A 144,179-nucleotide genomic window follows, 5' to 3' on the forward strand; every position below is an offset into this window, starting at 1 on the left:
GTCAGTTCCTGACAGATGAGGAGTATAGGAAATTGAGCCCAGAAGAAAGGACGGCCCTCCGTGAGTCCCGTAAAGCCGGGGCCGGAGGGTCACCAAAGTAATGGCGTCCAGGTCGCGGGTCATTCTAGAAAATGCCTACTGGGAGGGGGACGAAATCTACGCTAAAGTGGAGGGAGTACCCTACCTAGTGGACACAGGAGCGGAGGTGTCTATGACCCGCAAAGGCCTACAAACAGCAGGACACCTGAAGGTTCAGTTTGCTAATGGAAAAGTAGAAGAAATGCCGTATGGGACCTGGAAAGGAGTAGTGTGGGTGAAAGGTCCCTACAATCTCCTCACAGTAAAGGACTTAGACGAACTCAGCAAAAAGAAAGGCACACATCGCAGACTGGAGCGAAGGCTGACAAGCTTGAAAGCAAGGTTGGTGAAAGTCGGCCCGACGCAAACAGGATCAGAGAAGCAAGACTGGTACAAACCAGTTGACATACCAGCGGTGACAGAACAGAAACTGGAAGAGAGTGACTTCTCCCCGGCTGGGAAAGAGAAGCTGCGTGAGATCATCGTTACGGCGCAGGTGGCACGGTTCAAGAACGATTGTGGAGATTTGGGCCCAAAGTTTGTTCATCACATCGAAGGTGGGGTTCATCCACCTGTTCGGCAGTACCCGTTGAACCCAGGAGCAGTCGAGGAGATGGACAAGATCGTGAAGGAACTGGGTGCCCTAGAGATCATCAGAGAGGAACTCAACCCGATCACCAACAGCCCCATCCAAGCGGTGAAGAAACCTGAATCGGCTGGAGGGGGTTGGAGGCCAGTTATCAACTTCAAGGCCCTGAATCGGAGAACAATAGCAAACCGAGCCAGTCTAATCAATCCACAAGGAGCGCTGAAAACTCTTCGAGTCAAGAAGTTCAAGTCTTGCATCGACCTAGCTAATGGATTTTTCTCCCTACGCCTCGCCAGACAATCGCAAGGTAAAACTGCATTTACCCACAAAGGCAAAAGCTATGTGTGGCAAAGGTTACCCCAGGGCTACAAGAACTCCCCAAATGTGTTCCAGTCAGCAGTGATGGAAGTACTGGGGGACGTAGGAGCAACTGTGTACATTGATGATGTTTTTATTGCTGATGACACAGAAGAAGAACACTTAGAGAGGCTACAAAAAGTAGTTGAAAACCTCACCAAGGCAGGTTTGAAGCTAAACCTCAAGAAATGTCAATTCGGACAGTTCCAAGTGAACTATCTGGGTTTCCAAGTCACGTCGGACTTGGGACTCTCTGATGGGTACAGAGAAAAGCTGACGAACATTCAACCACCTCAGTCAGAAAATGACTTACAGAAAATATTGGGACTGTGCAACTATGTCAGAGACCATGTGCCCAACTATCAGAAATATGCCAAACCCTTGTACCACTGCCTGAGGAAAAGTGAGGACAATGAGAAAGACGGAAAAAGACCCTGGGTTTGGACAGCAGCCAATCAACAGAACCTAGAGGAACTGAGAAGGGCCATTCAAGCAGCTGTGAGATTGGAGCCAAGGAGTTTGTCAGAAAGACTAGTGGCAGAAATCAGCTGCGAGAATGACGATGCCATGATCAAAGTGAGTAACGAAAATGGAGGCTTGGTTACCCTGTGGAGTTACACCCTAACTTCTGTTGAGAAGAAATACCCGCAGGAAGAGAAAGAGCTAGCGGTGTTAGCCCGCTATTGGGGTGTGCTGAAAGATTTAGCACAAGGACAACCAGTTAAAGTCATCACACAAAGCCAAGTTCACAAGTACCTAAGGAAAGGGACTGTGGAAAGTACTAAAGCAACCAATACTCGGTGGGGAAGATGGGAGGACATCTTGCTGGACCCGGAGCTTGAAATTGGGCCAGCACAACCCACCAGTAAGAAACGAACACAAGAAACACCTGAGAAGCCAGGACAACCGGAATGGACAATCTACACCGATGGATCCAGAAAGGGGTCCGACCAGTCGGCATACTGGGGATTTATTCTGAAGCAGGATGGCAAAGAGAAGTGCCGTCAGAAAGGAAAAGCCCCCGGTAGTGCTCAAGCCGGAGAAGTGACGGCAGTACTGGAAGGATTGCTGGAGCTGGTGAAAAGGAAGATCAAAAGTGCCAGGTTAGTAACCGACAGTTACTACTGTGCTCAGGCCCTTAGAGAGGACTTGGCCATTTGGGAAGAAAATGGTTTCGAAACAGCAAAGGGCAAACCAGTGGCACACAAAGACTTGTGGAAAAAGATTGCTGAGCTAAAACTACAGTTGGAAATAGATGTTGAGCATCAAAGAGCACACACGCATGAGGGAGCTCATTGGCGTGGGAATGATGAAGTGGACTGTTACGTCCAACAAAGAAAGATCGTCTTTGTCGGTACCGAGAAGTGGGACAGAACTCCCAAAGGACGGGAGGTCCCAGAAGAATACGTGGTCGAGGTCGTGCGGAGCGTGCATGAGGCCCTTGGACATGCAGGCGTGCGACCTACACGTAAGGAGCTGGAGGAGCAAGACCTTTGGATCCCAGTGAAACAAGTCCAACGCGTGCTAAGGGACTGTGAAGTGTGTGGTCAATACAACGCAGGTCGCCGAGGGCAGCGGATGGATGGGTTGTCCATCAAGAGCACGGTCCCCTGGGGCTCAGTCTGCATGGATGTTGCAGGTCCCATGGGGATAACAGGAAGGAGAGGTGAGAAGTACCTCTTAGTGCTGGTGGATTCTATGTCGGGGTTTGTAACTACAAAAGCAGCCAGGAAAGCAAACGGCAATAGCGTTGTCGGCATGCTGGAACAAGTATGCAGTGCCCTGGGAATCCCGAAAGAGCTGCGCACGGACAATGGGACTCATTTCCGTAATTCACAGGTTGACCAGTGGTGTCAGAAGTATGGAGTGATGCGGGTTTACTCGCCACCCTACACCCCACAAGCCAACGGAGTGGTGGAAAGAGCCATTGGGTTAGTAAAAAGCTGGATAGCTAAAAATGCTAACACCAACAGTTGGAGCACCCAAGCGGTGGAAATGGGGCAGGCCCTGAACGACAGAAGCAGAGCCGAAAGACCCGCCCCTGCGATGGAACTCAACCAACGGCCGTTCACCACGAAGGAAGTGGGGCGGGGCTCCAGCGACAAAAAGGAGAAGCTGACGCCCAGAGTGCCATTCCGAGAGGGACAGCGCGTGTGGGTCAAAGCAAGAGAGCAACCTGTACATGCAGCAGTAAAACCCAAGTTTGAGACAACTGACATCGTCAAGAAAGTACTGGATAGGAACACAGTATTGCTGGAAAGAAAAGGGATCCAAGGAGTTGAGCAGCTCAAGCCAGTTCCTGACTAAAGTGAAACAGAAGCCGGTGAAATGGCCAGTGAATCATGTACCATTCCACCCTATCTCGGACTGGCCACCGTGAAAGGGGTGGTTGTAATTAGGAGAACACCTTCAGGGATTTGGGCAGGACGAGCCCTGAAGAAATTGGATTGGGCTAAAAATGGAGTCCTGTCAGAGGAGAGAGAAATGCTGGTTTGGGGAAAAGCTAGAAATGGCTGTCCGGTTTGTTTAACAGACCACCATCTCCCCATTATCTGGGAAGGACCGGGCCGTGAGAAGCCAAGGCACCAGGGGGCTACCGCGGAGATGCTACAACATCTTCGCGTCTCCCCGGTCACGGTATTGAACAATACAATCTGTGGGAACTGCCGAGTGGGTTACCTGCCCCGGCTTAAGCTGGAAACCCAATGGGGGTGGCTCAAGGAAGAACCAAGAACTTGTTATTGCACGTGGGATGGAAATGAGCTACACCACTGTCCTGTGTGCGAGGAACAGCTGAGGAGCGGAGAGGTAACACTGACAGGCGAAGCTGAAGGGTGGCAAGTGACAAGGTTCTACAGCTCGCTGCGATATTACAGAACCTACGGGCGAGTGCAATCGAACTATGGGAGCCCCATACCGATAATACTACCAGGACCTTCCGCTCCTCCGAACACTCCAGAAGAACTGGACCCATGGGTGTGGAGGAGGGAAGAAGGACCGCATGATGTCCTGTGGGATTCTGTTCAAGCCGCCTGGCCGTATGACGCTGCTAGAGCTTCCCTGTCATTTCCACCATTGAATGCCAACCACTCTCCTGTGGTCTTCCGGGTACATCGGCCTCATGCATACCAACCATCAGCTGAGGAGCTAAGTGCACTCCCAGATGACGCCCGAGAGCAAGCCGTTAATGGTGGGTGGACAGGCCCCTGGGAACTGACCACCTGGGCACATCTAATTTTGGAGGTCATCAATGACTGCACAATACCAATAGTAGATCTGCCGGATGTACCAAGGGAAGATGGGGTGCGCAGCTCAGATATGTATTACTACACCACTGAGGTGGACGGATGGGGCAGCAATGCGGTAAGACCAAAGGAGAAGTCTTGCCTCTACTGGGTGACAGCGGAATCCCAGTTTCGGGATGGAGTTTTGCAACACCCGGGAGGCGTGGCTCACAGGGCGGGTACGCCCTCTGATCCTAGCACCTCCTGTCACGTCCAGCTGTCAGTGCGCATGATCACCGTCCCCTATAAAGGGATCTACTCAGTCGGAGCAGCCATCAAAGTGGTACCAGACGAGCAGACCTACGCTACCGTGTCCAGTACGGAGCCGGAGCCTCCCAAGAAGAAACCCAAAACTCACGCCTGGCAGAAGCTCGCCTCAGCATTTCCATGGAGAAAGACAAACCAAGACTGATGGACGCACTTCCAGTGGAGGGTGTTCCACTGGAAGTGGGTGTGGAGGGGGTTGGAGCCTGATTTACCCTACCCCTCTCCCATACTTACAGCCCTGCAGCAGAGAAGGGCCACCAGACGGGTTGGAAAGAACCCTGCCAACCAGGGCCACCTCAAGGCTTTGAGGAAAGTCTGTGCAAAGCCTGACACATCGGATCCCAGGGAAGCACTAATCTGGCCAGGATGGATGCTATCGGCATGAGACGCCGGCCTACAGACCCGGAGTTGCTGGATGTTACATCGGAATCAGACAGCTCTACTGACACTGACGACGACTCGGAAACCTCTAACGAACCCTTGCTACGGAAAACGACTACGATAACCGGAAAATCCCTATGCCTGAAAGGGCTGCTGACGCTTCTTGCCCTGCTGTTTGCTGCTGCCGTTCTTGCTACTATCTTCTACTTCATCGGAGTTGGACCGTGGTATCTTACGCATACAAGAGTTACCTATGGACATTCCAAGTACGCTAACTTCAATTGTTGGAATACAAGCACCACGGCTATTTTTGTACCATGGGACAACGAGACTTCTGTCCAGAATCGAACCAACCTATTCAGAAGAGACAACGGGAAAAAGTACGTGGAACGCCGAGCTTTCGGATTGAACGACTCCACTCTGGACGACCTTCTGAATCGCACCTGGGAGGTCTACAACTATGACTTCCTCGACACCGGAGTGCTCTGCTGGATACGGGTTCTGCAAAACAAAGAACGACGGACCGTCAGATGCAACTGGATTCACCCGGACCGAGGTATGCCAGAATGGCATTGCAACATGGCTTGTCGATCGCTGCTATTGTTGCCGAGTCAAGGGTACTGGGATACCGAAGTAGTGTACCCAGCCCCACACAGGTCCTCAGGCTGTCGAGCCTGGCTTCCCCGAGAGGAGTTTTGGGGAGATTATCACCTGAACTGCAGGGTGGATGACACCATCCCAACCGCACCGCCGGGGAACTGGACCTTTCAAAATGCCTCCCGCGGTACTGTTCCAGTTAACACAATGACGCAGCCTACACCTGATACTTTGACTAACATGACGGCTTTTCTGATCAGGCAAGGACCTAGACGGTTTATGTATGAAAACGATCAAAAGCACTGCTACAGACACCACTTTAGTTGGTTAAATCCTTGCCTCTGGAACAAGTTTGTGAAATGTGTAGGACAGAATTATATAGTATCAGCCATAGAAGAGTACTGGGCTGATTTTTGGCACTCTACACGTCCACACCGTACAGAAATTGAACCCTGGCTGAACAACACGTTCCCATGGACATACATAGCCAAAGACCAAACGTTCTTTATGGGAGACTTCCCAGAGGGGACAGTTCGTTCTCACACTGGACTGACGGATCTATACATTGCCAACTTGCGCACACAACCCCTTCCGACTCCTGATGACCTACGCGGCAATATTCCATGATTCAGCTCATGTCTATGATCGAGGTGAACCAGCTCCAGATCATGACATTACGGCTCCTGTGATTAATTCACCTTGGCTCGCAAAACAAGCCGGCACACGGGCTTAAACCAGCCTACACTCTCAGCTTTCGCTTTCGCATTTTCGTCGTTGTAAGTAAATGTAGTTAATCAATAACCACTGATCATGAAGTTACCTGGGTTACTGTTTCTCCTCAGGCATCGACCTGCTGTGTGGGGTGTGGAGTCACTGCAGAATCTTATGGATTCATATGGGTGGCATCGTCCGCCCGCTGGTGTCACAAATGCGTGAGCAGCCATTTTAGTAATGTAACGGCAATCCTCTGCGCCACAGGGCTGGAGGATTTGCCCTACATAGCGGATTCCACATCTAGATCCCTGGAACGGGTGCACAAAATCGTGTGGACCTCTGCGTTTGGCCTTGAAGACGACGACTTTACAGCATCTCCGTTGTATACGGGACTACGGCTGCCCGTGATTCATAAGTTATGGGAACACCAACTTACTAGGCAATGCCTCCCAACTTTACACCTGTTGGATGGACGACTTGTGGCGGTGGGCGACTACCTTCCGCCTACACGTCCCGTCTCTCCAGATTTGTTTATCGACGTCGGATGCCAAACCAGCAGTGCGACTAACGAGAGAGGTACCCAAACTGAGAACCTCAGTTCATCTCCCCAAGCATGCCAGACTGAGGACATCCTTTCCCCTTCATCTCCATCACCAAACGATATGGATTTCCAGGAGCTGCTGGCAGAGTTGGACGGCTACTGCAACAATCCATCAACGCTGCCAGACTTAGGCATGGACTTGCCTTCGCCTCTGCAGCCTCCACTGGAACGTTCCACCCTTCCCGTCTCAGGTGAATCTACCCTTGACAACGATTTGGGCGCAGAACACTGGCTTTCTCCGCCATCCAATCTGTCGGAGTATGAGGTTGTGGATTCCTGGACACCTTCATCGTCTCCGGTTACCTGCTATGAGCGGGACATCCTCACTACCGATTGTGGTGATGGACTTGATCTCTTTTGACTTTGGACTTTGTGGTTTTTGCGAAGCACCGTCCGATCTCAAGGAGGGGGTGTCAAGAAAACTGGCATAGGGTGTGAGATCTTTCCGGGTGCATGCAGAAAAGGTGTCTAGAAGCCTGAGAGAAAATAAGTAATCTTGTAGTTTGATTAAAAGATAATTAAATTGAATATGAATGAATAGTAAAATGAATACAAGTAATCACATAATAACCTTCTGAAATGCATTGTCTGAAATGTGATCTGTAATGATTTCTGTAATGATTTAACTGTGGAAAAATTATGGTTGATGAATTATAATAAGCAAGAGATGTGATTGATTATTAACTGAGGATCAAACTTGTGATAATTTGAACTTGTGATAATTTGAAATCAATTCAAACAGGTTTAACAACAGGTTGAATGTGTTTAATGAGTTATAATAAATAATAGTGAGTTATAGAAAAAGAGAGGAATACAGTACAGCCCTGAAACAGGAAATGTCGCAAGCAGTTCTGAACAGATGGCCAGGGAACACAGGAGGGGGGGAGTGTTGAGTTTGGCCGAGGCAACGGAGAAAGGGGAAGTGCGGGACTTTCCACTACGGTCAGCAAGAACAGGTTGGGCAATGTGGGGGCTTTTTCATGAGAGACAGCAGATGTGAAGCAAGTCACGTAGACCAAGCCTCCCCATACACACACATGGTGGGGAGATGCATAAAAAGGGGCTGAAAAGAGGAACCAGCCGTTCCCAGTCCGGCGGCGCAGAAGGAGAGACAACTTGCAGGAGCAGATTAAGCTACGGACCGCACTTCAGAACCACGGGGAAGCCCGGACTTCACTCCGCTAAGAAAGGACTGGGTCCCATCGCCCCATCTCTGGTTCCTTATTCGACCGTTGGTCTCGTCTCAACCCAGCAACTTCAAACTCTGCAACAAGACTTGGAGGAAGGACAAAGCTCCCTCAGGGATGAGGAACTGGGTTTTGCAAAAGGATTCGGACCCATTCTGCTTTGTTTCCTTTCCAAAGAGGGTTTTTCCACACAAGGCAAAGACCTCAACCAAGGATGCTAGAAATTCCTGTTGCCAAAGATCCACCATCGTCTGGGTATGAGTTGAATCTGCTCATTGAAATTCCATTCCAGAACATGCGACTTAGCTCTTAGGGAAAGGAGACAGAGTAGTAGGATTGTACATGTAAATTTTATTACACTGTTTTTGATCTACATACGATTGATTATTGATTTGTATGTCGCATATCCCTGCTTAAGCTTGCTTAATAAATTTATACTACAAAATTCTAATGAGGTTGGTGGACATTGGAATTAATAGAGTCATTTAATCTTTGTCCAGTTCTTTTAATTAAGGTAAAACTAATGTACATGATTCCAGTAAACAGGAGGCTTCATAATTTCCTTTGGTGAGAGTAAATAATGACTCTGGGACTTACATCTAAGTCACTAAACAAAATCTAGCCGGTTCCAAGTGCAAGTTATGATTTAGAAAGTGGGCTACCGTTAACAGAAGTGGTTATTGGAATTATGCAGCTGCGAGGGCTACTCAGCTGATTGTTTCTTAACTGTAAAGGGTCATAACTTCTGGATTGGAGGTAGTTAGAGCTAGACGAATCACTTTCGCCACCAGTTTAAATAGATTATCTCTTATAGAGTACTTTTAGGGTAATACCCAGGTCTCAGAGATTTTCCGGACCTGTTAGACGGAGAACTGGTCAGTAGGCAGCCCTGTGAAGTTGTGAGGAGTGGGCGGGGCTGACTATTGCAGGATAACCTTCAGCTTCAACAGCCCATTAAATCTTTCAAAACATAATTAGTAAAATATATTTGCATGTTATATTACCAAGACACATGGATATTTCCAATACTTGATTTTTCTTTAAAAATGTGGGTTGAATTATATGAAAATATTTTAGATAAACTTATGAGACACAAAATGCACAAAATTCAGAGAATGACCCAGTTACTTATTTATGGTGTCAGTTAGAGACCATCTGGTTCTGAAAGATATCCACATGAGATATTTTTTATCTTAACTGTGGAAATGGTTAATAATCCACTATGTTGGATGATGTTTGAACCACAGAGATGAAACTGGAATCATAAAATTAATTCATAAAAGCCTTTTTCTTTCAGCATTACTCTGCCTGGAAAATAAATAAAATGTAGATTTAGAGAACAATCCAAATATCAATCTAGAAATTAAACTCACTTCTGCCTTTTGTGTTTGTGTGTTAAATTAATATTGGATGGTCATAATAACAGATATAAACTGAACAGTTACAGCAGTTAGAAACAGCTCACCTCTCTGATGGTGGAGATCCAGGAGATTTAAAGTCAGTGAGAATACCCTTTGACCAGTCACTCTTAAAGGACACACAGCTGGGTTCTGGTTCTGGTTCTGGTTCTGGTTTGCGTCTCTGATGGATCCTGACAGAAACATGATGATTAAAACTTAATCAGCAAAGAGGAGCAGCAGCAGCTTCATCACCACGTCTGTTCTGGCCTGATATAGTGAACGCTGTGTGAAAAGGGCTGTGGACAGTTAGAGATGGTGACCTCACCTCTGACCTTTGCTCTGGCTCTCATCTTCCCCACACAGAGTGGTTTTAGAGGGAGGGACTCCTTCCTCTCTGTCCTCACACTGATCCATGCTGCTGAATTCACATCAGCTCACACACACTTTCTACCTTCACCTGCAGAGGAAACACACATCATTCATCTGCACATCAACTCTGATCAGCCTTTACATCATTAGAGCTGGAAAAAGATCAGCTGCTCCTCCTCTGATTGGCTCTTCTTCTCTGCTTCATATCAGTGTCAGGTGAATGCAGTCAGACAGCAGAGAGGCAGAGGAAGCTGCCATCAGCTGCTGCACTTCTACTATCAGTCCACTAGATGGAGACATGGAGCAACATTTACATTCACTGATTCAACCTGAACAACAGGAAGTATTTTAGTTAGTTAATTATTAATCTCTACAAGTGGATTATCTGCTCTATCAAACATTAACTATTCAATAATCCAACTTAATTAAACATATTTTAAAATAACATTATTTTATTTTGAAAGGAAGCAACAGGACTGTCTGACTTTAATGGTGGAGATCAGAGTTTGACTCCAGGAAATAAAACCAAGAATCAGTTTGTTCAGAGAAGAAAATAAATAAAACCAGCTGTTCAGCAGAGAACTTCAAACTGCAGATTTTAGTTTTTTAGCTGAAATCAGAAGTGAACATTTTCTCCAAACATCAGAGAGCAGAAACAAGCAGGAATATCCTGATGACAAAGTTCAAGCAGGAAACAAAGCAAACTTACAGTTTGTTCAAATTATCCAAAGAGTTGATGAAGAATATCTGAACAACAAGCTGAGACCCAACAGAACCACGGTAGATTCAGAGTGGTGCCACAAATACACAGGTTAGTTTAAACTGAAAGTGTTATGAAGAGAAATGAGCCCAGACTGGTCTGACTGGTCAGACTGACTGGGAGTCAGAGGAAAGTTATTCTGTTGACGTCTGAAGACAGGATCACTTCTCATAAATCTGGATCCGCATTTATTAGCTTGAGTCGGTCCACCGACAGATAGAAAGAATATCTGTCTTTATATCAGACATCCTGATATAAGAGACGATACCAACTGTCACCGTTATTCGCAACGCAGATCAAAGCCCCGGTACCACCCGGTACCACCTGGTACCACCTGGTACCACCTGCTCTCTGTTCGCTCTGCTTCTCCTTAACGTTTCTACCAGGCGAGTTAAAGCCGCTGCTGACAGGATCTGGGCTGGAGGTTCTGGACTGTAAATAGAAGTTACTGCAGAACCTCAAGTGTTAAAGGAAGATTCGGCCCATTTAGAGTCACAAAATAAACATCAGATAAAATATTGTGGCAATAATTAGAATCGCAGCAAAAAGCCAAACATGCCACAATGAAATGAATCAAAATGTCTTCAAAGCATTGGGGGACTGACAGGGGCCACCGGGGGATTCCAGGTAGATTCCAGGTAGATTCCAGGTGGATCAGTCTGCAGCCAGGTTGTTCTAGAGGTTAAATAGATATTATTAGGGCTTCATTAGTAAAATGGCAGCAATTAGCTTATTTCATAACTTCATAACCTTTGACCTTCTCTCCTCTGGTCTGTTTAACAGCTACAGTCTCAGATCAGCTCAGCCCTCCAGGACTGTCAGCAGCAGAAACAGAAACTTTATACCTGTTGGGGAAAATATAGATTATATTTGCTTTGCATTTCCCCGCATGATGGCAATGATACAGTAGGATCCAATTAGATTCTTGATTAATATGGGTTGTTGCTATGTTGTTGTACGGAGTTTTTGTTCAATGTGCCATTTTTTAAATTTGAGCCCCTGCCCCTCCATAGGTCTCTGCACGGCCCTGCTCATCGGCAACAAGCACCAAACTGTCATGTCTCTCATGAATAACCGAGAGTTTTTTTGTTTTTCTGCCAGGTAGAGAGAAATATGGGAATGTGAGATGAGAAAACGTTAGACCAACTGTCAATGATTTAACAGGAACTAAAAGGAAATCTTAAATATGAGATCAAAAGATGGACAAATGGGTAAATGTTCTTCCTGCACCTGGATTGTCTCCGTTTGTGATATTTATCACAACATTCTTGCAGTAAAACATTTGTCCACCTCAACTCTGACCTGCCTTTCAGAACCCAAACTCAGTGCTACAGTACTCCGTTTTCTCAAAGTTACCCTGACATCCCAGTTCATTTCTTCAAGTCTCCCTTTATGCTCAGTCCTGTAAATAAGACAATAAAAGCAACAGCTTACTATCTGCAACATATAAAAAGTTATAAAGCAATACAGAAGATGTGTATTTTCTGAAATGTAGCAGAGAAGTTTTACAGATTCCTTCCATATACATGATGTTTATTGCTATATAAATACAAAAAAAGCATATTTGAGTGAGTTCTGGTAAAATTGTACTGTACAGAGTAAGTGCCACATTCAATGCTCAGATTTATCTGGATTCTTTGTTACTTTGGAACCAAGTATGAGTTTGTGTTACTTGTTTGCATTAGCAGCTCGGTGTTGGAGTTCGTTATCGTTGGCCAATGGGTTATGTTTTTACCAGTGGAGTGTGTTAAGGAAATATGGCTATTTTTGATTGTGTAATATAGTTAAGCTAATGCCATGTGTGTTTAAGTAGATCAACATTCCTAGATAAACATTCTCCTGGCAAGGCTGTAACTTAGAGCAGCCATAAAACACAAAGCTCTTGAAAGGCTTTAAATTAGGAGGCCATAAAGAATATCTTCCCCGGCTCACAGGTCAGAGGTCGGGGTTTTCCCAGGAGCTCAGAGTTGCATCTGGAGTTGATCACAACTTAGGAATGTTGGAAGCACTTAGGTTTAATTTCTGATACACCTTCTTAATATTAATAGCAATAGTGTGTTAGATTAAAGTATATTACCTAAGTTACAAGTACTAATCTAGTAAATGGAATGTATTTGAAAATGTACTAACTATGACAATATTGGAATCAAAAGAGAATGGTTTGAATGTTATGTTTTATAGGTTGAAAAAGACTTCTATCTCATTATTGTTTGTGATAAGGTAAAGATTCAAATCTTTGGAGAAGCTGACTGCAGAGGAGCAAGACAGGTTTTGTGAAAATAACTTATAACTTTAATAACTAAAATGACTCTTGATATTTGTCATTAAAACTTAGGGGAAGGTCTGAGTTTTTTCCAAAGTAGCTCTTGGTTGGTCAAAACAGAGGTACGCCCTATTTGCATATATTAACAAAGAGAAACGCCTTCACTAGAAAAGGGAATGCTCAATAATAAGAATTCAGATGGCTGCCCTGTTTTGCTTTTAAGCATCAGCTGTCTCCAAAGGCACCTTTGTTCTTTTTCTTTTAATTCTTTTGTCTCAGGTAAAGAATGTACTTCTGTATACTCTGAAGTTTCTTGTTAAAGTCAGACAGTGTTTTCTATTGAATTAAACTCTGTATCTCTGTGACGTCATTGTGCCTCGCCGTCTCCGTGCCAGCCGTGACGACATCCTCTCGGGACCCGGGCTAACAGGAGGAAAGGAGAGCCATGCTTTTTCCAAAATTTAAGCTAACATAAAAATTTCCTCCTTAATAAGTGATTGTACATAGTTTTGCTCTTTTTTTTCTGAACACTTAAAATGCAAACTTCTGTGTGTTTTTCTGCACTTGTTAAATTTGTTTGTTTGAACAAGTTGAGGAAAAAGGTGCTGAACTTGCAGGAGATTTTGATGTGGAAACATTTCCAGCAGACCTTAAAATGCACAAGGAAGAGCAGTTTACAGGAACATGTGGGAAACTGATTTTCTCTGTTACCGTAATTATTATAATAAAACTTGAATTGTTGAATATATGAAACCAAGTGAAACAATTAATTTAAAGTATTGCAAAAAAATAAAATGTAAGGTTTATTCGTTATGTTTAAATGAAACAAAAAACAGTGACTAAGATGATATTTGGAGGAGCTAAGATAAGATGTTAAATCTACAAACACTGTACCAAATATCAAACATGGCAGTGGCAGCATCATTCTGTGGGTCTGTTTTTCTGCCACTTTCATCCACTTTCATAAAGTGGATGAAATAATAAAGGATGATGCTTTTATATTCTTTAATATAACCTCAGCGAAGTTCCCAAATTGTGATTTAAAACACTCATAACCTTTGCATAAAGCTTACTGATGTCAAGCTTGAAGAAGCATCCTTACCTGAAACCTAATAGAAATATGTGCACAATGTTTCAAAAGCAGTTCTGTTTAAATAAATAAATAAAGGTCCGGGTTTACCTCCAATGTATTTTTCCTTGCACGTTTCATTTTGTTTCTCTGTATGTTCACTTAATCTTAATGTTTTTTATTTGTTTATATCACAGTTTAAAAGGTTTACTGTACCTGGAATCAGCATGTTTTAAAACATGTATTGGTGCTTTAAGAGGACAATGATCTCACACACACTTCTAAAGTGGTTTTGATATTAATACTTTACATAAGCAATAAGCTCTTGGAGAGCCATGAACTCTGATACTGAAAATATGCCGTTGTTTAATATGCCAGTGACGTTTACATTGGAATAAACCTATGTTGTCATCTGTACACGTTACCAGGCAACACCAGTTACCTTCAGGTGTCGTATGTTTCGTACAGCTGACAGTGTTGGACTGACCTGTTCCTGTTATTTTTACTAAATGACTAAAATGTCTGAAATATAGTCAAGTGTTTTTTTATTTCACATTTTGTTACAATAAAACCACAAACTTCATAGCATTTTATTTGGAAATTTATATAATAGACCAACTAAAGTTGGTGATTTTATACTTTTTTTTACTAGGAAACATAAAAAAAATGTGTTATGCATTTTTGTATTCAGGCTCTTTAATACGTATATGATCCATGCATCTTAACTGTGAATAATAAACGTTAATCACTTATTTCTTTATTTTGGGAACTTGGTGTCAAAGCAATTTTCTGACTTTTCTTGCATGTCATTAAAAGTATTTGATTGGAAATGGTTTTAAATTTTTCATACAGGCATAAATAAGTAAATGTTTCATGTTTTATCTCTAAACTTTACCTTCAGTATAAATTATGTTTCGCCTTTAATTTCCACTTCTGCCTTAATGTTAAAGAGAGTTGCTGGTGTTACAGGAGCATGTTTTCTATAAGTTTATTCTGCCTCTCCAGCTCCACCAGCACGCATGAAACTTTTGGTGCAATTTGACGCGCATTAAAAATAAATGGTATGGTGAAGTTTTAATGATTTAAAAACATTTAAAATTGCATCCAGCCAGAGCCAGGGAGATGATCTGTACTTGGAAAGCTTTTGTTCATTTGAGCTTGGATCAAAGGTAAATGTTTCATACAGGGGAAAAAAACGTGATTTATATTTTATAAGGAAGTTGTGATTCATGCTGTGCTTTTATAATGTTTTCTACCACTTTGTCAGCTCTGAATCTCATGTTTTATGCCTATTTTTAACCTTTTTCTTATTCAGAGCACTTTGAAATGAAAGTTACAATCTTTCTGTAACTTTTACACCGTTAAACTTGCTATAGTAACTGTTTATTCTTGCAAGGAGTCTGTTTTTAAGCTACATTTGAGATGTACAAAATTAATAAGTAATAATTAGGTGCATTTTAAAATTGGTGTCTGAATTTTCTGGTTAGTTTTCTTAGTATGTATCATATTTCTATATATCTTTATCCTGATATATATTGATACTGTTTACTGGTGTTATATGAGTGTAATTTATTCAGGATTAAACTATATTAGTTGTTCTACCTTGTGCTTGTCTTTATTGATCTGTATTGATCTTATAGTCATAATCCTGCTCTAGGAAGATGTTAAGATGTTCTGGTAAAGTTGTTTCATTCCCCAAATGACATATTTATGTTGCATTTAGCAAACAGAAATTGTTTTGGTTATTATAACTTAATGACTTAATGTTTGAAAATGGCAACAACTTTTTATACAGTTTGTAAATATCTGGTTTCTACTGTACACTACCTATGGGTGAGTAAAAACCCAAATAACTCAAGATGTGGATCAGAAAAATCTGCCATGAATAGATCAAATTTGGTCTCAATGAATGTCAAAAAACCAAAAAAACATTTATTTAGACCAGAATTAATCACTTTATTTTGTACATTTAACATGATGCTACCATTATAAAGAATATTCCTTCAGAGTTAAAGAATTTCTGCTATTTTTTCTTTCAGTAAGTCTCTCCATGAGGATTAAAATATTGCAGCAGAGTTTCTGACAGGAGTTAGAAAGACGTCAGTACGCGCAGTCCCAAAGATCTTATACAATCTTATTTCAGCACTGCACATTGAATTAAATCCCCAAAAGCAGGACTGGAACCAGAACCCTCAAGTTTTTGCCTCTTATAGAACCAGCTTCAAGTTTAGATGGGAAGATATGAGCTTTGCTTCTAATTTTGCTCTAAAATTGTTCCCCAAAGCTGCTCTGTGTTCTCTCAGTGTGCCTTACTGCAGCCATTTCTGTGTTTATTCTCACCCTCATACTGTTGGCTCTGTTTTTCTCTTCTTCCTTCCTGTGCCCTCTCTGCAACTGGTCCAAACAGACGGCGGCATCTTGGTTTTTTTGGCTCACTTTCTGTGAGAAGCAGGCACGTGCAGAGGGGGGGGCTGGGGGTGCTTGAGCACCTGCCCTTTTTGCTCCTTGCCCTAAAGTGCCCTTTTGGTCCAATTTTTTTTTTTTTTTTTTAAAGTTAATTTCCCAAGCCCTCCTCTGATATGTACTAAAATTATTATTTTTTGTTGTTGTTGTTTTTATTTAAAGAAAAACAACATAATAAGCCCTTTGGCTCACCTTGTTACCTTTGACCTTTTGTCCGTGACGCATGACGCAGCTGCCTCCCGCTCAGTCAGTGAGACTGCGCAGTAGCTTACTGCGGAGCTCAACGTGGAGGAGGAAGGAAGGAAAAGTAAGGAAAAACTGTTCTTATCTATCGATTCAGTATTTTATCATACAGACATTAGGCTGTTGTTATTGTCCTATTAGCTAGCTGTTAGCTAACGAGTTTGGTAGCAAAGCAAGATAACTAAAAAGCTTCTTCCCTGTATCGCTAATGATAGCGGTCATTCTTCATTATTGCTGATGGGGCCACATCAACGATCCAAAACCGATCATCTCTCTATAATGAATATATGTCCGATTATCTAATTTCCTTTGCTGCATAATGTATATTAATTGCATTTATTCTGGCATTAGGTTAATGTATCTTGAAGGGGAATAGAATTTACAAAACTGCTTGAATTATAATGATTTATTTTTTTTAAACAAAAAGTTTTATTTTAATTTTTTTAATTAAATAACTAAATTTTGTCTTGTTAACTTAAAAAGTTCTTTGCAAAACAAACTTTTATTTGCACACATCAGAATTCTTTTGTTGCAATTTTCGGCCCTGCCCACGACGTCATGTGAGAAGCAAGCAAAACTTTGAATCACAAACAAAAACTTACAATAGCAAGAAAAGATTTATGACATGAGCAAATAAGTTTGTTCACAAATAATTTTTCTCACTTTGAGACATAAATCTCTGATTTTAATTTAAAAAAAATTTTTTTAAGCAAAACTTTTGTTTAAAAATTGTTTCAATTCAAAATGTATTGATCACAATTGTATTTTATTTAATTGAGGTTATTATTATATTTTTAATAGAATAATTGTGAAACATATTGAGCTCCACAGCAGAGGCCTCCTTTTCTCTGAAATTAATATTATGTTGTGCTAAGGACTGAAAAACATATTGGTTTAAACACAAAGGTAAATAATTGGTAGTGTGGTTAATACAGTGTTCTTATCATAATTCATTATGTTTTGCTTTTTTCAGTTCAAAGATGCCACGTAAAGAAAGACGGCAGAAACAAAAAAGAAAAGAATTGATAGATGCAGCAAAAGGTAGTGGATTGTTGACCGGCTGGGTCAGAACGAGTACTGCAGGTACGAACACAAAAAAAAATGTTCTTAACATTATCAACATGTAACCTTTGGTAGTGAACAATATATTTAATATTACAGGGCATCTGTTGTGTTTTTCTTATGCTAAGATGTACTAAATTTAGGTGTAGAATAATGATTAGTTTGTTTCTTGCTCCCAGATGGACAGAAGGAAAGTGATAGATCAGAGGAGGAGACAAAAATGCAGTCAACAACACAGGAAGACCGGCAAGGAGAGGGACAACAGTCAGAAATAGACACTATGGATGAAAATGCAGAGCAACAAGTCAGAGAGAAGCCATTCATATTTTTAATGGACCTTCCACACCCAAATGACCCAGCACATGTCTTGCAATTCAACATAAAATATGATGAAGCATTTATCCAAAATTGTGTAAACCAAGGACCATGCCAACCAGAGCTGTCATTTCCTAAAAATGAAGAAGGAAGGTCTTTTCAGAATAAATGGTATAAGAGTAACCCATGGCTGGAGTATTCTCCCAGTTTAAATTCCATGTTTTGTTTTAGCTGTCGTGTTTTTTTGAATGAAGAAAAGCACATGTTCCGCAAATCATGGAAGACAATAGGATTAAACAGATGGAACAAAGCATTACAGAAAATTAAAGAGCACAGTGGATCATATGCATAGTGTTATGCTCCATATAGAGTTTTTCCTTAGCTTATATTGTATGTCTCACAATTTTGTAATTTATCATTTTTATTAAGCTCTGAAAGCTGTGTGGTTTTGTTAATAGTCTTTCCTAGAATGAGGTTAGATGTGCCCTTTTTTTTTTTTTGAGCACCTGCCCTTTCAGTGGTCTCTGCACGGGCCTGGTGAGAAGTTTTAACTTTAGGGATGAAGTGAGAGCTAAACCAGGAATAGATCATTACAAGGTAAAAGACATAATCTATACCCAAGTTTTTAAGCACACGCTTTATGCATGAGGCCCCTGAGCTCCATGTTGGCTAATGATGGCTAACTGTTTTCCTTACAGTACGACGGTTTCCGTGTAGCAAATGAAAACATACATTGAGGTAAGACAGCTTGGTTTATTGTACTGCACTGAAATGTTTAATTTGTACATTTTACTTGTGGTTTTGGGTCGGCTGCAGTTTTTGGTCTTTGCTGTTGTTGACGTGTGATGCTAACTGAGCAAGTATTTGCTGATTTTAGGGGATTAAAATGGCTGAAAGCAGATTTTTAACGCAGTACTTTGATTTTATAATACAGGCATGTAAATAACGAATGCTTTGAAACATTTTCACGTTATGTTTTAACCTCAAACTGAAATGTTTGTCTTGGGATTTTATGTGATAGAGAAACAAAGTAACACATAATTGTTGTGAGGTGGAAGAAAAGTAAAATAATGCTGTTGTTTTTTAATTATTTCGTTTTTGTTATGTATAAATATTCTGAAAAGTGTGTTGTGCATTTAGTTCAAATGGTTTCCAGGCATGCATAAATATGGAAAAACAAAGCAAAAATACAAAAATATATTTTTTCTTTATTTCTGTCCATCCTTTCATTCTAGTGTCTGCCCTTCTTTCTCGTTTGTATTTTAACTTTTCTTCCTCTCTTCTTCCCTATGTGCCTTCACTGATTTTCTTTCATGTTTTTTGTTAGAAAAATGTGCAGCAACCTTGTTGACAGTTTAAAGTTTTTAGCTGCCTCTTTTCTTAGTCTTGCAAAGCTCTGTCCAATATTTCAATAAAATATATTTCAGTTTGTGGCTTTAAAATACAGATTTGAATCTAAGATACTGGATTGTTAATTTACTCTGGGCCGTATTTTGAATTGTAACGGTTGAATGTTTTCCACTTGACTTTAGGTGAACATTTGACAAAATTTAGTTTCTTTTTATCTTTTTGCTGTGATTATTGAAGCTATGATTTTAGTCATTAATGCTTGAATAATTAGAGTGAATTCGAGTAAAACATAATGACTATAATGAATCTTAACCTTCTGAATGGTTTGCTATAAAATATTTTCTTCTAAATGTGCAGGAAGCACATTATATATGATTTGCTGGGTTTCCTATAAACTAATGTTAATTAAATCAACTCCTATTAACTGCTTGTAAAAGATGGGAATCAATGACAAACTACTAAGTTGGAGTTTAAAATGTTGTTGTACATTTTTGTTTTTAAAAAATCAGTCATAGGAAAATGAATCCGGACTTTTTCTGTAGCGTTGTTCCAGGGTAAAACATGGCTGCCATGACCTTGCCTCCTGTTTTCTACGATGAGAACCAGCTAAATAAATCTGTCCTGCATAAATTTAGAAAGTTGATGAGCTGACACACACACACACAGCGGCAGTGTGTGTTATCTGGTCAAAACAGGACCACATTAGTTGCCTACTCCCTGACACTGAACTCGGAGCCATTTATCTTATGGGGTCTCTGGTTACTGTTGCTGCACTTAGAGCATTGCGACTGTCAGGTTTGGGAAACTATCAGCCATGGTGCAGCACTCTGAGCAGATATATGATGGGGGAATGAAAAGTTGATGTGTGTTGCTTTATTTACTGTTTGTGGAGTGATAAATAGTCATGAGTGTTATGCTGCGTTGTAGATTCGGTGCGATACACTATAGGATTAAGCTTGAATGATTCAGAGTGCTGTGATACTCAGACTGATACTATGCACTTGTTTTTTTTCAGAGGATTTTCTTTTCTAAGTCCATTCACAAGGCAACAGGAGAAATAAGTGAGAATGTTTACTTGGTTCTGATTAGATCTTGTTTGCTGTTCACACCTTTTGTGTGATTCTAGTTTTTTCTTTCTATAAAGTTGGAGGAATACTGATTTCTGCAACTTTTTCCCCACTACTTCTTTTGTCAGTTTGCCTCAATCATTCAGTCATTCACACACTTTGAAACCTCAACAGAAGTGGTTTTCAGTTTCTAAGGCCTGGCTGAGGTGTCTGTGCTAACCTCATGAATTCAGCTTATTCTGGCCTAATTAATCTTTGTCAAAGTAATTACAGCTATCTGGAGTTACCGACATAGATGCAGCAATCTCAGATGTTTGTTGTGGTGTAAAAAGCTGATCCAATGCGAATTCAGTTTGCATTTAATTGTGGTGCAGAGGAGATTAATATCTTGAAGTTACAATTTGGTACTTTTAAATATTGATGCACCATATTATCGGCATTGTATCGGTATCTGCTGACATTAGCTGTAAAATTTAATATAACTCACAGATATAAAAGCCATTGTTTTGATGAACCAGTGACAATGAGTGTTTGAGTGTTGTCATCGTCTTAGAGAGAGCAAATGTCAAATAAAGGTGACATTAAACACAATGCAAGTTGAAAGTGTATCATTTTAGCATTTGCATTTGGTAGCTTGCTAAATTGATCAAATTAATGCAGTATTTTATTTCCACAGCAGAGAAAACCATATAGTTTCAGTAAGTAGGTATAGGACCAAAATATCGGCATTGGTATCGGTTATTGGTTATTGGTTATCTGCCAAACGAGTTTTAGTAAATCAACATTTAGGCCAAATATCCAATATTGTGCATCTCTAGTTTTAAATTTGATTTTGAGATTTATGTTAAATTCAGATTATAATCTCCACCTGGAAAACATGTCTATTTAAAAAAAGCTTCAGCCAAGTTAATTAGTCACTGGAGCAGCAGTGAGTTTTCAGAAATGCAGAATAATGGAAATATGAATCTGTAGTCACATTGGGACTAAAGAGGATTTAAAAAGGTTTTGTTTCCAGCTTCCTGTCTGCTGTCTAACACCTATTCTGCTCTCTTTTTGTTCCGCTCACTCACACATTCTCATTCATTTTTCACTGTTTGCTATCTCTCAAGCTGGTGGCTAAACAAACTACTATGACCCAACTAACGGTCTGAAGCCACACCTGAACAGGTAAATTCAAACCGAAAGTAAATGTGACGGATGTTGCATAACTGATGACATCACAGCTCATCTGGTTTGTAGTTTTTTCCTTCAGAGCAACAGAACCAGGAAGTAGAAGCTCTGAGGTGAAGTCAGAGGCAGGTTGATAAAATCTTCATGAGGAAGGAGAGAAGTTCTGATAAAAATTTGGAAATAAAACTTTAACTAAATATTTACCTTCAAAATAAATATTTATTTTGCAAACTAAAGATTTATTTTCCAAACTGAACATTTAATTTTCAAATCCAATATTTATTTTCTAAACTACATATTTGATGATCTATTTTCATGTCTAGTTGTTCAGTCAGACGCTCCATCATGTTGTCATGTTCCAGTTTTTCTCCACTCAGCAACAGTTGGTGAACAGGATTTAATCCAGTTTAGTGTAATTGTCTTTCTTGCTACTAGTAGCAGAAGGTGCAACAATATGTAACATTGATCTTTAGTGAGTAAATCCTTGGTGTTTATGTCCAGCAGAAATAGAAGAGGCTCCATGGGGAGATCTGTCCTTAGAATGTCCTCAATCTCCTGTTTCATTTCCTCCCAGAAGGTCTTTATTTGTGGTCAGTCCCAGAAGACGTGTGTGATGACCGACCATTCCACAAATTCCTCCAACATCTATCTGTGGTTGGAATCCTGGAAATGAAACTTTTTAATGGAGTTTTATTAAATCTGGTTTTTACTTTCCAGTCAAACTCTTTCCAGATTTGGTTTCCAATCCATTTATGGCACAAAAATGCACAGAAGAAAACTCCACTCCGTGTTTTATCAATCTCCAGTTCAGTCCAGTAAATTGATGCTCTCAGTTTTCCCATCAATCCACCAATGGAGACACCAAACTGTGCAGTAAGAGACTGGTGTATTCAGTGTTTCTGTGCTTTGAACCCTCATCCATTTTACTTCTATGTCAACGGTGGAGCAGGAAGTGGAAAATCCCACCTGATTAAATGTATTGACTCTGAAGCAAGCACTGCTCTGGATCATCAGATCCATCAGTAGCCTCTTCTACTGATGGAGAGGAGGCTGACATATCAAATCAAACTGTCATGTTGACTTCATTTACAGGAACAGCAGCTTTTTCTATCAATGGCTGTTTGTTACATTCACTGCTCAAACTACCCAGGAGTCTAAAACCTCCCATTCAAGGACTTGATACTCAACTAGATGAAGTCAGATTTGAGCTTTTAAATGCTGAAATTATTGCTACTGATGATATTTCAGTGCTTTCAAAACCTCTTTCTGCTGATGTGGATGCAAGACTGAAAGAAAAGGAAATCACTGAGATTTTGGAGGAACGTCTGTTTCAGGGTCGTTGACGTATCAGGATTTCCATCAGGGGAAATTAAACATTTAAAAATATGTTTATCCATTGCAATTATTAGAACATTTGAAATGTTGTGCACACAGAAATTATAATTAAAAATTAAAATGAGACGTTTTCAGAGGTTTTTTATCAATATGATTCGGCTGTGGTCTTAAAAAATGTCATGTGGTGCGACCGTGATTTATCTTAAAATAAAGTATTTTCCATCATTTATTAACCATTTTTTTATAACTTTAATTTTACTGAAGGTGTTTAAAAACAAAGTTTTTAATTTTCTTTGTATTTTTCTGACAATTATGACAGTTTTTCCCCAAAAATGAACCAGTTCCATTTATAATTGTCTTATATTTTTCTTCACCATTTCATCAAACTGTGTTAAAAATAAATAAACTCCAGTCACTTGAGGAAACTGTATTAGTGATTAATATTTCTGCTCCAGAAATTAGATATTCCATTTTTAGTTCAATACATTTACTTTTTAATTGGTCACCAAATGATTTATAGAATAAATGTCGGCCAGTAAACGGGTCAAAATCCTTTAAAAAATAAAAATAGTATTACATCCAGTAACAGTACATTACAAAAAACACAAATTAAACACACCAATTTAATTCACATCAAAATTAATGCAGTAATCAACTTTGTAACAAACATTTCAAACAGATCCTCATAAAATCAGAAAGTTCAGTAGATTGATTTTATTTTCTGAACTTTTTAAAGTTTTATTTTAAAAACTTAATAAAAACAGAAATGTTCAATCTCCCAAATGTAAGAACAATAATGACAATAGAATAATTCAGTTGAATTGAATTATTTTAAGCAGAACCAAGTATGATAAATAATGTAATCATTCACAAGTTCCCCAAATGTGAGCTTCTTTCAAAACGGAAAAGATTTCAATGAACTTCTAAACCATCATATTACTCCTGGGTAGAGACGCTCCCATCAGGGTTTTTCCTGCTGGTTCTGATCACCATGAGGTCCGATCACTGCCGATCACAGATACCGATCACATGGATTGGCTGTTAATGTTTGGCTTTAGGTAGAAATGCTACTATGTGATCTGGCAAAATGGAGCCATAAAATCACCTCATTTAGACAAAAACATGTCCAATACTTGCAGGCTCATGGCTAATTGTTCTGGTTCTGATGGCTTGTTTCTGACCCAGTAGAGTAATTCAGCAGAACACAGGGAGGAGGCAGAGGAACTCCATTTGTTCTCTCAGATTATCTCATGTTAGGACATAGAGAAAGTTACATTAAAACTTTTTTAAAGTTTCCTCCTCAGTACCGCGTAGCGATGGTCCAACAAAGAATTATTGTGATGATTAATCAGGTTAAAAATTGGCTCATTCTGGAGATTTTTAACCATTTACACCTTTTTTATACAGTTTTATACATTAAAAGATACAAAAATAAACAGATAATTAAATCACTTGTTAGAATATATTTACAAAGTTTTTTCCATCTATTTTTAAACTTTCTAACTTCTTTTCTGCAGTTCCAGGGTGAGTCTTTCTTCATGACTCTTTAAGGAATGAGAAGCTCAGCTCAATGTTTTTATCCAACCTTGTTATTAATCAGTGAAATAAGTTGGAGGAGAGACGTTTGGTTCCTGTTGCAGCTCAGTGTTAATCTGGTTAATCTGAGAGATGAGCTCCAGTCTAACACTGCAGTGAGGATTAAAACCGGCCAGACAAGGTGAGGGACGGAGGAGAGGTCACCATCAGGAAGTTTGAACCTCTGCAACAAACTGCATTTTAATCACAACCAGCTGCTGATTTTACTGGGTTTTGCTTTTTCCAGTTAAATCCTTTATTTTCTGGTTTGGGTTGAATCAGGTGTGGCCCACGTTGGCGCTGTGGCGGGTCATATCCATGTTGGTTTATTCACTAAAAACAGGTTTACTTTTTGTTATCAGATTTAAATGTAAAATATAGCAGAGATGCAGCGATCAGACCTTTTCTGTCCAACACTGATCTCCAGTTTTCATTCTGCTCTGATCTTCCAGTTCCTGGGATTTTTCCTCCAAAGAGAAAAATGTTCTGCAGGTTCTGAGTTTCAGGTAGAAGTTCTGAATGAAACAGAAAATATGAAGATTTTCCCACTTTAGGCTTCAAAGCATTGACCTCTGACCTTCATGGGATGGGAATGTTTTACTTTAAATCAGGACTTTCTGAAAGGCAGAGTTGATGAAAAAATCTTTTTAATGCAAATATTTAAATTTGAACAGGAAACGGACAGAATGAGCAGCAAATGAACCAAATGCAGAAAGAAAAATGTTTTTATTTAAAACACATGAAGAAAAACTGCAGCAAATTTACAAAAGGAAGATTTAATATTCAAATCTGACATGTTGAGAAAAATAGGAGCCGATAGAAACAGAAAATGATCAGTGATTGAGAAAAACTGATCAACTTTTCAATGAAATCTGATGGATGAAAGGAAAAAATAAGAGAAACAACATCTTGATATTCAGTGTGAAGCTTTGACTGGAAACAAACAGGAAAGCATGAGGATCCTGGAATAATCCTGGAATAATCCTGGAATAATCCCAGCTTCCATATTTAAAGGACTGGAAGAAGAAAAAGTTTCCAAGGACTCAATCAGAATTGTTTCACCAAGAAATAGATTGTAGAGACTGAACTATCTGTTCAACAGTGAGAGAGTTTCTCTGACAGGAGGAAAATCTTTAGACTCTTTAGACTCAACTCAGCACAGAAACACTGAGGAACCAGAACTGGGCCAGACCCCAAATCCAGGAATCAGAGGTTCAGTGAATGTGGTGTTGAAGGTGTGGAGGAGGATCAGTGAGTCAGAGGAAACTGTGTAGAAGGACAGAATGCCAGCAGGACAGTCCACATACACTGCTACTCTGTTAGAGACAGAGGAGGAGGAGAGACGAGTTCCTATGTTATTGTGACAGACAGAGTATCCAACAACATCAGAGCAGCTCAGACTCCAGGAATGATCATTATATCCAAACCAACAGTCTCCACTGTTTCCTTTCCTCCTGATTCTTCTGTAACTCACTGATATATAAACCAATCCTCTCCACTCGACCTCCCAGTAACAGCGACCAGTCAGACCAGTTCTACACAGCAGCTGAGGCCAGAAATCAAATCTTTCTGGATGATCAGGATATGACTGAAGCTCCTCCACATGTGTCACCTTCCTGTTGTCTTCAGACAGTTTGAGTTTTCTGCTCACTGTGTTTGTGTCGATGGTGAGTTGACAGGAATCTGATGGAGAGAACAAACACAATCCAGCTGCAGTTATTGATCATTTATTGACACTTTGATGGTGACTCCTGAATGAGTGATGAGACAGTTTGAAGATGGTTGAATGTGAGCTGCTTTGTTGTCATGAATCAGATGAAAAACACACTTACACTTCCTTAGACCTGGTGTCAAGAATTGGACTCCAGCAGGCTCCACCCTGAAAGGAGGAGGGGGGTCAGACCATCAGTCTCTTTCAGCAGCAAACATGGACATTACATGTCTCTCAGACACACATTGTCCTCCACTGAGACAGGAACAGTCCAACATTTGGATTGCAAACTGCAGTGGATGTAGGAAGGACAGTTGGTGCTGCTGCAGCACAACTCATTTCTCCAAACACAGGAAAAGCTCCAACAGAGAGGAGAAAGGAAATCCCTCAGTAACAACCTGAAGAAACTCACTGAAGCCTAAAAGGACATCAGGAAACTAAGGAAACATTTCTGGAAGCTCAACCTGATTTAATAATCAGCATTAAAATACAATCAATCTAAACTCTGACACAACACCTGGATACCTGTTCCATCCACACTCCCACACACAGATGAAGGAATGAAACACTAAACAGCCCTGCTGCTGAAAACCTGCTGTGGCCTCACTGTAATATCCAGAAATACAAACATTAAAAAGGAGAAGCTGCATCACATTCAACAAAGAGTTCAACAAGAATCAAAGATTTGATCTCTGAGCTCAGACTCACAAACCAGGGAGAGGCTTCCATCATCACACACCTCTGACAAACACCTCCAACCTTTCAGCACTTCCTCTACCAACCAACACCACCAGGTGGCGCTGCTGCACACATTTACAATGAGACCAAGAAGAAGAAGCAGCATCCTGAATCCAGCAGCTGCAGTAATGGCTTGTGAAAGTGTCCAAGGAGCATCTGGAACCAGAACCAGCAGATCCAACAGTCCAGAGAGTCTTTGTTTGCATCTTTCCTCTCAGATTTCCAAGCTGCTCTGAGAGGGAAATGACATCATCATTCTACTGATGATGTCACGCTCTGATGTCACTGATCAGGAGCTGCTGGACTTGTACATTTCCAGCATGGAGGACAGAGAAGATCTCAGCTCTGATGAGGAGCTGGCCTGCCTTCAAACTGATTCAGGGTCAAAGAAATATTTCCAGATGAAGTCAGACTAAAATGTTGGATTGTCCTGCTGTTGCAATCAGAGGCCAAGAAGAAGCTTCAAGTTCTTCTCCTGTTCAGCTCTACGTTCCTGTCAGAGACTTCAGCTCCTCATGAGGAGAACAACTAAAGCCTGGAACAGACTGACACTAACATCCTGACATCTCATCCCTGAACAAAGCTTTGCAGCATCAAGGTGACTCTTAGCGCCATATATGGACAGATTTCCTCTAAAGGGGGCGGAGCCTGGATTGGAGGAACCAGCAGCAGCTTCCAGGAACAAACCTTGGGAACCTCTGGAGGAGAACATGGAGATGAGATTCCTGCTTTAATCAGTGGATTCATTGATAGAAAACATGACGACTGAAATATCCGAGAGCTGCAGCTCCATTTTCTACAGATCTGCTGGAACATCAGATAGAAATGAAGAATTTCATCATTTCACATCAAATCTGTTCATCTTCCACAGAAACAACTGAATTATTGACCTGAACTGGTTCTAAAGGTCTGGATGGTAAAAACATCCATTGTTTTTACGTCTCATTAGTTTCCAGAAAGAGTTGAAATGTTTCAGAAGCTTTTATCCAGCAGCTCAGTAAAGATCTCTCCTCTTTCCAACCTGATTTAGTCCATGAAGCAGAACATCTCTGCTGCTGCAGCAACAGGAGGAAACTTCTCCAGCTCTCAACTTCTACACTCTGACTGCTTGGAAACAGATCAGGGAGGAACAGCCTTTTCTCCAGGCTGCCTCCTCCTGACTCTAGCGCCACCTACTGGCTGTTCACCAGAGGTGGAGAAAGAACTCAAACAATGTACTGAAGTAAAAGTACAAATAAACAGACAAAAATGTTCTCTAGTAAAAGAACCACATTAACATTTTTACTTGAGTAGAAGTAAGAAAGCATGAAAAACATGTTTAATATCTGCTGAAGTTGTTTTAAAACCTGACAAACGAGCCTCATGGGAACCAATATTCTAATTTATTGAATATGACTGTAAATGTAAATATGAGATGGAGATTATTCACATTAATTCAGTAACCAGGATGTGGAGGAGTTTAACGTTACTGGGACATTCATGGCAGGAGACGCTGCGCTCCATGCGCCCCGACCGCAGTAATCATTGTTACTGCCAGTTCAGCTGCTTACAACTATTTAATTGTTTTATTTATTGCAGTCAATTTAAACTAGAAGCTTGGTAAGATTACATAAACCTTCTCTAACCTAAATCAGTTTAACACCCAAAACTCAGACAGCGTTTAGCAGCTTAACTTTCCTCGATATGTTTTTCAGATTTGATGGTGAATTTTTGAAAGCTAGCAGTTCATGATATCAGGGAGGCAAAGGCGGCACCAGAATCATTGATTACTTTCAAACTAAGCAACACATCAAAAAGCGCAAAGCGACTTGGATGTAACTTGTAACACAACGCCACTCCATAAAACCATCTTGCATAGCACCAAGCCGGGTTGGAACGACTATGTAAAAGAACATCATGCAGAGGCCAGAAGGGCTCTTAAAGCATGGGTTGATGCAGGTAAACAGAGACATGGCCCCTTGTTTGAATACAAAAAACAAGCAAATGCTAATTTTAAACATTTTTTAAGATTCATAAGGAGACGTGAAAATACTATGAGGTCTGACTCTCTTGCTAGAAAGTTAGGAAATAATAATGTTAAGGACTTTTGGAAAGAAATAAAGAAAGTAAATAACTGTAAAACGTCACTTCCATCTACTATTGATGGTGTTGCTGGTGTAAAAGAAATCACTCAGTTATGGAAAGAGCACTACAGTGCGCTGTTTAATTGTGTCAAAAGTGACATTTCTGACATAGGAAGCATTCACAGTAATGAGAATGTGACTGTATCCCCACAAGAAATATATCATATAATTATGACACTGAAAGACAATAAGGCCTGTGGGATGGATAACATATCCACTGAGCATCTGAAAAATGCAAGTAAAAAACTCTGTGCATTACTCTCTATGTGTTTCACTGGCTGTCTAGTACATGGTCTGCTACCTAAATCAATGTTATCTGTCATTTTGGTACCCATTATTAAAGACAAAGCGGGTAAGATTAGCTCCTTGGAGAATTACCGACCCATAGCTTTAGCTAGTAGTTTGTCGAAAGTTTTTGAAAGAGTCCTTCTAAATAGGCTGGAAGAGTTTCTCTTGACCTCTGATAATCAATTCGGTTTTAAACCCAAACATGGTACAGACATGTGTATTTTTGTGCTACAGGAGATTTTAGATTTGTATAATTTGCGCAACACCACAGTATTTATGTGTTTTATTGATGCTTCTAAAGCATTTGATCGCGTGAATCATCAAAAATTGTTCTGCAAGTTAGAAAGCAGAGGTGTACCCAAATATCTAATTAGAATAATGGTCTATTGGTATGGTCATCAACTAATGTATGTCAAATGGGGTAACTCATTGTCTGACTCGTTTAATGTTGGTAACGGAGTAAGGTAGGGAAGTATATTGTCCCCTTACCTTTTTAACATCTATATGGATGAACTATCAAAGCGCCTGAATTGTTGTAAAACAGGCTGTGTAGTTGGTGACCGCACAATCAATCATATAATGTATGCGGATGATTTGGTAATCTTATGCCCATATAGTGCTGGCCTTCAACAATTACTAAGGGTCTGCTCCCAATATGGATGTGATTTTGATGTCAAATATAACGCTAAGAAAAGCAATGTCATGATTGTTAGAAGTAGAGCAGATAAGCATCTGATAACCCCTGACTTCTCTTTATCTGGCATTGTCCTCAATATATGCAATGAAATTAAATATCTGGGACATTACATAACTGATGACCTATCTGATGATCGTGACATTCGTAGGCAGTATTGCATGATGTAGGCACAGGCTAATATTTTGATTAGAAAGTTTGGTATGTGTTCATCCTCTGTGAAGGTAGCTCTTTTTAAAGTTTTTTGTACTTCATTTTACACAGCCCATCTATGGCGAAGATATAAAAAAAGTAGCCTGCACAAACTTTATGTGGCATACAATGATGGCCTGAGGCTCCTACTCAAAGTGCCTAGATGGAGCAGTGCCAGCCACATGTTTGCACATAACGCTGTTCCCACATGTGCAGCTGCGCTCAGGAATCTCATGTATAAATGTATGTGTAGATTACCCGTATCATACAATAATATAATAGCAATTTTAGTAAACCCTGTTTTTAGTACAGCAAGATTTTTCTCAAGATTGTGGAAACATTGGCGTCATCATTTATTTGTGGCTCAGTGACTGTCATGTTTCTTTTTTTTTTTTCTTTTCTTTTTGTTTTACTATGGACCTCTTTTGTGTCTGAAATAAAGATTGATTGAAATTGATTGACAACGCTTTATAGAAATGTAGTGAAGTAGAAAGTACAGATACTGTAAAATGTAGTGGAGTAAAAGTTCCCACCATTAAATCTACTTACGTACAGAAACATGAAAAATGTCCTTAAGTTCAGTAACAAAGTTCTTGTCCCAACAACCAGGATCAGGTGAAGGACCTCTGCAGTCCCATGATGCTTCCTCTCCCTCTTCTAAACCATCTGATGGGCTGATATCATCCCTCTACTTTATCAATAAAATGTTTTTCTTTCTCTTATTACGATTCCATTATTTATCCTAAATGTGACGTCAGAGCTGTGGATCTGGAATCTGATTGGTCGGATGGATATTTCCCTGGTTTTCCAACATGAAGGGTCTCTGCCTTTTTCCAAGACGTTGGGAATTTTTCCCAAACTTTATTGAACAATCCCAAAAGCTTTCCCAACTACTGAAAATCTAAACCAGGGGTCGGCAACCAATGGCTCCAGAGCCACGTGTGGCTCTTTCATCCTTCTGTTGTGGCTCCCCGCGACTTTGGGAAATATAATATTTTATTAAAATTAAATCATTAAAAAAATATAAATTAAAATCATTTAAAATAAATTTCTAAATCTGAAGATTATGGTAAACTTGTAACATTAAAACAAAAGTTTTGAACATTTTTAGCACCCAAAATATACGTTATGTCCGCTGATGTGCGACAGGCATTCCTGGCGAACCCCACATGTCTGGCATTTTTTTAGCTCACTGATTTAGTGACTTTTTGATCCTTGCCTGGAAGATACATCATAAATAAATCCAAGAAAAGGAAACATTCTGAAGATGGCAGAATATTTAATGCTACGTGGACAGATCATTTTGCTTTCACCGCTGATGAAACTGGGTCACCAGTCTGCTTAATATGTGACGAAAGACTGGCAAACAACAAGAAGTCAAATGTTGAAAGACATTTCAAGAACAAACACTCTGTCTTTGCTAAAAAATATCCCTAGGGAGAGGAGAGAAAAAAGGCCGTTTCGGAGCTGATGCGAAAGGCTGAAGCGTACGGAGCCCCCTAGGGGACATGGGGGATTTTTTTTCTTTTGCATTCCCTCGCAAAACTTTTACGTTCCCTCGCAATACTGTACTGGTCAGTTATGCAGCATAATTGAATACTGCAAGCCTTTCTTACGGTGGGCGCCGTACTTTATGCTTTAATATAAGGTTATGTGAGGTTTTTCCATTATTGTTAATATCTTTTTGTGAAATATCTGAAGTTTCATATATTTCTTTAGGATAGAAAGGCACCACAACCTATGATATAAACAGAAACTTTCCGTTAGTAGGAAAGAAATAAAAATACATCCTAATTTGGACATTTCTGAGTTATTATCGCGGGTAATAAATCATCTGACAGTTTTGATTGTGTCTCTGTTGTGTTCTAGTCTGAATGGTTTAAAGAGCTGCTTTCAGTGCCGCTCCATCTTAGCCTTAACAGACATAAACATGCAGTAAAAAGTAAATCGATTTTCAATCAGTGTTTTGCACCAAACAGTTAATAATAATAAACAAGTTTTCACTGAGGCTCTATAAGAGCCATATGAATGATATAAGTAATTATTGATGTGACAGGAGCAGGAGGCTTTGACACTTAGGTGTGTCGACGTGGGAGTGACGTCACCAGGTATGAATGGGAAGGATACTGGCTTTGTGTGTATTAGCAAGCGGTGAGCGGGGCGGTCAGTCCTTGCAAAGTTTGGAGCCTGATCATAAAAATGGAATAAATCGATAATTGTGACAGAACAAAGAAAGAAGAGGTTTGGAGTTGATTGATACACAGACAGATGAGATTCCCCGAGTTAACCCAGTGCGGCGTCATTACTTTGTCGTGTTTTTAATAATAACTTGTTAATAGTAAAAACTGTTTGGTGCAAAACACTGATTGAAAATCGATTTATTTTTTACTGCATGTTTATGTAGTTGGTTGGGTAAGTTTCGATTTTTATTTCTTAAATACAAAGACCCAAATAGACAGAGGTTATTTTGTTTGAAGTTGAGCATCAACAAAGTGTAAAATGTGTTTTGTTACATGCAGAAATAAAATTTTGTGTTCTCTGCAGCAGTTTGTTGATTTCATAAACGCAACATAGTATCGATTTTTGTACATAGCATATAGGTTTTATATATATGACATCAAAATGAGTTGTGGCTCCAAGTGCTTTCTATTTTTTGGGAGGTGGTCCCAAATGGCTCTTTGAATAGAAAAGGTTGCCGACCCCTGACCTAAACACATTAGTCTTTTCTTGGATCTGTCTAAAAGGTCTTATTATTGTTTTTAATTTCTACCACAGTCAACAGAGCACAATTCTACTTTTTCACCATCATTCACTGCAATTCTTCATTTCCTCTGGAAAACAAGGGATTTCCATTCTCTCCTGATTCCTTTCATTCTTTGGATCATTTTCCAGATGTCGCCCCCTGGTGGAGATCAAACTACTAAATGGATGAAACTGTTAAAATTCTCACTTTCTTTCTTTGCCTCATGAATAGTTTTCTTCACTTTTTATGTAATTTATATTTTATTAAATCCTGAAAGTTGTGAGTTTTGTTTAAAATCTAAAGTTCTTTATTTTTCTCTCCCATAACTTTTAAACATCCATCTGACCAACATGGAGTTACTTTTCTTCTCATCTTTGCTTCTTGGGGCTGATTGGTTTGGAGCTCCATCAAATATTGTTTTAAAGTCCTTTCTGCCATCAGTAGATCATCATGGAAATCTAACTGAACTTCTTTTATTCATTTAGTCAGAGTCCCTATTAAACTATTAAACCCATCCCACTCTTTAATTTTCCTTGTGAGCCATTCTTAGTCTGGAGAATATTCCAGAAAACTGGGTAATGATCTCTGCCTCCAGATGAGGCGTCTAAATATTTAATTATCAAATTAAACATTCAGCTTCAAACTAAATGTTTCCCAGCAGACTGACTAAAGACATTTCTCCCTCTTCCTCCTCTATCAGACCTTCTCTGCTCCTGCAGCAGGTTCCTCCATACCTGAGAGCTTCCAGTCTCCAGTGTGGATCCTTCAGTCCAGCCGACAGCAGCTTCACTCCTGAGTCTCCTGGATGATTGTAGCTCAGGTCCAACTCTTTCAGATGGGAGGGGTTGGAGGTCAGAGCTGAGGCCAGAGAAGCACAGCCTTCCTCTGAGACCAAACAGCCTGATAAGCTGCAGACACACAATTCATCACATGATGAGAATATTGAGGTAGAACCCAAAGTCTGAACTGATCGCTGGCGGATGGATGGATAGATGGATGGATGGATGGATGGATGGATTTGTAACATGTGGAATAAAAAAGAAAGCCAAGCAACTGCTGGGATCTATAATAATGTTTCTTTTTGCACCTAAGATGCAGCAATTTCTCAAGTGCCCAGAGTTACCTGAGAGTTTCCAGGTTGCAGTTTGGACACTAATAAGTGTATATTTGTATATTTGTATGTTGAAACAGCAATAGACTATTTAAAAGACATTTAAAAAGACTGCATGTAACAGCCAGAATGTAAATAATTAAAGAGTTTTTTGGGAGCAGTTCTGGTTAGAAAGTCTAACAACTCCTGGGAGGAAGGATCTGCAATAATGCTCTTTTTTTCTTACAAAGCTGGATTGCAAGAGTCTTTGTTGCTCTGAGCGTTTCACTGGCCTGGTGGAGCAGATTTATTTCTATAGATAGGTTTATAGTTGATGCATTTAAAACCAGGAGAGTGGACCAATCACACAGCTGGTGCCTCTACATGTTGCCTCGTGCTGCCACTGCTTGATCTCTGAAGCCTGGATCACCTGCAGCTCTTTTCACTCAAACTGGACACAGGCTGACCTGTATGGACATGGGCGTAAATCCCAGGTGGATCAGGGGGTCCGGACCCCCACAATCTTGGAATTGTCCCCCCAAATAAATCATGAAAGAAACCTTTGTATTTAAACAATATCAATATAAAATGTAATAGAAACAAAGAACGAAGTAAATCTGCCATTCATCTAAGAAAAGAATAAGAATTAATTTTAAGGAACCCCCCCACCATTCTTAGAACAATGGTTCAGTCCAAAGTGTAGGAGGAGCAACAGCAGCTGAACGGCACAGGCTCCGTTAGAGCCGCTGAAGTGAGGAGCTAGCTGTTAGCTGTGGCTCTGCAGCACAAACAAAAAACCCTCCACTAAGTAAATACTTAAAGCAAAAGACATGTAACACATTTTATTTACTTTCACTGCTTAAGAGGAAGAAACACACTAACAAAAATCAGACCACAGTTTGTTCATTTCATTACTTCAGCTGAATCATAATAAACTGCATTATTATGCCTTATATCAAATGTAGCAAAACTGGCTACATTGCTTTCATAGACTTAGCTCCTTTTTCTGTCGAATGTTGCTAATATTTCAATTATGTTTTGCTCTCATCATCTTCAATGTAGAGCCTTTAAAACCACAAAATAAATTCTGAATATTTTTCTAGGAAACTCTGGTGCTCAGCCTTAAGTTCAAGTTATGATTCCCAAATATTCAATTTCTACATATTTATAGGTTCTCAGTTGTCCAGGACATAAAAACCCACTTGTTGCACATCCTATCACAGTTCCACTCTGGAATTCACTGAGTTCCTGAGAGCAACACATTCTTTCACAAATGTTTCTAAAAACAGCCTACATTCCTAGGTGCTTACTTTCATACACCTGTGGCCATGGAAGTTATTGGAACACCTGATTACAATCATTTGGTTGGGTGGTCAAATACTTTTTTCAGTCTCTGCTAGCAGCTAGTGGATAGAAATAACTAGCATCGAGAAAATTTTACCTGAGAGTTTCCAGGTTGCAGTTTGGACTCTTCAGTCCAGCAGAGAGAAGCTTCAATCCTGAATCCTGCAGGTTGTTGTTACTCAGGTCCAGTTTTCTGAGACTGGAGGACTGGGAGCTGAGAACTGAGGACAGAGCTTCACAGCTTCTCTCTGAGAGGTTACAGCCACTCAGTCTGACGAGACAGGGAGAAAAATATGTTTTTAATCACTTCTTAAAAAATAGTATTTTTCTATGTTTTTCTTGGACAGAGAAGGAACTATCTTATTTTACACATATTTACGTTGCCTTTTGTTGTGAAATGGTTCATTCTATAGTTAGTCCTCCAGCCTTAAAGGACAGAACTACAGGCAACAAGGAGGCTAGAAATAGAATTATAAAATTCCACAATTAGCTAAATTAGTACAATTTATATTTTAACATATAGAGGAGAAGTTTTGCTGCTTTTATATGTAATATTAATGTTCAGCTGCTGAAGTAAGTCTCTGTCTCCTTTACACATCCCCCCCAGTGAGACAATTTGGAGAGACAATTCACCAATATATAAACTGAAACATCAATCCATCCATTTTCTTACACCCTTGTCCCTAATGGGGTCAGGAGGTGCTGGTGTCTATCTCAAGCTAACGTTCCAGGCGAGAGGCGAGGTCACCCTGGACAGGTCGCCAGCCTGTCGCAGGGCAAACAAACATTCACACACACACACCTAGGGAGAATTTGGAGAGACCAATTAACCTAACAGTCATGTTTTTGGACTATGGGAGGAAGCTGGAGAACCCGGAAAGAACCCAGACATGCACAGGGAGAACATGCAAACTCCGTGCAGAAAGACCCCGGGCCGGGAATCGAACCCAGGACCTTCTTGCTGCAAGACAACAGTGCTACCAACTGCACCACTGTGCAGCAATAAATGGAAACACTAATATATATATTTACCTCATCATTAGCATATTTCTATAAAAAATAACTGCCTAAACAATCTGTGACCTTACAGAGCTTTGTTGGAGGCTTTAACCACTGGCAGCAGCCTCAGAAGAGCCTCCTCTGAAGCAGAATATTTCTTCAGGTCAAAAACATCCAGATCTTTTCCTGATGACACTAAGATGAAACCCAGAGCTGACCACTGAGCAGGAGACAGTTTATCTGTGGAGAGACTTCCTGAACTGAGAGACTGTTGGATCTCCTCCACTAGAGAACGATCATTCAGTTCATTAAGACAGTGGAACAGATTGATGCTTTTCTCTGCAGACACATTCTCATTGATCTTCTCCTTGATGTACTGAACTGTTTTCTGATTGGTCTGTGAGCTACTTCCTGTCTGTTTCAGCAGACCTTTTAAGAGTCTCTCATTGGTCTGCGGTGAAAGTCCCAGGAGGAAGCGGAGGAACAAGTCCAGGTGTCCATTTGGACTCTGTAAGGCCTGGTCAACAGCTCTCTGATGGAGAGATTTTAGGTCAGATTTATAAAATAATGAAGATTTCTTAGATATTTGTTTTTCTCCCATCAAGATGACACCAGAGTTGATTAAGTTTAGATGAACATGAAGAGCAGCCAGAAACTCCTGAACACTCAGATGGACGAAGCAGAACACCTTGTCCTGGTACAGACCTCTCTCCTCTTTAAAGATCTGTGTGAACACTCCTGAATACACTGAGGCTGCTCTGATATCGATGCCACACTCTGTCAGGTCTGATTGATAGAAGATCAGGTTTCCTTTCTGCAGCTGATCAAAAGCCAGTTTTCCCAGAGACTCAATCATCTTCCTGCTCTCTGGACTCCAGTGTGGATCTGTTTCAGCTCCTCCATCATACTTGACCTTCTTCACTTTGGTCTGAACCACCAGGAAGTGGATGTACATCTCAGTCAGGGTTCTGGGCAACTCTCCTCCCTCTCTGGTCTCCAACACATCCTCCAGAACTGTAGCAGTGATCCAGCAGAAGACTGGGATGTGGCACATGATGTGGAGGCTTCGTGATGTCTTCATGTGGGAGATGATCCTGCTGGCCTGCTGCTTATCTCTGCATCTCTTCCAGAAGTACTCCTCCTTCTGTGGGTCATTGAACCCTCTGACCTCTGTTACCATGCCAACACACTGAGGAGGGATCTGATTGGCTGCTGCAGGTCGTGTGGTTATCCAGAGGAGAGCAGAGGGAAGCAGTTTCCCCCTGATAAGGTTTGTCAGCAGAACGTCCACTGAGGTGGACTCTGTAGCATCAGTCAGGATCTCCTTGTTGTGGAAGTCCAGTGAAAGTCGACTCTCATCCAGTCCATCAAAGATGAACAGAACCTGGAAGTGTTCAAAGCTGCAGATTTCTTTGGTTTCACTAAAGAAGTGATGAACAAGTTCCACCAAGCTGAACTTTTTCTCCTTCACCACATTCAGCTCTCTGAACATGAATGGAAATATGAACTGGATGTTCTGGTGGGCTTTGTCTTCAGCCCAGTCCAGAGTGAACTTCTGTGTTAGGACTGTTTTCCCAATGCCAGCCACTCCCTTTGTCATCACTGTTCTGATTGGTTGATCTTGTCCAGGTGGGACTTTAAAGATGTCTTCTTGTCTGATTGTTGTTTCTGGTCTGTGTGGTTTCCTGGATGCTGTTTCAATCTGTCTGACCTCATGTTCATCATTGACCTCTCCAGTCCCTCCCTCTGTGATGTAGAGCTCTGTGTAGATCTGGTTCAGAAGGGTTGGACTTCCTGCTTTAGCAATCCCCTCAAACACAGACTGGAACTTCTTCTTCAGACCAGATTTAAGTTGATGTTGACAAACTGGAGCAAGACGTTCTAAAATAAGACAAAGAGTAAAATCAAGAACTAAATAAAATCAGATTCTGAAGATGTTTTGCATAAATGTGATTCCATCTCTTCAAATTTCAGTAAATGTCTGATTTATCCATCAGGTTAAATCTTTGTAGAAATCCTCTTACTGCTCTCCAGACGGTCAGCCAGCTCCTCCTGCTTCATCTTCCGCAGGAAGTTCAGTGTGATCTTCATCACTGCCTCTCTGCTGCTCCTCCTCTGCTCTTCATCCTCACCTTCCAACACCTCATCATCATCTCTCTGACTCTCTGTGCATTCTGGGTCATTTCGACTCAGAATCTTATGGATCTTCTTCAGTTCGTTCTTCAGAAAAGTGACAATATTGTCCTCCAACGTCTGGAATAGAATAATAGATGAAGGAAACATCAGACTGAAATCATGGAGCCAAACACCAGATGGATGTTTGACAGACTGACAGTCCTCTGGTCTACAAAGTGCAGCATGGAGATGACTGTGAACAGAACGCTTGGAAAAGTTGTTGTTCTTATACAGACCATAAATATGGAGTCCAGCTGTGTTTGATGCTGCTGGGCAGACGGACAACTGGGAACCTCTGAGCTCTGCTGGTCCACTCTGTGGAGGAACCAGGAACAATTAGGAAGTCAGGAAATATTCATCCAGCAGTATTCAGAAATGAAATCACCAAGACTTTTACATTAAATGTACTTGAAGCAGAAAAATAGAGTATCATATGAACAAAATGGAGTGAAGTTAAAAAGAGGAAGATGAACTACAAGGATGAAGAGCAGTAACACCAAAATCACCTAGAAGACATTTTAAAAGGTTGATGCTGAACTTGGACTTCAAACAGTCCAAACTGTCATTAGATCTGATGCTGGTGGAGACAGTTTCCCAGAGCTTGGGGACAGTGGAAGTGAAGGCTCTGTCCACATAGGTCTTCAGGACAGTGTGGGACATCCATCAGGTTCTGATGACTAGATCTGAGGTGATGTGGGTGTGTGTCCATTTGGGGTCCTCTCCTGGATGTTATAGAGAGGATTTTAAAATGGATCCTGTAGATCCATGGAAGCCAGTGAGATCACATTGTATCTGTCCACACAGAGACAATCCGAAGGTAAAGGTCCATGATGTAATATCTGGATGTGAGCAGTGAACCAGGTGATCCAAGTAGTTATAAAAATTTAATGTTCCTGCTGATCCCATTCAGAAGCAGCAGAACCTCTGATGGTCCACATCAGCTCAGTTTGGTTGAGTTCCAGCAGATCTCACCAACCACATCATGAAGCTTTCCTTCCCTGCTGAACTGCTCTCACAATGCACACAGGAACCAAGTCCTGATGGACCAGACTGGCTTTACCAGGTATTTCCCAGTGGAAATGTGTTCCACTGTTAGTCTGACATGGAGCCAGGAAGCAACAGAACATCATCATCAACATCCCAGAGATAAAGATATGAAGGTGTTTTCATGAGAACAGATCAGCTGATTTATGTAGATAATGGATCAAACCTCTTTGTAAATATAACTGGAAACATCTGAGTTCTTACTGGTTCAGTTTCCATAGTTACAGCAATTAGAAACAGCTCACCTCTCTGATGATGGAGGTCCAGGAGATTTAAAGTGAACAAAAGGATGATCCATTGAACCGTCGCTCTTAAACGACACACAGCTGGGTTCTGATTCTTCTTGTGTGAAAATCTGATGGATTCTGGTAAAAAAAGAAACTAATTAAAATCTTTCCTTTGAGTTTTGCTTTGAAGATATTTTAATGTGGTTCATTGTAAAATAAAGAGCTGTGAGACACAACAGAACCAGACAGATCATCGACTTGATGTTCTAGATGATTCCCATCAGAACCGGTCCAATCCTCCAACATGTTCCTGATCATTGATCCTCCTGAATAATGTCCAGCCTTCTTTAAAGAGCAGAAAGATTTGTTTCTGAGACCAACATGTTGGTTTGAAATGACTGAGAGAAGTTTGGTGATCTTAGTGTTGAGCTCTGACATGGAGAAGAACCAGGAATCATTTCCACTCTGACCATCCAAGGAGGATCTGATGGAGCTTCAGTCAGAACTGAATGTTAAGTTAGAGAACATGTCGTTCTGAATGCAATTCACAGGAGACATTATTTAGTTTTACTGTAGAAATGTTTGATAATACACCGTGTTGGATGATGTTTGAATCTCAGAGATGCAACTAGAATCATAAAATTAATTCATAGAAACTTTTTCTTTCAGCATTAATCTGTGTTTAATCAGACTTAGAGACTAATCCAAATATAAACTTAGAAATTAAATTTACTTCTGCCTTTGTGTTTCTGTGTTAATATGAATATTTGATTAAATAAATGAATCTGTTTCATTTGGAAAAATTAAGTTGACGAAAATGCATTTAAATGTTTGTGGGTCAAAGGTCATGTCAACATGATAGTTTCTGTGTCTTGATTGAAAAGTGAGTTCATTATGGGTCATTTTTGTCCCAGTTATTCATCAGCAGTAATTGGGTGATTCTCTGAATTCGGTACATTTTGGCGTCTCAGATTATTTAAAAATATACCACAATAAATTGTGTTTTTGATCACTGCATCTATTGAAGGACTCTTTAAACCTCCAGGAAAATATGTCTCCCCACCTTATTCATGAAATCCCAAACAGTATTAAGAATTTCTTTGTTACTTAGGTTGCTTTAAATTCAACCCCATAAAGGGACAATTTCATTCCTCTATGAGTAAAACTCTAACATAATTAAACTAATTCTTCCAGTTCCTTTTAGATGACCTGTCCCTTGATATTAATGTATATCTTATTTGATTCTGAATCATAATAATTAGACTGATAAGTAGAATATGGCAACTTGATGTAAAAGCTCTTTTCATAAATCATTAAAATATACTTTAAAATAAACATTAAATCAGGCTTTTTTATGTTTCTGAATATTCTTTAAACTTTGCAAACAGTCCAACAAATATTAGTCTAATATTTGCTGTTCTTATTAAAAAAATCATAACAATGTATCAAGTAACGGTTGAACCCATTGTAACAGTTGACCAGACTGTAACGGGGTTGAAGATTTTTACTAAAAGTTGCCATAAGTCCACATTAGCTAGGTTATGGAGCAACATATGATATGATGAAAACAAGAATTAATATGTTTCAAAGACCATTCTTTACTTTTTCCCAAACAACAATAATTATCATCTACATGCCTAAAGGTGTTGAAAGGTTGAGCTTGACAATGACAATGTTTGGATAAAAAATAATCAAATATCAGTACGAAAATATATTAACACTTAAATCTCTTTATAGTGTGAGCGGGAAAAAACTTAAGTGATGTCACTTCCAGGGTGCTGAGGAAATTGGACTGAACCATTATTTATAAAAAGGAGGGATTGGTCTGCTGTTACAGGGTTAAACAAAACTGGAGGGACATGATTAAAAAGTGATATTTTATAAATAATTCATATATTTTTCTCATATTTCTTTTATTTAGATTAAAGTATACCTAAAATGTTTAAAATGGTACAAATAAGTTGCAGTTACTGGTTAGTTTCATTTGTTTTATATTCAGTGAATAATTAACATTGGTCAGAGGGGACATGCTCATCTGGCTGATCTCTACGCTTCAACAACCCATCAAATCTTTCAATACGTGATTTTTAAAATATATTTGTATGTTATATTACCAAGACACATGGATATTTCCAATACTTGATTTTTCTTTAAAAATGTTGGTTGCATTATATGAAAAATATTTGAGATAAATCTGAGACACAAAATGCACCAAATTCAGAGAATGACCCAGTTGCTTATTTATGGTGTCAGTTAGAGACCATCTGGTTCTGAAAGATATCCACATGAGATATTTTTTATCTTAACTGTGGAAATGGTTAATAATCCACTAAGTTGGATGATGTTTGAACCACAGAGATGAAACTGGGATCATAAAATTAATTCATTAAAGCCTTTTTCTTTCAGCATTACTCTGTCTGGAAAATAAATTACATTTATATTTAGAGAACAATCCAAATATCAATCTAGAAATTAAATTCACTTCTGCCTTTTGTGTTTGTGTGTTAAATTAATATTGGATGGTCATAATAACAGATATAAACTGAACAGTTACAGCAGTTAGAAACAGCTCACCTCTCTGATGGTGGAGATCCAGGAGATTTAAAATTAAAGGGAAGACCCTTTGACCTGTCACTCTTCATGGACACACAGCTGGGTTCTGGTTCTGGTTTTGGTTTGAGTCTCTGATGGATCCTGACAGAAACATGATGATTAAAACTCAATCAGCAAAGAGGAGCAGCAGCAGCTTCATCACCACGTCTGTTCTGGCCTGATATAGTGAACGCTGTGTGAAAAGGGCTGTGGACAGTTAGAGATGGTGACCTCACCTCTGACCTTTGCTCTGGCTCTCATCTTCCCCACACAGAGTGGTTTTAGAGGGAGGGACTCCCTCCTCTCTGTCCTCACACTGATCCATGCTGCTGAATTCACATCAGCTCACACACACTTTCTACCTTCACCTGCAGAGGAAACACACATCATTCATCTGCACATCAACTCTGATCATCCTTTACATCATTAGAGCTGGAAAAAGATCAGCTGCTCCTCCTCTGATTGGCTCTTCTTCTCTGCTTCATATCAGTGTCAGGTGAATGCAGTCAGACAGCAGAGAGGCAGAGGAAGCTGCCATCAGCTGCTGCACTTCTACTATCAGTCCACTAGATGGAGACATGGAGCAACATTTACATTCACTGATTCAACCTGAACAGGAAGTATTTTAGTTAATTATTAAACTCTACAAGTGGATTATCTGCTCTATCAAACATTAACTATTTAATAATCCGACTGAATTAAACATATTTTAAAAATAACATTATTTTATTTTGAAAGGAAGCAGCAGGACTTTCTGACTTTAATGGTGGAGACCAGAGTTTGATTCCAGGAAATAAAACAAAGAATCAGTTTGTTCAGAGAAGAAAATAAATAAAACCAGCTGTTCAGCAGAGAACTTCAAACAGCAGATTTTAGTTTTTTAGCTGAAATCAGAAGTGAACATTTTCTCCAAACATCAGAGAGCAGAAACAAGCAGGAATATCCTGATGACAAAGTTCAAGTAGGAAACAAAGCAAACTTACAGTTTGTTCAAATTATCCAAAGAGTTGATGAAGAATATCTGAACAACAAGCTGAGACCCAACAGAACCACGGTAGATCCAGAGTGGTGCCACAAATAAACAGGTTAGTTTAAACTGAAAGTGTTATGAGGAGAAATGAGCCCAGACTGGTCTGACTGGTCAGACTGACTGGGAGTCAGAGGAAAGTTATTCTGTTGACGTCTGAAGACAGGATCACTTCTCATAAATCTGGATCCGCTGTTATTCTGCTGATACAGGTTCTGTTCAACTCCAACAGAACCAGAACCTTTTTTAACTTGGAACCAACTGAACTCTTCATTAGTGGGGGTTTGTCTCCCTCTGCTGGTGAAACTCTTACCTGCATATTGTCTGGTTATTAATAACAGATTAAGTGATTTTTAAATTATCCAAATACAGCTCTTGAAAAAATTAAGAAACCTCTTAAAATGACCAGTTTCTCTGATTTTACTTTTTTATACATACATGTTTGAGTAAAATGAACATTGTTTTTTTTCTATGTGTAGGAGTTATTTATCTATTTTCAGTTAAAATTTAGATTATTTAGTTCATTTTTATTTGTTTATTTTCTAGTTGATTTATAGTTAGAATTTTTGTTTAATTTGTTATTTTAAATATGTTCTTTGGTTAGTAATTCACTTAATTAGTTAATTAATTTTAGTTTGGGAAGTGGGTGTTTCACCGTATAAATAGGTCTTAGGCAGGCATGTACAGGGGGGGGGTAGAAGGCGGCTTGAGCCCCTGCAATTTTTATCCTTTTTTTTAAATTATTTTATTTTTATTCTGTATGTCAGAAGGCCTGTTTGTGCCCCTCAGCCATAATATTTAGCTAAATGTAATAATTTAGTAAAAATAAACTATTCTGGCTGCCCTCAGTCTAATAATGACTCTCAGAGCCTCCATGTTGTTCAGACTCCGGGTCCATGGTGAGGAGGAGGAGGATCTGTGTCCTCTAACTATCAAGTTATGGGCAAGAATATTTCTTCATGCACTGGTTTGTGAATAAAAACGTAGGTCTGATGTTGACGTTAGAAAAACTGTTTCTATTTATAGTTTCATAATCGTCCTTGCAAAAGCGGGACAAAACCCGCCTCGCCACTAAACTCAGAAATGCTGCAGAGAAACTTCTGACTTTAACTTCATCATTCTGCTAAAGGCCCGGTTCGCTACAGGCAGCTTGAGTCGGTCCACCGACAGATAGAAAGAATATCTGTCTTTATATCAGACATCCTGATATAAGACACGGTACCGACTGTCACCGCGAGTTGCAACGCAGATCAAAGCCCCGGTACCACCTGGTACCACCCGGTACCACCTGATACCACCTGATACCACCCAGTACCACCTGGTACCACCTGGTACCACCTGGTTCCACCTGCTCTCTGATTGCTCTGCTTCTCCTTAACGTTTCTGCCAGGCGGGTTAAAGCCGCTGTTGACAGAATCTGGGCTGGAGGTTCTGGGCTGTAAATAGAAGTTACTGCAGAACCTCAAGTGTTAAAGGAAGATTCGGCCCATTTAGAGTCACAAAATAAACATCAGAGAAAATATTGTAGCAATAATTAGAACCGCAGCAAAAAGCCAAACATGCCACAATGAAATGAATCAAAATGTCCCCAAAGCATCAGGGGACTGACAGGGGCCACCGGGGGATTCCAGGTAGATTCCAGGTAGATTCCAGGTGGATTCCAGGTAGATTCCAGGTGGATCAGTCTGCAGCCAGGTTGTTCTAGAGGTTAAATAGATATTATTAGAGCTTAATTAGTAAAATGGCAGCAATTTTGCTTATTTCATAACTTCATAACCTTTGACCTTCTCTCCTCTGGTCTGTTTAACAGCTACAGTCTCAGATCAGCTCAGCCCTCCAGGACTGTCAGCAGCAGAAACAGAAACTTTATACCTGTTGGGGAAAATATAGATTATATTTGCTTTGCATTTCCCCACATGATGGCAATGATACAGTAGGATCCAATTAGATTCTTGATTAATATGGGTTGTTGCTATGTTGTTGTACGGAGTTTTTGTTCAATGTGTCATTTTTTAAATTTGAGCCCCTGCCCCTCCATAGGTCTCTGCACGGCCCTGCTCATCGGCAACAAGCACCAAACTGTCATGTCTCTCATGAATAACCGAGAGTTTTTTTGTTTTTCTGCCAGGTAGAGAGAAATATGGGAATGTGAGATGAGAAAACGTTAGACCAACTGCCAATGATTTAACAGGAACTAAAAGGAAATCTTAAATATGAGATCAAAAAATGGACAAATGGGTAAATGTTCTTCCTGCACCTGGATTGTCTCCGTTTGTGATATTTATCACAACATTCTTGCAGTAAAACATTTGTCCACCTCAACTCTGACCTGCCTTTCAGAACCCAAACTCAGTGCTACAGTACTCCGTTTTCTCAAAGTTACCCTGACATCCTAGTTCATTTCTTCAAGTCTCCCTTTATGCTCAGTCCTGTAAATAAGACAATAAAAGCAACAGCTTACTATCTGCAACATATAAAAAGTTATAAAGCAATACAGAAGATGTGTATTTTCTGAAATGTAGCAGAGAAGTTTTACAGATTCCTTCCATATACATGATGTTTATTGCTATATAAATACAAACAAAGCATATTTGAGTGAGTTCTGGTAAAATTGTACTGTACAGAGTAAGTGCCACATTCAATGCTCAGATTTATCTGGATTTCTTTGTTACTTTGGAACCAAGTATGAGTTTGTGTTACTTGTTTGCATTAGCAGCTTGGTGTTGGAGTTCGTTATCGTTGGCCAATGGGTTATGTTTTTACCAGTGGAGTGATTGTACATAGTTTTGCTCTTTTTTTTCTGAACACTTAAAATGCAAACTTCTGTGTGTTTTTCTGCACTTGTTAAATTTGTTTGTTTGAACAAGTTGAGGAAAAAGGTGCTGAACTTGCAGGAGATTTTGATGTGGAAACATTTCCAGCAGACCTTAAAATGCACAAGGAAGAGCAGTTTACAGGAACATGTGGGAAACTGATTTTCTCTGTTACCGTAATTATTATAATAAAACTTGAATTGTTGAATATATGAAACCAAGTGAAACAATTAATTTAAAGTATTGCAAAAAAATAAAATGTAAGGTTTATTCTTTATGTTTAAATGAAACAAAAAACAGTGACTAAGATGATATTTGGAGGAGCTAAGATAAGATGTTAAATCTACAAACACTGTACCAAATATCAAACATGGCAGTGGCAGCATCATTCTGTGGGTCTGTTTTTCCTGCCACTTTCATCCAGTTTTATAAAGTGGATGAAATAATAAAGGATGATGCTTTTATATTCTTTAATATTACTTCAGCGAAGTTCCCAAATTGTGATTTAAAACACTCATAACCTTTGCATAAAGCTTCCTGATGTCAAGCTTGAAGAAGCATCCTTACCTGAAACCTGATAGAAATATGTGCACAATGTTTCAAAAGCAGTTCTGTTTAAATAAATAAATAAAGGTCCGGGTTTACCTCCAATGTATTTTTCCTTGCACATTTCATTTTGTTTCTCTGTATGTTCACTTAATCTTAATGTTTTTTATTTGTTTATATCACAGTTTCAAAGGTTTACTGTACCTGGAATCAGCATGTTTTAAAACATGTATTGGTGCTTTAAGAGGACAATGATCTCACACACACTTCTAAAGTGGTTTTGATATTAATACTTTACATAAGCAATAAGCTCTTGGAGAGCCATGAACTCTGATACTGAAAATATGCCGTTGTTTAATATGCCAGTGACGTTTACATTGGAATAAACCTATGTTGTCATCTGTACACGTTACCAGGCAACACCAGTTACCTTCAGGTGTCGTATGTTTCGTACAGCTGACAGTGTTGGACTGACCTGTTCCTGTTATTTTTACTAAATGACTAAAATGTCTGAAATATAGTCAAGTGTTTTTTATTTCACATTTTGTTACAATAAAACCACAAACTTCATAGCATTTTAATTGGAAATTTATATAATAGACCAACTAAAGTTGGTGATTTTATACTTTTTTTACTAGGAAACATAAAAAAATGTGTTATGCATTTTTGTATTCAGGCTCTTTAATACGTATATGATCCATGCATCTTAACTGTGAATAATAAATGTTAATCACTTATTTCTTTATTTTGGGAACTTGGTGTCAAAGCAATTTTCTGACTTTTCTTGCATGTCATTAAAAGTATTTGATTGGAAATGGTTTTAAATTTTTCATACAGGCATAAATAAGTAAATGTTTCATGTTTTATCTCTAAACTTTACCTTCAGTATAAATTATGTTTCGCCTTTAATTTCCACTTCTGCCTTAATGTTAAAGAGAGTTGCTGGTGTTACAGGAGCATGTTTTCTATAAGTTTATTCTGCCTCTTCAGCTCCACCAGCACGCATGAAACTTTTGGTGCAATTTGACGCGCATTAAAAATAAATGGTATGGTGAAGTTTTAATGATTTAAAAACATTTAAAATTGCATCCAGCCAGAGCCAGGGAGACGATCTGTACTTGGAAAGCTTTTGTTCATTTGAGCTTGGATCAAAGGTAAATGTTTCATACAGGGGAAAAAAACGTGATTTATAATTTATAAGGAAGTTGTGATTCATGCTGTGCTTTTATAATGTTTTCTACCACTTTGTCAGCTCTGAATCTCATGTTTTATGTCTATGTTTAACCTTTTTCTTATTCAGAGCACTTTGAAATGAAAGTTACAATCTTTCTGTAACTTTTACACCGTTAAACTTGCTATAGTAACTGTTTATTCTTGCAAGGAGTCTGTTTTTAAGCTACATTTGAGATGTACAAAATTAATAAGTAATAATTAGGTGCATTTTAAAATTGGTGTCTGAATTTTCTGGTTAGTTTTCTTAGTATGTATCATATTTCTATAAATCTTTATCCTGATATATATTGATACTGTTTACTGGTGGTTATATGAGTGTAATTTATTCAGGATTAAACTATATTAGTTGTTCTACCTTGTGCTTGTCTTTATTGATCTGTATTGTTCCTATAGTCATAATCCTGCTCTAGGAAGATGTTAAGATGTTCTGGTAAAGTTGTTTCATTCCCCAAATGACATATTTATGTTGCATTTAGCAAACAGAAATTGTTTTGGTTATCCTAACTTAATGACTTAATGTTTGAAAATGGCAACAACTTTTTATACAGTTTGTAAATATCTGGTTTCTACTGTACACTATCTATGGGTGAGTAAAAACCCAAATAACTCAAGATGTGGATCAGAAAAATCTGCCATGAATAGATCAAATTTGGTCTCAATGAATGTCAAAAAACCAAAAAACATTTATTTAGACCAGAATGAATCACTTTATTTTGTACATTTAACATGATGCTACCATTATAAAGAATATTCCTTCAGAGTTAAAGAATTTCTGCTATTTTTTCTTTCAGTAAGTCTCTCCATGAGGATTAAAATATTGCATCAGAGTTTCTGACAGGAGTTAGAAAGACGTCAGTACGCGCAGTCCCAAAGATCTTATACAATCTTATTTCAGCACTGCACATTGAATTTAATCCCCAAAAGCAGGACTGGAACCAGAACCCTCAAGTTTTTGCCTCTTATAGAACCAGCTTCAAGTTTAGATGGGAAGATATGAGCTTTGCTTCTAATTTTGCTCTAAAATTGTTCCCCAAAGCTGCTCTGTGTTCTCTCAGTGTGCCTTACTGCAGCCATTTCTGTGTTTATACTCACCCTCATACTGTTGGCTCTGTTTTTCTCTTCTTTCTTCCTGTGCCCTCTCTGCAACTGGTCCAAACAGACGGCGGCATCTTGTTTTTTTGGCTCACTTTCTGTGAGAAGTTTTAACTTTAGGGAAGAAGTGAGAGCTAAACCAGGAATAGATCATTACAAGGTAAAAGACATAATCTATACCCAAGTTTTTAAGCACAGGCTTTATGCATGAGGCCCCTGAGCTCCATGTTGGCTAATGATGGCTAACTGTTTTCCTTACAGTACGACGGTTTCCGTGTAGCAAATGAAAACATACATTGAGGTAAGACAGCTTGGTTTGTTGTACTGCACTGAAATGTTTAATTTGTACATTTTACTTGTGGTTTTGGGTCGGCTGTAGTTTTTGGTCTTTGCTGTTGTTGACGTGTGATGCTAACTGAGCAAGTATTTGCTGATTTTAGGGGATTAAAATGGCTGAAAGCAGATTTTTAACGCAGTACTTTGATTTTATAATACAGGCATGTAAATAACGAATGCTTTGAAACATTTTCACGTTATGTTTTAACCTCAAACTGAAATGTTTTTCTTGGGATTTTATGTGATAGAGAAACAATGTAACACATAATTGTTGTGAGGTGGAAGAAAAGTAAAATAATGCTGTTGTTTTTTAATTGTTATGTTTTTGTTATGTATAAATAATCTGAAAAGTGTGTTGTGCATTTAGTTCAAATGGTTTCCAGGCATGCATAAATATGGAAAAACAAAGCAAAAATACAAAAATATTTTTTTCTTTATTTCTGTCCATCCTTTCATTCTAGTGTCTGCCCTTCTTTCTCGTTTGTATTTTAACTTTTCTTCCTCTCTTCTTCCCTATGTGCCTTCACTGATTTTCTTTCATGTTGTTTTGTTAGAAAAATGTGCAGCAACCTTGTTGACAGTTTAAAGTTTTTAGCTGCCTCTTTTCTTAGTCTTGCAAAGCTCTGTCCAATATTTCAATAAAATATTTTTCAGTTTGTGGCCTTAAAATACAGATTTGAATCTAAGATACTGGATTGTTAATTTTCTCTGGGCCGTATTTTGAATTGTAACGGTTGAATGTTTTCCAGTTGACTTTAGGTGAACATTTGACAAAAATGTAGTTTCTTTTTATCTTTTTGCTGTGATTATTGAAGCTATGATTTTAGTCATTAATGTTTGAATAATTAGAGTGAATTCAAGTAAAACATAATGACTATAATGAATCTTAACCTTCTGAATGGTTTGCTATAAAATATTTTCTTCTAAATGTGCAGGAAGCACATTATATATGATTTGCTGGGTTTCCTATAAACTAATGTTAATTAAATCAACTCCTATTAACTGCATGTAAAAGATGGGAATCAATGACAAACTACTAAGTTGGAGCTTAAAATGTTGTTGTACATTTTTGTTTTTAAAAAATCAGTCGTAGGAAAATGAATCCGGACTTTTTCTGTAGCGTTGTTCCAGGGTAAAACATGGCTGCCATGACCTTGCCTCCTGTTTTCTACCATGAGAACCAGCTAAATAAATCTGTCCTGCATAAATTTAGAAAGTTGATGAGCTGACACACACACACACACACAGCAGCAGTGTGTGTTATCTGGTCAAAACAGGACCACATTAGTTGCCTACTCCCTGACACTGAACTCGGAGCCATTTATCTTATGGGGTCTCTGGTTACTGTTGCTGCACTTAGAGCATTGCGACTGTCAGGTTTGGGAAACTATCAGCCACGGTGCAGCACTCTGAGCAGATATATGATGGGGGAATGAAAAGTTGATGTGTGTGTCGCTTTATTTACTGTTTGTGGAGTGATACATAGTCATGAGTGTTATGCTGCATTGTAGATTCGGTGCGATACACTATAGGATTAAGCTTGAATGATTCAGAGTGCTGTGATACTCAGACTGATACTATGCACTTGTTTTTTTTCAGAGGATTTTCTTTTCTAAGTCCATTCACAAGGCAACAGGAGAAATAAGTGAGAATGTTTACTTGGTTCTGATTAGATCTTGTTTGCTGTTCACATCTTTTGTGTGATTCTAGTTTTTTCTTTCTATAAAGTTGGAGGAATACTGATTTCTGCAACTTTTTCCCCACTACTTCTTTTGTCAGTTTGCCTCAATCATTCAGTCATTCACACACTTTGAAACCTCAACAGAAGTGGTTTTCAGTTTCTAAGGCCTGGCTGAGGTGTCTGTGCTAACCTCATTAATTCAGCTTATTCTGGCCTAATTAATCTTTGTCAAAGTAATTACAGCTATCTGGAGTTACCGACATAGATGCAGCAATCTCAGATGTTTGTTGTGGTGTAAAAAGCTGATCCAATGCGAATTCAGTTTGCATTTACTTGTGGTGCAGAGGAGATTAATATCTTGAAGTTACAATTTGGTACTTTTAAATATTGATGCACCAGATTATCGGCATTGTATCGGTATCTGCTGACATTAGCTGTAAAATTTAATATAACTCACAGATATAAAAGCCATTGTTTTGATGAACCAGTGACAATGAGTGTTTGAGTGTTGTCATCGTCTTAGAGAGAGCAAATGTCAAATAAAGGTGACATTAAACACAATGCAAGTTGAAAGTGTATCATTTTAGCATTTGCATTTGGTAGCTTGCTAAATTGATCAAATTAATGCAGTATTTTATTTCCACAGCAGAGAAAACCATATAGTTTCAGAAAGTAGGTATAGGACCAAAATATCGGCATTGGTATCGGTTATTGGTTATTGGTTATCTGCCAAACGAGTTTTAGTAAATCAACATTTAGGCCAAATATCCAATATTGTGCATCTCTAGTTTTAAATTTGACTTTGAGATTTATTTTAAATTCAGATTATAATCTCCACCTGGAAAACATGTCTATTTAAAAAATGCTTCAGCAAAGTTAATTAGTCACTGGAGCAGCAGTGAGTTTTCAGAGATGCAGAATAATGGAAATATGAATCTGTAGTCACATTGGGACTAAAGAGGATTTAAAAAGGTTTTGTTTCCAGCTTCCTGTCTGCTGTCTAACACCTATTCTGCTCTCTTTTTGTTCCGCTCACTCACACATTCTCATTCATTTTTCACTGTTTGCTATCTCTCAAGCTGGTGGCTGTACAAACTACTATGACCCAACTAACGGTCTGAAGCCACACCTGAACAGGTAAATTCAAACCGAAAGTAAATGTGACGGATGTTGCATAACTGATGACATCACAGCTCATCTGGTTTGTAGTTTTTTCCTTCAGAGCAACAGAACCAGGAAGTAGAAGCTCTGAGGTCAAATCAGAGGCAGGTTGATAAAATCTTCATGAGGAAGGAGAGAAGTTCTGATAAAAATTTGGAAATAAAACTTTAACTAAATATTTACCTTAAAAATAAAAATGTATTTTCCAAACTAAACATTTAATTTTCAAATCCAATATTTATTTTCTAAACTTCATATTTAATGATCTATTTTCATGTCTAGTTGTTCAGTCAGACGCTCCATCATGTTGTCATGTTCCAGTTTTTCTCCACTCAGCAACAGTTGGTGAACAGGATTTAATCCAGTTTAGTGTAATTGTCTTTCTTGCTACTAGTAGCAGAAGGTGCAACAATATGTAACATTGATCTTTAGTGAGTAAATCCTTGGTGTTTATGTCCAGCAGAAATAGAAGAGGCTCCATGGGGAGATCTGTCCTTAGAATGTCCTCAATCTCCTGTTTCATTTCCTCCCAGAAGGTCTTTATTTGTGGTCAGTCCCAGAAGACGTGTGTGATGACCGACCATTCCACAAATTCCTCCAACATCTATCTGTGGTTGGAATCCTGGAAATGAAACTTTTTATTGGAGTTCTATTAAATCTGGTTTTTACTTTCCAGTCAAACTCTTTCCAGATTTGGTTTCCAATCCATTTATGGCACAAAAATGCACAGAAGAAAACTCCACTCCGTGTTTTATCAATCTCCAGTTCAGTCCAGTAAATTGATGCTCTCAGTTTTCCCATCAATCCACCAATGGAGACACCAAACTGTGCAGTAAGAGACTGGTGTATTCAGTGTTTCTGTGCTTTGAACCCTCATCCATTTTACTTCTATGTCAACGGTGGAGCAGGAAGTGGAAAATCCCACCTGATTAAATGTATTGACTCTGAAGCAAGCACTGCTCTGGATCATCAGATCCATCAGTAGCCTCTTCTACTGATGGAGAGGAGGCTGACATATCAAATCAAACTGTCATGTTGACTTCATTTACAGGAACAGCAGCTTTTTCTATCAATGGCTGTTTGTTACATTCACTGCTCAAACTACCCAGGAGTCTAAAACCTCCCATTCAAGGACTTGATACTCAACTAGATGAAGTCAGATTTGAGCTTTTAAATGCTGAAATTATTGCTACTGATGATATTTCAGTGCTTTCAAAACCTCTTTCTGCTGATGTGGATGCAAGACTGAAAGAAAAGGAAATCACTGAGATTTTGGAGGAACGTCTGTTTCAGGGTCGTTGACGTATCAGGATTTCCATCAGGGGAAATTAAACATTTAAAAATATGTTTATCCATTGCAATTATTAGAACATTTGAAATGTTGTGCACACAGAAATTATAATTAAAAATTAAAATGAGACGTTTTCAGAGGTTTTTTATCAATATGATTCGGCTGTGGTCTTAAAAAATGTCATGTGGTGCGACCGTGATTTATCTTAAAATAAAGTATGTTCCATGATTTATTAAACATTTTTTATAAGTTAAATTTTACTGAAGGTGTTTAATAACAAAGTTTTTAATTTTCTTTGTATTTTTCTGACAATTATGACAGTTTTTCCCCAAAAATGAACCAGTTCCATTTGTAATTGTCTTATATTTTTCTTCACCATTTCATCAAACTGTGTTAAAAATAAATAAACTCCAGTCACTTGAGGAAACTGTATTAGTGATTAATATTTCTGCTCCAGAAATTAGATATTCCATTTTTAGTTCAATACATTTACTTTTTAATTGGTCACCAAATGATTTATAGAATAAATGTCGGCCAATAAACGGGTCAAAATCCTTTAAAAAATAAAAATAGTATTACATCCAGTAACAGTACATTACAAAAAACACAAATTAAACACACCAATTTAATTCACATCAAAATTAATGCAGTAATCAACTTTGTAACAAACATTTCAAACAGATCCTCATAAAATCAGAATGTTCAGTAGATTGATTTTATTTTCTGAACTTTTTAAAGTTTTATTTTAAAAACTTAATAAAAACAGAAATGTTCAATCTCCCAAATGTAAGAACAATAATGACAATAGAATAATTCAGTTGAATTGAATTATTTTAAGCAGAACCAAGTATGATAAATAATGTAATCATTCACAAGTTCCCCAAATGTGAGCTTCTTTCAAAAAGGAAAAGATTTCAATGAACTTCTAAACCATCATATTACTCCTGGGTAGAGACGCTCCCATCAGGGTTTTTCCTGCCGGTTCTGATCACCATGAGGTCCGATCACTGCCGATCACAGATACCGATCACATGGATTGGCTGTTAATGTTTGGCTTTAGGTAGAAATGCTACTATGTGATCTGGCAAAATGGAGCCATAAAATCACCTCATTTAGACAAAAACATGTCCAATACTTGCAGGCTCATGGCTAATTGTTCTGGTTCTGATGGCTTGTTTCTGACCCAGTAGAGTAATTCAGCAGAACACAGGGAGGAGGCAGAGGAACTCCATTTGTTCTCTCAGATTATCTCATGTTAGGACATAGAGAAAGTTACATTAAAACTTTTTTAAAGTTTCCTCCTCAGTACCGCGTAGCGATGGTCCAACAAAGAATTATTGTGATGATTGATCAGGTTAAAAATTGGCTCATTCTGAAGATTTTTAACCATTTACACCTTTTTTATACAGTTTTATACATTAAAAGATACAAAAAACAGATAATTAAATCACTTGTTAGAATATATTTACAAAGTTTTTTCCATCTATTTTTAAACTTTCTAACTTCTTTCCTGCAGTTCCAGGGTGAGTCTTTCTTCATGACTCTTTAAGGAATGAGAAGCTCAGCTCAATGTTTTTATCCAACCTTGTTATTAATCAGTGAAATAAGTTGGAGGAGAGACGTTTGGTTCCTGTTGCAGCTCAGTGTTAATCTGGTTAATCTGAGAGATGAGCTCCAGTCTAACACTGCAGTGAGGATTAAAACCGGCCAGACAAGGTGAGGGACGGAGGAGAGGTCACCATCAGGAAGTTTGAACCTCTGCAACAAACTGCATTTTAATCACAACCAGCTGCTGATTTTACTGGGTTTTGCTTTTTCCAGTTAAATCCTTTAATTTCCAGTTTGGGTTGAATCAGGTGTGGCCCACGTTGGCGCTGTGGCGGGTCATATCCATGTTGGTTTATTCACTAAAAACAGGTTTACTTTTTGTTATCAGATTTAAATGTAAAATATAGCAGAGATGCAGCGATCAGACCTTTTCTGTCCAACACTGATCTCCAGTTTTCATTCTGCTCTGATCTTCCAGTTCCTGGGATTTTTCCTCCAAAGAGAAAAATGTTCTGCAGGTTCTGAGTTTCAGGTAGAAGTTCTGAATGAAACAGAAAATATGAAGATTTTCCCACTTTAGGATTCAAAGCATTGACCTCTGACCTTCATGGGATGGGAATGTTTTACTTTAAATCAGGACTTTCTGAAAGGCAGAGTTGATGAAAAAATCTTTTTAATGCAAATATTTAAATTTGAACAGGAAAAGAACAGAATGAGCAGCAAATGAACCAAATGCAGAAGAAAAATGTTTTCATTTAAAACATATGAAGAAAAACTGCAGCAAATTTAAAAAAGGAAGATTTAATATTCAAATCTGACATGTTGAGAAAAATAGGAGCCGATAGAAACAGAAAATGATCAGTGATTGAGAAAAACTGATCAACATTTCAATGAAATCTGATGAATGAAAGGAAAAAACAAGAGAAACAACATCTTGATATTCAGTGTGAAGCTTTGACTGGAAACAGACAGGAAAACATGAGGATCCTGGAATAATCCTGGAATAATCCTGAAATAATCCTGGAATAATCCCAGCTTCCATATTTAAAGGACTGGAAGAAGAAAAAGTTTCCAAGGACTCAATCAGAATTGTTTCACCAAGAAATAGATTGTAGAGACTGAACTATCTGTTCAACAGTGAGAGAGTTTCTCTGACAGGAGGAAAATCTTTAGACTCTTTAGACTCAACTCAGCACAGAAACACTGAAGAACCAGAAATGGACCACAAGACCCTAAATCCAGGAATCAGAGGTTCAGTGAATGTGGTGTTGAAGGTGTGGAGGAGGATCAGTGAGTCAGAGGAAACTCTGTAGAAGGACAGAATGCCAGCAGGACAGTCCACATACACTGCTACTCTGTTAGAGACAGAGGAGGAGGAGAGACCAGTTTTTATCTTATTGTGCCAGACAGAGTAACCATCATCATCAGAGCATCTCAGCCTCCAGGAATGATCATTATATCCAAACAAACAGTCTCCACTGTTTCCTTTCCTCCTGATTCTTCTGTAACTCACTGATATATAAACTATTCCTCTCCACTCGACCTCCCAGTAACAGCGACCAGTCAGACCAGTTCTACACAGCAGCTGATTCCAGTTATCAAATCTTTCTGGATGATCAGGATATGACTGAAGCTCCTTCACACGTGTCACCTTCCTGTTATCTTCAGACAGTTTGAGTTTTCTGTTCACTGTGTTTGTGTCGATGGTGAGTTGACAGGAATCTGATGGAGAGAACAAACACAATCCAGCTGCAGTTATTGATCATTTATTGACACTTTGATGATGACTCCTGAATGAGTGATGTGACAGTTTGAAGATGGTTGAATGTGAGCTGCTTTGTTGTCATGAATCAGATGAAAAACACACTTACACTTCCTCAGACCTGGTGTCAAGAATAGGACTCCAGCAGGCTCCACCCTGAAAGGAGGAGGGGGGTCAGACCATCAGTCTCTTTCAGCAGCAAACATGGACATTACATGTCTCTCAGACACACATTGTCCTCCACTGAGACAGGAACAGTCCAACATTTGGATTGCAAACTGCAGTGGATGTAGGAAGGACAGTTGGTGCTGCTGCAGCACAACTCATTTCTCCAAACACAGGAAAAGCTCCAACAGAGAGGAGAAAGGAAATCCCTCAGTAACAACCTGAAGAAACTCACTGAAGCCTAAAAGGACATCAGGAAACTAAGGAAACATTTCTGGAAGCTCAACCTGATTTAATAATCAGCATTAAAATACAATCAATCTAAACTCTGACACAACACCTGGATACCTGTTCCATCCACACTCCCACACACAGATGAAGGAATGAAACACTAAACAGCCCTGCTGCTGAAAACCTGCTGTGGCCTCACTGTAATATCCAGAAATACAAACATTAAAAAGGAGAAGCTGCATCACATTCAACAAAGAGTTCAACAAGAATCAAAGATTTGATCTCTGAGCTCAGACTCACAAACCAGGGAGAGGCTTCCATCATCACACACCTCTGACAAACACCTCCAACCTTTCAGCACTTCCTCTACCAACCAACACCACCAGGTGGCGCTGCTGCACACATTTACAATGAGACCAAGAAGAAGAAGCAGCATCCTGAATCCAGCAGCTGCAGTAATGGCTTGTGAAAGTGTCCAAGGAGCATCTGGAACCAGAACCAGCAGATCCAACAGTCCAGAGAGTCTTTGTTTGCATCTTTCCTCTCAGATTTCCAAGCTGCTCTGAGAGGGAAATGACATCATCATTCTACTGATGATGTCACGCTCTGATGTCACTGATCAGGAGCTGCTGGACTTGTACATTTCCAGCATGGAGGACAGAGAAGATCTCAGCTCTGATGAGGAGCTGGCCTGCCTTCAAACTGATTCAGGGTCAAAGAAATATTTCCAGATGAAGTCAGACTAAAATGTTGGATTGTCCTGCTGTTGCAATCAGAGGCCAAGAAGAAGCTTCAAGTTCTTCTCCTGTTCAGCTCTACGTTCCTGTCAGAGACTTCAGCTCCTCATGAGGAGAACAACTAAAGCCTGGAACAGACTGACACTAACATCCTGACATCTCATCCCTGAACAAAGCTTTGCAGCATCAAGGTGACTCTTAGCGCCATATATGGACAGATTTCCTCTAAAGGGGGCGGAGCCTGGATTGGAGGAACTAGCAGCAGCTTCCAGGAACAAACCTTGGGAACCTCTGGAGGAGAACATGGAGATGAGATTCCTGCTTTAATCAGTGGATTCATTGATAGAAAACATGACGACTGAAATATCTGAGAGCTGCAGCTCCATTTTCTACAGATCTGCTGGAACATCAGATAGAAATGAAGAATTTCATCATTTCACATCAAATCTGTTCATCTTCCACAGAAACAACTGAATTATTGACCCGAACTGGTTCTAAAGGTCTGGATGGTAAAAACATCCATTGTTTTTATGTCTCATTAGTTTCCAGAAAGAGTTGAAATGTTTCAGAAGCTTTTATCCAGCAGCTCAGTAAAGATCTCTCCTCTTTCCAACCTGATTTTTTTAATTGAGTAAAAGTAAGAAAGCATGAAAAATATGTTTAATATCTGCTGAAGTTGTTTTAAAACCTGACAAACGAGTCTCATGGGAACCAATATTCTAATTTATTGGATATGACTGTAAATGTAAATATGAGATGGAGATTATTCACATTAATTCAGTAACCAGGATGTGGAGGAGTTTAACGTTACTGGGACATTCATGGCAGGAGACGCTGCGCTCCATGCGCCCCGACCGCAGTAATCAATGTTACTGCCAGTTCAGCTGCTTACAACTATTTAATTGTTTTATTTATTGCAGTCGATTTAAACTAGAAGCTTGGTAAGATTACATAAAACTTCTCTAACCTAAATCAGTTTAACACCCAAAACTCAGACAGCGTTTAGCAGCTTAACTTTCGTCAATATGTTTTTCAGATTTGATGGTGAATTTCTGAAAGCTAGCAGTTCATGATATCAGGGAGGCAAAGGCGGCACCAGAATCATTGATTACTTTCAAACTATGCAACAAATCAAAAAGCGCAAAGCGACTTGGATGTAACTTGTAACGCAACGCTTTATAGAAATGTAGTGAAGTAGAAAGTACAGATACTGTAAAATGTAGTGGAGTAAAAGTTCCCACCATTAAATCTACTTACGTACAGAAACATGAAAAATGTCCTTAAGTTCAGTAACAAAGTTCTTGTCCCAACAACCAGGATCAGGTGAAGGACCTCTGCAGTCCCATGATGCTTCCTCTCCCTCTTCTAAACCATCTGATGGGCTGATATCATCCCTCTACTTTATCAATAAAATGTTTTTCTTTCTCTTATTACGATTCCATTATTTATCCTAAATGTGACGTCAGAGTTGTGGATCTGGAATCTGATTGGTCGGATGGATATTTCCCTGGTTTTCCAACATGAAGGGTCTCTGCCTTTTTCCAAGACGTTGGGAATTTTTCCCAAACTTTATAGAACAATCCCAAAAGCTTTCCCAACTACTGAAAACCTAAACACATTAGTCTTTTCTTGGATCTGTCTAAAAGGTCTTATTATTGTTTTTTCATTTCTACCACAGTCAACAGAGCACAATTCTACTTTTTCACCATCATTCACTGCAATTCTTCATTTCCTCTGGAAAACAAGGGATTTCCATTCTCTCCTGATTCCTTTCATTCTTTGGATCATTTTCCAGATGTCGCCCCCTGGTGGAGATCAAACTACTAAATGGATGAAACTGTTAAAATTCTCACTTTCTTTCTTTGCCTCATGAATAGTTTTCTTCACTTTTTATGTGATTTATATTTTATTAAATCCTGAAAGTTGTGAGTTTTGTTTAAAATCTAAAGTTCTTTATTTTTCTCTCCCATAACTTTTAAACATCCATCTGACCAACATGGAGTTACTTTTCTTCTCATCTTTGCTTCTTGGGGCTGATTGGTCTGGAGCTCCATCAAATATTGTTTTAAAGTCCTTTCTGCCATCAGTAGATCATCATGGAAATCTAACTGAACTTCTTTTATTCATTTAGTCAGAGTACCTATTAAACTATTAAACCCATCCCACTCTTTAATTTTCCTTGTGAGCCGTTCTTAGTCTGGAGAATATTCCAGAAAACTGGGTAATGATCTCTGCCTCCAGATGAGGCGTCTAAATATTTAATTATCAAATTAAACATTTAGCTTCAAACTAAATGTTTCCCAGCAGACTGACTAAAGACATTTCTCCCTCTTCCTCCTCTATCAGACCTTCTCTGCTCCTGCAGCAGGTTCCTCCATACCTGAGAGCTTCCAGTCTCCAGTGTGGATCCTTCAGTCCAGCCGACAGCAGCTTCACTCCTGAGTCTCCTGGATGATTGTAGCTCAGGTCCAACTCTTTCAGATGGGAGGGGTTGGAGGTCAGAGCTGAGGCCAGAGAAGCACAGCCTTCCTCTGAGACCAAACAGCCTGATAAGCTGCAGACACACAATTCATCACATGATGAGAACATTGAGGTAGAACCCAAAGTCTGAACTGATGGATGGATGGATGGATTTGTAACATGTGGAATGAATAAGAAAGCCAAGCAACTGCTGGGATCTGTAATAATGTTTCTTTTTGCTCCTAAGATGCAGCAATTTGTCAAGTGCCCAGAGTTACCTGAGAGTTTCCAGGTTGCAGTTTGGACTCTTCAGTCCAGCAGAGAGAAGCTTCACTCCTGAATCCTGCAGGTTGTTGTTACTCAGGTCCAGTTCTCTGAGACTGGAGGACTGGGAGCTGAGAACTGAGGACAGAGCTTCACAGCTTCTCTCTGAGAGGTTACAGCCACTCAGTCTGAGGAGACAGAGAGAAAAATCTGTTATTAAACAATTCTTCAAAATGTGTCTTTTTTCCAGTCAACAATGTTCCTCTTTACTGATTTAAGGGACTGTTTTATATATAATTATGTTTCCTTTTGTTGTGAACTGGTTCAGTCTATAGATGGGCCTCCAGCCATGAAGGACTGAACTAAAGGCAACAAGGAGGCTGGCAAGAGAAATATTAAATTCCTCTATGAACTAAATTAATCCCATGTCAGTTTTAACACAAAGTGTCCAATGAAGCCTGAGAATCAAGGCTGGGCTGAAGATCAGCATCAGAGTTGGTTTGAGGGAAAACACCAGCTTCAAGCAAAGCAGAGAGAATCTCAGATTTCATCTTTCCATTTTTAACTGTTGGATACAGAGATGGAAAACTGAGCAGCAACTGACAAAAAATATTTTTTGAACAAGAATCAAATTGTTCAATAAAAGGATTGTATAAAAAACTCTTTTGTTTGAAAAAAAAAGTTACAATGAAACTAATGTGGGAAAAATAGAAACATATAGAAACAGAAATGCTCCTAAATCAATCCAAAAACAAGCTCATTATCTTCCTGTCAGTGAAACATTTAAACTTAAAATAATCTGTATTTGATCTCAGTCATGTCACTTGAATACCAGTAATATCTGGTTTATGATGTCATTTATCAGCATATTTTAAATTCCTGTCCATCAGTAATTTGGTTTCTTGTATTTTCTAAACTCTCTCCAACCTCTTGGTTCCACATGGAGCTATATTTGGCCCCCTGCTGCTCTGACTACCATGTCATTGTGGTTCCAGTAGATGGGTCGGTTTCCCAGGTTCATACAGTACCATGTGAAAGATTCCTACAGTTTAAATTGGTGGCCGTTTGCAGAGTTACACAAACAAGCATAACAGCAATAACTTGAGTTATTTATCTTGTCATAAGAGACCAAAGGGGGATTCAAAATGTTATCCATTAGTTTATAAATGACATGGTTGTAAACTAAATATTTAATTATCAAACTAAATATTTAACTTTATACTAAATGTTTTCAGCAGACTGACTAAAGACATTTCTCCCTCTTCCTCCTCTATCAGACCTTCTCTGCTCCTGCAGCAGGTTCCTCCATACCTGAGAGCTTCCAGTCTCCAGTGTGGATCCTTCAGTCCAGCCGACAGCAGCTTCACTCCTGAGTCTCCTGGATGATTGTAGCTCAGGTCCAACTCTTTCAGATGGGAGGGGTTGGAGGTCAGAGCTGAGGCCAGAGAAGCACAGCCTTCCTCTGAGACCAAACAGCCTGATAAGCTGCAGACACACAATTCATCACATGATGAGAATATGAGAACATTGAGGTAGAACCCAAGGTCTGAACTGATCGCTGGCGGATGGATGGATGGATTTGTAACATGTGGAATAAATAAGAAAGCCAAGCAACTGCTGGGATCTGTAATAATGTTTCTTTTTGCTCCTAAGATGCAGCAATTTGTCAAGTGCCCAGAGTTACCTGAGAGTTTCCAGGTTGCAGTTTGGACTCTTCAGTCCAGCAGAGAGAAGCTTCACTCCTGAATCCTGCAGGTTGTTGTTACTCAGGTCCAGTTCTCTGAGACTGGAGGACTGGGAGCTGAGAACTGAGGACAGAGCTTCACAGCTTCTCTCTGAGAGGTTACAGCCACTCAGTCTGAGGAGACAGAGAGAAAAATCTGTTATTCAGCAAATCAGAAATATTTATTTCTTTATTTCCAGTCAAGAATTTTCTTCTTGGAAAGATTGAAAGGACTTTTTACTTCACATATTTTTATGTTGACCTTTATTGTGAACTAGATCATTTTGTAGATGGTTCTCCTGTCCTGAAAGATTGAACAACAGACAACAAGGAGGCTGGCAAGAGAAATATTACAATCCACCATGAACTAAATGAATCCAGTGTCAGTTTTAACAGAAAGAGTCCAGTGGAAATCTAGACTGAATAACAGCATCAGAGCTGGTTTGAGGGAAAACACCAGCTTCAAGCAAAGAAGAGAGAATCTCAGATTTCATCGTTCCCTTTGTAACTGCTTGGATACAGAGATGGAAAACTGAGCAGCAACTGACAAAAGCTGTTCCTTTGAGCAACAAGCTAACTATTTAGCTTCAAACTAAATGTTTCCCAGCAGACTGACTAAAGACATTTCTCCCTCTTCCTCCTCTATCAGACCTTCTCTGCTCCTGCAGCAGGTTCCTCCATACCTGAGAGCTTCCAGTCTCCAGTGTGGATCCTTCAGTCCAGCCGACAGCAGCTTCACTCCTGAGTCTCCTGGATGATTGTAGCTCAGGTCCAACTCTTTCAGATGGGAGGGGTTGGAGGTCAGAGCTGAGGCCAGAGAAGCACAGCCTTCCTCTGAGACCAAACAGCCTGATAAGCTGCAGACACACAATTCATCACATGATGAGAACATTGAGGTAGAACCCAAGGTCTGAACTGATGGATGGATGTATGGATGGATGGATGGATGGATGGATGGATGGATGGATTTGTAACATGTGGAATAAATAAGAAAGCCAAGCAACTGCTGGGATCTGTAATAATGTTTCTTTTTGCTCCTAAGATGCAGCAATTTGTCAAGTGCCCAGAGTTACCTGAGAGTTTCCAGGTTGCAGTTTGGACTCTTCAGTCCAGCAGAGAGAAGCTTCACTCCTGAATCCTGCAGGTTGTTGTTACTCAGGTCCAGTTCTCTGAGACTGGAGGACTGGGAGCTGAGAACTGAGGACAGAGCTTCACAGCTTCTCTCTGAGAGGTTACAGCCACTCAGTCTGAGGAGACAGAAAGAAAAATCTGTTATTCAGCAAATCAAAAATATTTATTTCTTTATTTCCAGTCAAGAATGTTCTTCTTGGGAAGACTCAAATGACCTTTTACTTCACATATTGAACTGGATCATTTTGTAGATGGTTCTCCTGTGTTGAAGGAATGAACAGACAACGAGGGGCGACTGTGGCTCTATGGTAGAGTAGTCATCATGCAATCGGAAGGTTGTAGGTTCGATTCCAGCTTCCTCCTGCCACATGTCGATGTGCCTCTTAACCCCAAATTGCCTACATATCTGCGTGTCGGTGTATAAATGTGTGTGTGTTTGTGAGTGCGACTGGGTGAATATGACAAGTGTAAAGCGCTTTGAATGGTCAAATGACTGGAAAAGCGTTATATAAGTTCCAACAAAGAGGCTGTCAAGAGAAATATTACGCCATGAACTAATTTAATCCAGTGTCAGTATTAACAGATAGAGTACAGTGGAAATCTAGGCTGAATAACAGCATCAGAGCTGGTTTGAGGGAAAACACCAGCTTCAAGCAAAGCAGAGAGAATCTCAGATTTCATCTTTCCCTGTTTTAACTGCTTGAATACAGAGATGGAAAACTGAGCAGCAACTGACAAAAGCTGTTCCTTTGAGCAACAAGCTAACTATTCAGCTTCAAACTAAATGTTTCCAACAGACTGACTAAAGACATTTCTCCCTCTTCCTCCTCTATCAGACCTTCTCTGCTCCTGCAGCAAGTTCCTCCATACCTGAGAGCTTCCAGTCTCCAGTGTGGATCCTTCAGTCCAGCCGACAGCAGCTTCACTCCTGAGTCTCCTGGATGATTGTAGCTCAGGTCCAACTCTTTCAGATGGGAGGGGTTGGAGGTCAGAGCTGAGGCCAGAGAAGCACAGCCTTCCTCTGAGACCAAACAGCCTGATAAGCTGCAGACACAATTCATCACATGATGAGAATATTGAGGTAGAACCCAAGGTCTGAACTGGTCATTTTCACAAGAGGAAAAAAGTCAATAAATTGTGCTTAAGCTGTCAATAAAATAAAAGAGCAATAGTGCTCAAATTTTGTTTTTCTGAGTAATAAAAATCAACATTTGCCACTTATCGAATGGATCAGAATAGAAACATCCTTCACTTTTCCACAGCAGGGAGTTCAGGTTTACCAGCAACAAGTTTAAGGTAAATGGAAAAAGAAAACATTGAAGAAAAGGTAAAAATAAAAAATAATAGGCTGTAGAGTAAGGACACATTTACAATAGAGGAATAATAATGCTGTACATTTAATAAAAACAGCATAATCAGAAAAAATGCGCAGCTGAGTAGAGCAATTTATAATCATATATAAGATGTGTATATTTGTATGTTGAAAAGGCAATAGACTATTTAAAAGACATTTAAAAAGACCGCATGTAACAGCCAGGATGTAAATAATTAAAGAGTTTTTTGGGAGCAGTTCTGGTTAGAAAGTCTAAAAACTCCTGGGAGGAAGGATCTGCAATAATGCTCATTTTTTCTTACAAAGCTGGATTGCAAGAGTCTTTGTTGCTCCGATCGTTTCACTGGCCTGGTGGAGCAGATTTATTTCTATAGATAGGTTTATAGTTGATGCATTTAAAACCAGGAGAGTGGACCAATCACACAGCTGGTGCCTCTACATGTTGCCTCGTGCTGCCACTGCTTGATCTCTGAAGCCTGGATCACCTGCACCTCTTTTCACTCAAACTGGACACAGGCTGACCTGTATGGACATGGGCGTAAATCCCAGGTGGGTCGGGGGGTCCGGACCCCCGCAATTTTGGAATTGTCCCCCCAAATAAATCATGAAAGAAACCTTTGTATTTAAACAATATCAATATAAAAATGTATAAGAAATAAAGAACAAAATAAATCTGCCATTCATCTAAGAAAAGAACAAGAATTAATTTTAAGGAACCCCCCCACCATTCTTAGAACAATGGTTCAGTCCAAAGTGTAGGAGGAGCAACAGCAGCTGAACGGCACAGGCTCCGTTAGAGCCGCTGAAGTGAGGAGCTAGCTGTTAGCTGTGGCTCTGCAGCACAAACAAAAACCCTCCAGTAAGTAAATACTTAAAGCAAAAGACATGTAACACATTTTATTTACTTTCACTGCTTAAGAGGAAGAAACACACTAACAAAAATCAGACCACAGTTTGTTCATTTCATTACTTCAGCTGAATCATGATAAACTGCATTATTATGCCTTAAATCAAAAGTAGATAAACTGGCTACATTGCTTTCATAGACTTAGCTCATTTTCTGTTGAATGTGGCTAATATTTCAATTATGTTTAACTCTTTAACTCTTACTTTAATAAGAAGAGTTTGAAACTGGAGGGGCTGAGTGTTACCACTAGCCGACAGCTCCGTATGTGAGCCGAGAGCAGAGGGGCTATTGAAGCTGATAGTAACACAAAATAAAGTATGTCTTTATTTCTTATCATCTTCAATGTAGAGCCTTTAAAACCATAAAATAAAATCTGAATATTTTTCTAGAAAACTCTGGTGCTCATCCTTCAGTTCAAGTTATGATACTAACCCAAATATTAAATTTCTACATATTTATATGTTCTCAGTTGTCCAGGACATGAAACAACCCACTTGTTGCACATCCTATCACAGTTCCACTGGAATTCACTGAGTTTCTGAGAGGAACTCATTCTTTCACAAATATGTGTAAAAACAGTTTAGATGTCTAGGTGCTTACTTTCATACACCTTTGGCCATGGAAGTTATTGGAACACCTGATTACAATCATTTGGTTGGGTGGTCAAATGCTTTTGGCAATCTCTGCTAGCAGCTAGTGGATAGAAATCACTGGGATTGAGAACATTTTACCTGAGAGTTTCCAGGTTGCAGTTTGGACTCTTCAGTCCAGCAGAGAGAAGCTTCACTCCTGAATCCTGCAGGTTGTTGTTACTCAGATCCAATTCTCTGAGACTGGGGGACTGGGAGCTGAGAACTGAGGACAGAGCTTCACAGCTTCTCTCTGAGAGGTTACAGTCACTCAGTCTGAGGAGACAGAGAAAAATCTGTTATTAAAGAATTCCTCAAAATGTATGTTCTTTCAAATCAAAAATGTTTTTATTGGCCAGAGAAGGAACTATCTTATTTTACACAAACTATGCATTTGTTGAGAACTGGTTCATTCTATAGTTGGACCTCCAGCCTTCAGCCAGAGAATTATAAAATCCCACTATTTACTAAATTAATACAATTAAAATTTTAGCATAAAGAGGAGTTTTGCTGCTTTAATATGTAATAGTATGCTCAGCTGCTGAAGTAAGTCTGTGTCTCCTTTACACATCCCCCCCAGTGAGACACTTTGAAGAGACAATGCACCAATATATAAACTGAAACATGAGTATTTACATCATAATTAGTATATTTTTATCCATACAAAAATACAGTAACAGTCTGTGTCCTTACAGAGCTTTGTTGGAGGCTTTAACCACTGGCAGCAGCCTCAGAAGAGCCTCCTCTGAAGCAGAGTATTTCTTCAGGTCAAACACATCCAGATCTTTTCCTGATGACACTAAGATGAAACCCAGAGCTGACCACTGAGCAGGAGACAGTTCATCTGTGGAGAGACTTCCTGAACTCAGAGACTGTTGGATCTCCTCCACTAGAGAACGATCATTCAGTTCATTCAGACAGTGGAACAGATTGATGCTTTTCTCTGCAGACACATTTTCATTGATCTTCTCCTTGATGTACTGAACTGTTTTCTGATATGTCTGTGATCTACTTCCTGTCTTTGTCAGCAGACCTTGTAGGAGTCTCTCATTGGTCTGCAGTGAAAGTCCCAAGAGGAAGCGGAGGAACAAGTCCAGGTGTCCATTTGGACTTTGTAAGGCCTGGTCAACAGCTCCCTGATGGAGAGATTTTAGGTCAGATTTATTAAATAATGAATACTTCTTAGATCTTTGTGTTTCTTTCATCACGTCAGAACCAGAGTTGATAAAGGTCAGATGAACATGAAGAGCAGCCAGAAACTCCTGAACACTCAGATGGACGAAGCAGAACACCTTGTCCTGGTACAGACCTCTCTCCTCTTTAAAGATCTGTGTGAACACTCCTGAGTACACTGAGGCTGCTCTGATATCGATGCCACACTCTGTCAGGTCTGATTCATAGAAGATCAGGTTTCCTTTCTGCAGCTGATCAAAAGCCAGTTTTCCCAGATACTCAATCATCTTCCTGCTCTCTGGACTCCAGTTTGGATCTGTTGTAGCTCCTCCATCATACTTGACCTTCTTCACTTTGGTCTGAACCACCAGGAAGTGGATGTACATCTCCGTCAGGGTGCTGGGCAGCTCTCCTCCCTCTCTGGTCTCCAACACATCCTCCAGAACTGTAGCTGTGATCCAGCAGAAGACTGGGATGTGGCACATGATGTGGAGGCTTCGTGATGTCTTCATGTGGGAGATGATCCTGCTGGCCTGCTCCTCATCTCTGAATCTCTTCCTGAAGTACTCCTCCTTCTGTGGGTCATTGAACCCTCTGACCTCTGTTACCATGCCAACACACTGAGGAGGGATCTGATTGGCTGCTGCAGGTCGTGTGGTTATCCAGAGGAGAGCAGAGGGAAGCAGTTTCCCCCTGATAAGGTTTGTCAGCAGAACATCCACTGAGGTGGACTCTGTAGCATCAGTCAGGATCTCCTTGTTGTGGAAGTCCAGAGGAAGTCGACTCTCATCCAGACCATCAAAGATGAACAGAACCTGGAAGTGTTCAAAGCTGCAGATTTCTTTGGTTTCACTAAAGAAATGATGAACAAGTTCCACCAAGCTGAACTTTTTCTCTTTCAGCACATTCAGCTCTCTGAACGTGAATGGAAATATGAACTGGATGTTCTGGTGGGCTTTGTCTTCAGCCCAGTCCAGAGTGAACTTTTGTGTTAAGACTGTTTTCCCAATGCCAGCCACTCCCTTTGTCATCACTGTTCTGATTTGTTGATCTCTTCCAGGTGGGACTTTAAAGATGTCTTCTTGTCTGATTGTTGTTTCTGTTCTGTCTGGTTTCCTGGATGCTGTTTCAATCTGTCTGACCTCATGTTCATCATTGACCTCTCCAGTCCCTCCCTCTGTAAAGTAGAGCTCTGTGTAGATCTGGTTCAGAAGGGTTGGACTTCCTGCTTTAGCAATCCCCTCAAACACAGACTGGAACTTCTTCTTCAAAACAGATTTAAGTTGATGTTGACAAACTGCAGCGAAATGTCCTAAATTAGCACAATAATAAAAATCAGGTATGAAAGATAATCATAATTTGAATTTGATTACATCACTTCTGAAGATGTATAATTTATCATTTCAAATCTCTGAAGAAATGCTCTTACTGCTCTGCAGATGGTCAGCCAGCTTTTCTTGCTTCATCCTCCTCAGGAAGTTCAGTGTGATCTTCATCACTGCCTCTCTGCTGCTCCTCCTCTGTTCTTCATCATCACCTTCCAACACCTCATCATCTCTCTGACTCTCTGAATGTTCTGGGTAATCTGAACTCAGAACTTTTTGGATCTTCTTCAGTTCTTTCTTCACAAAAGTGACAATGTTGTCCTCCAGCAGCTGGAACAGAATAATAGATTAAGGAATTGTCAGAGTGAAATCATGGAGCCAAACACCAGATGAATGTTGGACAGACTGTCACTCCTCTGGTCTACAAAGTGCAGCATGAAGGTGACTTTGAACAGAACTCATGGAAAAGTAGTTCTTGTACATGGACATACCACATATATGGAGTCAAACACAGCATGAAGCTGTATTTGTTTCTGCTGGGCAGTCGGACCACTGCGAACCTCTGAGCTCTGCTGGTCCACTCTGTGGAGGAACCAGGAACAATTAGGAAGTCAAAAAATATTCATTCATCAGTATTCACAGATGGAATCACCAAGAGTTTGACATTAAAATTCCATAAAGCAGAAAAACAGAGCATCACATAAAAATAATACAAAGAAGTTAGAGGGAAGATTAACTACAACAATGGAGACCAGAAACACACAGTAGACATTTCAAAAGGTTGGTACTGAAAGTGGACTTCTAACAGTCCACACTGTCAGCAGATCTGATGCTGGTGGAGACAGTTTCCCAGAGCTTGGGGACAGTGGAAATGAAGGTTCTGTCCACACAGGTCTTCAGGACAGTGTGGGACATCCATCAGGTTTTGATGACTAGATCTGAGGTGATGTGGACATGGAGGAGGTCTGCAATATGTGGGTGTGTGTCCATGTGGGATCCTCTACTGGATGTTTAGAGGGAGGATTTTAAAAAGGATCCTGTAGATCCCTGGAAGCCAATGAGCTCACATTGTATCTGTCCACACAGAGACAATCAGAAGGTAAAGATCCATGATGTGATATCTGGATGTGAGCAGTGAACCAGGTGATCTAAGTAGCTATAAAGATTTAATGTTCCTGCTGATCCCATTAAGAAACAGCAGAACCTCTGATGGTCCACATCAGCTCAGTTTGGTTGAGATCCAGCAGATCTCACCAACCACATCATGAAGCTTTCCTTCCCTGCTGAACTGCTCTCACAATGCACACAGGAACCAAGTCCTGATGGACCAGACTGGCTTTACCAGGTATTTCCCAGTGGAAATGTGTTCCACTGTTAGTCTGACATGGAGCCAGGAAGCAACAGAACATCATCATCAACATCCCAGAGATAAAGATATGAAGGTGTTTTCATGAGAACAGATCAGCTGATTTCTGTTGATAATGGATCAAATCTCTGTAAATATAACTGGAAACATCTGAGTTCTTACTGGTTCAGTTTCCATAGTTACAGCAATTAGAAACAGCTCACCTCTCTGATGATGGAGGTCTAGGAGATTTAAAGTCAACAAAACGATCATCCATTGACCAGTCGCTCTTAAAGGAGACACAGCTGGGTTCTAGTTCTGGTTCTGATCTCTGATGAATCCTGAAAGAAAAACTCTCATTAGAAACTTTCTGTTGTTTGCTTTCAAGGTAATTTTTATATGATTGTAAAATAAAGAGCTGTAAAACAAAAACAGAACCAGACAGATCATCAACCTGATGTTCTGAATGATTCCTATCAGAACCGGTCCAATCCTCCAACATGTTCCTGATCATTGATCCTCCTGAATAATGTCCAGCCTTCTTTAAAGAGCAGAAAGATTTGTTTCTGAGACCAACATGTTGGTTTGAAATGACTGTGAGAAGTTTGGTGATCTTAGCGTTGAGCTCTGACATGGAGAAGAACCAGGAATCATTTCCACTCTGACCATCCAAGGAGGATCTGATGGAGCTTCAATCAGAACCAGATGGTCCGTTAGAGACACTGAAGCCCACTGCTCAATCAGATCCACAAAATATTTAGTTTAACTGTAGAAATGGTTGATAATCTGCCATGTTGGATGATGTTTGAACTTCAGAGGTCGAATCATAAAATAATTAATAGAAAAATTTTATTTCAGAATGAATCTGTCTTTTGTCAGATTTTAGAGAAAGATGCAAATATCAACCTAGAAATAAAATTCACTTCTGTATATTTGTTCTTGTGTTAATATTAATATCGGACAAAATAAATGAGTGTTTCATTTGGAAAAATTAGGGTTATAGAAAACAGAATAAAACACAGTTAAATGTTTCTGGTTCAAATGTCATGTCAGCATAATAGTTTATAAGAGTGTGTCCTGACTGAGGATTTTTAAGTTTCTTTCTGTATGTTGTCAATAACTGACCAATGAGTTATTGAGACACATGTTAAATTGATGTCAGGTAAACATCAGATCAGATTTTGAGACTTCTGTTAACTAGTGAAGCTCTGGGTAGAGACTGTGGATCTAAACGGACCTGGATTTTTGTACAAAGGAGCCAGTTGAACTTTATTACGTTCATAGGAACATGTTCTTTATTGGAACATGTTTCCATGGAGACATGTAATACTGGACTCAGTATTACATCTTTGACGTAATACGTATGAAAGGAAAAATAACCTGACATTCAGTCCAATGTTTTCATGACAACAGAACCCAACAGAACTTATCATCACATGGCCACAATAACAGATATAAACTGAACAGTTACAGCAGTTAGAAACAGCTCACCTCTCTGATGGTGGAGATCCAGGAGATTTAAATCCAATGGGAATACCCTTTGACCTGTCGCTCTTAAAGGACACACAGCTAGGTTCTGGTTCTGGTTTGAGTCTCTGATGGATCCTGACAGAAACATGATGATTAAAACTTAATCAGCAAAGAGGAGCAGCAGCAGCTTCATCACCACGTCTGTTCTGGCCTGATATAGTGAACGCTGTGTGAAAAGGGCTGTGGACAGTTAGAGATGGTGACCTCACCTCTGACCTTTGCTCTGGCTCTCATCTTCCCCACACAGAGTGGTTTTAGAGGGAGGGACTCCCTCCTCTCTGTCCTCACACTGATCCATGCTGCTGAATTCACATCAGCTCACACACACTTTCTACCTTCACCTGCAGAGGAAACACACATCATTCATCTGCACATCAACTCTGATCATCCTTTACATCATTAGAGCTGGAAAAAGATCAGCTGCTCCTCCTCTGATTGGCTCTTCTTCTCTACTTCATATCAGTGTCAGGTGAATGCAGTCAGACAGCAGAGAGGCAGAGGAAGCTGCCATTAGAGGCTGCACTTCTACTATCAGTCCACTAGATGGAGACATGGAGCAACATTTACATTCACTGATTCAACCTGAATAAGTCTTATAGTTCATAATTATTAATTTCTACAAGTGGATTATTATCTCCATTAAAGATGAACTATTTAATCATCTGACTGAATCAAACCCATTGTTATGTTTCTTCTCATAACTTAACTATATGAACTCAACAGAGCCTCAGTGGAACGTGACTTAGTTTATTGAACATTTCTCCCAAACATAGTGAGATCAATGCGCTACCACATTTGATATTCTTCCACATAGTACACAAAATAGTGCCATTGAATAATGTATTGTTTTATCACATACATAACAGTTCCTTCCATCCAGCTTTGACGAACCAAAAATATATTTAACTAAATGTTGTAATCCAATAAACTTGCTCAAACAGAAACATGACAACTATTTAGATATCTGCAACGCAAAAACAGGCTAGTTACTCTTAACATTTAAACTGCTCCTTTATACATGAACAGGTAATCTACAAATTCAGTCTCTGAGGTGCTCTGCGATTTCTCTCAGGGTAACGTCTACCTGTTTGACCAGAGTCTATGGTGCTCTGTGTGGAAGGTTCAGCTGTTGGCACACTGGTGGTTTCACACGAACTCTGAACCCCAGAAGATGTAGCAAAAGTGAACTCTTCTGAATCTCGAGATGTAGATGTGTCCTCAGGTTGCTCTAGACTTTTGTGGATCTCCACATCTAGAATCTGATCAACATGTCTACGCCAGACTGAGTTGTCTCCAACATTTATGTTGTATGTCAGAGGTCCTATCTTTGACAGAATTGTGCCAGACTGCCATTTCTGACTTGGGCATCTATAGTCCCTGGCGAGTACTTTTTGTCCAATGTCAAAAGATCTGCTTTTGTTCCTCCTTGTTTCCACCAAGGAAGGCTGTTTGTCCTCAACATCCTTCCAAATGTCCGGTTTCAACAGATCCAAACGAGATCTCAGATTTCGTCCCATGAAGAGCATTACAGGTGTTGTCCAGTTGTTGCATGAACGGTGTTTCTGTAAGCCAGTAAGAAGTTGTCGATTTTCAATTGCAGAGGTCTCCCCTCTGTCCAGCTGGCTTTCATGGACCTCTTGAATGACTGGATGAACCGTTCAGCTTGTCCGTTCATTGAAGGGTGATAAGGAGCTGAAATGATATGTCGTACCCCGTTGTTCTTAAGAAAACACTGGAACTCCTCTCCAGTAAACTGACGGCCATTGTCACTGACAAGCTGTTGAGGCAGACCTGTGCGGGCAAAAAGTGACCTAAGGGCGTTGATTGTGCTGGCTGTTGTTGCATGCTTTACAGGAAAAATTTCTGGCCACTTTGAGTGAGCATCAACTACAATCAGGAACATTTGGTCCATAAAAGGTCCAGCATAGTCTATATGGATGCGTTGCCAGGGGGTGGATGGCCACTCCCACGTGTGTACAGGTGCTGGCTGGGGCTGGCGCAGTGTCTGCTGGCAACCAGTGCAAGACTTAGCCATGTTCTCTATTTCACAGTCTATGCCTGGCCACCAAACATAGCTCCTAGCAAGGCTTTTCATCTTAACCACACCCAAATGTCCATTATGAAGTGAATTCAGTACCCTTTTACGTAGTAGGGGTGGTATTATGACACGGGTTCCCCACATTACACATCCTTGGCAAACCAATAGCTGGTCTTTGCGGCTGGAGTATGCAGAGAACTGAGTGTCAATGGAGAATGGCCAGCCATTCACAGTAAAATCGTATACTTTGGACAAGATTGTGTCTCGACTTGTTTCTCTTTTTACCTGAGCACTTGTCACAGGCAGAGGTTCCATTTGTGCAATGTGAAACACAGTTTCTGGATCAGTAGTCTCTTCAGTGGTTTGTGTTTGTGGAAGACGTGAAAGTCCATCTGCGTTTCCATGCAGTTTTGTCCCTTTAAATTCAATGTTGTAGGTGTGTGAGCTAAGGAACAAAGCCCATCTCTGTAACCGCGCTGCAGCCATGGTTGGCACACCTTTCCGAGGGTTAAAGATGGACACCAGTGGTCGATGGTCTGTGATCAGGGTGAAGTGTCTTCCATATAAATATTGATTGAACTTCTTCACTCCCCACACCAGACTTAGCGCTTCTCTGTCTATCTATGCATAATTACGCTCGGCTGCATTTAGGGACCTTGAGGCAAAAGCGATTGGTCGTTCCACTCCATCAGGCATTTTGTGAGATAGCACAGCACCGATGCCGTATGGAGAGAAATCACATGCAAGGCGAAGGGGAAGATTTGGGTCAAAGTGTGTTAGCACCTCCTCTGATGTAATGAGCTGCTTAGCACTATTAAATGCCTTTTCACAGTCTTTTGACCAGTTCCACTTGACATTTTGTTGCAGCAGTGTGTGTAGCGGGTGCAGAACTGTTGACAGGTTCGGTAGAAACTTGTGATAGTAATTAATTAAGCCCAAGAATGAGCGTAACTCACTGACATTTTTAGGCTCTGGTGCCTTCAAGACTGCTTCAACTTTGTCTTTGGTTTTGTGGAGTCCATACTTGTCAATCCGATGTCCACAATACTCTATGGAATCTTTGAAGAACTCACACTTTTTCCTGTTTCCATATTTTTCTAACCTGGCCAGGACTGCTGCTAGGTTAGCTAAATGCGTTTCTTCATCGACACCTGTGACAATAATGTCATCCAGAAAACATTGTGTTCCTGGAACGCCCTGCAGAACCTGATCCATGGCATGTTGTCATACTGCTGGAGCACGGGCGATACCAAATACCAGTCGGTTGTACTGAAATAGGCCTTTGTGAGTATTTATCACTAGATATTTCTTGGCTGTCTCTTCTACTTCCATCTGTAGATAAGCTTGTGCGAGGTCGATTTTTGAAAAGTGTTTGCCGCCTGCCACTGCTGTGAATATGTCTTCTATCCGCGGAAGTGGGTACTGATCTACATGGAGTACTGGGTTCACTGAAACCTTAAAATCACCAGATTCTCACACTGTCACCTGTTTTCTTGCTCACTGACACTATTGGTGTAGCCCAGTCTAACCATTCCACCTTGGTGAGTATTCCTTGCTCTTCCAAGCGTTGCAGCTCTGCTTCGACTTTGGGCCGTATAGCATATGGTACAGGACGTGCTTTGTGGAATCTGGGTTTTGTGTCGTCTTCCAATATGATCTGTGCTTTAATATTTTTCAGAGTGCCAATTCCTTCTTTGAACACCGGAGCATGTTCCTCAAGTATCTGTTTCAGTCTTTCCTCCACAGAATTTGCACTCAGGTCTGGTGCCAGTCTCATGGACTTTATTTCTTTCCAGTTGAATTGGATGTGTTTCAACCAGTCACGTCCAAATAATGGGACGCCACCATTTTTCAGAACATAAAGTTCAAGGTTGCATTTGTTTTTCTCATATTCCACTTTCACTTTTAGTTTTCCCAAGGGACTTATTCTTTCACCTGTGTATGTTTTTAGTTTCACTGAGGTGTGCTTTAGTTTCAGATTTGGAAACTTGTCTCTGTAGTCTTCATATGAGATCAGTGAAAGGGCTGACCCAGTATCCAGTTCCATCTTTAATGTAACCCCTTGTACTTTAGGTGTGAGCCATATTGCATCCTCATATTTCTCCTTGTCTTGTATTGTATGCAACTCAAGGCATGCCAAATGTTCCTGGGAAGAAGTTGAGTCTGTCTCATTTACTTCATGCAGTTTCCTATCTTTGTTCCACATTTTGTTTTTCTTACATTGTTTTGATCTGCACAGTTTCTGTATATGTCCCTTTTTGTTGCATTGGAGACATTCTTTATCTTTAAACCAGCCATTAGCAGCGTTATGTGACTTTTTGCCGCATCTGTAGCAGGTCTGTAATTTATCATTTATTACTGAATCGACTGGAGAGTTGGGTCGGACTCTCCGGTCCAGTGCTTAACTGGTTTGAATCCTACATAAAGAACAGGAATTTCTTTGTTTCAATTGAAAACTTTTCATCAAAGAGGTCAAAGGTCACATGTGGGGTACCCCAAGGTTCAATCCTAGGACCCCTTTTATTCAATATTTATATGCTCCCACTAGCTCAGGTTATAACAGGAAATAATATTAGCTACCACAACTATGCAGATGACATACAGCTCTACATTACGATGTCACCAGGTGACTCAGAGCCCATCCAATCACTGAACAGATGCTTAGAACAGATAAATGTGTGGATGTGCCAAAACTTTCTCCAGCTGAACAGAAACAAAACTGAAGTTATTATTTTTGGACCTAAAGAGGAACGATCTAGAGTCAATGCACAGCTTCAGTTATTACAACTGAAAACCAGCGATCAGGCCCGAAACCTGGGAGTAGTGATGGACTCTGACCTGAACCTCCAGAGCCACATAAAGACAGTCACAAAGTCGGCCTTCTATCACCTGAAGAACATTTCCAGGATTAAAGGACTAATGTCTCAGCCAGATCTAGAGAAACTCATCCATGCGTTCATCTTCAGTCGTATTGATTATTGCAACAGCGTCTTCACAGGTCTGTCCAACAAATTAATCAAACAGCTGCAGCTGATCCAGAATGCTGCTGCTCGCGTTCTCACTAAAACCAGGAAGATAGAGCACATAACACCAGTTTTAAAGTCCCTCCACTGGCTCCCTGTAGCTCAAAGAATAGACTTTAAAATACTGTTGTTAGTTTATAAATCACTGAACGGCTTAGCACCACAATACATTAAAGATCTGCTGTTGTTGTATCAACCTTCCAGACCTCTCAGGTCTTCCGGTTCTGGTCTGCTCTGCATCCCCAGAACCAGAACCAAACGAGGAGAAGCAGCTTTCAGCATCTATGCACCACGAATTTGGAACAAACTTCCAGAAAACTGTAAAACAGCTGAAACACTGACTTCTTTTAAATCTCAACTGAAAACCCACCTGTTTAGAATTGTATTTGAAATGTAATCAATTACAAATTTATTGATGTAACTTGACTTAATGATTGATTCTATATTGCATTGTGATTCTGTGTCTGTTATGATGTAAAGCACTTTGAAATGCCTTGCTGCTGAAATGTGCTATACAAATAAAATTTGATTGATGATTGATTGATTAGGCTGCGCACGCATTTTATTGACAGAACACGGCTCCATGAATTTTCCCTGAAGCTCTCCTGCATCTTTTGCTGCAGTTTCCATTGATATGGCTATTTCTAATGCACGATGCAACGACAGATTATCCTCTGTGATGAGTCGTTTCTGTGTGCTTTCATTGTGCAGCCCACAGACGAAACGGTCTCTCAGCGAATCTGACAGCCCCTCCCCGAACTGACAGTGCTCCGACAGCCGCCGAAGCTTTAACTGATTTCGTTTATGAAAAATGATTCGTTTGGCTATGACCAGTGGCTTCGGTTGGAAATGTTTTTGGAGAACCTCTGTGATCTCCTTGAAACTTTTGTCTGCTGGTTTGGCTGGTGTGATGAGGCTGCGCAGCAAGTTATACGTTTTCGCTCCCATTACGCTCAGTAACACAGCGACTTTCCTCTCATCCTCTACTTTGTTAGCCAGACAGAACTGTTCAACTCGCTCCACATATGTTGTCCAGTCCTCTGTGCCGTTTTCAAAAATGTTCATTTGTCCAACGCCTCCCGACATTTTCGTGTGGTGTTCGTTACTCACTTTCTCTCTGTAGGTCGTTAGCTAGCAAGCCGCATTAGCTTCCAGACGGAGGGTTTTCCTGTTCTCCTTTTCTTCTCTTTTTGTCACTTTCACAAGGCTTTTCCCGCTCTCTGTCGTTACATGCACATCGGGGATCCGTTTAAATCTCGTCGCCAGTTTGTTATGTTTCTTCTCATAACTTAACTATATGAACTCAACAGAGCCTCAGTGGAACGTGACTTTGTTTATTGAACATTTCTCCCAAACATAGTGAGATCAATGCGCTACCACATTTGGTATTCTTCCACATAGTACACAAAATAGTGCTATTGAATAATGTATTGTTTTATCACATACATAACACCCGTTTTAATAATATTTTATTTTGAAAGGAAGCAACAGGAAACTGTTGCTGACGTTAATGGTGGAGACTAGAGTTCGGTACCAGGAAATAAAAACATGAATCAGTTCGGAGAAGAAAACAGTGAAACATCAGCTGTTCATCATGTTGTTTGATTCCAGTTCATCAATAATCTAATAATCCTGTAGATTAGCCTTCAAACAGCAGAGATATTAAAGTTTCAGCTGAAATCAGAAGTGAAACTTTTCTCCAAACGTCAGAGATTAGAAACAATCAGAAAAAGTTAAAGTGATGAAAAATTCAAGAAATAAACAAATTAAACTTACAGTTTGTTCAAACGATCCAAAGAGTTAAAGAAGAAAATTTAAACAACAGACTGAGACCCAACTAACAGACTGGAGCCGCACCTGAACAGGTAAATTGAAACCGAAAATAAATGTGACGGATGTTGCGTAACTGATGACGTCACAGTCCACCTGGCTTGTAGTTTTTTCCTTCAGAGCAACAGAACCAGGAAGTAGAAGCTCTGAGGTGAAATCAGAGGCAGGTTGATAAAATCTTCATGAGGAAGGAGAGAAGTTCTGATAAAAATGAGGGTGTACTTACTTTTGATCATGACTGTAGTGATGATTGATAGTAACAAAAAATGAAGAACAGTATTTTAGTTTATTCATCATTTCATAGAGAAAAAATGTGAAAATGTATTTTTCAAGCTAATATTTTCACCATGTCATCCATACGTTCATTCTAAACTAAATATTTACTTTGAAATCTCCAATATATATTTTTATATAATTATTCTCTTTCTTAGTTCTGAATCATGAGGCTTTTCACATTCCTGGGTAAAAGTTACTCAAGACATCAAAATGTACAAATAATATGAATTCTGATTTACTAGAAGTTACCTGTGGAAAACCACAAGGGTCAGAACTGGGTCCTAAACTTTTCTTACTTTACATAAATGATTTATGCAATGAATCTAATTTGTTAACATTTACTTTATTTGCTGATACATTATTTTGATCTGGTCAGTTTGGAGCAGCAACAGTTTAATGGAAGGAGAATTACAAATATTAATGATGTGACAAAAATAGATTAACACTAAATTATGGAAAAATTTGTAATATTTAGTAACAAGAAAATAAAAAATGAAAGTGCATACTTTAAAATGTTATGATTTAGTAGAGATCAGAACAACATTGATTATTTACAAAGTCTATAATAAACTCCTTTCATGGTGTAAAGAAACATTGTTAGAAATGAAAGAAACAAACTATAAACTAATAGAAAATGATTTATTTAGGATGAATATTAAAAACAATTGTAGGTAATTTAGAGGGATGTCTAGTTTGCAATAATTTAGTGAGGAGATAAAAGTGTTTTTCTCTCTTTAAAATATTTGCTAAACAAATAAAATAAGGTTTATGATGTTTTTTGTGAGTTTGTCTACAAACTTAGCTGGAAATCCTTGAAGATGTTTTATAAAAATATACAGGAAATATTTTGCTGCTTTGATTTTGATGATGATTTATGTAGAACAGAGTGAAAGTTTTATATGTTTGTTTTTCTATCTAAACTTTTTTCAGTTTAAACTTTGTATTCTTGCCATTGACAGTAATTTAAACTTTGTTTAATTATTTCTATACTTGTCTTGTTTTTCCAGCTTTGTGTTTTTTCTTGGTTTTGTGTTTGTTGGTTTTCAGCTCTTTTCCTTTAATGAATAAAATCATCATTTGAAAACTGTTTATTGAATTTAATCAGTTTTTCTTCATCAAATATTAAAATCAGTTTGATGATCTGAAACATTTCAGGTGGACAAAAAGGCAAAACAGAAGAAATCTGTACAGGAGCAAATACTTTTCACAGCACTTTATGTTTCAGGTCCAAAGAAATCAAGCGGTCCAGTCTGGATTTAGAAGCAGAATGTTCTGTTTAAGGTGTGACTGGAGTCCAGTTGTTCTGGGTTTCTGGATGAGTCCAGAACCTTCTGGATCAACCAAACCAGATGGTCAGATCTTCTCATCTGGAACATCTGGGAGAGCTTCTGACTAAAACTACAGACATCAGGTTCAATGAGGATCTGAGATCTGAGAACGTTTCTATGAAGCATTTTAATCCTCTTGTCTCTGTTAGGTGGACAGTGGAGAAAAAGAAGCAGAAAAAAGCAGAACTAAGAACTGGGACATGATGGAAACCAGAACTTTCTGACCTCAGATCTGGAAAATAAACTTTAACTGAGACGTTACTGAAGCTTGATGTTCAGTTGATCCAAATCTAAAGCTGGTCTGCAGGGACGACTTTAGGGTTTGTTTGTTTCTGCTCACCTGGAGCACCAGCCGGGTGGAGTCAGTCTGAGTTCCTTCATCATCTAAAGAGAGCTGGAGAACATTGAAGATCCTCCTGGAAAAAATGGGAGCTTTGGAAAGAAATGAGCAGGAAGAGAAAGAAAAATGGATCTTCATCACTTCTGAAGTGGACGACATCAGAGTTGGATTCAGTGGAGTCACATGAAGAACAGAACACTGAGGCTAGAATAATAAACATCATGCTAAATATTAGCTGCAGCTCCGTCAGAAGAAGCTTCAGGTTGAATCTAAAGGAGGCTGAAGATCTCAAAGTGGATGAGAGGAAACCTGATGAGCTCTACAGTCCACTAGATCCAGATCAGAACCCTGGAGAACATCTACGCTGGAAGCAGAGCCACAAGCTAGAAAAATATCCAGGTTTCTATCCAACCTGAACACAGGAAGTCCTTTCTTCTTCTGCTGCAGCTGAGAAGGTCCTGCTGCAGAACTGAAGCCACACAGTTCCTCCACAGCAGAACAGAGGAGGTTCTGGAGGAGACCAGGGTCCACATCTGGACTCAGAGTTCTCCTGAGCTTCAGCAGAGCTGCTGGGTTTGGTTCTGATCCGCCTCTGTTCTGGTGTCTGATCTTCAGAGACCATCTGAACCGACCCATCAGAACTCAGTTGAGGTGGTGGAGGATGAGGATGGGGCGCGGTGAGGAGGAGGAGGAAGAGGAAGAGGAGGAGGAAGAGGAAGAGTGCCGTAATCCATCTCTCTGCTGTGGAGACCTGTTTGTCACTGATTTCACCTTCTTGTCTGCCTGTTTGGCTCTTTTTTTCAGCCAGCATTAAAATGCCGCTAATTCATTTTGGTATTCAGTCAGCACTATTATTATTTCAACATTATGATGGTCCCAAACCCATCAGTTCTTCTACTATTCTGGCTGCATACAACTTCCTTGTTCTGAGGACATTGAGTCTGTGAAAAGCATTAAGACAGACAGACAAATATGAGAAACTTTTGTGAGGAGATTCAGAGTGCAGTGGAAGAAGGAGAACAAAACAGAGACAATGTGATTGATGAATGGTGGATTCTTGCTCCTGAATCTGAAGCTGTAAGATTACAGTGTGATGAGAATCTGAGAGATATTCTGATGAGGACAAAGAACAGGATATTGCCCCCGACTACAGTCATCAGTCTGATGCTGGAACAGAAGTCAGAGTCATCAGGGAACAGCCTTCAATTGATCCAGCTGTGTTACGCACAATTGATCAGAACCTGAACCAGAACCAGAACCAGGCCTGTGTGTTCTATGCAGTAAGAGACTGGTGTATTCAGTGTTTCTGTGCTTTGAACCCTCATCCATTTTACTTCTATGTCAACGGTGGAGCAGGAAGTGGAAAATCCCACCTGATTAAATGTATTGACTCTGAAGCAAGCACTGCTCTGGATCATCAGATCCATCAGTAGCCTCTTCTACTGATGGAGAGGAGGCTGACATATCAAATCAAACTGTCATGTTGACTTCATTTACAGGAACAGCAGCTTTTTCTATCAATGGCTGTTTGTTACATTCACTGCTCAAACTACCCAGGAGTCTAAAACCTCCCATTCAAGGACTTGATACTCAACTAGATGAAGTCAGATTTGAGCTTTTAAATGCTGAAATTATTGCTACTGATGATATTTCAGTGCTTTCAAAACCTCTTTCTGCTGATGTGGATGCAAGACTGAAAGAAAAGGAAATCACTGAGATTTTGGAGGAACGTCTGTTTCAGGGTCGTTGACGTATCAGGATTTCCATCAGGGGAAATTAAACATTTAAAAATATGTTTATCCATTGCAATTATTAGAACATTTGAAATGTTGTGCACACAGAAATTATAATTAAAATTAAAATAAGACGTTTTCAGAGGTTTTTTATCAATATGATTCGGCTGTGGTCTTAAAAAATGTCATGTGGTGCGACCGTGATTTATCTTAAAATAAAGTATTTTCCATGATTTATTAAACATTTTTTATAATTTTAATTTTACTGAAGGTGTTTAAAAACAAAGTTTTTAATTTTCTTTGTATTTTTCTGACAATTATGACAGTTTTTCCCCCAAAATGAACCAGTTCCATTTATAATTGTCTTATATTTTCCTTCACCATTTCATCAAACTGTGTTAAAAATAAATAAACTCCAGTCACTTGAGGAAACTGTATTAGTGATTAATATTTCTGCTCCAGAAATTAGATATTCCATTTTTAGTTCAATACATTTACTTTTTAATTGGTCACCAAATGATTTATAGAATAAATGTCGGCCAGTAAACGGGTCAAAATCCTTTAAAAAATAAAAATAGTATTACATCCAGTAACAGTACATTACAAAAAACACAAATTAAACACACCAATTTAATTCACATCAAAATTAATGCAGTAATCAACTTTGTAACAAACATTTCAAACAGATCCTCATAAAATCAGAAAGTTCAGTAGATTGATTTTATTTTATGAACTTTTTAAAGTCTAATTTTAAAAACTTAATGAAAACAGAAATGTTCAATCTCCCAAATGTAAGAACAATAATGACAATAGAATAATTCAGTTGAATTGAATTATTTTAAGCAGAACCAAGTATGATAAATAATGTAATCATTCACAAGTTCCCCAAATGTGAGCTTCTTTCAAAACGGAAAAGATTTCAATGAACTTCTAAACCATCATATTACTCCTGGGTAGAGACGCTCCCATCAGGGTTTTTCCTGCCGGTTCTGATCACCATGAGGTCCGATCACTGCCGATCACAGATACCGATCACATGGATTGGCTGTTAATGTTTGGCTTTAGGTAGAAATGCTACTATGTGATCTGGCAAAATGGAGCCATAAAATCACCTCATTTAGACAAAAACATGTCCAATACTTGCAGGCTCATGGCTAATTGTTCTGGTTCTGATGGCTTGTTTCTGACCCAGTAGAGTAATTCAGCAGAACACAGGGAGGAGGCAGAGGAACTCCATTTGTTCTCTCAGATTATCTCATGTTAGGACATAGAGAAAGTTACATTAAAACTTTTTTAAAGTTTCCTCCTCAGTACCGCGTAGCGATGGTCCAACAAAGAATTATTGTGATGATTAATCAGGTTAAAAATTGGCTCATTCTGAAGATTTTTAACCATTTACACCTTTTTATACAGTTTTATACATTAAAAGATACAAAAATAAACAGATAATTAAATCACTTGTTAGAATATAGTTACTAATTTTTCTCCAACTATTTTTAAACTTTCTAACTTCTTTTCTGCAGTTCCAGGGTGAGTCTTTCTTCATGACTCTTTAAGGAATGAGAAGCTCAGCTCAATGTTTTTATCCAACCTTGTTATTAATCAGTGAAATAAGTTGGAGGAGAGACGTTTGGTTCCTGTTGCAGCTCAGTGTTAATCTGGTTAATCTGAGAGATGAGCTCCAGTCTAACACTGCAGTGAGGATTAAAACCGGCCAGACAAGGTGAGGGACGGAGGAGAGGTCACCATCAGGAAGTTTGAACCTCTGCAACAAACTGCATTTTAATCACAACCAGCTGCTGATTTTACTGGGTTTTGCTTTTTCCAGTTAAATCCTTTATTTTCCGGTTTGGGTTGAATCAGGTGTGGCCCACGTTGGCGCTGTGGCAGGTCATATCCATGTTGGTTTATTCACTAAAAACAGGTTTACTTTTTGTTATCAGATTTAAATGTAAAATATAGCAGAGATGCAGCGATCAGACCTTTTCTGTCCAACACTGATCTCCAGTTTTCATTCTGCTCTGATCTTCCAGTTCCTGGGATTTTTCCTCCAAAGAGAAAAATGTTCTGCAGGTTCTGAGTTTCAGGTAGAAGTTCTGAATGAAACAGAAAATATGAAGATTTCCCCACTTTAGGCTTCAAAGCATTGACCTCTGACCTTCATGGGATGGGAATGTTTTACTTTAAATCAGGACTTTCTGAAAGGCAGAGTTGATGAAAAAATCTTTTATGGCAAATATTTAAATTTGAACAGGAAAAGAACAGAATGAGCAGCAAATGAACCAAATGCAGAAGAAAAATGTTTTTATTTAAAACACATGAAGAAAAACTGCAGCAAATTTACAAAAGGAAGATTTAATATTCAAATCTGACATGTTGAGAAAAATAGGAGCCGATAGAAACAGAAAATGATCAGTGATTGAGAAAAACTGATCAACATTTCAATGAAATCTGATGAATGAAAGGAAGAAATAAGAGAAACAACATCTTGATATTCAGTGTGAAGCTTTGACTGGAAACAAACAGGAAAACATGTGGATCCTGGAGTAATCCTGGAATAATCCTGGAATAATTCCAGCTTCCATCTTTAAAGGACTGGAAGAAGAAAAAGTTTCCAAGGACTCAATCAGAATTGTTTCACCAAGAAATAGATTGTAGAGACTGAACTATCTGTTCAACAGTGAGAGAGTTTCTCTGACAGGAGGAAAATCTTTAGACTCTTTAGACTCAACTCAGCACAGAAACACTGAGGAACCAGAACTGGACCAGAACCTAAATCCAGGAATCAGAGGTTCAGTGAATGTGGTGTTGAAGGTGTGGAGGAGGATCAGTGAGTCAGAGGAAACTCTGTAGAAGGACAGAATGCCAGCAGGACAGTCCACATACACTGCTACTCTGTTAGAGACAGAGGAGGAGGAGAGACGAGTTTCTATCTTATTCTGCCAGACAGAGTAAACATCATCAGAGCAGCTCAGACTCCAGGAATGATCATTATATCCAAACAAACAGTTTCCACTGTATCCTTTCCTCCTGATTCTTCTGTAACTCACTGATATATAAACAAATCCTCTCCACTTGACCTCCCAGTAACAGCGACCAGTCAGACCAGTTCTACACAGCAGCTGATGATAGTAATCAAATCTGTCTGGATGATCAGGGTATGACTGAAGCTCCTTCACAAATGTCACCTTCCTGTTGTCTTCAGACAGTTTGAGGAATCTGTTCACTGTGTTTGTGTCGATGGTGAGTTGACAGGAATCTGATGGAGAGAACAAACACAATCCAGCTGCAGTTATTGATCATTTATTGACACTTTGATGATGACTCCTGAATGAGTGATGTGACAGTTTGAAGATGGTTGAATGTGAGCTGTTTTGTTGTCATGAATCAGATGAAAAACACACTTACACTTCCTCAGACCTGGTGTCAAGAATCGGCCTCCAGCAGGCTCCACCCTGAAAGGAGGAGGGGGGTCAGACCATCAGTCTCTTTCAGCAGCAAACATGGACATTACATGTCTCTCAGACACACATTGTCCTCCACTGAGACAGGAACAGTCCAACATTTGGATTGCAAACTGCAGTGGATGTAGGAAGGACAGTTGGTGCTGCTGCAGCACAACTCATTTCTCCAAACACAGGAAAAGCTCCAACAGAGAGGAGAAAGGAAATCCCTCAGTAACAACCTGAAGAAACTCACTGAAGCCTAAAAGGACATCAGGAAACTAAGGAAACATTTCTGGAAGCTCAACCTGATTTAATAATCAGCATTAAAATACAATCAATCTAAACTCTGACACAACACCTGGATACCTGTTCCATCCACACTCCCACACACAGATGAAGGAATGAAACACTAAACAGCCCTGCTGCTGAAAACCTGCTGTGGCCTCACTGTAATATCCAGAAATACAAACATTAAAAAGGAGAAGCTGCATCACATTCAACAAAGAGTTCAACAAGAATCAAAGATTTGACCTCTGAGCTCAGACTCACAAACCAGGGAGAGGCTTCCATCATCACACACCTCTGACAAACACCTCCAACCTTTCAGCACTTCCGCTACCAACCAACACCACCAGGTGGCGCTGCTGCACACATTTACAATGAGACCAAGAAGAAGAAGCAGCATCCTGAATCCAGCAGCTGCAGTAATGGCTTGTGAAAGAGGCTGCCTCCTCCTGACTCTAGCGCCACCTACTGGCTGTTCACCAGAGGTGGAGAAAGAACTCAAACAATGTATTGAAGTAAAAGTACAAATAAACAGACCTGCAATTTGCCTACCAGCCCCACTTAGGAGTTGACGATGCCGTCATCTTCCTGCTGCAACGAGCACTGTCGCACCTGGATGGTGGAGGAGACACTGTGAGAATCACATTCTTTGATTTCTCCAGTGCCTTCAACACCATCCAGCCTCTGCTGCTGGGTGAGAAGCTGCGGAGGATGGGTGTCAACGACTCAGTGATCTCCTGGGTGACTGACTACTTGACAGGCAGGCCACAGTTTGTCCGTCTGGGCAGTGTCCTGTCTGATGTGGTGGTCAGTGACGTAGGAGCTCCACAGGGAACTGTGCTTTCTCCCTTTCTTTTCACCCTGTACACCACTGATTTCCAGTACAACTCTGAATCATGTCAGCTACAGAAGTTTTCTGATGACTCAGCGGTTGTCGGGTGTATAGAGGATGGAGGGAAGGGGGAGTACAGGACACTGGTGGACAGTTTTGTGGAGTGGTCTGACCAGAATCACCTGAGGCTCAACATTAGTAAGACCAGAGAGATGGTGATTGACTATTGAAGGAAGAAGATACCTTCACGGCCACTAAAGATCAAAGGGGAAGTGGTGGAGGAGGTGGAGGATTACAAATACCTGGGAGTTGTAATCGGCAACAGACTGGACTGGGCATCTAACACTGACGCTGTGTGCAGGAAGGGGATGAGCAGACTCTATTTTTTAAGGAAGCTGAGATCCTTCAATGTGTGCAGCAAGATGCTGGAGACCTTTTATCACAGTGCTGTTGCCGGCGCCATCTTCTTTGCTGCTGTGTGTTGGGGAAGCAGCATCAGAGCCAGCAACTCTAATAGACTAGACAAAATCATCAGGAAAGCTGGCTCTGTACTGGGACTAAGGCTGGAGTCCCTGGAAACTGTGGTGGAGAGGAGGACACTGAAGAAGGTTCTGTCTATTATGGACAATAACCAGAACCCTCTCCACAACATAGTGGACAGACAGCGGAGCACCTTCTCACATAGGCTGCTCCAGCTCCGCTGTCGTAGAGACAGATACAGGAAATCCTTCCTGCCACATGCCATCTCACTGTACAATAAAAGCTAAATCATTGTTCTGCACTAATCAGTCCAATTTTGCACAACTGCACTGTGGCACACTTGCTGTACATATATTTACATATACATATCTGCATTTTTTGAATCTTTGCAAGGACTGCTCTAAGCTGCTTTTTATATTGACAGCATGTTATATTTTATTTTTATTTTTTATTTTGTCTACAATTGCTACTCAGTGGTGGTTGTTGTGTGTCTTGTCTCTATGCTGCTGTAACTGCAAAATAATTTCCCTGCTGGGATGAATAAAGTAATTCTATTCTATTCTATTCTATACTAAAATGTTCTCTAGTAAAAGAACCACATTAACATTTTTACTTGAGTAAAAGTAAGGAAGTACTGACTTTTATAAATACTTAAAGTATTAAAAGTAAAAGTACTTGCTGAATGTTTTACCTAATGGCTAATACAATATCATTATGTGTACCGATCATATTTAATTTTAATACATCAGTAATGAGCCATTTAATGATCAATGCTGCAGATAAATCATGTTTTATTGCGTTTACTCTCTGTGACAGTTTAGATTTAGATTTGTGATTCTATGCATCAGAATTTCAGGATGACCTGCGTCTCTCTAGCAGTTCTTAACTACAGTCATTTTCAATAAATTAGAATATTTATGAAAAGTATTTCAGTAACTCGGCTCACAAGTTAAACACATCATACAGATTAATTCCCCAAAAAACTGTTTTAAAGCTTTTATTTGTTACTGATGATGATTTGTTGCTTACAGTTAATGAAAATATGACATTTCTGATCAGATTACTGATCAATAAAAACAATTAATGCAGAAATGTGGATCTAATGAAAAATATGTTTAATATCTGCTGAAGTTGTTTTAAATCCTGACAAACGAGCCTCATGGGAACCAATATTCTAATTTATTGAATATGACTGTAAATGTAAATATGAGATGGAGATTATTCACATTAATTCAGTAACCAGGATGTGGAGGAGTTTAACGTTACTGGGACATTCATGGCAGGAGACGCTGCGCTCCATGCGCCCCGACCGCAGTAATCAATGTTACTGCCAGTTCAGCTGCTTACAACTATTTAATTGTTTTATTTATTGCAGTCGATTTAAACTAGAAGCTGGTAAGATTACATAAAACTTCTCTAACCTAAATCAATTTAACACCCAAAACTCAGACAGCGTTTAGCAGCTTAATTTTCCTCCATATGTTTTTCAGATTTGATGGTGAATTTTTGAAAGCTAGCAGTTCATGATATCAGGGAGGCAAAGGCGGCACCAGAATCATTGATTACTTTCAAACTAACCAACAAATCAAAAAGCGCAAAGCGACTTGGATGTAACTTGTAACGCAACGCTTTATAGAAATGTAGTGAAGTAGAAAGTACAGATACTGTAAAATGTAGTGGAGTAAAAGTTCCCACCATTAAATCTACTTACGTACAGAAACATGAAAAATGTCCTTAAGTTCAGTAACAAAGTTCTTGTCCCAACAACCAGGATCAGGTGAAGGACCTCTGCAGTCCCATGATGCTTCCTCTCCCTCTTCTAAACCATCTGATGGGCTGATATCATCCCTCTACTTTATCAATAAAATGTTTTTCTTTCTCTTATTACGATTCCATTATTTATCCTAAATGTGACGTCAGAGCTGTGGATCTGGAATCTGATTGGTCGGATGGATATTTCCCTGGTTTTCCAACATGAAGGGTCTCTGCCTTTTTCCAAGACGTTGGGAATTTTTCCCAAACTTTATTGAACAATCCCAAAAGCTTTCCCAACTACTGAAAACCTAAACACATTAGTCTTTTCTTGGATCTGTCCAAAAGGTCTTATTATTGTTTTTTAATTTCTACCATAGTCAACAGAGCACAATTCTACTTTTTCACCATCATTCACTGCAATTCTTCATTTCCTCTGGAAAACAAGGGATTTCCATTCTCTCCTGATTCCTTTCATTCTGTGGATCATTTTCCAGATGTCGCCCCCTGGTGGAGATCAAACTACTAAATGGATGAAACTGTTAAAATTCTCACTTTCTTTCTTTGCCTCATGAATAGTTTTCTTCACTTTTTATGTAATTTATATTTTATTAAATCCTGAAAGTTGTGAGTTTTGTTTATAATCTAAAGTTCTTTATTTTTCTCTCTCATAACTTTTAAACATCCATCTGACCAACATGGAGTTACTTTTCTTCTCATCTTTGCTTCTTGGGGCTGATTGGTCTGGAGCTCCATCAAATATTGTTTTAAAGTCCTTTCTGCCATCAGTAGATTATCATGGAAATCTAACTGAACTTCTTTTATTAATTTAGTCAGAGTCCCTATTAAACTATTAAACCCATCCCACTCTTTAATTTTCCTTGTGAGCCGTTCTTAGTCTGGAGAATATTCCAGAAAACTGGGTAATGATCTCTGCCTCCAGATGAGGCGTCTAAATATTTAATTATCAAATTAAACATTCAGCTTCAAACTAAATGTTTCCCAACAGACTGAGTAAAGACATTTCTCCCTCTTCCTCCTCTATCAGACCTTCTCTGCTCCTGCAGCAGGTTCCTCCATACCTGAGAGCTTCCAGTCTCCAGTGTGGATCCTTCAGTCCAGCCGACAGCAGCTTCACTCCTGAGTCTCCTGGATGATTGTAGCTCAGGTCCAACTCTTTCAGATGGGAGGGGTTGGAGGTCAGAGCTGAGGCCAGAGAAGCACAGCCTTCCTCTGAGACCAAACAGCCTGATAAGCTGCAGACACACAATTCATCACATGATGAGAACATTGAGGTAGAACCCAAGGTCTGAACTGATCGCTGGTGGGTGGATGGATGGATGGATGGATGGATGGATGGATGGATGGATTTGTAACATGTGGAATAAATAAGAAAGCCAAGCAACTGCTGGGATCTGTAATAATGTTTCTTTTTGCTCCTAAGATGCAGCAATTTGTCAAGTGCCCAGAGTTACCTGAGAGTTTCCAGGTTGCAGTTTGGACTCTTCAGTCCAGCAGAGAGAAGCTTCACTCCTGAATCCTGCAGGTTGTTGTTACTCAGGTCCAGTTCTCTGAGACTGGAGGACTGGGAGCTGAGAACTGAGGACAGAGCTTCACAGCTTCTCTCTGAGAGGTTACAGCCACTCAGTCTGAGGAGACGGAGAGAAAAATCTGTTATTAAACAATTCTTCAAAATGTGTCTTTTTTTCAATCAACTATGTTCCTCTTTACTGATTTAAGGGACTGTTTTATATATAATTATGTTGCCTTTAGTTGTGAACTGGTTCAGTCTATAGATGGGCCTCCAGCCATGAAGGACTGAACTAAAGGCAACAAGGAGGCTGGCAAGAGAAATATTAAATTCCTCTATGAACTAAATTAATCCCATGTCAGTGTTAACAGAAAGAGTCCAATGAATCCTGAGAATCAAATTGCTCAATAAAAGGTTTGTATTAAAAAAAATCCTTTTTTATTTGAGAAAAAAATTACAACAAAACTAATGTGGGAAAAAATAGAAACAAATTTGCTCCTAAAACAATCCAAAAACAAGCACTAGTCAAACATTAAATATAGGGAAATTTAACCCAGTATTTAAATTAATGAGTTCTGGAAACAGCCCACCAACCTGACACTAAATGTTACTAAACACATGGAAAACACACTTTCAGAAGTCACCACAATTAAAACTGCATTCATAAATATCACAACATTGAACGGCCCTCCAAATATGTTTTAAACATTTTGTTGGAATAGGATGGGCCACCAATATGTTACGATCCTCATGTCATCACACAGAACTCACAAAATACAAAGTCCAGACCAGATGATGTTTTTAACAAAGAGGTTTTATTAAACCCAAGTCTGGACACAAAGTGGTTCTGGCAGTCTTGGTAAAATAAAAGAGTGAGAGAACGAACAAATAAGGCAGCAGTTGGCCGTCGGATTCAGGCCGCTGTGGGGCTCATACTGATTCTAATACAACATTTATATTTATCTCTCATTACCATACCATACCACACCAACTTTATTTATAAAGCACTTTAAAACAACCACAGCTGATACAAAGTGCTGTACATCAAAACACAACATAACAATAAAAAACACAAAATAAAAACTTACAATTTAAAAACAAAAACATACAATTTAAAACTAGATCCCGCTAGAGTTGAAAGCCAAATAAAATAGATGGGTTTTAAGACGAGCTTTAAAAGTGGACCGTGAAGGGGCCTCCCTGACCTGCAAAGGCAAGTTGTTCCATAATTTGGGGCCCATGACAGAGAAAGCCCTGTCCCCTCTGAGCCTCCTTCTTGATCTCGGTACCTCCAAAAGCAGCTGATCTGCGGACCTAAGAGACCGATAAGGTATATATGGGTGAAGAAGCTCAGAGAGGTAAGCCGGGGCAAGATTATGTAGTGATTTAAAAACAAACATAAGAATTTTAAAATGAATCCTAAAATATACCGGCAGCCAGTGAAGTGAGGCCAGGACAGGAGTCACGTGTTCCCTCTTTCGAGTTCCTGTCAGCAGTCGTGCAGCAGCATTCTGTACTAGCTGCAGACGTGAGAGCAGCGACTGACTAACTCCCAGATAAAGTGCGTTACAGTAATCCAATCGAGTTGAAATAAAAGCATGGATCACTGTTTCAAAATGCTGCCTGGAAAGAAAAGATTTCACTGACGCCAATCGCCTTAAATGATAAAAGCTGGACTTAACCACGGCTCTGATTTGGCTATCCAATTTAAAATCACTGTCCACCTTAAAACCAAGATCTGTAATAACAGGTTTAAAATAGACCTCCAAGGATCCCAGGTCAACAGAGGAGGACTCACAGGAGCCACTGGGTCCAAACACCATCACCTCTGTTTTGTTTTCATTAAAATTTAAAAAGTTCAAGGCCAACCAAGCTTTAATATCACCTAGACATGCCAGGAGATGTTTGATAGAATGTACATCCTTTTGCTTCAGGGGCAAATAAATCTGACAATCATCAGCGTAACAATGAAACGAAATCCCATGTTTCCTGAGGACAGAACCCAAAGGCAGTAAATAAAGAGAGAAAAGCAGTGGGCCCAGAATGGAGCCCTGTGGGACGCCATAAGGCATTGAAGCAGCAGATGATTCAGCGTCACCAATCTTGACCGAGATTGTTCTCTCCTCCAGGTAAGACCTGAACCATTTAAGAACAGTGCCACCAATACTTACAACGTGGTATAATCGCGATATTAAAATGTCGTGGTCTACTGTATCAAAGGCAGCAGTTAGGTCAAGTAAAATCAGAACACCATGGTTGCCAGAATCACATGCAAGAAGGATGTCATTAAAAGCTCTTATTAAAGCAGATTCTGTGCTATGAAGAGTTTTAAAACCTGACTGGAAAACCTCCAGAATGCCATTGTAATCTAAAAACTGTTTCAGCTGACAGTACACAAGTTTTTCTAAAACCTTAGAAAGAAAAGGCAGCTTCGAAATAGGCCGATAATTAGCCAGAACAGTTTGATCAAGGCCAGGTTTTTTAAGCAGTGGTTGCACTACTGCATGTAGTCATTAATTTCAAATAATTTCTCATTCTTTCAGTTGCTATATTTAAACTCAAATTAAAAAACAACTTATTGAGCCCAACACAAAATTAAATCTTCTTTCAACTTGTTATGATTTGAGTTTTTCTGTTTATTTTGAGTTTCTGTGTCCTTTGAGTCTCCATGCTGTCCTCTCCTCCACTTGGTTGTTCCCAGTTGTGTCTCGTTCCCTGATTACCCTCAGTGTATTTAAGGTCACCTGTGTCTTTGTGTCGATGTCGGATCTTCATCGATTCTGTCTAGTCAAGCTGTGTTTTCTGACCAGTTTCTACCAGTAGAGAGCCTTAGCCTTCTGCTCTCAATCAGTGCTGCTTGGATTATCAGACTTTTGAGTTTCTGGATTCTTCATTAAAATCATAATTTATTCTCAACCTGGGTCTACAGCGTCCTGCCTCACCACCTCACACCGCACTCGCTGACACAACTTATATTAACTCAAATTATTCAAAGTGCTATTTTAGATTGTGATGGCTGTTAGCTTAAAAGATCTCCTGTGGTCTGTATAACAATGAATTTCTCAAACCTTCTAACTGTATAGTACAGGGGTCACCAAACTTTTTGAGACTAGGAGCTACTTCACGGGTACAGAGTAACATGAAGGGCTACTGGTTTGATACAGATAAATTTTCTTGGCTCAGCCTTTATAACAATAGTATTTATACACGTGCGTGTATATACACTGCTCAAAAAAATAAAGGGAACACTCAAATAACACATCCTAGATCTGAATGAAAGAAATATTCTCATTGAATACTTTGTTCTGTACAAAGTTGAATGTGCTGACAACAAAATCACACAAAAATCATCAATGGAAATCAAATTTATTAACCAATGGAGGCCTGGATTTGGAGCCACACACAAAATTAAAGTGAAATAACACTACACGCTGATCCAACTTTAATGTAATGTCCTTAAAACAAGTCAAAATGAGGCCCAGTATTGTGTGTGGCCTCCACGTGAGTGTATGACCTCCCTACAACGCCTGGGCATGCTCCTGATGAGGTGGCGGATGGTCTCCTGAGGGATCTCCTCCCAGACCTGGACTAAAGCATCCGCCAACTCCTGGACAGTCTGTGGTGCAACATGACGTTGGTGGATGGAGCGAGACATGATGTCCCAGATGTGCTCAATCGGATTCAGGTCTGGGGAACGGGCTGGCCAGTCCATAGCTTCAATGCCTTCATCTTGCAGGAACTGCTGACACACTCCAGCCACATGAGGTCTAGCATTGTCCTGCATTAGGAGGAACCCAGGGCCAACCGCACCAGCATATAGTCTCACAAGGGGTCTGAGGATCTCATCTCGGTACCTAATGGCAGTCAGGCTGCCTCTGGCAAGCACATGGAGGGCTGTGCGGCCCTCTAAAGAAATGCCACCCCACACCATTACTGACCCACTGCCAAACCGGTCATGCTGAAGGATGTTGCAGGCAGCAGACCGCTCTCCACGGCGTCTCCAGACTCTGTCACATCTGTCACATGTGCTCAGTGTGAACCTGCTTTCATCTGTGAAGAGCACAAGGCGCCAGTGGCGAATTTGCCAATCCTGGTGTTCTCTGGCAAATGCCAAGCGTCCTGCACGGTGTTGGGCTGTGAGCACAACCCCCATCTGTGGACGTCGGGCCCTCATACCATCCTCATGGAGTCGGTTTCTAACCGTTTGTGCAGACACATGCACATTTGTGGCCTGCTGGAGGTCATTTTGCAGGGCTCTGGCAGTGCTCCTCCTGTTCCTTCTTGCACAAAGGCAGAGGTAGCGGTCCTGCTGCTGGGCTGTTGCCCTCCTACGGCCTCCTCCACATCTCCTGGTGTACTGGCCTGTCTCCTGGTAGCGCCTCCAGCCTCTGGACACTACGCTGACAGACACAGCAAACCTTCTTGCCACAGCTCGCATTGATGTGCCATCCTGGATGAGCTGCACTACCTGAGCCACTTGTGTGGGTTGTGGAGTCCGTCTCATGCTACCACGAGTGTGAAAGCACCACCAACATTCAAAACTGACCAAAACATCAGCCAGACAGCATAGGTACTGAGAAGTGGTCTGTGGTCCCAGCTGCAGAACCACTCCTTTATTGAGTGTGTCTTGCTAATTGCCAATAATTTCCACCTGTTGTCTATTCCATTTGCACAACAGCAGGTGAAATTGATTGTCAATCAGTGTTGCTTCCTAAGTGGACAGTTTGATTTCACAAAAGTTTGATTTACTTGGAGTTATATTGTGTTGTTTAAGTGTTCCCTTCATTTTTTTGAGCAGTGTATATATATATATATATATATATATATATATATATATATATATATATATATATATATATATAGAGAGAGAGAGAGAGAGAGAGAGAGAGAGAGAGAGAGAGTACAGAACAAAAGTTTGGACACACCTTCTCATTGAATTCAATGAGAAGGTGTGTCCAAACTTTTGGTCTGAACTGAGTAGAGACCAAAAGTGTGGACACACAGTTGTGTCCAAACTTTTGGTCTGTACTGTATATATATATATATATATATATATATATATATATATATATATATATATATATATATATACGATTACATGCCGCCTGATCATGTTAATGTTAGGGACTAATGACAATAATTTACCATGGCAGCTATGGTTAATTGCTATTATGTGATCAGAAGTTCTTAGTTCGGAGTGTTTAGTTTGATTCCCTTTTGGAGTTTTTCTGTGTGATTCTAAATTGCCCAGAAGTGACTGAGAGTCTGGATTGTTGCAGCTGCAGCTGGATGCACTGTGAGATTTTTATTTAAATTAAAAAAAAGAAAAGTTATTGTATATTTTTATTATCCAACCCTCTTCACTACTAACAAAATTGTGGAGAGAAGAAAAAAGATCTTTTGTGCCAAAACATCTTGTATGTAGCGCACATCAGTGTGAGTCTGTGGGGTTCAATGGGCACGCCAAAGCCTAAATCCTATTGGCCAGTTGTTTTTTTTTTTGTGAGCTAAAAATGATGAGTGGAGTTTGAACCTCTCATAGTTCTAAGATCCTGAGCTTTTTACAGTGCGCAGTTCTGGCGGGTCACCGATTTATTAGCTTTTTTTGTGGTTTCGCAAACTTAAAAGCTGACGGGTCACCAGCTGGCTGACACCAGCAGATGTCGAAAAAAATGTCTGACAGATCGATCCATCCATCCATCCATCCATCCATCCATCCATCCATCTTCTTCCACTTATCTGAGGTCGGGTCGCGGGGGTAGCAGCTTCAGAAGGGAGGCCCAGACTTCCCTCTCTCAAGCCACTTGTTCCAGCTCTTCCGGGGGAATCCCAAGGCGTTCCCAGGGCAGCCGAGAGACATAGTCCGTCCAGCGTGTCCTGGGTTTTCCCCGGGGCCTCCTCCCGGTGGGACGTGCCCGGAACACCTCACCAGGGAGGCGTCCAGGAGGCATCCTGACCAGATGCCGGAGCCACCTCAACTGGCTCCTCTCAATGTGAAAGCGCAGCGGCTCTACTCTGAGTCCCTTCCGGATGACTGAGCTTCTCACCCTATCTCTAAGGGAGAGCCCAGACACCCTACGGAGAAAACCCATTTCGGCCGCTTGTATCCGCGATCTCGTTCTTTTGGTCATGACCCAAAGCTCATGACCATAGATGACGGTGGGAACGTAGATCGACTGGTAAATCGAGAGAATCGCTTTTTGGCTCAGCTCTCTCTTCACCACGACGGACCGGTACAGCGCCCGCTTGACGGCAGACGCTGCACCAATCCGCCTGTCGATGTCCCACTCCCTTCTTCCCTCATTCGTGAACAAGATCCTGAGATACTTGAACTCCTCCACTTGGGGCAGGACACCCTTCCTGACCCGGAGAAGGTACTCTACCCTTTTCCGGCTCAAGACCATGGCCTCGGATTTGGAGGCACTGATCCTCACCCCGGCCGCTTCACACTCGGCTGCGAACCGCTCCAGCGAGAGCTGCAGATCACGACCTGATGAAGCCAAAAGGACCACATCGTCTGCAAAAAGCAGAGATGAGATCCCAAGGCCACCAAATCGGATCCCCTCAACACCTTGGCTGCGCCTAGAAATTCTGTCCATGAAAGTGATGAACAGAATCGGTGACAAAGGGCAGCCCTGGAGGAGTCCAACTCTCACGGGAAACAAGCCCGACTTACTGCCGGCAATGCAGAACAGACTCTGACACCGGCCATACAGGGACCTGACAGCCCGTATCAAAGGGCCCGGTATCCCATACTCCCGGAGAACACCCCAGAGGGCTCCCCGAGGGACACGGTCAAACACCTTCTCCAAGTCCACAAAACACATGTAGACCGGTTGGGCGAACTCCCATGCACCCTCCAGGACCCTGCCGAGGGTGTAGAGCTGGTCCAGTGTTCCACGACCAGGACGAAGACCACACTGCTCTTCCTGAATCCGAGGTTCGACTATCCGACGGACCCTCCTCTCCAGGACCCCTGAATAGACCTTGCCAGGGAGGCTTAAGAGTGTGACCCCCCTATAATTGGAGCACACCCTCCGGTCCCCCTTTTTGAACAGGGGGACCACCAACACAGTCTGCCCATCCAGGGGAACTGCCCCCGATGTCCATGCAATATTGCAGAGTCGCGTCAGCCAACACAACCCTACAACATCCAGAGCCTTAAGGAACTCCGGGCGGATCTTATCCACCCCTGGGGCCTTGCCACCGAGGAGCTTTTTAACCACGTTGGCGACCTCATCCCCAGAGATTGGAGAGCCCAAACCAGAGTCCCCTAGCTCAACTTCCTCAATGGATGGCATGTTGGTGGGATTGAGGAGGTCTTCGAAGTATTCTGCCCACCAGCCCACAACATCCCGAGTAGAGGTCAGCAGCACACCATCCCCACTATAAACAGTGTTGGTGCTGCACCGCTCCCCCCCCGAAACGTCGGATGGTGGACCAGAATCACCTCGAAGCCGTACGGAAGTCTTTCTCCATGGCCTTTCCAAACTCCTCCCCCACCCGAGTTTTTGCCTCAGCAACCACCCGAGCTGCATGCTACTTCACCTGCCGGTACCCATCAGCTGCTTCCGGAGTCCCACATGCCAAAAAGGCCCGATAGGACTCCTTCAGCCTGACGGCAACCCTCACCGAAGGTGTCCACTAATGGGTTCGAGGGTTGCCGCCACGACAGGCACCGACAACCTTGCGGCCACAGCTCCGATCAGCCACCTTGACAATGGAGGCACGGAACACGGTCCACTCAGACTCCATGTCCCCCACCTCCCCCGGGACGTGTTCGAAGTTTTGCCGGAGATGGAAGTTAAAGCTCCATCTCACAGAGGATTCTGCCAGACGTTCCCAGCAGACCCTCACAACACGGTTGGGTCAGCCAGGACTGGCTTCCTCTCCCACCACCGGAGCCAACTCACCACCAGGTAGTGGTCAGTGGACAGCTTCGCACCTCTCTTCACCCGAGTGTCCAAGACATACGGCCGCAGATCCGATGAAACAATGACAAAGTCGATCATCGAACTGCGGCCTAGGGTGTCCTGGTGAAAAGTGCACATATGGACACCCTTATTCTTGAACATGGTGTTCGTTATGGACAATCCATGACGTGCACAGAAGTCCAACAACAGGACACCACTCGAGTTCAGATCAGGGGGGCCGTTCCTCCAACCACGCCCCTCCAGGTCTCGCTGTCATTGCCCACATGAGTGTTGAAGTCCCCCAGCAGAACAAGGGAGTCCCCAGGAGGAGCACTCTCCAGTACCCCCTCTAAAGACTCCAAAAAGGGTGGGTAATCTGAACTGTCATTCGGCCCGTAAGCACTAACAGCCAAGACCCGTCCCCCCACCCGTAGGCGGAGGGAGGCTACCCTCTCGTTCACCTGGGTAAGCCCCAACGTAAAGGTGCCGAGATGGGGAGCAACAAGTATGCCCACTCCTGCCCGACGCCTCTCACCTTGGGCAACTCCAGAGTGGAATTATGTCCAGTCCCTCTCAAGGAGACTGGTTCCAGAACCAGAGCCATGCGTCAAGATGAGACCGACTATTTCTAGCCGGAACCTCTCGACCTCACACACTAGCTCCGGCTCCTTCCCTACCAGAGAGGTGACATCCCACATCCCAAGAGCCAGCTTCTGCAACCGAGGATCGGACCACCAGGGTCCCCTCCCTCTGCCGCCACCCATCACACACTGCACCCGACCCCTTTGGCCCCTCTGACGGGTGGTGGGCCCATGGGAGGGGGGGCCCATGTTTCCTCTTTGGGCTGAGCCCAGCCGGGCTCCATGGGTAAAAGCCCAGCCACCAGGCTCTCGCCATCGTGCCCCCCCTCCAGGCCTGGCTCCAGAGTGGGGCCCCGGTGACCTGTGTCCAGGCGAGGGAACACAAAGTCCAATGGTGCTGTTCATCATTGGGGTCATCGGGCTGCGCTCTGTCTGGTCCCTCACCTAGGACCTGTCTGCCTTGGGTGACCCTACCAGGGGCATGAAGCCCCAGACAGCATAGCTCCTAGCATCATTGGGGCACTCAAACCCCTCCACCACGATAAGGTGGCAGCCCAAGGAGAGGGTCCGACAGATCGGAAGGTACAAAACTATCACTGCACCTGACAAGAGCACAACCACCTCTCCAACGCGCATCATGTGCGCGTCGCACAAAAGCCGCACAAACCTAAACCACTAAAGCAGCCCCCCCCCCTTTTTTTTTTTTTTTACACAAATGATGCTAAATAATAAAGACATGGAAGTGAAGCCTGACCGTGAGATCCACGGAAAGAGGAGGATGTTGATTTCCAGGTTCAGGTGGTGTCAGACGTCCAAAGGAGGAGAAGGTGAAGCAACAATATTTGCTTAATTTTTACTCTTTTGGGAAACGTTTTGTCTAGATTAAATTGTTTAACCCGCAGTTTTAGTGCGACGCTCAGCAAGAGCAGCAGATATCAGCTAACAGGTGGCCCATCAGCTCTCTAGTTCGGGAAACATCAAAGAAGCTCATAAACCGACGACCCGCCAGAACCGAACATGGTAAAAAGCTCAGCCGGGATCCAAACCGCTCTTAGAACTATGGGAGGTTCAAACTCCTGTCATTCATTTTTAGTTTACAGAAAAAGCGCCAAGCTGCCAAATAAACAAAATAAAACTGACCAATGAGATTTAAACTTTGGTGTGCCCTTTGACCCCCACAGACTCAGACGTGCGCTACGTACAAGATGTTTTGACACGCAAGATCTTTTTTTTTCTCCACAATTTTGTTAATTGTAAAGAGGGTTCGATAATAAAAATTTCAGAAATTATTCTTTTCTTTTTCTACTTCAAGGAAAATCTTAAGGTCGGCAGAGTGGCTGCAGCCGTACAGCTTAAGGCGCTGCTGCCCTCCGATAAAATCCTGCAGGCATCTGAACAGTTCTGAACTTTAACCATAGAAAAGAGTTTTATGCATCAAGCAATTTATTTAAAACATGTGTTTTTTACAATTTACTTAAACAAATCTAAATATAAACAAATGCTATTGCTTCAATGTAAAAACATTAAATTAAATAATTTCTTTGGAAGTGCTCCCTAATGACAATGACTATTTTTAGAACTTGCTTCCCTGCAAGAACCGTGTTGGTGACCCCTGGTATAATATACAGTGCAGACCAAAAGTTTGGACACACCTTTTAATTCAATGAGTTTCCTTTATTTTCATGACTATTGACATTGTAGATTCACACTGAAGGCATCAAAACTGTGAATAACACATGTGGAAATATGCACTAAACAAAAAAGTGTAAAGCAACTGAAAATACCCCTTATTCTAGTTTCTTCAAGGTAGCAACCTTTTGCTGTGATTACTGCTTTGCACATACTCTGCATTTTCTTGATGAGCTTCAAGAGGTAGTCACCTGAAATGGTTTTCACTTCATAGGTCAATGTCAGGTCTAAATACCTATTAAACAAACACAGGAAAGACAAGAGAGTTAGATTCTTTGTTTCTCGCGAGGAGAGCAGACAGAGATGTGCTTTCAGTTACAAATCTCCAACCTGCTCTGAAAAACACATCTCCCGCTCCTCTGTTTTATTGATTTTAGGAACCCTGCCACACGGGGCGCTGCAACTCTATGGGGTGGAGTCAAAGCATTCATCACATGGTTGCAGCGCTAATAACATTCACTATCTAGACACATGTTATCTACACTCTAGATCCCTTTTGCTCCAAGCACGGCGTTGAATCGGACACGTTGTATAGCTTCAAAGCAGCGGCTTTGTAGCCCAAAGAAGCACAGAGCAGAGTTTATTGTCAGGCTTGTAAAACTCTGCTGGGAGCAACTAACACCTCCATCTCTCATAGGAAGTCCTGCAGGGCAACAGCTGCTGAGAGTAGCTGTCACCTCTCTCTTCCAAGGAGGGATTAGGAAGGAGTCAGAATTAATTAACATACAGAAACTTTATCTAAATGTAACTACAAGGCTACATGATACAACAAATATTTGATAATTACTAATAATACAATTTACCTAACAGTCAACCTGCCCTGTCAGGTTAATAAGTGGGATTTCTTGCCTCATAAATAGTCATGAAAATAAAGAAAACCCATTGAATTAGAAAGGTGTGTCCAAACTTTTGGTCTGTACTGTATATATATATATATATATATATATATATATATATATATATATATATACAGTGTTGTATAGTAACGAAGTAAAAATACTTCACTACTTTACTTAAGTATATTTTGGAGTACTTCATACTTTCCTCGAGTATGAAAATTTTTGATGACTTTCACTTTTACTTCACTATATTTCCGAACTTAATCGCGTACATTTACTCCGATACATTTTCAATGTGTGGTTTAGTTACTCGTTACAAAAAAGCGAGAGAGAGAAACAAAGTGTGTTGATCCCACCTACTGATTAGCAAGTAGCAAGCAGGCTACCGAACAAAGTCGGTAGCCTACTTGCCTGGGCTTGTTCATCACCTCCAATAGGATACACCTGTTTCGCTTCTCCCATTAAACACAAAGCAAGTCTCGCAATCAGCCGCAGCCACATGGAGGAGGAGACGGAGACCACAACGACTGCAACTACGTCGGACACGGCTCCAGGGGAACCACCAGCTGGTGATGAGAGCCCATGGCCTTATTTAAACACAATACACTCTTTCGTGGGTGTTAAAGATTCGTCGTACCGCATGCAGTTTATGTTATTCCTGCCCGAAGATGTGGAAATTCTATCTTACAAAAACTCCCCGTCCAACTTGAAGAAACACATCGAGGTAACGTCTTATGAAATGGTTATAATCCTCCTGTTTCAGTAACTATAGCTTGGTCACTAGGCACTACTGTATTGTGAAACGTTGACCATAAATGAACTTTGTTTGGCATTGTTTCAGTTCCACACGTGGTGTATTTAGCTTAGGCCTAATGTTGACTGTAGCAGGCTACCTAGACTCCTCTGTTCAAGGGGGGCAGAAGCCATAGCAATAGCAATTTAGACTAAATTTAACGAATATAGGAAAGGCATGCAAGTTCAAAACCACAAACCATTAACATGTGCTACTCTTTAAAACTGGAACAATTTATTAGCAGGTTTAATTTTGCCTGCACTTGGTTGGGTACATTATTTTAAGTGTATTTGACAAGTTTACCAAAATATAAAAAAAGCCATTCAAACTGCATTTGCCTTGTTTTACTTTTTACTTGTACTTTTCATTACATTACTTGAGTACATCCATTTTTACAGTAATTTCCATACTTGAGTACAAGAAGTTTCAGATACTTTAAGACTTTAACTCAAGTAACATTTCAGTCAGTGACTTCGACTTTTACCAAAGTCATATTTTGGAGAGGTACTTATACTTTTACTTGACTCTGAGATTTCAGTACTTTATACAACACTGTATATATATGATATTCAGTCTTTGAGTATGGAAGATTGTTTTAACATGTTGCTTATCCTCTAACTGTCTTGTATTTTCTAACCTCTCTCTGTCATGAAAATGTGGTGTAGAGGTGGTGAGGCAGACGCTGTAGACCCAGGAAGATGAGTAATGAAGGTTTTTATGCGGAATAAAGTCTAAACAGTCCAAAACAGTCCAAAAATACAGGCAGCACGACTGAGCGGAAGCCAGGGCTCAACTCCGGTAGCAACTGCTTTATGAATGGACACACGAAAGACTGAGCGCACATGAGACGAGGACCCGACAAAGACACAGACACACAGGTGACACTAAATACACAGGAGGTAATCAGGGAATGAGAAACACCTGGGAGTAATCAAAGGGAGACAGGAAAACACGGAGACACAGATACACAGGAAACTCAAAAATAAACATACAGAAAAACACGGATCATGACCTTAAACCTCTCGGTTCCACATGGAGCTATATTTGGCCCCCTGCTGCTCTGACTACCATGTCATTGTGGTTCCAGTAGATGGATCGGTTTCCCAGGTTCATTCAGTACCGTGTGAAAGATTCCTACAGTTTAAATGGCCATTTGCAAAGTTAAACAAACAAACTTGACAGCATTAACTTGAGTTTTTTAGCTTGTCATAAGAGACAAAAAGGGGGGTTCAAAATGTTATCCATTAGTTTATAAATGCCATGGTTGTAAACTAAAAATTTAATTAGCAAACTAAATATTTAACTTTATACTCAATGTTTTCCAACAGACTGACAAAATACATTTCTCCCTCTTCCTCCTCTATCAGACCTTCTCTGCTCCTGCAGCAGCTTCCTCCATACCTGAGAGTTTCCAGTTTTGTAGGTAATAAATTTAAACATTAGTCACATGTCTAACAACTGCTGGGAGGAAAGATCATTTTGTACTTAGGATGCAGCAATCGGTCAAGTTCCCACAGTTACACAATCAGTTGAAACCTGATGCCCACATTCTAAATAACCTCTCATCTTGGTTCTTTAAGCCTGGAATTAATGAAAACAAAACAACATTTATATGTTGTGACGTAGCATGGTTAGCCACGCCTCAGTTAGGCATAGATTTTTATTGTTATTATGTATTATTGAAATAACATTTACATCATATCTGAGAGCAGCTAATGGACAGTAATTTGGTATGACTTGGATTGACAACATTTTACCTGAGAGTTTCCAGGTTGCAGTTTGGACTCTTCAGTCCAGCAGAGAGAAGCTTCACTCCTGAATCCTGCAGGTTGTTGTTACTCAGGTCCAGTTCTCTGAGACTGGAGGACTGGGAGCTGAGAACTGAGGACAGAGCTTCACAGCTTCTCTCTGAGAGGTTACAGCCACTCAGTCTGAGGAGACAGGGAGAAAAATCTATTATGAAAGAATTCGTAAAATTTTTTTTACTTTCCAGTCATTTATGTTCTTTTTTGAAAGATTGAAGGAACACATATCTTGCACATATTTATGTTGCATTTTGTTGTGAACTGGTTCGGTCAATAGTTTGGTAGCCATCTTTAAAGGACTGATCTAAAAAGAACAAGGAGGCTGGCAGCAAAATTTTTGAATTCCACAATAATACTAAATTCATCCAGTATCAGTTTTAGCAGAAAGAGTTTTGCTTCTTTAATAATGCATAATGATGATGGTGTTGTTATGGTGATGATGTTACATATTAATAGACATTCTCCCCAATGTATCCCTGGGGGCGACATCTGGGAGATAATGCATCAATAAATAAAATAAAACAACATGAATCAATATTTAGCACATCATTAAAAGTTTTCACTTGTTCAACAATAAATGCAGTAACAATCTGTGACCTTACAGAGCTTTGTTGGAGGCTTTAACCACTGGCAGCAGCCTCAGAAGAACCTCCTCTGAAGCAGAGTATTTCTTCAAGTCAAACACATCCAGATCTTTTCCTGATGACACTAAGATGAAACCCAGAGCTGACCACTGAGCAGGAGACAGTTTATCTGTGGAGAGACTTCCTGAACTCAGAGACTGTTGGATCTCCTCCACTAGAGAATGATCATTCAGTTCATTCAGACAGTGGAACAGATTGATGCTTTTCTGTGCAGACACATTTTTACTGATCTTCTCCTTGATGTACTGAACTGTTTCCTGATTGGTCTGTGAGCTACTTCCTGTCTGTGTCAGCAGACCTTTTAGGAGTCTCTGATTGGTCTGCAGTGAAAGTCCCAGGAGGAAGCGGAGGAACAAGTCCAGGTGTCCATTTGGACTCTGTAAGGCCTGGTCAACAGCTCCCTGATGGAGAACCTTTAGTTTAGATTTATTAAATAATAAAGATTTCTGAGATCTTCCTCCCATCAAGATGACACCAAAGTTGATGAAGGTCCGATGAACATGAAGAGCAGCCAGAAACTCCTGAACACTCAGATGGATGAAGCAGAACACCTTGTCCTGGTACAGACCTCTCTCCTCTTTAAAGATCTGTGTGAACACTCCTGAGTACACTGAGGCTGCTCTGATATTGATGCCACACTCTGTCAGGTCTGATTCATAGAAGATCAGGTTTCCTTTCTGCAGCTGATTAAAAGCCAGTTTTCCCAGAGACTTGATCATCTTCCTGCTCTCTGGACTCCAGTGTGGATCTGTTTCAGCTCCTCCATCATACTTGACCTTCTTCACTTTGGTCTGAACCACCAGGAATTGGATGTACATCTCCGTCAGGGTTCTGGGCAGCTCTCCTCCCTCTCTGGTCTCCAACACATCCTCCAGAACTGTAGCAGTGATCCAGCAGAAGACTGGGATGTGGCACATGATGTGGAGGCTTCGTGATGTCTTCATGTGGGAGATGATCCTGCTGGCCTGCTCCTTATCTCTGAATCTCTTCCTGAAGTACTCCTCCTTCTGTGGGTCATTGAACCCTCTGACCTCTGTTACCATGTCAACACACTGAGGAGGGATCTGATTGGCTGCTGCAGGTCGTGTGGTTATCCAGAGGAGAGCAGAGGGAAGCAGTTTCCCCCTGATAAGGTTTGTCAGCAGAACATCCACTGAGGTGGACTCTGTAGCATCAGTCAGGATCTCCTTGTTGTAGAAGTCCAGAGGAAGTCGACTCTCATCCAGACCATCAAAGATGAACAGAACCTGGAAGTGTTCAAAGCTGCAGATTTCTTTGGTTTCACTAAAGAAATGATGAACAAGTTCCACCAAGCTGAACCTTTTCTCTTTCAGCACATTCAGCTCTCTGAAAGTGAATGGAAATATGAACTGGATGTTCTGGTGGGCTTTGTCTTCAGCCCAGTCCAGAGTGAACTTCTGTGTTAGGACTGTTTTCCCAATGCCAGCCACTCCTTTTGTCATCACTGTTCTGATTGGTTGATCTCTTCCAGGTGGGACTTTAAAGATGTCTTCTTGTCTGATTGTTGTTTCTGGTCTGTGTGGTTTCCTGGATGCTGTTTCAATCTGTCTGACCTCATGTTCATCATTGACCTCTCCAGTCCCTCCCTCTGTGATGTAGAGCTCTGTGTAGATCTGGTTCAGAAGGGTTGGACTTCCTGCTTTAGCAATCCCCTCAAACACAGACTGGAACTTCTTCTTCAAACCTGATTTAAGTTGATGTTGACAAATTGCAGCACATTGTTCTAATAACACAAAAAGTAAAATCAAGAAGATCTCAAGATGTTTTGCATAAATGTGATTCCATCTCTTCAAATTTCAATAAATGTGTGATTTATCCATCAGGTTAAACCTTTGTAGAAATCCTCTTACTTCTCTGCAGACGGTCAGCCAGCTCCTCCTGCTTCATCCTCCGCAGGAAGTTCAGTGTGATCTTCATCACTGCCTCTCTGCTGCTCCTCCTCTGCTCTTCATCTTCACCTTCCAACACATCATCATCTCTCTGACTCTCTGAGCATTCTGGGTCATTTGGACTCAGAATCTTATGGATCTTCTTCAGTTCGTTCTTCAGAAAAGTGACAATGTTGTCCTCCAGCGTCTGGAATAGTATAATAGATGAAGGAAACATCAGACTGAAATCGTGGAGCCAAACACCAGATGGATGTTTGACAGACTGACACTCCTCTGGTCTACAAAGTGCAGCATGGAGATGACTGTGAACAGAACTCATGGAAAAGTTGTTGTTCATGTACAGACCATAAATATGGAGTCCAGCTGTGTTTGATGCTGCTGGGCAGACGGACCACTGGGAACCTCTGAGCTCTGCTGGTCCACTCTGTGGAGGAACCAGGAACAATTAGGAAGTCAGGAAATATTCATCCAGCAGTATTCAGAAATGAAATCAGCAAGACTTTCACATTAAATGTACTTGAAGCAGAAACACAGAGCATCATATGAACAAAATGGAGTGAAGTTAAAAAGAGGAAGATGAACTACAAGGATGAAGAGCAGTAACACCAAAATCACCTAGAAGACATTTTAAAAGGTTGATGCTGAACTTGGACTTCAAACAGTCCAAACTGTCATTAGATCTGATGCTGGTGGAGACAGTTTCCCAGAGCTTGGGGACAGTGGAAGTGAAGGCTCTGTCCACACAGGTCTTCAGGACAGTGTGGGACATCCATGAGGTTCTGATGACTAGATCTGGGGTGATGTGGACATGGAGGAGGTTTGAGATATGTGGGTTTGTGTCCATGTGGGGTCCTCTTCTGGATGTTTTAGAGAGGATTTTAAAATGGATCCTGTAGATTCCTGGAAGCCAGTGAGATCACATTGTATCTGTCCACACAGAGACAATCAGAAAGTAAAAGTCCATGATGTGATATCCGGATGTGAGCAGTGAACCAGGTGAACTAAGTAGTTATAAAGATTTAATGTTCCTGCTGATCCCACTAAGAACCAGCAGAACCTCTGATGGTCCACATCAGCTCAGTTTGGTTGAGTTCCAGCAGATCTCACCAACCACATCATGAAGCTTTCCTTCCCTGCTGAACTGCTCTCACAATGCACACAGGAACCAAGTCCTGATGGACCAGACTGGCTTTACCAGGTATTTCCCAGTGGAAATCTTTTCTACTGTTAGTCTGACATGAAGCCAGGAAGCAACAGAACATCATCATCAACATCCCAGAGATAAAGATATGAAGGTGTTTTCATGAGAACAGATCAGCTGAATTCTGTAGATAATTGATCCAACCTCTCTGTAAATATAACTGGAAACATCTGAGTTCTTACTGGTTCAGTTTCCATAGGTTTAGCAATTAGAAACAGCTCACCTCTCTGATGATGGAGGTCCAGGAGATTTAAAGTGAATGAGAAGATCCATTGAACCGTCGCTCTTAAATGACACACAGCTGGGTTCTGATTCTTCTTGTGTGAAAATCTGATGGATTCTGGTAAAAAAGAAACTCATTAAAATCTTTCCTTTGAGTTTTGCTTTGAAGATATTTTTAATGTGGTTCATTGTAAAATAAAGAGCTGTGAGACACAACAGAACCAGACAGATCATCGACTCGATGTTCTAAATGATTCCCATCAGAACCGGTCCAATCCTCCAACATGTTCCTGATCATTGATCCTCCTGAATAATGTCCAGTCTTCTTTAAAGAGCAGAAAGATTTGTTTCTGAGACCAACATGTTGGTTTGAAATGACTGAGAGAAGTTTGGTGATCTTAGTGTTGAGCTCTGACATGGAGAAGAACCAGGAATCATTTCCACTCTGACCGTCCAAGGAGGATCTGACGGAGCTTCAATCAGAACTGAATGTTAAGTTAGAGAACATGTCGTTCTGAATGCAATTCATAGGAGACATTATTTAGTTTTACTGTAAATTTACTTCTGCCTTTGTGTCTCTGTGTTAATATTAATATTTGATTAAATAAATGAATCGGTTTCATTTGGAAAAATTAAGTTGATGAAAATGCATTTAAATGTTTGTGGGTCAAAGGTCATGTCAACATGATAGTTTCTGTGTCTTGATTGAAAAGTGAGTTCATTATGGGTCATTTTTGTCCCCGTTATTCATCAGCAGTAATTGGGTGATTCTCTGAATTCGATACATTTTGGCGTCTCAGATTACTTAAAAATATATCACAATAAATTGTGTTTTTGATCACTGCATCTATTGAAGGATTCTTTAAACTTCCAGGAAAATATGTCTCCCCACCTTATTCATGAAATCCCAAACAGTATTAAGAATTTATTTGTTACTTAGGTTGCTTTAAATTCAACCCCATAAAGGGACAATTTCATTCCTCTATGAGTAAAACTCTAACATAATTAAACTAATTCTTCCAGTTCCTTTTAGATGACCTGTCCCTTGATATTAATGTATATCTTATTTGATTCTGAATCATAATAATTAGACTGATAAGTAGAATATGGCAACTTGATGTAAAAGTACTTTTCATAAATCATAAAAATATACTTTAAAATAAACATTAAATCAGGCTTTTTTATGTTTTTGAATCATTCTTTAAACTTTGCATACAATCCAATAAATATTGGTCTAATATTTGCTGTTATTATAAAAAAAATCATAACAATGTATCAAGTAACGGTTGAACCCATTGTAACAGTTGACCAGACTGTAACGGGGTTGAAGATTTTTACTAAAAGTTGCCATAAGTCCACATTAGCTAGGTTATGGAGCAACATATGATATGATGAAAACAAGAATTAATATGTTTCAAAGACCATTCTTTACTTTTTCCCAAACAACAATAATTATCATTTACATGCCTAAAGGTGTTGAAAGGTTGAGCTTGACAATGACGATGTTTGGATAAAAAATAATCAAATATCAGTAAGAAACTATATTAACACTTAAATCTCTTTACAGTGTGAGCAGGAAAAAACTTAAGTGATGTCGCTTCCAGTGTGCTGAGGAAATTGGACTGAACCATTATTTATAAAAAGGAGGGATTGGTCTGCTGTTACAGGGTTAAACAAAACCAGAGGGACATGATTAAAAAGTGATATTTTATAAATAATTCATATATTTTTCTCATATTTCTTTTATTTAGATTAAAGTATACCTTAAATGTTTAAAATGGTACAATTAAATTGCAGTTACTGGTTAGTTTCATTTGTTTTATATTCAGTGAAAAATTAACATTGGTCAGTGGGGACATGCTCATTTGGCTGACCTCTACGCTTCAACAAACCATCAAATCTTTCAAAATATAATTATGAAACTATATTTGTATGTTATATTACCAAGACACATGGATATTTCCATTACTTGATTTTTCTCAAAGAATGTGGGTTGAATTATATGAAAACATTTGAGATAAACCTGTGAGACACAAAACACACTGAATTCAGAGAATGACCCAGTTGCTTATTTATGGTGTCAGTTAGAGACCATCTGGTTCTGAAAGATATCCACATGAGATATTTTTTATCTTAACTGTGGAAATGGTTAATAATCCACTATGTTGGATGATGTTTGAACCACAGAGATGAAACTTTAATCATAAAATTAATTCATAAAAGCCTTTATCTTTCAGCATTACTTTGTCTGGAAAATAAATTAAATTTAGATTTAGAGAACAATCCAAATATCAATCTAGAAATTAAATTCACTTCTGCCTTTTGTGTTTGTGTGTTAAATTAATATTGGATGGTCACAATAACAAATATAAACTGAACAGTTACAGCAGTTAGAAACAGCTCACCTCTCTGATGGTGGAGATCCAGGAGATTTAAAGTTAAGGATCTCATCCTTTGACCTGTCGCTCTTCAAGGACACACAGCTGGGTTCTGCTTCTGGTTCTGGTTTGAGTCTCTGATGGATCCTGACAGAAACATGATGATTAAAGCTTAATCAGCAAAGAGGAGCAGCAGCAGCTTCATCACCACGTCTGTTCTGGCCTGATATAGTGAACGCTGTGTGAAAAGGGCTGTGGACAGTTAGAGATGGTGACCTCACCTCTGACCTTTGCTCTGGGGCTCATCTTCCCCACACAGAGTGGTTTTAGAGGGAGGGACTCCCTCCTCTCTGTCCTCACACTGATCCATGCTGCTGAATTCACATCAGCTCACACACACTTTCTACCTTCACCTGCAGAGGAAACACACATCATTCATCTGCACATCAACTCTGATCATCCTTTACATCATTAGAGCTGGAAAAAGATCAGCTGCTCCTCCTCTGATTGGCTCTTCTTCTCTGCTTCATATCAGTGTCAGGTGAATGCAGTCAGACAGCAGAGAGGCAGAGGAAGCTGCCATCAGCTGCTGCACTTCTACTATCAGTCCACTAGATGGAGACATGGAGCAACATTTACATTCACTGATTCAACCTGAACAGGAAGTATTTTAGTTAGTTAATTATTAATCTCTACAACAAGTGTGACCTGAACAAGTGGATTATCTGCTCCATCAAAATCTGACTGAATCAAAGACATTTTAAGAATAATATTTCAATTTGAAACAAAGCAGAAACGAAACTCTTTTGTTTGACATTAGTGGTTGAGACTATAGTTTGATTCCAGGAATTAAAATGATGAATGATTTTGTTTAGAGAATAAAATAAAGAAACATCAACTTTCATCATGTTTTTCTTCCAATTCATCAATAATTTAATAATCCTGTAGATTAGCTTTCAAACAGAAGAGATGAAACTTTGAGCTGAATTTAAAAGGGAACATTTTCTCTAAATGTCAGAGAACTGAAACAAGTAGAAAAGTTTCTGTAGATAAACTTCAAGTAGAAAACAAAACAGACTTACAGTTTGTTCAAACTGTCCAAAGAGCTGAAGACGAACATCTGAACAACAGACTGAGACCCAACAGAACCGCAGGAGAACCAGACTAATGCCACACCTGTACAGAGACACAACAGAACTGGACTTTTAGCTGACCTGAACAACATGAGTTCAAAGTCAAAGTGTTATAAATGTTGCATAAGTGATTATATGACAGCTCACCTGGTTTGTAGTTTCTTCTTTCAGAGCAGCAGAACCAGGAAGTAGAAGGTCTGCAGTGAAATCAGAGGCAGGTTGATAAATCTTCATGAGACAGGAGAGAAGTTCTGATGAAAATGTTTCATGATGGAGTCATGAGGAGAAATGAGCCCAGAGAAAAGAACAGCTGGTTGCTTCCTGCTGCTGTAACTGGTCAGAATATAATTACAAGCAGAAAATAATCAGAAACATTAAACTAAACTATAATTCTTAACATCACCACAGTACTGCAGCTAAAACCACACATTGTTCTAATGCAGATTATTCCTAAAGCTCCTATATAATGATTGATCATTATGTTAGTGTGGTGAGCAGAGTGAGGACAGTCTCTGTTTAAAACCAGGATCAGCTGAGGAGGTTCTGCTGATCCAGGTTGAAACCCTGATTTCATTTCAATCATCAACCTGAATTTAAAGTCAGAGTCAGATCAAGCAGCAGAGAGGTGGCAGCTTGTTCCAGACTCATTATTTACACATGCAGCTGTTTTCCAGCTGTTCTCCACAGCTGGAGGGAGGGGGGATGTTTGGGAGGAGAGAACCTGAACATTCAACCTCCAGGTTTCACAGCTGGATTCTGACCTCAGCAGCTGGAACAATGACACAGATGAAACCAGTGACTCCTGAAAAATGGGATGTTTGGATCTGAGCAGGTCTGCAGATTCCACTGACTGGGATTTATTCAGAAAATGTCTCAGAGCTGAGAAGAGCTGAGCTTCTTTAGACTGAATGCTGGGAAATCTGCCCTCCTCCCATTCAGTGATGTTCAGGCTCTGAACTTTAAAAACTAAAATCAGTTGGAAACATCAGGAATTTTGTCCACTAATAGTGATAATAATAAAACCAAACACTTCTGCTGTTAATTTAGTAAAGTCGCCATCTTGTATTTTAAAAATTGTTTCTCTTTTTAACAAATCAAACTGATTAGACTTATTATTTTGAAGCAACAACCATTAGTTTAATTTATTGATTATGTTATTGGCTAACTAATATAAACTTAGACTGATGTATGGAGGAACAAACATGCCTCAGTCAAGATAATCACCATTTATATCATAATTATCACCATAACAACATAAGCTAACAAAGCTAACATCTTGTATTCCACATATATAAAGATTGTAATTTTTAGATTAAAATATATAGAAAATTATATATTTATGTCCAGTTTTATTTGCTATAACAGAGTTTTAGGGCCACACTAAGGAAAAATATACAAATAAAATGACAAAGTAAGTGTGTCTGTTTGGTGGGAATATTATTCTAAGTTAACATCTGCTGATCATGTTACATTAAATGCTTGTGAATCTCACCAACAGAACCTGTTTGGGTTAAACACACAAGGTAGGAAGTTGTTTTCCTGCAGCTGCTTGGGAACCAGACTGTCTCTCCGTGTTTTGGATCCTTATCCTTGATATAAAACCTGCATGTTGACTCTGCCTGTTAGAGCTTTTCACTCTGAACTGCTTCATTATTGATTGTCTTACAAGCTCTCTGTATTGTGCACAATATACAGATAAACCTGATTGAGTGATGTCATCTATCAGAGCTTGAAAATTAATTTCTTCCACAACAACTTGGTGCCAACCTGGACACTCGGCTCCAGCCTCAAACCTGGATTAGGATTAAAGAGAGACGAGGGCTGCTGGTCGGCTCCACGGCTCCAACGCTGAGATCAACAAACTCAATCCACTGATATCTGGTGAGACTCTCACTCAGGTAATAAATTAACTTAAAAACTCTAAATGACAGAATCTAAAATAGTAAAGGATCTGATAAACCTTTCTCCCTGAGGATTGAGATTGACCAGATTAATAGAGATTACAAAGGAAAAGAATTTTAAAAAGAAGAAAAGTAAGAGAAGAAGAGAAGACAGATCTTTGTAAAAGTCAAAGATTATTTTCTTGAAGATACCTGTAAGGGTGTCTGTCTAAGAAATTGAGAACTTACAGAGATTTTATTGGTTTTCTTGGAAAGCTGAAGAAAAAACCTTGATAGAGTTTTGATGGAACCACAGGTTCTAGGATGAGTCCTAGTTAAAGTCCTTATCGGAGAATAAGGCAGGTATTTACTAGAGTTTTGGTTTTTAAATTCAGGGAACCAAACCTTTAGAGAATCCTAAAGACGTTTATCAGAAATAAAGACCCTCTTAGAGGATTAAGAGGCAGAGCGACCACAAAGCTGATTGGTTTGATTCTGTGAAGACGTTTGCAGCGTAAAGAGGAAATCCCACCTATTCAGAAGAATTGGCCTGAGTGGTTCCAGGGTCTTTTCTCCTCCTCAGGGTGAATTGTTTCACTATATAATAATGAAATAGTCAGAAAAAAGTCTGCATGGTGTGAATGAAAGGATAAAAAGTGTCATTTTTCTTGCAGGTGGTTCATTGAAGCTGATCGTTCTGAAAGGAAGAGAAAGAGAATTAGAAGCAGAGGAAGTGAACTGAGGCAAAGAAATCAGAAACAAAGAGTTTAGTTCATCTGGAGAAACACGAGGAAAGTTTGGATGAAAGAGAGAGAACGAAGAGAAAGACAGAAAAATGATAAACAAATGGAAATGCTTCTATTACTGAACATAAATCTTTTGTCAATAAATTACAGGCCTTAATATGTTTTATGTTTTTGTGTGTTTGAATAAGCAAATGATTTTATTCCTTAAAAGGATGAATAATAAGTGACTAAAACAAAATAAACCAAATCGATTTCTATTTGCTTCTTTTTTTCCCTCTGTCTGAGCCTTGCTGCGGTGCATCTGACCTCTGACCTCAACTCCTCAACCCTGTCCTCCATGGACCAGATGATGTCCCTCTCACACCACCAGCTGATGAAAGAGATCCAGTGGATCCAGTGGATCAAGAAGATCAGGAAGATGAAGAAAACCTTCATCACCTCCAGCCACTGAAGTGTCTGTTGATCCTGATTTTTATTTTTGACACCAGAGAACTGATGGAACATTTCCATTCAGGGGACGACTGTCAGGTCTCCTGTTGGACATTTGGACTGAAACTGTGTGTGACTGAGCTTTAACAACCTCCGCTGGTCTGCTGTCCAGTATCAGCGCAGAGAAAGAAAAGATAAACATGATTCAAAGCTGTGAGAGGAGAAGACACCACTCTGAACTGGTGATGCTTGTTTCATCTGTGGACAACATGGACATTGACTGAGGGACGATCTGGACCAGCCAGAGATCCAAGACCAGAACCAGTTGGACTGACAGGGAGCCGGAGGAGAGAGACGGGGAGGATTTCACTGCAGCGACGCCGACAGCAGGAGGGAGAGAGAGAAGAGAAAGGAGACATTTAAGATAAGTTACACACACACACACACACACCCACACACACACACACTACAACGAAGACTGCTGGCTTAGTAACCCCGTTCATATTTAGAAATTCTTTAGAAAGAAAAGAATGACTTCAATAGAGTTTTTATGCTCAATAAATAGAGAAACTCTTTCAATTGTTCCTGTTAATTCTAAGTCCTGAACAGAAGGACCAACACTAATGACCCTCTAAGGGCCCATGAACCATAGATTGAGAAACTGTGAAGGGAAACTGCAATCACTTTAGTTCTGCAATGAACTAACAAAATTATGTAATTGAATTATAGCAAGTAAAACAGATAGAGAACATTCTAAACAAAAAAATGGTTTGAAATAAATGTTTTAAAATCAATAAATAAAAAACTGAATAGTTTTAGACAAAGACAGTAAATTTAATGTTGAATAGGAATAAAGTCAAAGTTTCTCCTGGATTCTAAATGTTTTGAAAACTTCTGACACTCAGATGGTTGAGATTTATTTTGTTCTCCTTTTTGAAGATCTATGCTGTAGTTACATATTAGTATGGGAATAAACAAAACATCTTTCAGGGTTAAGAATTAGAGATCATTAATACTGCAGTGTTTAGAACATTTTGGTATACCATATAATATTTGTTGTATTGAAATTGAATAGAAGGAAATTCTTATAAAATAAAGCTGTGATACATTTGAACTAAGAGGTTAAAAAGACTTTTTGTTTTCCTGGAAATATTTGTTATAACAAAACCTAAAATTAGTGAAGCTTCAGCAGAAACTTGATCAATTTGTTGCTGTGATCCTAAATTATATTGAGATTTCTTGTTTGACTGTGAACACATAACTTAAAACAGGATCCTGTAGATTAGAGTTCAATTCAAACATTAAAATATGTTAAAAGGAGAAAAATTAGAGAATCTTGAAGCTTCAGTAAATTTGATAATTACAATTTGATAAAATAGACAAAATGAGGACTGACTGGAAATTATTGACTGTGATGAAAATTTAACTGATTCTAAATTCTGACTGTTTGTTTGTTTCATATTGAATGTTTGTGTGTTTTGTGTTTGATAAATATTGTTTACTAAACTAAAATTAGTTAGAGTTTGATGAAGCAACTTAAGTTTCTAAAGGAAAATTGCATGAGATGATCTGAGATCTTAGTTTGTCTTCAGGATGGTAATTTTTATTTTTATACTTTGACAACCAAAATGATATTTTGCTCTGTTAATTCTAACAGTGTAAGGAGGAAGTAGGACTGCCTACAGTCGACCTTTGAACTGTCTGAGACTGACCCCTCCTAGCTCCTCCCACCTGCTGGATTTGTTCCCGCCTTCAGTTTCCATAGCAACGCTCCCTTTGAGTTTCACAGAGTTTAGGAAGAAAGAAAAAACCTGCCATGCTTGATAGAATGAATGGATGTTTATATAATAACTGAGCATGAAATTATATAGTTAGTATTTACATATTAAAGATTAATAAACAGTTTAAATGGTTTTTAAGTATTTTCTTTACTTTGGAGAATAATAAGGGATTTATTTGTATAAATAACTTTTCATAATGACATATAACACTTTTAAGAAAATCAATGCAACATTTTAGCAGCTTTAGATTCCATTCCTTCCTCTTTACTTAAAAAACAAAACAATCAAACTCAAAGCTTCTGAAACTCTTTAAATTCTTTCTTTGGGAATTACTTAATGGAAATAGCTAATGGCTTCTGTTATGAAATAATGCACAATATAATGTATGAACCTTTGGATGAAATGCATCATGGGATGCTTTGCTGGTTGATCCCCAATGTCACATAATATGTTACACAATGTTTTGGATTGATTAAATTAATTGAAAACTGATTTAACATTTACTTTTTAAAACTAAACTTAAAATTGGACTTTACAATAAACATAAACCTTTACTAGGCTTCCTTTAATTGGAGAGTTAACACACAAGTAAATCTTGACTAAATTCAGTTGATTCAACATCGTTCTCACATAAATATGTTATAATTTACAGTGTAGATGGGTAAAATAATGAATAGAGGTTCTGTTTGCTGAAATGATTGGATTTTCCAAAATGCTGCAAATCCTTAAAAGTATGAATACAACATTTTAGCCTAATGAGACTAAATTTACAGTTTTAGACGAGGATAAAAACATAAATCAACCTACATTCAAACTTCAAATTAGATTTGAAGACTCTGTGTGGAAGTGAGGCCCACACTGCTGAGCTCATACGACACAAACCATTGAAATTAAACATATTACTTAGCAGATGGCTGGTTTCTGATGCTTCTGATGACTCGGTTGCCAATGGCGACAGAAGAGCTGATGCTGCTGCTAAGCTAGCTGCCCAGAGACCTCAGGCAGTAAACTGCCCCTTCTTTCACACTTGCTGATGTTAAGATGGTTCAATCCTTTGCACATTCTCTACCTGACAAACCTTTTGACCACTTAATATTATATTTTTGTCAAATCTCACCAACTTAAGCTAAAAATGAAAATGAAAAAACAATAGTAGATTGTTCCTGTGTTGTCTTATTGTTAAAACCTGCCCACTAGGTTTTGTCGAGCCTCACAGACAGTGAAAACCTTCCTGCCATTTCCTGCCAAAGGCCTGTTGCATCCATCAGACCAGGTGACTGGGTCGTGATGAAGGATTTTAAGAGAAAGCTCTGGAACTACAAATGCTGGCCTAGTTCAATCCAGAGGCCAATCCAGCTGCTGCTCATGACCAACACAACCACTAAAGTCCAGGAAGGAACAACCTGAATCCCCAGCAGCCACAGTGAGGAGAACCAGAACCTCTCTGTAACGTCCATCTAGATCAGACCTCCAAATCCAAAACAACAGAGTCAGTAGTAAAACTTCACTCTACCAAGTATCAAGTACTACAACCTCTGACCCCAAAGAGAACATCGTCCAGTTCAACAGTTAGTTTAAATGTTTCTTAAAGGCTCTCCAGCCAAAGAACTACTGCTGGTCCAGTGGCGAGTGGTCGAAGTGGAGAGAGAAGATTTGAACCATCACTGTTCTGACAGGAGGCATCAAATCCTCCTGAGCAGATAAACTGTCAGTGTTCCTGTTTCTACACTTTACCTCCTCAGTACCGCGTAGCGATGGTCCAACAAAGAATTATTGTGATGATTAATCAGGTTAAAAATTGGCTCATTCTGAAGATTTTTAACCATTTACACCTTTTTTATACAGTTTTATACATTAAAAGATACAAAAATAAACAGATAATTAAATCACTTGTTAGAATATATTTACAAAGTTTTTTCCATCTATTTTTAAAATTTCTAACTTCTTTTCTGCAGTTCCAGGGTGAGTCTTTCTTCATGACTCTTTAAGGAATGAGAAGCTCAGCTCAATGTTTTTATCCAACCTTGTTATTAATCAGTGAAATAAGTTGGAGGAGAGACGTTTGGTTCCTGTTGCAGCTCAGTGTTAATCTGGTTAATCTGAGAGATGAGCTCCAGTCTAACACTGCAGTGAGGATTAAAACCGGCCAGACAAGGTGAGGGACGGAGGAGAGGTCACCATCAGGAAGTTTGAACCTCTGCAACAAACTGCATTTTAATCACAACCAGCTGCTGATTTTACTGGGTTTTGCTTTTTCCAGTTAAATCCTTTATTTTCCGGTTTGGGTTGAATCAGGTGTGGCCCACGTTGGCGCTGTGGCGGGTCATATCCATGTTGTTTTATTCACTAAAAACAGGTTTACTTTTTGTTATCAGATTTAAATGTAAAATATAGCAGAGATGCAGCGATCAGACCTTTTCTGTCCAACACTGATCTCCAGTTTTCATTCTGCTCTGATCTTCCAGTTCCTGGGATTTTTCCTCCAAAGAGAAAAATGTTCTGCAGGTTCTGAGTTTCAGGTAGAAGTTCTGAATGAAACAGAAAATATGAAGATTTTCCCACTTTATGCTTCAAAGCATTGACCTCTGACCTTCATGGGATGGGAATGTTTTACTTTAAATCAGGACTTTCTGAAAGGCAGAGTTGATGAAAAAATCTTTTTAATGCAAATATTTAAATTTGAACAGGAAAAGAACAGAATGAGCAGCAAATGAACCAAATGCAGAAGAATTTTTTTTTATTTAAAACACATGAAGAAAAACTGCAGCAAATTTACAAAAGGAAGATTTAATATTCAAATCTGACATGTTGAGAAAAATAGGAGCCGATAGAAACAGAAAATGATCAGTGATTGAGAAAAACTGATCAACATTTCAATGAAATCTGATGAATGAAAGGAAAAAATAAGAGATACAACATCTTGATATTCAGTGTGAAGCTTTGACTGGAAACAGACAGAAAAACATGAGGATCCTGGAATAATCCTGGAATAATCCTGGAATAATCTTGGAATAATCCCAGCTTCCATATTTAAAGGACTGGAAGAAGAAAAAGTTTCCAAGGACTCAATCAGAATTGTTTCACCAAGAAATAGATTGTAGAGACTGAACTATCTGTTCAACAGTGAGAGAGTTTCTCTGACAGGAGGAAAATCTTTAGACTCAACTCAGCACAGAAACACTGAAGAGGAACCAGAACTGGACCAGAACCCAAACCCAGGAATCAGAGGTTCAGTCAATGTGGTGTTGAAGGTGTGGAGGAGGATCAGTGAGTCAGAGGAAACTCTGTAGAAGGACAGAATGCCAGCAGGACAGTCCACATACACTGCTACTCTGTTAGAGACAGAGGAGGAGGAGAGACCAGTTTTTATGTTATTGTGCCAGACAGAGTAACCATCATAATCAGAGCAGCTCAGCCTCCAGGAATGATCATTATATCCAAACCAACAGTCTCTACTGCCTCGCTTCCTCCTGATTCTTCTGTAACTCACTGATATATAAACTATTCCTCTCCACTCGACCTCCCAGTAACAGCGACCAGTCAAACCAGTTCTACACAGCAGCTGAGGAAAATCAAATCTGTCTGGATGATCAGGATATGACTGAAGCTCCTCCACAAATGTCACCTTCCTGTTGTCTTCAGACAGTTTGAGTTTTCTGTTCACTGTGTTTGTGTCGATGGTGAGTTGACAGGAATCTGATGGAGAGAACAAACACAATCCAGCTGCAGTTATTGATCATTTATTGACACTTTGATGATGACTCCTGAATGAGTGATGTGATAGTTTGAAGATGGTTGAATGTGAGCTGCTTTGTTGTCATGAATCAGATGAAAAACACACTTACATCTCCATAGACCTGGTATCAAGAATGGGACTCCAGCAGGCTCCACCCTGAAAGGAGGAGGGGGGTCAGACCATCAGTCTCTTTCAGCAGCAAACATGGACATTACATGTCTCTCAGACACACATTGTCCTCCACTGAGACAGGAACAGTCCAACATTTGGATTGCAAACTGCAGTGGATGTAGGAAGGACAGTTGGTGCTGCTGCAGCACAACTCATTTCTCCAAACACAGGAAAAGCTCCAACAGAGAGGAGAAAGGAAATCCCTCAGTAACAACCTGAAGAAACTCACTGAAGCCTAAAAGGACATCAGGAAACTAAGGAAACATTTCTGGAAGCTCAACCTGCTTTAATAATCAGCATTAAAATACAATCAATCTAAACTCTGACACAACACCTGGATACCTGTTCCATCCACACTCCCACACACAGATGAAGGAATGAAACACTAAACAGCCCTGCTGCTGAAAACCTGCTGTGGCCTCACTGTAATATCCAGAAATACAAACATTAAAAAGGAGAAGCTGCATCACATTCAACAAAGAGTTCAACAAGAATCAAAGATTTGATCTCTGAGCTCAGACTCACAAACCAGGGAGAGGCTTCCATCATCACACACCTCTGACAAACACCTCCAACCTTTCAGCACTTCCTCTACCAACCAACACCACCAGGTGGCGCTGCTGCACACATTTACAATGAGACCAAGAAGAAGAAGAAGAAGCATCCTGAATCCAGCAGCTGCAGTAATGGCTTGTGAAAGTGTCCAAGGAGCATCTGGAACCAGAACCAGCAGATCCAACAGTCCAGAGAGTCTTTGTTTGCATCTTTCCTCTCAGATTTCCAAGCTGCTCTGAGAGGGAAATGACATCATCATTCTACTGATGATGTCACGCTCTGATGTCACTGATCAGGAGCTGCTGGACTTGTACATTTCCAGCATGGAGGACAGAGAAGATCTCAGCTCTGATGAGGAGCTGGCCTGCCTTCAAACTGATTCAGGGTCAAAGAAATATTTCCAGATGAAGTCAGACTAAAATGTTGGATTGTCCTGCTGTTGCAATCAGAGGCCAAGAAGAAGCTTCAAGTTCTTCTCCTGTTCAGCTCTACGTTCCTGTCAGAGACTTCAGCTCCTCATGAGGAGAACAACTAAAGACATGGAACAGACTGACACTAACATCCTGACATCTCATCCCTGAACAAAGCTTTGCAGCATCAAGGTGACTCTTAGCGCCATATATGGACAGATTTCCTCTAAAGGGGGCGGAGCCTGGATTGGAGGAACCAGCAGCAGCTTCCAGGAACAAACCTTGGGAACCTCTGGAGGAGAACATGGAGATGAGATTCCTGCTTTAATCAGTGGATTCATTGATAGAAAACATGACGACTGAAATATCTGAGAGCTGCAGCTCCATTTTCTACAGATCTGCTGGAACATCAGATAGAAATGAAGAATTTCATCATTTCACATCAAATCTGTTCATCTTCCACAGAAACAACTGAATTTTTGACCTGAACTGGTTCTAAAGGTCTGGATGGTAAAAACATCCATTGTTTTTATGTCTCATTAGTTTCCAGAAAGAGTTGAAATGTTTCAGAAGCTTTTATCCAGCAGCTCAGTAAAGATCTCTCCTCTTTCCAACCTGATTTAGTCCATGAAGCAGAACATCTCTGCTGCTGCAGCAACAGGAGGAAACTTCTCCAGCTCTCAACTTCTACACTCTGACTGCTTGGAAACAGATCAGGGAGGAACAGCCTTTTCTCCAGGCTGCCTCCTCCTGACTCTAGCGCCACCTACTGGCTGTTCACCAGAGGTGGAGAAAGAACTCAAACAATGTACTGAAGTAAAAGTACAAATAAACAGACAAAAATGTTCTCTAGTAAAAAAACCACATTAACATTTTTACTTGAGTAAAAATAAGAAAGCATGAAAAATATGTTTAATATCTGCTGAAGTTGTTTTAAAACCTGACAAACGAGCCTCATGGGAACCAAAATTCTAATTTATTGAATATGACTGTAAATGTAAATATGAGATGGAGATTATTCACATTAATTCAGTAACCAGGATGTGGAGGAGTTTAACGTTACTGGGACATTCATGGCAGGAGACGCTGCGCTCCATGCGCCCCGACCGCAGTAATCAATGTTACTGCCAGTTCAGCTGCTTACAACTATTTAATTGTTTTATTTATTGCAGTCGATTTAAACTAGAAGCTTGGTAAGTTTACATAAAACTTCTCTAATCTAAATCAGTTTAACACCCAAAACTCAGACAGCGTTTAGCAGCTTAACTTTCCTTGATATGTTTTTCAGATTTGATGGTGAATTTTTGAAAGCTAGCAGTTCATGATATCAGGGAGGCAAAGGCGGCACCAGAATCATTGATTACTTTCAAACTAACCAACAAATCAAAAAGTGCAAAGCGACTTGGATGTAACTTGTAACGCAACGCTTTATAGAAATGTAGTGAAGTAGAAAGTACAGATACTGTAAAATGTAGTGGAGTAAAAGTTCCCACCATTAAATCTACTTACGTACAGAAACATGAAAAATGTCCTTAAGTTCAGTAACAAAGTTCTTGTCCCAACAACCAGGATCAGGTGAAGGACCTCTGCAGTCCCATGATGCTTCCTCTCCGTCTTCTAAACCATCTGATGGGCTGATATCATCCCTCTACTTTATCAATAAAATGTTTTTCTTTCTCTTATTACGATTCCATTATTTATCCTAAATGTGACGTCAGAGCTGTGGATCTGGAATCTGATTGGTCGGATGGATATTTCCCTGGTTTTCCAACATGAAGGGTCTCTGCCTTTTTCCAAGACGTTGGGAATTTTTCCCAAACTTTATTGAACAATCCCAAAAGCTTTCCCAACTACTGAAAACCTAAACACATTAGTATTTTCTTGGATCTGTCTAAAAGGTCTTATTATTGTTTTTCATTTCTACCACAGTCAACAGAGCACAATTCTACTTTTTCACCATCATTCACTGCAATTCTTCATTTCCTCTGGAAAACAAGGGATTTCCATTCTCTCCTGATTCCTTTCATTCTTTGGATCATTTTCCAGATGTCGCCCCCTGGTGGAGATCAAACTACTAAATGGATGAAACTGTTAAAATTCTGACTTTCTATCTTTGCCTCATGAATAGTTTTCTTCACTTTTTATGTAATTTATATTTTATTAAATACTGAAAGTTGTGAGTTTTGTTTAAAATCTAAAGTTCTTTATTTTTCTCTCCCATAACTTTTAAACATCCATCTGACCAACATGGAGTTACTTTTCTTCTCATCTTTGCTTCTTGGGGCTGATTGGTCTGGAGCTCCATCAAATATTGTTTTAAAGTCCTTTCTGTCATCAGTAGATCATCATGGAAATCTAACTGAACTTCTTTTATTAATTTAGTCAGAGTCCCTATTAAACTATTAAACCCATCCCACTCTTTAATTTTCCTTGTGAGCCGTTCTTAGTCTGGAGAATATTCCAGAAAACTGGGTAATGATCTCTGCCTCCAGATGAGGCGTCTAAATATTTATCAAATTAAACATTCAGCTTCAAACTAAATGTTTCCCAGCAGACTGACTAAAGACATTTCTCCCTCTTCCTCCTCTATCAGACCTTCTCTGCTCCTGCAGCAGGTTCCTCCATACCTGAGAGCTTCCAGTCTCCAGTGTGGATCCTTCAGTCCAGCCGACAGCAGCTTCACTCCTGAGTCTCCTGGATGATTGTAGCTCAGGTCCAACTCTTTCAGATGGGAGGGGTTGGAGGTCAGAGCTGAGGCCAGAGAAGCACAGCCTTCCTCTGAGACCAAACAGCCTGATAAGCTGCAGACACACAATTCATCACATGATGAGAACATTGAGGTAGAACGGATGTATTGATGGATGGATTTGTAACTTGTGGAATAAATAAGAAAGCCAATCAACTGCTGGGATCTGTAATAATGTTTCTTTTTGCTCCTAAGATGCAGCAATTTGTCAAGTGCCCAGAGTTACCTGAGAGTTTCCAGGTTGCAGTTTGGACTCTTCAGTCCAGCAGAGAGAAGCTTCACTCCTGAATCCTGCAGGTTGTTGTTACTCAGGTCCAGTTCTCTGAGACTGGAGGACTGGGAGCTGAGAACTGAGGACAGAGCTTCACAGCTTCTCTCTGAGAGGTTACAGCCACTCAGTCTGAGGAGACAGGGAGAAAAATCTGTTATTCATCAAATCAGAAATATTTATTTCTTTATTTCCAGTCAAGAATTTTCTTCTTGGAAAGATTGAAATGACTCACTACTTCACATATTTTTATGTTGACCTTTATTGTGAATTGGATCATTTTGTAGATGATTCTCCTGTCTTGAAGGATTGAACAACAGACAACAAGGAGGCTGGCAAGAGAAATATTACAATCCACCATGAACTAAATGAATCCAGTGTCAGTTTTAACAGAAAGAGTCCAGTGGAAATCTAGGCTGAATATCAGCATCAGAGCTGGTTTGAGGGAAAACACCAGCTTCAAGCAAAGCAGAGAGAATCTCAGATTTCATCTTTCACTTTTTAACTGCTTGGATACAGAGATGGAAAACTGAGCAGCCACTGACAAAAGCTGTTCCTTTGAGCAACAAGCTAACTATTTAGCTTCAAACTAAATGCCACGCGTGATCATCGTGAAATAACTAAACTATCAAGACAAGATGAGGGTGATGACTGCAGCCCGTCTGAAAGGAAAGGTGATGTACAACGGCGGCCATGTGATGTTCTTCCCTGCTATCCGCGGATGTGGTGAAACAACGGAAACAAAACGACCGGGTGAAACAACAACTCCGTAATCTGAATATAAACTTTGGACTGATATTCCCAGCAAAGATGAGGATTTTCCACCGCGGTAAAAGCTTCCTCTTCCACACGCCAACGGAGGTGGAGAAATTTATACGGGAAACAAAACAAACTGACGGGTAACCACATTTACACGCTAGATGGCGCCAGCGAGGTTTAATAAGGATCAATACTCCAATTGATCGGTGATCCTGGACAATACACATTTCCACTAAGTCTCCCCCTCTTAGCGGTGGGGAATAAGTTTTAGATACCATGGTCGGGGTTCGCAGTTTAAGGTTGAGGTGCGAGTTGTTTAAGTAAACGTTTTTTCTGCTCCTGTTGTTCTGGGATCAGTAGCAAAGCCAAGTCACAGAATAGAGGGGAAGGGGAGGTGGAGATTCCCACTGGTGGGAAATCTCAGGAAAGTCTTTTGTGTTTGTAAATGTTCAGTGTTCTCAAGGTGCAATGTTCTTCAAGTTGTACATTTCAAGTTCCTACAGTTGAGACAAAAACAGAAAGAGCTGATAAATGGACATTAAGCAGAACTGAGTCCATTGTTGATGTGATCTCCTGGAATGTAAGAGGCCTTAGGAAATTGATCAAACTCAAAAAAGTAATGAATAGACTTAAACAATACCATCCAAAAGTGGTTTTTATCCAAGAAACACATTTACTTACAAACCAAGTTGCACGTCTAAGAAGAAGATGGACAGGTCAAGTATTTTCCAGCTCATTTTCTCCACATGCTGGGGGCGTGGCAATTCTTCTTCATAAATCTTTACCTATATGTATAAAAAGGACCATCATAGATCCTGCTGGGAGATTCATAATAATCCAAGCCTCACTGATGAACCAAAACTTGATTTTGGTTAACCTGTATGGTCCTAATCTAGATGACCCTGATTTCTACAATAATTTGTTTCTCTCTATTACAGCTTTACACGGTGATGTGATCTTTGGTGGAGATTTTAACTGTACTTTAGATCCTAATCTCGACCGATCATCGGGTTTAGATTTGTCCCACCCTAAAAGTAGACGGGTTATACAACATTTTATGTCTGAACTAAACTTAAGAGATATATGGAGAGTACAGAATCCAACAAAGAAAGAATATTCTTGCCACTCAACTACCCATAATAGTTATAGCTGTATAGATTATATCCTAATTTCAAACTCCTTGGTTACCAGAATTAAAAGTTGTGTCTACAAAAGCATATTGATCTCCAAACACTCACTATGCATGCTTAAATTTTCATCCTTAATTACGTTTAGACATAATCCTATTTATCGATTAAAACCCCACTGGTTGCAAATACCCAAATTTCTGAAATATATTGAGATAAATATTGATGATTACTTCAGCCTTAATAAATCTGAGACTACAGCATCTATTAGATGGGAAACCTTTAAGGCTTTTATACGGGGTCAGATGATAAGTTACACAAAAAATAAAGCTAATAAAATATCATGGAGATGCTAAAACTTGAAGAACAAATAAAAGAGACTGAGCTGGAGATAAATCTAAAGGGTTCTAAAGAAAAGAAACAAGAACTTCTAATATTGAGAGCAAAATATGACAAACTATCAACTAACAAAGCTTCATCAGAGATATTCAGATTGAAACAATCCTACTACAATCAGGGAGAGAAGGCAGGAAAACTTCTAGCGTGGCTCATTAAAGCTTTGCAGAATGAGAGGGCAATAAATGAAATTACAACTGCAAATGAAAACACTACTGATCCTCAAAAAATTAATGATCTCTTTAAAGATTATTACTCAAAATTATATATGTCTAAAGGGCACAAACCACAAGCATCACTTGACTCCTTTCTTAATTGTGTAAACATCCCCACACTTAGTGAAACAGCTAAATCAGAACTGGATATGCCAACATCTATAGATGAACTCTCAAATGGAATAGATAAATTAAAATCAGGAAAATCACCTGGTCCAGATGGGATTCCTTTGGACCTATATAAAATATTTAAAAACAAATTATTGCAGCCCCTGTATAATATGCTATTGGAAAGTTATACCATTAAATTACCTCCTTCCTTGCGAAATGCGATCATAACAGTTCTACCTAAACCTGGGAAATCTCCCACTAGATGTGAATCTTTCTGACTAATCTCACTTATAAACTCTGATGCCAAAATAATATCTAAAGTTCTAGCAATCAGGCTTGAGAAATTTTTACCATCCCTTTCTGACCCTGATCAGAACGGATTCATAAAGGGGCGGCAAGTTCACCACGGTATCCGTCATGTTCTGAATATAATTCATGCTAAATATGAACATCCTGATACAGCTTTGCTTTCACTTGATGCAGAAAAAGCATTGGATAGAGTGGAACATAATTATCTCTACAAAGTTCTCTCTCAATTCGGTTTTGGTACTTATTTCATAAACTGGATTAAAATACTTTATAATAAATCCTCTGCTTCAGTTATAACTAATAACATTGTATCTAAATCATTTAATCTAGGTAGGGGACACGTCAAGGCTGTCCCCTCTCACCCTCCTCTTTGTTCTGGGAATTGAACCACTGGCTATTGCCATAAGGAAAAATCAAAAAATACATGGTGTCAGAATAAAAAATATTGAATCTAAAATTGGACTATTTGCCGATGATATTATGTTAATGTTGTCCAATCTAAATTGCTCAATCCCCCAACTACTTAAAACTATCACTGAGTTTAGTTATATTTCCGGTTATAAACTAAACGAATCTAAATCCGTCATCCTATTTTTAAAACAGGCTGAAAGAAAAAATCCTCCAATTTACACAACATTTCAGGTGGCAAAAGACAACCTTACTTACTTAGGCATAAAAATTACTCCAAACATAGATGATCTGGTTCGGGCAAATTACACGCCGGTGGTTAATTCAATAATGGAATCACTTGATAGATGGTCTACCTTACCTATATCTATGATTGGCCATATAAATATTCTCAAAATCAACGTTCTCTCTAAATTCCTATATCTTTTCCAGACTATCCCTCTTAATCCTCCTGACAGTTTTTTTTACAAAAAGTCAAACCATCCTAAATAACTTCATTTGGAACAACAGACGAGCCAGATTACGTTTATCATTATTATATCTTCCATATGACAGAGGAGGGCTCGGTGTGCCAAATTTCAAGTGGTATTGTTGGGCTGCTCAGCTCTCTAGTGGATCCTGCTGGTTTTCAGCAACTGATCTGTCGTGGGTAAATATAGAAAATATAAATACCACTCCTTTATCCCTAAATTCATATCTATACTCAAGGAAATGCAAAGAGTTATTAAAAAATACTTCAAAACCATTTGTAAAAACACTATCCGAGTATGGTATGATGTACATAAATTCAAAATGAAATACCAACACTATCCCAATTCTCCCTGATCTGGGGCAACATGACATTTGAACCAGGTAGGAAAGGCATGGGTTTTAAAACATGGTATGCTAAAGGTTTATGCAAAATTTCAGATTTATTTGATAAAGGGTTATGATGGGTTTTGAAGATTTGAAACAAAAATTTGACATTCCAACTAAACATTTTTTTAAGTTTATGAAATCAGAAGTTTTGTCTTGGGTACTCAAAAGTCTCTAACATTACCTAGTCTTACTTCTATAGAAGAACTGGGAACAAATTACCATTTTGAAGAAGGACCTAATATCCTGCTTTTATAACATCATCAGAGACAGAATCCCAGACATCCTCACAACACAAAAGACTGGCCTGGTGTGAAGACTGGAAATGTAATATATCAGTAGAGGAATGGCAGAGGGCCTGTCTGAAGGCACAGACACAATCTATTAATAGTCAATTTAAGTTAATCCAATACAAATGGTTGATGAGAACATATGTTACTCCAACATTACTAAATAAATTTAATTCCAACATTCCAGATACATGTGCTAAATGTGGAGATAAAGACAAATTGATTCACTGCCTTTGGGAATGTCCTGAAATTCAGAATATTTGGAAGGAGGTTTTGGATAAAATTTCACTTACCAAACTTAATCCCTGTCCTGGTTGTGTATTTATTTATTTATTTATTTATTTATTTTATTTATTTCGAACAGACTTTAAAACAATCAAAAAGAAAATAAAATAAAATGGAATGAAACAAACTTAAGAAATAAAATATGAAACAAATTATTATGCCCATGTGACATGCAAAATTTTCTGTTCGAAAAGGAGCAGGTAGAAGATACATCTTATAATGTCCTGTGTCAAGAAAACTGGCATAGGGTGTGAGATCTTTCCGGGTGCATGCAGAAAAGGTGCCTAGAGGCCTGAGAGAAAATAAGTAATCTTGTAGTTTGATTAAAAGCTAATTAAATTGAATATGAATGAATAGTAAAATGAACACAAGTAATCACATAATAACCTTCTGAAAAGCATTTTCTGAAATGTGATCAGTAATGATTTCTGTAATGATTTAACTATGGAAAGATTATGGTTGATGAATTATAATAAGTGAGAGATGTGATTGATTATTAACTAAGGATCAAACTTGTGATAATGTGAAGTTGTAATCATTTGAAATTAATTCAAACAGGTTTAACAACAGGTTGAATGTGTTTAATGAGTTATAATAAATAATAGTGAGTTATAGGAAAAGAGAGGAATGCAGTACAGCCCTGAAACAGGAAATGTCGCAAGCAGTTCTGAACAGATGGCCAGGGAACACAGGATGGGTGGTGTGTTGAGTTTGGCTGAAGCAACGGAGAAAGGAGAAGTACGGGACTTTCCACTATGGTCAGCAAAAACAGGTTGAGAAATGTGGGGGCTTTTTCATGAGAAACAACAGATGTGAAGAAAGTCACGTAGACCCAACCTCCCCATACACACACATGGTGGAGAGATGCATAAAAAGGGGGCTGAAAAGAGGAACCAGCCGTTCCCAGTCCGTCGGCGCAGAAGAGGAGACAACTTGCAAGAGCAGATTGAGCTACGGACCACACTTCAGAACCACGGAGGAGCTCAGACTTCACACCGCCAAGAAAGGACTGGGTCCCATTGCCCCATCTCTGGTTCTTCATTCGACCGTTGGTCTCGTCTCAACCCAGCAACTTTAAACTCTGCAACAAGACTTGGAGGAAGGACAAAGCTCCCCCAGGGATGAGGAACTGGGTTTTGCAAAAGGATTCAGACCCGTTCTGCTTTATTCCCTTCCTAAAGAGGGTTTTCTTACACAAGGCAAAGACCTCGACCAAGGATGCTAGAAATTCCTGTTGCCAAAGATCCACCATCGTCTGGGTATGAGTTGAATCTGCTCATTGAAATTCCATTTCAGAACATGCGACTTAACTCTTAGGGAAAGGAGACAGAGTAGTATGATTGTACATGTAAATTTTATTACACTGTTTTTGATCTACATACGATTGATTATTGATTTGTATGTCGCATATCCCTGCTTAAGCTTGCTTAATAAATTTATACTATAAAATTCTAATGAGGTTGGTGGACATTGGAATTAATAGAGTCATTTAATCTTTGTCCAGTTCTTTTAATTAAGGTAAAACTAATGTACATGATTCCAGTAAATAGGAGGCTTCATAATTTCCTTTGGTGAGAGTAAATAATGACCCTGGGACTTACGTCTAAGTCACTAAACATAATCTAGCCGGTTCCAAGTGCAAGTTATGATTTAGAAAGTGGGCTACCGTTAACAGAAGTGGTTATTGGAATTATGCAGCTGCGAGGGCTACTCAGCTGATTGTTTCTTAACTGTAAAGGGTCATAACTTCTGGATTGGAGGTAGTTAGAGCTAGACGAATCACTTTCGCCACCAGTTTAAATAGATTATCTCTTATAGAGTACTTTTAGGGTAATAGCCAGGTCTCAGAGATTTTCCGGACCTGTTAGACGGAGAACTGGTCAGTAGGCAGCCCTGTGAAGTTGTGAGGAGTGGGCGGGGCTGACTATTGCAGGATAACCTTCATGGCGCCCAACGTGGGGCGGCGCACAACTGAGTAGGCGGGCCCCAAAGAAACCAAGTCGGTAAAAACAGATGTGAGACTCTGAATAGCTCACTTGGGTTACTAACTCTTAGGGAAGAGAGTTAGTGGTGACTGATAAGGCCATCAGTCACAACCCTCGCAGTAACTGTATAGCATACGGGTGAGGGAAAGCTTCTACTGAGGATAGAATGACCAGATCCAGACAGTGAAGCCAGTAGCCAACACAGCCTGGACCCATCCCTACTCGAAAGCGCAAAGAGAGGCTTTGGGGGATAGGCGACTCGAAAGACAAAGACAACTATGAGTGAAGAAGAAGAAAGAGGGGAACTGGATCCCCTACAGAAGCCAGCGATGGGACAAGGGGCAAGCCACATCAGCCAAGACGAGGAAAATCATCAATCCCGTCTTTCCCAATCTATATTGACACGAATTCCTGTACAGTTGATATTACTCGGCGATGGATTGGAATCCTGGACTGAGATAAATAAAAGAATGTTCTTTGACTCTCACTACAACACCAGTAAGGACAGGGTTCAGGACTTACTGGAGATCCTAGTGCGGAATCACATATACTACTGCACCCAGCTTAAGCATGGTCACCGCCTGGGAGTCGTCAGATGCCCAGTGAAGGTTACCAAGAAGACGGAGGCTGCAGAATGGCTGAAATGGTTCGCCAAGCTCCTTGAAGAATGGACGGAGGGTACGCTGCGGACTATCTACAGCCCCTCCGAAAAGTATGATCGTGTGGTAAAAACCGCTACAATAGCAGCGGGCATCGACGGAATCCTGGTGAACCCCCAAGCACAGGGGGTGCGCCATTACAAAGAGTGTTCGGAGGCCCTGGAAAAACTGCGCGCCTACAAAAGAGACAAAGAAGGCAAGGAGAAGGAGCTAGCGGTGTTAGCTCGATATTGGGGCGTGCTGAAGGATTTAGCACAAGGACAACCGGAATGGACAATCTACACCGATGGATCCAGAAAGGGGTCCGACCAGTCGGCATACTGGGGATTTATTCTGAAGCAGGATGGCAAAGAGAAGTGCCGTCAGAAAGGAAAGGCCCCCGGTAGTGCTCAAGCCGGAGAAGTAACGGCAGTACTGGAAGGATTGCTGGAGCTGGTGAAAAGGAAGATCAAAAGTGCCAGGTTAGTAACCGACAGTTACTACTGTGCTCAGGCCCTTAGAGAGGACTTGGCCATTTGGGAAGAAAATGGTTTCGAGACAGCAAAGGGCAAGCCAGTGGCACACAAAGACTTGTGGAAAAAGATTGCTGAGCTAAAACTACAGTTGGAAATAGATGTTGAGCATCAAAGAGCACACACGCATGAGGGAGCTCATTGGCGTGGGAATGATGAAGTGGACTGTTATGTCCAACAAAGAAAGATCGTCTTTGTCGGTACCGAGAAGTGGGACAGAACTCCCAAAGGACGGGAGGTCCCAGAAGAATACGTGGTCGAGGTCGTGCGGAGCGTGCATGAGGCCCTTGGACATGCAGGCGTGCGACCTACACGTAAGGAACTGGAGGAGCAAGACCTTTGGATCCCAGTGAAACAAGTCCAACGCGTGCTAAGGGACTGTGAAGTGTGTGGTCAATACAACGCAGGTCGCCGAGGGCAGCGGATGGATGGGTTGTCCATCAAAAGCACGGTCCCCTGGGGCTCAGTCTGCATGGATGTTGCAGGTCCCATGGGGATAACAGGAAGAAGAGGTGAAAAGTACCTCTTAGTGCTGGTGGATTCTATGTCGGGGTTTGTAACTACAAAAGCTGCCAGGAAAGCAAACGGCAATAGTGTTGTCGGCATGCTGGAACAAGTATGCAGTGCCCTGGGAATCCCGAAAGAGCTGCGCACGGACAATGGGACTCATTTCCGTAATTCACAGGTTGACCAGTGGTGTCAGAAGTATGGAGTAATGCGAGTTTACTCGCCACCCTACACCCCACAAGCCAACGGAGTGGTGGAACGAGCCATTGGGTTAGTAAAAAGCTGGATAGCTAAAAATGCTAACACCAACAGTTGGAGCACCCAAGCGGTGGAAATAGGGCAGGCCCTGAACGACAGAAGCAGAGCCGAAAGACCCGCCCCTGCGATGGAACTCAACCAACGGCCGTTCACCACGAAGGAAGTGGGGCGGGGCTCCAGCGACAAAAAGGAGAAGCTGACGCCCAGAGTGCCATTCCGAGAGGGACAGCGCGTGTGGGTCAAGGCAAGAGAGCACCCTGTACCTGCAGCAGTGAAACCCAAGTTTGAGACAACTGACATCGTCAAGCAAGTACTGGATAGGAACACAGTATTGCTGGAAAGAAAAGGGATCCAAGGGGTTGAGCAGCTCAAGCCAGTTCCTGACTAAAGTGAAACAGAAGCCGGTGAAATGGCCAGTGGATCATGTACCATTCCATCCTATCTCGGACTGGCCACCGTGAAAGGGGTGGTTGTAATTAGGAGAACACCTTCAGGGATTTGGGCAGGACGAGCCCTGAAGAAATTGGATTGGGCTAAAAATGGAGTCCTGTCAGAGGAGAGAGAAATGCTGGTTTGGGGAAAAGCTAAAAGCGGCTGTCCGGTTTGTTTAACGGACCACCATCTCCCCATTATCTGGGAAGGACCGGGCCGTGAGAAGCCAAGGCACCAGGGGGCTACCGCAGAGATGCTGCAACATCTTCGTGTCTCCCCGGTCACGGTATTAAACAATACAATCTGTGGGAACTGCCGGGTGGGTTACCTGCCCCGGCTTAAGTTGGAAACCCAATGGGGATGGCTCAAGGAAGAGCCAAGAACTTGTTATTGCACGTGGGATGGAGATGAGCTACATCACTGTCCTGTGTGCGAGGAACAGCTAAGGAGCGGAGAGGTAACATTGACAGGCCAAGCTGAAGGGTGGCAAGTGACAAGGTTCTACAGCTCGCTGCGGTATTACAGAACCTACGGGCGAGTACAATCGAACTATGGGAGCCCCATACCGATAATATTACCAGGACCTTCCGCTCCTCCGAACACTCCAGAAGAACTGGACCCATGGGTATGGAGGAGGGAAGAAGGACCGCATGATGTCCTGTGGGATTCTGTTCAAGCCGCCTGGCCATATGACGCTGCTAGAGCTTCCCTGTCATTTCCACCATTGAATGCCAACCACTCTCCTGTGGTCTTCCGGGTACATCGGCCTCATGCATACCAACCATCAGCTGAGGAGCTAAGTGCACTCCCAGATGACGCCCGAGAGCAAGCCGTTAACGGTGGGTGGACAGGCCCCTGGGAACTGACCACCTGGGCACATCTAATTTTGGAGGTAATCAATGACTGCACAATACCTATAGTGGATCTGCCGGATGCACCAAGGGAAGATGGGGTGCGCAGCTCAGATATGTATTACTACACCACTGAGGTGGACGGATGGGGCAGCAATGCGGTGAGACCAAAGGAGAAGTCTTGCCTGTACTGGGTGACAGCGGAATCCCAGTTTCGGGATGGAGTTTTGCAACACCCGGGAGGCGTGGCTCACAGGGCGGGCACGCCCTCTGATCCTAGCACCTCCTGTCAGGTCCAGCTGTCAGTGCGCATGATCACCGTCCCCTATAAAGGGATCTACTCAGTCGGAGCAGCCATCAAAGTGGTACCAGACGAGCAGACCTACGCTACCGTGTCCAGTACGGAGCCGGAGCCTCCCAAGAAGAAATCCAAAACTCACGCCTGGCAGAAGCTCGCCTCAGCATTTCCATGGAGAAAGACAAACCAGGACTGATGGACGCACCGGAAGGAGGAAAACGAGTCGTCAAGTCTGAAGGTCAGCAAAAAACCAAAAAGAGAAAGGGGAGACAGTGTTTTGTGACTAAATTGTTCAAAGTGGGAGTTGGAGTCTCATCGGGACTGTCAGACAGAGGCCCGTTTTTAAGACTCCCTACCACCTCCATTCTACTCGATATGCCAAGAGAAGATTTCACTGTTTCCAATCCGCTCACCGAAGCCTATTTTCTCAAGTTTCTCATATATCTCCGGCCCACCAATTTTCAAAACGTAAAAGAGGTGGGGGAAAGTGAAGAATACACGACGCCCCCTGCCATGAAGCCACATTTATTTATCCCTACCGCACCGCCTCCTTGGCAGGGAAAAGGATCCGTCAACACGGTTAATTTTGCATCAATCTCACCTATGTGTCCAAGATCTCTACCATGGACTTTTAATACAGTGTATTTCAGAGTACGGGGGATCGAGCTACGGATTAGGTGGGGTCCCCATTATCTTGAACCACTGCAAGGACTGTATTGTGAAATCTCACTTAATGACATGATCATTTGGACCACATCACCAAGCATGGCGAAAACCATAATCAAGAGGGAAATAGATCCAGATTGTTATATATTTAATAACATCAGGCTTCCATTAAAATTGGAAATAGACAGGGTCTACCCCAATCCACCACACCAAAGGATTTATACTCCGTCATCCTGGGGGTACCGCACTAGACTAACTCTGCATGGACAATCATTGTACACCTACATCTCAGTGCCTGCCCCAATAGGGTATAAACACGAATCCTGGTATGACCAGGCGCTGAAAACTGGCACCGCCCAAGGCCCGTTTCCTCGGCCGGATTACTGGAGGGTGTTTCACTGGAAGTGGGTGTGGAGGGGGTTGGAGCCTGATTTACCCTACCCCTCTCCCATATTAACAGCCCTGCAGCAGAGAAGGGCCACCAGACGGGTTGGAAAGAACCCTGCTAACCAGGGCCACCTCAAGGCTTTGAGGAAAGTCTGTGCAAAGACTGACACATCGGATCCCAGGGAAGCACTAATCTGGCCAGGATGGATGCTATCGGCATGAGGCGCCGGCCTACAGACCCGGAGTTGCTGGATGTTACATCGGAATCAGACAGCTCTACTGACACTGACGACGACTCGGAAACCTCTAACGAACCTTTGCTACGGAAAACGACTACGATAACCGGAAAATCCCTATGCCTGAAAGGGCTGCTAACGCTTCTTGCCCTGCTGTTTGCTGCTGCTGTTCTTGCTACTATCTTCTACTTCATCGGAGTTGGACCGTGGTATCTTACGCATACAAGAGTCACCTACGGACATTCCAAGTACGCTAACTTCAACTGTTGGAATACAAGCACCACGGCTATTTTTGTGCCATGGGACAACGAGACTTCTGTCCAGAATCGAACCAACCTATTCAGCAAGGACAACGGGAAAAAGTACGTGGAACGCCGAGCTTTCGGATTGAACGACTCCACTCTGGACGACCTTCTGAATCGTACCTGGGAAATCTACAACTACGACTTCCTCGACACCGGAGTGCTCTGCTGGATACGGGTTCTGCAACACAAGGAGCGAAGGACCGTCAGATGCAACTGGATTCATCCGGATCGAGGTATGCCAGAATGGCATTGCAACATGGCCTGCAGGTCGCTGCTACTGTTGCCAAACCAAGGGTACTGGGATACAGAAGTAGTATACCCAGCCCCACACAGGTCCTCAGGCTGCCGAGCCTGGCTTCCCCGAGAGGAATTTTGGGGAGATTATCACCTGAACTGCAGGGTGGATGACACCGTCCCAACAGCACCGCCGGGGAACTGGACCTTTCGAAATGCCTCCCGAGGTACTGTTCCAGTCAACACAATGACGCCGCCTACACCTGATACTTTGACTAACATGACGGCTTTCCTGATCAGACAAGGACCTAGACGGTTTATATATCAAGCCGACCAACAGCACTGTTATAAACACCACTTTAGTTGGTTAAATCCTTGCCTCTGGAACAAGTTTGTGAAATGTGTAGGACAGAACTATATGGTTTCAGCCATAGAAGAATACTGGGCTGATTTGTGGCACTCTACACGCCCACTCCGTACAGAAATTGAAACCTGGCTGAACAACACATTCCCATGGACATACATAGCCGAAGACCAAACGTTCTTTATGGGAGATTTCCCAGAGGGGACAGTGCGCTCTCTTACTGGGTTAGATGAGCTACACATTGCCAATTTGCGTACACAACTCCTTCCAACTCCTGATGACCTTCTGAGCGCTCCTAAAACGGACTTTGCAAAAATTGACAAATGTGTCGCCAAGAGAATTTTTGAGAGCCTAAATGACACCTGTTGGAAGAAAACCCTCTCATCGCCACGGTGCGACCTCTGGCAGGTTGGCAACGCTTTGCACTCTACCTGGAGGTATAACTGCCCTGATCCTGATAAAGCTCCTACGGCTAAATGGGCCCTACGAGCCTGGTACGAGGATTACTACCGGAAGTGGGACTATGAGTGGTGGGGACTCCAACAAAATGAGTTTGAAGCCTGGGTAACACCATGTCTCACAGAATCAACAAACTATTGGGTCAAGTACCAGTACATTGCTACGGTCTACTCTAAGGACCGCATGATTTGGCCTGGGATTTTTTGGAGACCTGACAGTTACGTCAGCCCGCGACCTTGGCGCATGACTTGTAAAAACAACACAAAAAATATCCTTGAATGTGTAATAGGTTTAGCCAGAAGACCCTGCCAACAGCTTCGCGGCTGGGAAAGCTACTGCAAGGACCACTATGCAGATGAGTATGACACTCACTCTTCCGAAGTCACTTGGCGAAAATTCAATGGAACATGGAGAAGGGCAATAGTGAGCGGAGGAACGTGCACCGATGCGATCCTAGGATATCATCTCCAAAAGCGCAAGAACATCCTTGGCCTTCCCGTTCCGTTCATCCCAAATCCCCTTATAGCCATCGCCGAAGGACATGCTTTCCGTAAGAGTTTGTGTGATGGCAACATAGACTCAGGGTTTGACTGGGTAGGACCTAACCTTTTGTATTCCAATCTCACCTGCTCAACCACTACAGAGAATTGGCAAAAATGTGGAGAAGGCCCTGATCAACATGACTGTTACTGGTACGAGACTATGGGGGCAACATTGGTGGCCGCTATTTCTGAGGTTGCGGAAGAAGTTGCTCATGTGGTGGAAGAAGGCCTCAACATTGTTGAACAATGGTTGATGAGTGCTTTGAGTCTGCTGTGGCCATACCTCTTGGGCCTCCTGGGCGTCGCTGTGGCGTTGATCATCGGTAAAATCGTCCTGGAGGCGTGGCTAAAAGCACTTTGTCGTTGCAAAAAGAGGAACTACCAGCCCCTCCCCCCGAAGGAGGAGCCTACTTCTGCATAAGAGAGAGCTGCCGTGTGCCTGCGAGCCATTCAACCTTCACCGCAGCTGCCGACAAGACCTGATCCACAAGGACCATCATCGGACATCATGGAAACCAACTCTTCAACTAACTCTTCGACCAACTCATCAAATCCCAACTCACTTTTTGCACCGATTCAAGTGAGTACCCTTGAGCATTTAGGGATTACCCTGGCCTGGGTAGTCTTCTGCCACACCGGTCCTTGGCCTAAGGGACATCCTATGAGGATCTTCGTCGCGCTACAAGGATATGCCAAGCTGATCCTCCGTCCCGTCGTTCTCCACAAATGGGGGTTGGCTTCATCCCTTTTCGCTTGTTACTTGATGGGCCGTACTCGCATTAATTGGCGCAGGGGTGTTGTGGTCTGCCTATGGCTTATCACCGATACCACAGCCCTGATATTGGAATTGGTCCTTGGGGGCATACAAGCCACACGAACCGCCCCATTTAAGATCCTCACAGCTATTCTAGAAGGGCTATTCGCAGTATCTATCCTCATCTATTTGGCACGCCAGGCCTTGTCTATCAAGGGTCGGGGACGGCGAATTTGGATGCAAAAGTGGATAATTCTGGCTCTTTGGGCAACGGTTTGGGGGATCCTGGTGGTCCTCTACTGGCTCCGTGAGACCTCGGACCTAGCCATTGTTGTATGGCTGATGACCTACGCGGCAATATTCCATGATTCAGCTCATGTCTATGATCGAGGTGAACCAGCTCCAGATCATGACATTCCGGCTCCTGTGATTAATTCACCTTGGCTCGCAAAACAAGCCGGCACACGGGCTTAAACCAGCCTAATCTCTCAGCTTTTGCTTTCGCATTTTCGTCATTGTAAGTAAATGTAGTTAATCAATAACCACTGATCATGAAGTTACCTGGGTTACTATTTCTCCTCAGGCATCAACCTGCTGTGTGGGGTGTGGAGTCACTGCAGAATCTTATGGATTCATATGGGTGGCATCGTCCGCCCGCTGGTGTCACAAATGCGTGAGCAGCCATTTTAGTAATGTAACGGCAATCCTCTGCGCCACAGGGCTGGAGGATTTGCCCTACATAGCAGATTCCACATCTAGATCCCTGGAACGGGTGCACAAAATCGTGTGGACCTCTGCGTTTGGCCTAGACGACGACGACTTTACAGCATCTCCGTTGTATACGGGACTACGGCTGCCCGTGATTCATAAGTTATGGGAACACCAACTTACTCGGCAATGCCTCCCAACTTTACACCTGTTGGATGGACGACTTGTGGCGGTGGGCGACTACCTTCCGCCTACACGTCCCGTGTCTCCAGATTTGTTTATCGACGTCGGATGCCAAGCCAGCAGTGCGACTAACGAGAGAGGTACCCAAACTGAGAACCTCAGTTCATCTCCCCAAGCATGCCAGACTGAGGACATCCTTTCCCCTTCATCTCCATCACCAAGTGATATGGATTTCCAGGAGCTGCTGGCAGAATTGGACGGCTACTGCAACAACCCATCAACGCTGCCAGACTTCGGCCTGGACTTGCCTTCGCCTCTGCAGCCTCCGCTGGAACGTTCCACCCTTTCCGTCTCAGGTGAATCTACACTTGACAACGATTTGGGCGCAGAACACTGGCTTTCTCCGCCATCCAATCTGTCGGAGTATGAGGTTGTGGATTCCTGGACACCTTCGTTGTCTCCAGTTACCTGCTATGAGCGGGACATCCTCACTACCGATTGTGGTGATGGACTTGATCTCTTTTGACTTTGGACTTTGTGGTTTCTGCGAAGCACCGTCCGATCTCAAGGAGGGGGTGTCAAGAAAACTGGCATAGGGTGTGAGATCTTTCCGGGTGCATGCAGAAAAGGTGCCTAGAGGCCTGAGAGAAAATAAGTAATCTTGTAGTTTGATTAAAAGCTAATTAAATTGAATATGAATGAATAGTAAAATGAACACAAGTAATCACATAATAACCTTCTGAAAAGCATTTTCTGAAATGTGATCAGTAATGATTTCTGTAATGATTTAACTATGGAAAGATTATGGTTGATGAATTATAATAAGTGAGAGATGTGATTGATTATTAACTAAGGATCAAACTTGTGATAATGTGAAGTTGTAATCATTTGAAATTAATTCAAACAGGTTTAACAACAGGTTGAATGTGTTTAATGAGTTATAATAAATAATAGTGAGTTATAGGAAAAGAGAGGAATGCAGTACAGCCCTGAAACAGGAAATGTCGCAAGCAGTTCTGAACAGATGGCCAGGGAACACAGGATGGGTGGTGTGTTGAGTTTGGCTGAAGCAACGGAGAAAGGAGAAGTACGGGACTTTCCACTATGGTCAGCAAAAACAGGTTGAGAAATGTGGGGGCTTTTTCATGAGAAGCAACAGATGTGAAGAAAGTCACGTAGACCCAACCTCCCCATACACACACATGGTGGAGAGATGCATAAAAAGGGGGCTGAAAAGAGGAACCAGCCGTTCCCAGTCCGTCGGCGCAGAAGAGGAGACAACTTGCAAGAGCAGATTGAGCTACGGACCACACTTCAGAACCACGGAGGAGCTCAGACTTCACACCGCCAAGAAAGGACTGGGTCCCATTGCCCCATCTCTGGTTCTTCATTCGACCGTTGGTCTCGTCTCAACCCAGCAACTTTAAACTCTGCAACAAGACTTGGAGGAAGGACAAAGCTCCCCCAGGGATGAGGAACTGGGTTTTGCAAAAGGATTCAGACCCGTTCTGCTTTATTCCCTTCCTAAAGAGGGTTTTCTTACACAAGGCAAAGACCTCGACCAAGGATGCTAGAAATTCCTGTTGCCAAAGATCCACCATCGTCTGGGTATGAGTTGAATCTGCTCATTGAAATTCCATTTCAGAACATGCGACTTAACTCTTAGGGAAAGGAGACAGAGTAGTATGATTGTACATGTAAATTTTATTACACTGTTTTTGATCTACATACGATTGATTATTGATTTGTATGTCGCATATCCCTGCTTAAGCTTGCTTAATAAATTTATACTATAAAATTCTAATGAGGTTGGTGGACATTGGAATTAATAGAGTCATTTAATCTTTGTCCAGTTCTTTTAATTAAGGTAAAACTAATGTACATGATTCCAGTAAATAGGAGGCTTCATAATTTCCTTTGGTGAGAGTAAATAATGACCCTGGGACTTACGTCTAAGTCACTAAACATAATCTAGCCGGTTCCAAGTGCAAGTTATGATTTAGAAAGTGGGCTACCGTTAACAGAAGTGGTTATTGGAATTATGCAGCTGCGAGGGCTACTCAGCTGATTGTTTCTTAACTGTAAAGGGTCATAACTTCTGGATTGGAGGTAGTTAGAGCTAGACGAATCACTTTCGCCACCAGTTTAAATAGATTATCTCTTATAGAGTACTTTTAGGGTAATACCCAGGTCTCAGAGATTTTCCGGACCTGTTAGACGGAGAACTGGTCAGTAGGCAGCCCTGTGAAGTTGTGAGGAGTGGGCGGGGCTGACTATTGCAGGATAACCTTCACCTGCCCCTTTCCTACTTGTCAATGTATTTTCAATGAACTGTCATAACATCAAAAAGAGAAATTTTCCCATTTTTTCATCATGTATAACTATACAAAATTATTTTAAGTACTATTTATATCATCAATTACATTATAGCCTATTGGATATTAAACATCTTATACAGCATATTTTGAAATGAGCTCTGCTTTAATCAGCTTTTTAAATTGGTTTACATTTGTAATTTGTTTTAACTCATCATTCAATCCATTCCAGACATTTACTCCACACACAGATAAACAAAAACTCTTCCTGGTTGTTCTAATATGTTGTTTTTTAAAATATCCTTCACCTCTTAGATAATAACCACCCTCTCTGTCAGCAAACATTTCCTGTATACTGTGTGGAAGTTTTTGATGTCTGACCTTAAACATGAATTGTGTAGTTTTAAATGTTACCAGGTCCCAGAATTTCAGTATATTTGATTTAATAAATAACTGGTTTGTGTGTTCCCAGTATCCCACTTTATGTAATATTCGGATGGATTGTTTTTGTAAGAGGTATAATGGCTGTAAATTTGTTTTGTATGTATTCCCCCAGACTTCCACACAATATGTCAGATGTGGTGCAATGAGTGTGTTATATAGAATAAACAAAGATTTATAGTCTAGTACGAAGTTAATTCTTCTTATAACGGCAACACTCTTGGCTATTTTAGATTTTACTTGTCCGATGTGTGGTTTCCAGCTGAATTTATTATCTAATATGACACCCAAGAATTTTATTTCATGTACTTCTTCTAAATTAACACTGTCAATTGATATTTTAATTGGATTATTTTCCTGTTTTTTATTGTTTCCGAATATCATAAATTTGGTTTTATCTAAATTTACAAATAATTTATTGTTTTTGAGCCAATGCTGTAATTTTTCTATTTCTGTGTTGATCACTTTAGAGAGTTGTTGAATGTTTTCTCCGGTACAGAAGATACTTGTATCGTCTGCAAATATAATGTATTTTATAAGATTTGATATTTTGACTATGTCATTTATATACAAAATGAACAATTTGGGTCCCAAAACTGATCCCTGCGGAACTCCACAAGTTGTGTTGAGTACGTCTGATTTCTGACCATCTAATTCTACAAATTGTTTCCTTTCTCCAATGTAGCTCCTAATCCAGTTTAATGGCACCCCTCTAATGCCATACCTTTCCAGTTTTTTTAATAACATGTCATGATTGATGGTATCAAAAGCTTTTTTGAGATCCAGAAATACACCAATTGCAAATTTCTTTTTATCCATATTGTCTATAATTTCTTCTGTTAATGCCATCAGTGCCATCGAAGTTGATCTTTTTTCTCTAAAACCATACTGACAATCAGTCAGAATGTTTTGCTTTTCAATGAAATTATCTAACCTTTACTAAAAACTTTTTCTAGTATTTTTGAAAATTGACAGAGAAGAGACACTGGTCTATAGTTACTAATTATATTCTTATCTCCAGATTTAAATAGAGGAATAACCTTCGCTATTTTCATTGCATTTGGAAATGTTCCAGATATGAATGACAAGTTGCAGATGTAAGTTAGAGGATCTGCCACATCATCAATTATCTGTTTTATAAGTGACATGTTAATGTCCTTCCAGTCCATTGATTTTTTATTGTTGCATTGATTAACTATTTCCTTAATTTCAATTTTGTCTACTGGTTTCAGGTACATAGATGATGTATTTTGTTTAATACATATTTCCGATGAATCCACATCCAGTGGGTTTGATTTATTTATTTGTTCTGCTAACGTAGGCCCTACATTTACAAAATATTCATTAAATCCATTTACTATCCCAACTTTTTCATTCAGGGTTTTATCATTATAAATAATATATTTAGGGTGAGTAGTATTAGAAGAATTTTTTCTTATCAAGCTATGTAAAGTTTTCCAAATTCCTTTAATGTTTAGTTTATTATTTTCTAATATTTTAGAATAATAATCTGTTTTGCATTTTCTCATAATAATAGTTAATTTATTTTTATAAGATTTATATTTTTGTTCTGCTTCAACCGTTTTATATTTTATAAATTGTTTATATAGATTATTCTTTTTCTTACATGCATTATGTATGCCTTTTGTAATCCAAGGCTTATGTTTGTTTTTTTGCCTGTAATTACAAGTTACAATTGGACAGT

The 144,179-nt window shown here is 40.4% G+C and overlaps 1 protein-coding gene and 3 long non-coding RNA genes across 4 annotated transcripts; 3 read left to right on the top strand and 1 right to left on the bottom strand.

Annotated features, from left to right (window-relative positions):
* The first annotated feature begins 16,369 nt into the window (after positions 1 to 16,369).
* Positions 16,370 to 17,945, top strand: LOC116724659 (uncharacterized). Its single transcript, XR_004340215.1, has 3 exons — positions 16,370 to 16,686; positions 17,596 to 17,705; positions 17,864 to 17,945. It is a non-coding gene; the product is annotated as an uncharacterized LOC116724659 (long non-coding RNA).
* A 593-nt stretch (positions 17,946 to 18,538) lies between these two features.
* On the top strand, positions 18,539 to 33,729 carry LOC116724701 (uncharacterized). The gene is made up of 3 exons (XR_004340256.1): positions 18,539 to 18,596; positions 18,698 to 18,737; positions 33,686 to 33,729. It is a non-coding gene; the product is annotated as an uncharacterized LOC116724701 (long non-coding RNA).
* LOC116724454 (NACHT, LRR and PYD domains-containing protein 3-like) lies at positions 25,650 to 112,308 on the bottom strand. Its single transcript, XM_032570173.1, has 14 exons — positions 112,049 to 112,308; positions 111,050 to 111,181; positions 110,796 to 110,915; positions 108,392 to 108,508; positions 107,313 to 107,391; positions 106,929 to 107,154; positions 105,016 to 106,801; positions 104,366 to 104,539; positions 90,345 to 90,518; positions 85,876 to 85,922; positions 56,551 to 56,906; positions 31,182 to 31,187; positions 29,247 to 29,262; positions 25,650 to 25,846 (listed from the first exon to the last, which is right to left on the bottom strand). Exons 2-14 carry the CDS (start codon positions 111,136 to 111,138, stop codon positions 25,650 to 25,652), a joined length of 3,387 nt encoding a protein of 1,128 aa, XP_032426064.1. The 5' UTR covers positions 111,139 to 111,181; positions 112,049 to 112,308.
* Positions 112,309 to 113,641: 1,333 nt separating this feature from the next.
* On the top strand, positions 113,642 to 114,784 carry LOC116724708 (uncharacterized). The gene is made up of 2 exons (XR_004340262.1): positions 113,642 to 113,782; positions 114,456 to 114,784. It is a non-coding gene; the product is annotated as an uncharacterized LOC116724708 (long non-coding RNA).
* Positions 114,785 to 144,179: the final 29,395 nt, after the last annotated feature.

This window comes from Xiphophorus hellerii, chromosome 8 (assembly GCF_003331165.1).
Source record: "Xiphophorus hellerii strain 12219 chromosome 8, Xiphophorus_hellerii-4.1, whole genome shotgun sequence".
NCBI classification, from domain to species: domain Eukaryota; kingdom Metazoa; phylum Chordata; class Actinopteri; order Cyprinodontiformes; family Poeciliidae; genus Xiphophorus; species Xiphophorus hellerii.

What these genes read in the sequence shown, in the direction of transcription:
- LOC116724454 (XM_032570173.1), bottom strand. Translation starts at nt 111,138, where the DNA reads ATGGATCAGTGTGAGGACAGAGAGGAGGGAGTCCCTCCCTCTAAAACC. An exon ending in GGATCTCCACCATCAGAGAG is followed by an intron (nt 108,509 to 110,795) that starts GTGAGCTGTTTC and finishes CTTTTTTACCAG; the next exon opens with AATCCATCAGATTTTCACAC. An exon ending in AAAGCCTCCAACAAAGCTCT is followed by an intron (nt 104,540 to 105,015) that starts GTAAGGTCACAG and finishes CTGTCTCCTCAG; the next exon opens with ACTGAGTGGCTGTAACCTCT.